A 116038-nucleotide genomic window follows, 5' to 3' on the forward strand; every position below is an offset into this window, starting at 1 on the left:
GTGAGCCAAGTTACATTTACCTGGGTTAACCTGTAGTGTTATGTAATTACCTACAATTTTACCAAGACGTAGCGAACACGATAAGTAATATGAAGTGAAGGAATAAGGGGGGCCAAATCCCAATGTATAGATGCATATTTATGCGGAAATATCGTCTTACCGGACGAATGCAATTGTTTCCTTAAATTGTTCCTGTCTACGCCATTCAAGCGCGGTAAGATCGGTTTGTGTTGGCGACATTCAAGATGATATTTCACGAAGCTCTGAATGGTAGTCTCATATTCCTCGTCGATTCTTGTTCTATCGCTGTCACTGAGGTCGAATACCTTTAGCTGTTCATTGAATAATTGATTATTAGGCGGTTTAGATCAATTTCATAAACGAAATCTGAACTACATTGCTTTATTGAGAACCTCGAGAGAGCAGGAAATAACTTACTGTAGCGCATCGCTTCCCCATCTCTTCGGTAAGATTCCTGATTTGCAATGAAAGCATCTTGCAATTACTCAGGTTGAATTCTTCAACGCAGGTTTTATGCAGGATTTCAGTTACTGTTTTGTAGCAGGAGGAAATGTCAGGATTTCTACTCAAATCCAGCGAATGCAGCTTAAACACAGTGTGATGTTCAAATATTTTACGACGCTACAAACAGCTCAGTTGCTGTAACAATGATACTTATCGACGACAGAGCAATAATATCAATTTCTGCGCCTCATCGTAAAACTGGTGTAATACAGAAATTGATAAACGTCGATAGGATTTGAAGAAACTGCTGAAACTACCATTAATATGAATGAGCGATAGAAAACCTTCCGCTCAAAAGCAATATGACACTTTTTATCAGCAGACGTGATCACGAATGCCTTATTGATGGTAAATTCGCTCGCTAATTGAAATGCTATGCCTGACCTTGATTGGAACTCATATTAGTAGTACACTATGCTTGTATATTTAACTTGCAAGAAAACAAAACAGATCTAGCTAAAATGGATCACCTCATGATTTCCGAGACCATTATTCAACGAAGTTAATGACTGTTCAGTGATCATCTTATTCGCAAGCTGAGAGTCGAACTGCCTTCGTGTTATGCCTTTTCGCGAAGCGTCCGATTTCTTGCAATCCTACCGGTTCCAAATCCGTATTGTAACTTAGATCGAGTTTATCAACCTACAAAATACAGCAAATTATTCTGAAAACGACACACAAAATTGTGGAAACGAATGGCTATCTCGATTTCACCAAAACATTCAAAAGCATGAATTTCATCGGGTGTAAGGTCGCATCCTTTCATCACAAGGCTAACTGCTTTGTCTTTACAAAATAAGGGCGGCAGTGCAGCCATACACTCTTCATTCAGACAATTATAACTGATGTCGAGATATTGGCGCTAAACGAATATGGGAAACTGACAATTTACGACCAGAATTAATCGGCGATGCAGAAAAACATTACAAACTTATAACAGAGAAATGTTGATTAGCCAGTCACGTCATAATAGATTAGCGAAATGTTCTGAGATTAAAATAGCATTTCCGTGATTCCTCTCAAATGGACTCTTTGCAACCAGTCATGAAGAATGTGACTATTGACCACTACTCAACATAAGGAATTTCAACTTGATCATGATCCATAAGTATTGATTGATGATACATCCTCTTATCACCTGTAGCATATGTGAATTATCGTGAATTCATGATCAGAAAATAAAATTATTATTCATTCTAATCAACATCCAATGTGTTTTGGTGTTGGACGATTTCAATATTTCGATAAGTCGGATAAAATGATGATACGTGGCATATATACTCAAGCAAGAAACTGCTCCAGTACCAACACCTCCACGTATATGCCAATAACATAAGACTAAATCATGCTAGTTTGCAGAGTTTAGTCAACCATTGTACAGTTTATGCGCTATGAGAATATCGAGTTAATCCAATTACATCATCATAAAGTTTATCCAAGAGTCAAAACTATATTATTTTCCAGTATTGTATGGACTAAATTATTAGAAATAAACATCCAAAAAGTTTAGGCTTTGGTTTTTACTTTAAAAGAATACTTTATATACTTTATTATAATCATGGTAGGGTACTTGTAATAACGAAGGTGTTTTTTAACAACAAGCTATCATTAATTTCATCAATGACACAAGCTGATCGCTAAATTTTGAAATTGACTGTAAGATATTAAGCTAATCGTCAGAGTCGACGGTAATAAAACTATTTTACTTGAGTAATATTTATCGCTACATAAATATCGTTACGCCTTCGGTACGATGTAAATAGTTGTCTCGTGCGGCATCCGTTGCGTGTCGTCACCCTTCGTACACCGTCGAGGAATAGGCTACCCGGCTCCGTTGACTTGTGACTATTTGTCGTAGACTTAAGTTGTGATATTGTAAGTTTCGAGGTTCTAAGATGGGTCCATTCTGGTAAAAAGGAGTCCGCGAATACAATAAAGAGACAATCCTGAGGATGCCGCCCGCCCCGCTCTGGGTTCGGGGCCAATAATAGGGATTAAATAGGGCCGGGCGGCAGCCTCAGGATTGTCTCTTTATTGTATTCGCGGACTCCTTTTTACCAGAATGGACCCATCTTAGAACCTCGAAACTTACAATATCACAACTGAAGTCTACGACAAATAGTCACAAGTCAACGGAGCCGGGTAGCCTATTCCTCGACGGTGTACGAAGGGTGACGACACGCAACGGATGCCGCACGAGACAACTATTTACATCGTACCGAAGGCGTAACGATATTTATGTAGCGATAAATATTACTCAAGTAAAATAGTTTTATTACCGTCGACTCTGACGATTAGCTTAATATCTTACAGTCAATTTCAAAATTTAGCAATCAGCTTGTGTCATTGATGAAATTAATGATAGCTTGTTGTTAAAAAACACCTTCGTTATTACAAGTACCCTACCATGATTATAATAAAGTATATAAAGTATTCTTATAAAGTAAAAACCAAAGCCTAAACTTTTTGGATGTTTATTTCTAATAATTTAGTCCATACACTACTGGAAAATAATATAGTTTTGACTCTTGGATAAACTTTATGATGATGTAATTGGATTAACTCGATATTCTCATAGCGCATAAACTGTACAATGGTTGACTAAACTCTGCAAACTAGCATGATTTAGTCTTATGTTATTGGCATATACGTGGAGGTGTTGGTACTGGAGCAGTTTCTTGCTTGAGTATATATGCCACGTATCATCATTTTATCCGACTTATCGAAATATTGAAATCGTCCAACACCAAAACACATTGGATGTTGATTAGAATGAATAATAATTTTATTTTCCGATCATGAATTCACGATAATTCACATATGCTACAGGTGATAAGAGGATGTATCATCAATCAATACTTATGGATCATGATCAAGTTGAAATTCCTTATGTTGAGTAGTGGTCAATAGTCACATTCTTTATGACTGGTTGCAAAGAGTCCATTTGAGAGGAATCACGGAAATGCTATTTTAATCTCAGAACATTTCGCTAATCTATTATGACGTGACTGGCTAATCAACATTTCTCTGTTATAAGTTTGTAATGTTTTTCTGCATCGCCGATTAATTCTGGTCGTAAATTGTCAGTTTCCCATATTCGTTTAGCGCCAATATCTCGACATCAGTTATAATTGTCTGAATGAAGAGTGTATGGCTGCACTGCAGCCCTTATTTTGTAAAGACAAAGCAGTTAGCCTTGTGATGAAAGGATGCGACCTTACACCCGATGAAATTCATGCTTTTGAATGTTTTGGTGAAATCGAGGTAGCCATTCGTTTCCACAATTTTGTGTGTCGTTTTCAGAATAATTTGCTATATTTTGTAGGTTGATAAACTCGATCTAAGTTACAATACGGATTTGGAACCGGTAGGATTGCAAGAAATCGGACGCTTCGCGAAAAGGCATAACACGAAGGCAGTTCGACTCTCAGCTTGCGAATAAGATGATCACTGAACAGTCATTAACTTCGTTGAATAATGGTCTCGGAAATCATGAGGTGATCCATTTTAGCTAGATCTGTTTTGTTTTCTTGCAAGTTAAATAAACAAGCATAGTGTACTACTAATATGAGTTCCAATCAAGGTCAGGCATAGCATTTCAATTAGCGAGCGAATTTACCATCAATAAGGCATTCGTGATCATGTCTGCTGATAAAAAGTGTCATATTGCTTTTGAGCGGAAGGTTTTCTATCGCTCATTCATATTAATGGTAGTTTCAGCAGTTTCTTCAAATCCTATCGACGTTTATCAATTTCTGTATTACACCAGTTTTACGATGAGGCGCAGAAATTGATATTATTGCTCTGTCGTCGATAAGTATCATTGTTACAGCAACTGAGCTGTTTGTAGCGTCGTAAAATATTTGAACATCACACTGTGTTTAAGCTGCATTCGCTGGATTTGAGTAGAAATCCTGACATTTCCTCCTGCTACAAAACAGTAACTGAAATCCTGCATAAAACCTGCGTTGAAGAATTCAACCTGAGTAATTGCAAGATGCTTTCATTGCAAATCAGGAATCTTACCGAAGAGATGGGGAAGCGATGCGCTACAGTAAGTTATTTCCTGCTCTCTCGAGGTTCTCAATAAAGCAATGTAGTTCAGATTTCGTTTATGAAATTGATCTAAACCGCCTAATAATCAATTATTCAATGAACAGCTAAAGGTATTCGACCTCAGTGACAGCGATAGAACAAGAATCGACGAGGAATATGAGACTACCATTCAGAGCTTCGTGAAATATCATCTTGAATGTCGCCAACACAAACCGATCTTACCGCGCTTGAATGGCGTAGACAGGAACAATTTAAGGAAACAATTGCATTCGTCCGGTAAGACGATATTTCCGCATAAATATGCATCTATACATTGGGATTTGGCCCCCCTTATTCCTTCACTTCATATTACTTATCGTGTTCGCTACGTCTTGGTAAAATTGTAGGTAATTACATAACACTACAGGTTAACCCAGGTAAATGTAACTTGGCTCACTTGTATGTATTGAAGTTTAGAATCCCCGTGAAATTAATTACTGAGCAAAGTATTCTTCGTAAATAACAACAAAATAGCAACATTTATATCTGTTCCATATACACAATATTTATAGAACACGATATTTGATCGTGGAGAACCAACGATATTTGGCATAGAAAGATGGATAATTTTGAGCTATCATAACTCCCTGTCGCAACTATGGTCGGAATTGGGTCAAATATGACCTGCGGCGTTTTCTAGGTAACCTAACAATTCCCTTACGTAGCTGGATAAATTTGAAGAATAGAAATGTTCCAGATAAAGACGGTTTTATGGATCAATCTTTCATGTAATCTCAGAAGAAACTGCATCCGTCCTACAGTGAAAATTGATGTAATGAAACGGCGAAGAAATATATTTATTTAAAAAATATTACATGATGTATGGCAAAGGAGTATCCATGATCTTGTTATTGCCATTGCAATAGACGTCAGTCCAATTCCGACAAACATGAGCCTCTTCCAAACTTTGCTATCATCGAAAGCTGCGTTATCAAAAAATCCTACAAAACTGTCCTGAAACAAAGAAAAATGTAAGGGTTCCTAATCTTGCAGAGGAAAGTAACCGTACTTGCTAGGTAATTCAAAGCTCGGAGCGCTTGGTCTGTAAATTTCTGTGCCTTATGACAAAATGTGAATTGAAAACCGAATTGTGAAGTGCAAGCTAAGTTTCATTATCGATAGATGGTATGGGCTCTCGAGAGCAGATACACAGTACCTCAAGCTAAACGATAATTCCCAAATCCTTATCGGGGCATGCAAAATCGCTTACCCATCCTCCATTTTCCCCTATCCACTTTCGTCTTCTTCTACCGATGTAATTCCCGACTGACTTTATGATACCTTCTATATTATCACCGTGATGCTCTTCCTCGTTTTTGCGAGCAAGAATGCTACCCAGCACAAACACAGATACAATCCGACCCCAATTTTCTTGGGTATCTTTAAAAATTTCATCAGCTATCATCAGAAACATCCGCTCATCCGCAGAATATTCTTCATATTTTTCATCGACTTCAACAATACTGTATCGGAGACGTTTAGAGATTGCGTTTACGACAGCTCGATGTCGCTCGAACATTTCATCACCAACTCGCCGTAAGGTTGTCTCCGCATTCGTATTTGCTTTAACGCTTGGTCCGTCTAGTTCGTACATGATAAAATTCCTGGCCAAGGAATATGCCCCGGATATAATGTCATCCTTTTCTTCAGTGACCGATGGTGATACTCGTAATAATTCCATGGTTTTAAGATAACAGCGAGTTAGAGCTCATTCAGATATCTAAGCTAAGCTACTTTGAAAATTAGGATCCAAGGATTTGCTAATTCATTATTATGAGACACTGATGATGGGGTTGAAATTACGAATTAGAACATATTCTCTGGTAACCGCAAAGAAAATATTGCCTGTTTCACAATACATACCACATTAATGATATTTTTATGTTTTCCAGACCTTGCATGATAATGTTTCGGATTAATTACTATTCAAGGAAAATTCATTAAGAGATTTACGTTATTTTGAAACTAGCATCAAAGTATTTGTTTATTTATTTTTATGAAAAAACTACAAATGCGGTTGAAATTACGAATAGGAAACTAATTGCGTATATCATGTATAGCAATGTGAATATTATGAATATTATTCATTTTTCAGGGATAATCAATCTCACCATTCGGAAGGGATCAGATAACGTGTTGTTATTTAGGTTTTAGGCAAAACTGGGTCCGTAATACTTATTTTCTAATCATCTTACAATCGCTACTTCTCTTACTTGAGTAGAAGTTTACTATGTCATGATAGTTAAATGTTGATAAGTACTTTTTCAACGACCTTGATGAAAGGTAGCAGTTTATTCTAAATTGTAGACTACTATGAATTTTTGCGATGCTGAATGGCTATTGCAAGGAAAACATGACTACATAAATCGAAAAATATTGCAAAGTTAGGCTGTGCGATATTAGAGTTCTAAAAATTGCCCTCGACATGAGCCCGTATGGTGGATTTATCGAAAGTAAACGAATGTCATTTTTCACTACTATCGACAGCGCAATGCCGAGTAACGTTTTACTCGGTCGGAAATAGCTATATACTTCTACTTTAATTGATAGGAATTATCGGACATCGTAGCTTCATGTCCTGTTCATATTGCATGCTGTTCGTTTATTTAGAGAGGTCGCGATTGGTCACCCATTTTGTGTTACTGAAGAAGTTGCTAACGAAAGGGGCTCGATAACGATTTACTCCCGCATTTATCAAAATATACTCTGGTAGGGCTTGCCTACCAACAGAACTCACTTGAAAGATTATGATTAAAACCAGGGATGAGCAAACTACGGTTAGCGGATCGCATGCGGACAACATTTTAGTGGCTCACGATAGCATCAAGATATATTTGTAGATATGGACGAAATGTATTCAAAAATATATATAATATTTTATCGACCTGATTAAACTTACTATGTTACTTTTTTTTTATTGCTGGTGCAATGACCTGACTTCGGGGCGCACGCATTTTCAAAGGTAGTTTATAAAAATATCATAAATTCAAAATGGCAATGACTTATTTCGCATCATGAATGTGATTTTAGATTGACAACTCCAGCACGTTTATTACTTTATGCGATTTATTTGAAATAAGCGATCCATGCGCGTGCTGATTTTAGATTGACAACTCCAGCACGTTTATTACTTTATGCGATTTATTTGAAATAAGCGATCCATGCGCGTGCTGTTCTAAGAATCTGTACAATCCACTTCTTCACTAATTTCCGCAAATTGGTTATTGAGGATAAGCAGCTTATAAAACTCGCTAAATTTTTATGACGTTATAACGAATACGTTATCGTGAAATCAATGCTTGATTTGTTCTAAATATATAGGCTAGTTATTATCTCCATGCCCTCGCCTACGCGTTTTGGCTCATCATCCTAAATAGGCTATAGTGCGTAACGCGAATGGATTCATATGTTGCATTCGACCCTCGAGCCAAAACAAGCCGCAGGCATTTTAGTTGCAATTAAATTACCCTTGTTCTCGACCTACAAAAATTATGCTGGTATTAGATTGAAGGCCAATGTGTCAGCCGTTGGGAGTTTATCGCATTGGCGGGCGACGATGACACTACAAATAACAACTGTACGTGTGCACAGGTTCGTGTTACCACATATTGTAGTGTTGCGACATAGGCCGGACGCATCAGTCCAAATCCTGAAAGCGAGAAAAGGCGCTCTGATCTTATTTGATGCGTAATTTAACCCCACGGAATCTCAAGTTCGTGTCCACTGGACTGACAGCTGTGTCATAGATGTCTGCGGAAAAGAGCTCATTCGATTTATTGGGGTCGTCAATATTCAACGAAAATCGGGCTACATAATTGTGCGCGGGTCGCATTGTTAAATGCGAATTGGTTAGCATCCAGCTACACATACTGCGCTATATCGATAAAGCATCAATGCTAGTTGAATATGCTCGTTTGTACGTCTATAATGTTGATGGCACACTCGTCGCTTATTATTGCTCATGATTTACAGAGCCACTTACATTGATCGTTCGTTGTACGTCTGTAATGGTACTGGTACACTCGTCGCCTCGCCTTACAATTGAGAGCGCGGGCTCGGAAGCGTACGGTAGCCATCTCTAATTTAATGGTAGCTTTCTTGAGGCCGGAAAATGGACCTGAATCCTTTTTTGAGGTCAATCAATCAATCAATAGGGACCATTATCATGCGGATATCCCGAAAAATATATGGTGATTGTCGCGCCAATAACAAATGTGTTTTCAATGCTTGCCCCTTATTAGACAACCTTCTTTAAAAGCTTCAATACAGACAGGGTTTGGCAGCGAACGCGATAGTGTAATGGTTCCGGTTCTGTTCTACAAGTCGTAGGGTCCTCGGTTCGAGTCAGGGAGAGGAGCCGTTTTCATTCGGCCTTGAAGGTTCAGTACGGACGGAATTTCTCAGCGAGCGCGGTAGTGTAATGGTTACAGTTGTGGTCTATAAGACATGAGGTTCTGGGTTCGATTCCAGGAGAAGGCGTGTTTTCATATCTGAGTCGGGAGGTCCTCGGTTCAATTCCCGGAGAGTAACCGATCTCATAACCCACTGAAATTCGAGACAGAAAAAAAAATTGAAAAAAAAGACGCGGCAATATTTAAATTTGAAAGTGGGCGTGGCTGGACACGTGGCGCTCGCTCATTGGCTGCCTATAATCGGCCTCATACTACTACTAGTCTGCGTCAAGTCTTCTAAATTCCGGACATTTGGCATATTTTAGAAATTCCTCCCGGACGCTAGTTTGAACAGAGAATTTCCGGACATGTCCGGAAAATTCCGGAGGTATGGCAACCCTAGGCTATACTGGCCCGCGCAATAGTTCGTCATTCGAATGTGGCCCTTTGGCTGAAAAGGTTGGCCACCCCTGCCCTATGATGTTTTATGTTGGAGACAAATTAAACTCGATTTCCAATTTGTAATCATATGTTTCGTAAATTCATTCTGGATGTCTGCTTGATACTCTAGTATTCCCGGATTATCGCGCACTGTGACTTGTACATGTGCAATGTGCATACTGCATAGTTTAATTCGTTATGTGGGCATGGCGCAATATGCATGGCACAGTGTTTAATTCGATTATTCGATTCGTTTCAACAAGAGAATATTAGGCTATAATACGATAAACTTGATAGACATGGGATGGACTGGTAACGGCTAACGAGTGCACCAATATCAAACGTCAAACCATTGGTCATTTGGTACAAATCGAATTTCTATTGATCACCTCATCGTTATATCCGCCCATATTGCTCTTACTACAGTTGCAGTTGAATAATAATCGCACATTTAAAGATTGAATTGAGCTGTATGGCTTAATGTTAATGAGTGCAGTGCCAGTGTTAAACGCCGCATTATAATTTTAATGCTGTACATGTACACAGCAATGGCACGGAGGAAAGTGCGTTCTCGTGCAACTATGATGGTAGCGACAATTGTCAAGTATTCATTATGTCGCCACAAGCCGGCACCTATGTCTTCGTTGCTGCATCCGATGTTATACTGATACTGGTGGCTGACAGACTCTAGAGTCTAGATTACCCGTTAATTAGTAATCTAGATACACCAGGGGTGGCCAACCTTTTCAGCTATACGGCCATATGAAATTGACGAACGAGTGCGCAGCCCACTAGCAGCGCCAGGCGCGTAAAATTGTCAAAGGTAATATCATTATTACTTGGGTATATTGCGGGTCGACTGTATACCGCCCGCTCGTCTCAGTTTGCAAGGACAGGACTATTCGGCATCTGGACATATCGATATCGAAGATTTCCGATACAACAATCCTTTTGTGCCTACATTTCATCGTTCACGATCTTTCTGCAAGCTCATACGCGAGAATACTTTCTCTCGCAATTGCGAATATAGATAGACTCAATCAACTAAATCATTTTTTTCATTTTCAGGTGGGGTATAGGCTACAAAGAAAGAATCGTGTGACAATTAAACACGCTAAGTGTGAAAAAAAATTTTACTTACTTTTTTAGTTGATTGTGTACGACGACTTACTAAAAATGTGACTGGACCGTGGATCTGCGAATGCGTCGGAGCTGATATTTTAGTCACCAACATGCCAAGTGTCACGGCCTGACTAATCATATTTTTGGTTGGCCTTGCAAGTTCATAATCTGAGCAATTTAATTTCGATAATATAACAGAATTTCGATTATATAATGGGAAATTAGATCGCGGGCTACTCAAAACCTTCTTGCGGGCCACATATGGCCCGCAGGTCGCTGATTGCCCAGCACCCCTGATATAGATAGACACCTTCGATAGTTTTCAGAGCCGGAGCAGTGGTAATAATGCGGCTCCGGAGCTGGAGCCGGAGCTAATATATCATAGAAGAAAGCTTCGGAGCCGGAGCTGTAGCAATGCAAATTTACGGCTGCTCCAACGCCCTGCGGCTAGGGATGTTCAAAATTAACTTTTTTCCCCGGATTCAAGTCATTCACTGATTAAATTGTCAGGTTACCCTAAAAAACGCTGCACACCAAATTTGATTCAATTCTAACAAGTATACGACTCCGCAGAGCCAATTAAAATTTTTAATTTATTGGAAAAAATTTTAAAAATATGTTTTTCAAATTTTTTTATTGACCCAGGAAATTGTTGAGCTGTCTTCAAATACGATGCCAAACAAATTTGAGTCAATTCCAACTAGTAGAAGCGGAGTAATTTGAGTTTTTCGTTGATAATCCAGCGATCAAGGATATTCTGAGAATTATCAACGAAAAACTCGAATAGCTCAGCTTCTACTATAGTTGGAATTGACCCAAATTTGTTTTGCATCGTCTTTGAAGACAGCTCAACAATTTCGTGGGATCAACAGAAAATTTTTCTAATAAATTAAATATTTGAATTGGATCTGCGGAGTCGTATATACTTGTTAGAATTGAATCAAATTTGGCGTGCAGCGTTTTTAGGGTAACCTGACAATTTAATCAGTGAATGGCTGGAATCCGGGAGGAAAAGTTAGTTTTTAACAGCCCACTGCCGGCCCACGGGGAGTGCGATAGGCTTATTGGTCCACGAAAGGTTTGTACGTACACTTTAGCATAGTATTCAAGATCACCGATAAAAATTGAAAGAGAATCAATTTAATCTCTCCGATCGAAGCATATGTGTTACTGCCGTAGGCCTACTGTGCAGTGTGCACTATTTACTGACCTTATAGCTAGTGTATGAGATCCAATCAATTACATCGTGAACATTTGTAGCTTTTTGAACACCAGTCCTCGAACGAATTTTATTTTGGAGCCGGTCCGCATAGCATATAAGTAGTAGTATAGATCGCTCGTGATTTGCCTGGGGCTCTTATGGGCCGGCTGGTGAGGTGCCGCGAAACTCGTGTTGGTGATGGCACCCTTTTGACCCCCCCTTCCGCTGGTGAGGTGCCATGTGTTCTTATGGGATCTCTGGTGATGGTACCCTTTCGGGTATAGGCTGCGTCAATGATGTGCCGTGAAAACTCGTGTTGGTGATGGTACCCTTTCAGACCCCTATCGCTCGTGATGTGCCATTGTTTCTTACGGGATCTCTAAGATATCAGGTGGGCCACAGCACATTTTTAGACCGGAAAATGGGCCACGGCCAAGAAAGGGCTGAGAAGCCCTGCCCTAGACAATCCAAAGCACGAACCCGGACATCACAGACCTATCGAAACCTATTGTCCAATTTTCCAAAACATGCATTTCGGTGTACAAGAGCATATTGCATGTGGTTAACCGATGATATTGATGTGATACGACTGATGCGGGTATAATCAGAAACCGGTAGTCCGTGTATATTTCCGCCACTGTTCGTTGTAATCTATTTCAAACTGTCGTCAATACAACAAATACTAAATTGTCAGGTGTGTTTGTCAGATTTCCAAATGAAAATTGTTTTGTTACTCTAGGAAAAGCTAGATGGCCAAGTGAAAATGTATTGTTACACTGGGTAAACGCCAGATCTCCAAAGGAAAATGATATTTTTACTCAGGTAAACGACGGACCGCCGAGTGAAAATGGTTTGTTGCTCAGGGAAAAATATATTTCCAAGTGAAAATGGTTTGTTGCTCAGGGAAAAAATATATTTCCAAGTGAAAAAGGTTTGTTGCTCAGGGAAAAAATATATTTCCAAGTGAAAAAGGTTTGTTACCCAGGGAAAAATAGATTTCCACAGGAAAAGGGGTTTGTTACTCTAGGAAACGGTAGACCCCCAAGTGAAAATGTATTGTTACTCCGAGTAAACGATAAATCTCCAAAGGACAATGGTATTTTTACTCAGGTAACGGCTGACCTCCAGGTGAAAATGGAAATTTTACTTGGGTAGGTATCGTATGTTTAGTGTCGTTGGTATTGTTAAACGTTGTCGCCGGTAGCCGTTGGTATACTATTACGAGTGTGAAAAGGATTTGCACGCCCTGTGCAGAGTATCGCGATAGTGAACATATTTTTCGCGTGACGAAACAAGATCGCTGTTTAAATGTTAATGCATGCATTTCGATTACCGAGTTGCTGTACAATAGAGATGACTCTACATTAGACCGTGCTGTGTACTTCGATTAAAACCACAAGACCACATGTAAATCTATTCGCACAACTCGATGATGTTGATATAGTGTTACTAAAATTAATTATTACCTATTTACACAACATAAAAATAACAATTCATGTCGTAGTAAGTAAGTTTCTTGAACTCGTGCTTGATGAAAACGAATGGTGACGAGTATGCTTTTGTGTTTGAGTGAAAAATAATTATTTAAAGTAGTGATAGTTTGTGACCAACGAATGCAAATCGATCATGATATTACAATATACGCTTTCGTCAACATAAGGACTTGGCGTAGAAACACTTTCACGTTTTTTGAATAACTAGATTCTCGACACTTGTTACTTGTACGATGTACCGTCGGTGTGCAAACTATATAACGACCATTTTGTATGATAGTATGTTTTAGTTGTATTGTTGTGAGGACGACCATGTGATGACTCAGCACTTTTCGTTAGCAAAGTAGATTGATTTGTGTGTAAGATGTAAGCACCGCAACTAGAAAACATATGTACTCTGTTGTTGGAGTAGCTGATTTATTGCTATTACATGGACATATCCTGAAGCCTTGGTTGGTTTGTTGTCTTACGAAAGATGAGGCGACCTCGGTGTCGTAAATTGTGTTAACTAAACTCGTATGGATGCCACAATTGTGCTGGACTTACACATGGTATTCGCATACTGTACACTTACAAACTTTTGTGTAAACAACTCTGATGTTTCTGTTAATACTAGTTCTGTGTTGAACTATTTGATTATTAAGATACATGAACATCCATTCATACAATAAAGGTCTTGAGGTATCGAAACAGTTTGAAAGCGTCACCAATCATTGTACAGGTTCGTAGCATGGGAATATCGAGTATTTTCGTGCACCATGAATATATTTCATATACCTTTGGTAAGAAATGAGTTGCGTGGGGTAATCATACACAACCTACAAAAGTTAAAGTTGTAGCGTTTGATTGCCTACTTTTTATCAATGTCTTTGTGATGTTAAAAGACGGCTGAGTTTACATTTACATATAGTAAGCGGAGAAACTCAAGTAATAAATTTTACTCGTTTGAAAATATCGATCAATGGAGTAACAGTATCAATATGAGTGGTATATTATTTTTCGCGATATGCAACCAATCTTCTAAGCATAACTTGTCAAAAATTTATCATGTCATAGAAAAACCGGTTGTTACGAATTCGAAAGAAATGTACTTCGATTATCACGATGATGGAAATTAAGATCAACGCATTATTTCGGAGGTGGATGTGTATCGTTTGGTATGTTCACCAATCACTAAATGTCGGTTAGTTAAACGATGCATTTACAAGTTTACTGAAATCTTGATTTACAAATGACAGCTTGATGATGTAAAGCTCAACCACTCAAATGTGTTCATTGCAAAGTATTTGACACAAACAAAATATCGAATGGAGACCTCTGTTTCATTTCCGAGTGAGTGAAAATTGTTTTCTGCTGGACATATATGACTTACATTTGGAAAAGCATAAATTAAGCGACGCTGTTTCATATCCGATGAGTGAGTGGAATTTCTTAGGGTTTGATTTAGCGAGTTAATTGTCGGTGATTCAATCACATACAAGTAAGGTCTTTTAGTGACTGAGTATTGTGATGACATTTACTTTGACGAATGACAATAGGAAGATTTTCAATTTCTCTGATCGTGTGTGTGTTTTACAAATAATTCTAGTACGCCTAACTATAGGACACATTTAGCAAACGTCATGCAAATTGTTTTTGTGATGGCAACGACTTTCAGTAGTCTGGTTAGATGATGACAATTATTTCAGGCGGTTCAAATTGGTATCACTACTATGAACGACAATACAAACAGATTTTTGTAGATTTCAGTGTAGGACATATTTCGATTTTAATACTGCTATGAGTTTTTGTATATTACCCAAGTTTAATAGAATAAGGTGCACCAGTGAAGATATTCAAAATTGCTTCTCTGCTGATCAAAGTCTTATAGTGTAACCTCGTAATGTTTTACATTTCACGCATTCAACAGAGAGTGTGAACAGAGTTTGACACGGATTAAATGACGCCGCCCGGAGTCCAAAGTGATTTACTCGTACTGTGTAAGGTGAGTATGTTTCAATTCACTGTCACAGATTCTGACAATAAAGTATTGCACCGGTTGCTAACCAGCAAACGAAATTGTTGTTTCATCTTTAGTCTCGGTAACTAGAAACAATTACATTTACAAAATATTTTCTGATATCGCGATACGCAGAGTGATTTGTACCAAGGTGGAATAATTTTCCAATCAAGAACATTTCAGACACATATAGTTTTATAACCCAATATGATAATAACCACGGTAGTGAAAAGTTTGTTGCTGTCATAATAATCTTTACCACAACACCGGGTCTAATTACCGGGGATAATTTAATAATTAGGTCATGATAGACCATTACAAAATCTCATATGTCCAATCAATGTGTCAATCCTCAATGTTTTCATCATGATAATTTTTAATATAACGCCTGCGTTCAATTGAAAGAAATTAATTCTCAACTACGTTGGTCAGATTTTGAAATCTCGTATACTCAAACATATTATGTTAATCTCAAGTCGCCGGCACCGAGAAGTAATTACTTTTGTCTTACAAAATATACCACATAGTAATTTCTTTGTGTTGCAGAATAAATAGTAACGACTTTGACAGTTGAACAAAAAAGACGAGTTGGTGGTATATGCCTGAAACCGAACTTGCTACGGATTTTAGATTGTAGCGATTACTCGCGTAATTTTGTTTACTTTTCATACGGCTACTGTTGAGCTGGTATGGTACGTTACAAACGGATTTACTTGACAAGGTTTTCGTAGTTGACTCTTTTGCGTCTGGTAAGATGTTAAAATGTTGAGATGCCATAGTGATAGTATTTCTGAAACTCTCTTTGACAAACGTAAAGACAGGTCGCGAATAGAGTTGTAATGTTTCATTACTTGCTTCAAATCAATGTGCCTATAATCTCGAAATGTGACTGCGTGAAAGTTGGTATAGTCATGTTTGTCTATCCTATCTCGATTCACACTACACCAAAGTCAAAATATTTCATTTTGGGTGATCTCAATTTACCTAGAGAACATCTCGCGAATGGATTCCGACACCATACTATAACATTTTTGATAAAAAGGACTCAAGGATTTTCAATCAACAATACCTGAATTTTTTGGTAATGCTAGAGTTGGCGAATGATTAGTTGCGTGTTTTTGTTAAGTGTTTGATTTCTCAGTATTGAATATAATTATTGTATGTGCATACTTGTGATGCTTGATTCCCATTGAGCTAGTTAGTGTTGATTCTATTGGTGTGAAAACAGCGGCGCGGAGTGTGCGAAAAATTCGATGCGGCCGAATGTTGGCGTCAGTAATATTCAGGTTACGTTCGATTCAACTGATCGCGTTAATATGATTTCTCAGAGGATTGGAGTTGGGTCGAATCAATACATTCAAATACGAGTCAACTTGATTTGTGTAGTGAGTTTCATATCAAGTTGACAAACTAACACATTGATTGAATATTTTCATGAATCTTATCACGCAACTAAAGTCAGCCACTATTCGGAGGCGTGAAACATATAGCGATCGCGGGCAAGTGACAAATTGTTTGTTTTCGAATCACCGTCTGCGACGGTTCTGTGACAAACTAATTACCGAAATATTACCTTTTGAGCGGGCGTGAGGGATCGCTGCGTCTGAAGCATTACCCTGTGAGCGGTCGTAGGATTTTAAAACTATTTCACACTTTTTTGAATAAGCGTTCACTTCACAAAGGATTAGGGTTAGAGCAGAAATAAGTGACAATTTGTCGCCATTCAAGTTACCGACACTGGCGGTTCTGTTATTCGTTATTATTAAATCTTACGAGTGAAATCGAGTTCTGTGACAAACTGCTTACTAAAATTTCACCACGTGAGCGATCGGCATGCCTGTAACACCAAGTCGCGTATGTCCGAGACATTATCTTGTCAGCAATCGCGGGGTTTGCAACCTATTTCACACCTTTTTGAAGTGTTAGTTTGTGAACGCGGCTATTGTTGGTATTGGAATCGCCGTCTACGCCGGCTCTGTGGTAAACTAATACCAAGCGACTGATTCCTAGATTTAGCAAACTATTTCACACCCCTTTTGGGGCCCGCCCGCAGTCTATAACCGAAAGTACGAATCACCGCCGCGTCCATAAGAATAACGATATATCATTGTCGCACTCACCGTAAACGTTGGGATCAACTCGAATCGGTCATATATAATAATTTGGGGTACACACAATAACTAAGGATCAATCACGTGATCAATATACTTCGTAATCAACATCACCTCATGACCGCAGCCTATACCAACAACATTAGTTCACTACGACACAAGAATCCGTGGGCACATCATAGCTACAGCCTATGTGACAGCCCACGCATTAGGGGTGTATGTGATGATTGTTATAGTTACTATTGTGATGGTACTGTTATTTCTAGGGCCGCCAAGTGTCTAGCTCCGACTAGGTGAAATGGACACTTGGTGGACCCACGACAATGCATGCTCCCTTCTGATCTGAACTGGCTACCGTGAGGACGCGGAAATAAAGCTGTCTAAAAACTATCGTGAATCTCTTTACATCGACTATATAAAAGGGTGCCATCACCAACACGAGTTTCGCGGCACCTCACCAGCGGGCCCATAAGAGCCCCAGGCAAATCACGAGCGATCTATACTACTACTCATATAAGGTTGCCGACCCCTGTTTAGCCAACATGAACATCTCAAATATCTCAGAATTAGATTAATTGCATGGAAAACACATTTCCCAAACTGACAATGTTTATCAGGAGGCCACATGTGCACAGCGTCTTCTAAAGCATTCTCAAGCCTAGTCTTCATTCAACCGCACCTTAGTAATATTTATATATATTATGTAATAACCTACTCATAAGTACCAATCGATGAGTTGATTCGTTATTTCTTTCTTTTCGTTTCCACAACCTTCCCAAACTTTTTACGCAGAAAAACCGGCTTACTATGATTGTTTACGATTTTATCGAGGAGGTTCTGCTACATGCTCGATAATTTGATAACTCATAAAGTGAACCGCTATGTTGTCCCTGGAGAAAGTAGGCTATATCACAGAGTTTTCTGGGACTCTCCTTCCCCACTAATTTCTAGGGCATTTTCGATACAGAGTCTTGAATTTTCATGACACATAAATGTAGGCTACTACTGCTCCTTGGGCGAGGAATCTTCTTTGTGGCCCTTGTCTTTGCGAAATTCGATTTCAGAGAACTATAACATGATGCTGAAAGAGTCGAAGTAGTCACTCAATGTTCATGTTCACTCAAATACAAGCTGGGCTTGCCACGAAATACCCGTTGCGGTGAAAGGAACTGTACGTACGATATTCTGCGATGGTATATACAGCAGGTCCGTATGTTACGGATAGCGGCTTCCAATACTTGACCGGCAGTAGCGGGTACGGGCGTCCTGCGTGTAGCTCTTGACTGGTAGTTCAATAGACGACAATTGCCTTTTCCATATGTATTGGACGGATGGTTACTTCAAGCAGTAGGTTATACGGCGTACAGGAGTCTCATATCAAAAGGGACTGCTGCGATAAGCGCTCGGTTATAACTATGCGATAAGTCACGTGATGTAGTATTGCTCCATACAGATAGGAGAGAGGGAGCTAGAACTCCACACCGTTAACGTGATTTTTACAGCATCTCAAAACGAGAGGCTGACCGATATATCTGACTCGTGAAGAATCCTGCCGATATGATCCTGTCCAGTGACATCACTGAGGACCATAAGAGTCGTTTGTTTGTGAAAATATATACTATAAAGCTGTGTTACCTGATCCGCAAGTATCTCTGTTGGATTGACAGTCTTATAGTATCTGAGTCAGGTCGAGTTTTATTGCAAATACGTCATATTTCGAAATCTCATGCATGTGACGTCATATTTTGAGATACGATTGTTGATATGAAATTGCTGATCGCTGCGCCTTTCCGGAAGTACACAGAGACGCTTTGCGGTACAATAATGTGTTCTTTCCAAGCCCCGAACTACTGCTATCTCCGGCTAAGCAAATTTGCGTGATCCCAATGCGCAGATGCATTGTGGGTGCTCGGTTAATCGATTTAGTACAGGGGCTTATGGAAAAGCGGTCAGTGTTCGAATATATTTGATTCGTGTTGGTTCTGTAGTATTGTATGCGTATAGAACTTTGAATGACTAATTATTCTAACATTCAGGATTTGTTTCAGCCCAATATCTCGTGTCAGTATATTGATGTTCTGTGTAATTCGACATGTCGAAGATAGTACGTTCATCAGGTGGTAGTGGTAGCCTTTGCTGTGCCTATGGGTGTAGTAAAAGGCGGAAGAAGATATCCAGTGAGTCGTATGGGAGAAGTAATAGTAACGGCAGTAGTGATGAAGAGTCGATGGTAAAGCGTCGATACCCCAGAAATTTTCACCGGTAAGTGAATAACAGAATAAGCATAGCAGCCAGACATGCCCAGATCAGTCACAGTTGTATTGAACAGGTCATGGTAAAGTGATAGCAGAACATTTCGTTGCAGCTATATGAATGAAATGACCAGACCAGACGACTACCAGCAGAAATCCGTGTCACCATATCCACTATGTAATGTTCATCATCAATATCTGTAATAATCTGTAATAATGTCCATCTCACTCTTCGTATTTTGTCCATGATCGAGTACAAGCAGTTCGGCCAATAATCAGTTTAGTATTCAATTCTTGCTTATGCTATGTAGGCAAGAGTATAGGAATACAAGGAAAAGATTCAATTGATGGCCTAGATGGGTTTTCATCAGCATAGTTAAAACATGATATCTTTTTCAGATGCTAAACAAATACTGTGGAATTTGCAAATTCCATAGTCGAGTTCATCTTTAGTCCTTATAGCTTTGTGCGAAACTGTAAATTTATTTATTCAAAAATAATTTTCAAGGTTTACCTTTGAACTGCTTTAGCTTTAGAAGGCTGCGTCAATCTTGAATACAATAGCCTATGGAGTGAAAAGTGGCAGATGTATAATTTTATCAGACAAGTTATTTTATGTCCCTTCTGCTTTTATCATAGCTCATAACAAAGAATTGACTATTTAGTGTGCTTTGCTTCATACAATGCTCTATATAATGCAGCTTTCCTACTAATGAATCGCTGAAAGGAAGATGGTTAGAAAGCATGAAAAGAAAAAACTGGGTCCCATCAAGATCGTCAGTTATCTGCTCCGATCATTTTCCGGAAAGTGCCATTTACCATGTGGGCCAGTTGATACGTTTGAGGGAGAATGCGGTGCCAACGAGATTTCTGAACTTTCCGAAATATATGAGGTCAAAGGTACAGTAGACATTTATATATTTACTTCTAAAGTTAAGTTTATATAAGTATACCCTTACCCTAGCCTCTGTTGATGTGAAATTCGTGAATTTCAGGCTTCCAACAAACGGCAAGCAAGACCAGCAACACTTCAAGATAAGAAACGTTATTGTAAAGCACAAACTGGTGAAGCAGTTCTCCACGACCGCAGCCCTAACTTATCCCACATTTTACTTTCAGATCATCCTCAATTACGTCGAGGTGACGTCAAGTCAATAACAATCAATTAATATATTTCTGTTTTTATTTTTTTTATGTTACTTATTTTAATAGAAAAATCATTCATAACCTTGCGTTTCTCATGACTGCAGCTAGTGTTTCTGAAAACGAAAGTTTGGGTACTAGACAGTACAGCGCGGTATTTCGTGTGATCCCAGAAATGGTTGATCGAAAGCCAGGTTGTAATGTATCGTCTTGTAGGGAAGAAAGGGATCAGGTAGGCAGCAACTGCGTGATCCCAGAAATGGTTGATCCGAAAATGCACCAGATAGGAATGCTTCATCTAGCAGGCAACGAAAGGTGGGTGGGTGTAGATTACCTCAGGTCGTTGCGTTACCTTGCTATCTTTTCATCGAGGATTGATCTGATCAAATCAATAACGATAATAAACTCCGAGTGCAGATTGTTGTAACCAACATAGCGTCAATTTCAGTGAGTACTACGCAATTCTACCCCGATCTAAATACGGACTCATGCATTCATCTTGTATCTCTCATATTATTTCTCTCATTTGATCACCTCTGCAGAAATCGCTAACCCATATTGCTACACATAACTCACATATCCTCACTTTCACTTTCTACGATTTATTACGACTACTTTGACACAATGAATAAGTAGAATAACAATTAGATCGTATAACTTTGATTGTAGCTGTGCCTTTGTCATGTCACATGATGCTGAATTTTCCTCCGCCAGTGGTATTCATAGCCACCACGTAGCTGGCAGCGATAGCACTGACATCAGCGCCATCGTAGTGAGAAGATTTGGAATCGAGGCCAGGCTGATTCTGAGGCAGTCTCCGGTAATAACTTGAAGCTGGTGGTCATAGCCATATATGCTTTTACTACCTATAGATACAGTACCTGGGAAATATCAACAAATCTGACAATATCCATTGCAATCATTTCATAGCTTGGTAATTATTTATACTTGAGATGTGCCTGTTTGCTGGTTTTCAAGATTTGTAAGAATAGTAAATTACAGTGTGTGCTTGTAACAACAATTCGAGGACGCAGTACATGAAACTGAAGCTATAATGAGTATAAAGACAACATAAGCAAGCTCCCTCAGGATTAATGGCATCATATCCAAATCAAATTGCCATACACAGTACCTGAAACTGTAGGGATAGAGAAGACAACATTATCAAGCTCCCTTAGGATTAACGGTATCATATCCAAATCGAATTATCAATGCCATGACAATTGACTTATCCCAGTAATTGTGAAAACAGCACTCAAGGCCAGCAGGAATTTTGGAGCAGAAGCATATGTTTATTTACCTGGATACAACGAGTTAAGCAATCTACATCAGGAAGATATTTGCAAATGAATACATACAATGACACATATATAACCTTATCTTGTCCGAACCATCGAAATCGTTATGTCCAGGCCAAAGAGTAATCAAAACAGTCACATCAACCAACCTTTTCACCTTTTCTGCCTTGACTACCAGCTTAACGCGCAACCATCAACTTAACCCAAAGATGGCGGCCAATTGATCACGCAAATATCGCGAGTAACGCACTCCAGTGTTTATATAGCTCAGTGGTTCTTTCCAATTCTCTACTAGCTGCTGACGTTTCCCCTGACGATAGGCAGCCGAAAATATTCGTGTTCATATAAATATACTATTCAATCACATAGAACAGGGGTCGGCAACCTTTTGCTAGTCGCGGGCCAAATTTCGGGTGTACAACTTTTTGTCGGGCCGGAATTTTTCTTAGTACTATATTTTACGCTCACTTCGGTATATTATCCTACATTGCTGCAATCTCAATCATACCAATCAGAAGACACATGTATTTACATTTCATCAAAACAGAATAATTGACGCAGCTTGCTTTGTGAAAGGTTATAAACTTCTGGTAACAAGTCAGATGAAACAAGAATCAGACCCTATTCAAAATGGACGTCAGAAATACGTGATCTTAGCTTGTTCTTCGTGAATTTCATTGTTAACAACTATTGTTCACATGCGTACGTGCTTCAAACAATCGATGCAATTTCTTTTGCATTGCTGGTCAAGCTGGGATAAAGACCAATTTCAAGAACGTACTCTTTGTCAAAGTCATGCAGCGATATGCACTTTTTATGAAATTTGTCATTCAATTCAACTGCATCGCATTTCAGAAAGGCCCATTTGAAATTTTCAGGCAATGGTATTGGCGTCAGCATTAAACAGAGTACTGAATAGTCAGAATTCATTTTGTAGAGAAGGAATGTCGGAAAAGCGGGTGAATATTTAGTAGTTAAATTTCGTATCACAGTTACAAATGTAGTGTTGGTACTAGGTTTTCTCTCCTCCAGTATAGGAAAGTGAGCATAATTTTCTTTGTACTGTTGACATTTCCAGAGTCACAGATTTGTTTTGAATGTACCTCAACATCTCATGTATTTAGTTGTTTCCCCCTGGAGTTGCAAATTCAATTTCTTCAGATGTGACGTTAAATGTACCAGGGAAGCAAGATGAGATACCCATTTTCGATTACAAGATTATGAGTCGGCGATATTTGTGTTTTCGAGTAAAGTTGCTATTTCATTTCTCAGTTCATCCACTCGTGTATAAGCATAGCTGCTCGTCTCAATGAGCGAACATGACAGATATAGGCCTGCAGGACATCGCCATATTGATTCTCCGCTTCTAGTAATATCTGGCGTAACTGTTCAGTTATTGAGACAAAAATCATATTAACAGTTTTCACCATTGTGGCCAAAACACTATTCAGGTTTTTTGTCTTGGCACACAATGCCTTCTGGAAAATTAAACTATATATAGGCTAAGTAACATACGGAGGCTAGTTATCTATAATTGATCAGTTTGAGATTCCGTCATTGCGTCTGAGATGTTCCAAGCGTTTTTGAAGCAAAGGAAGAACACCTTTATTGTCACACCCCGTTAGAGTGGTAAACCCTTTAAAGGACATCTTCATCGGTTAAATCGACTTTCCATTATTCGGTAGATATATTTCCACTGATTTTGAAAATACATATGGTTTTGGCAGAAAATGAGTATTTTTCAAGATATCGGTCGTAAAACAGCAACCCCCCGCTGAAACGACACAAAATCAGTCGAGCGTGTGATGACGTCAGATTGTGTGCAGTTTTATTTCTGTTGCTCACTCATCGTGGTACATATTTGGCGATCTGTTGTCTTGTTCCTTATTTCTGGTAAAGTGATTAGCGACTTTGGCGTGTATCGAGGAATATGGACAGTGTAGATAGCAGCCTATCGAAGAGGAGACGAAAAAACGGTAAACGATGCGTGGCTTACGGGTGCTCAAATGACTCTTATACAGAACCTAAGGTTTCGTTGCATGCGTTCCCCAGGAAAGAGTCTGAACCTATAAGACACAAGGCATGGGTTGATGCGGTTAGGAGAACGAGGAAAGATTGGTTGGGAACGCCAGAAAAACCATCCTCCTTCTTAAGTTGTGTTTTGTGCTGCAACCATTTTGAACCGGAATGCTTTGTGCCTATAAACGATCTTCACAGGCAGGCTGGTTTTCGATGCAGTAAAGTGCAGCTAAAAAAGGATGCTATTCCGACTTTTTCTGCGTACTCATGATAAAGTATTGAATAAATCGAGGGACACAACATCATTGGCAAAGCTTCATGAGGCGAGAACGGGTGCATTACTCATCAAGCATGATGCCAAGGAAGCTGATCCGTGTGATATGGATATCATCGAATCATCTATGGGCGAGAGTACTTCTGCTGGTGATGCCTATTCCAATCACCGAATATTATTAGATAAAGTGACTCAGACAAATAAAGTTAAGCTGAGTTCATATAGGAGCAAGGGTGTGAATGCTATAATGGAGATGAAAGATTTTTCATGTCAGGCTGGTAGTAGCTATATTCATTACCCCAATGTGGGGGATTATAGCAATGAAAGTGAATACAATTTGAGTGATACCGACTCTGAGTATGATGCTGAGAGTGACGAGGAATCAGAAATGAGCGATGTAACTGAAGAAATTGAATGCACCACCAGTGGATTTGTGATGGTTAAAAAACAGAAGATCATTGATCTTTTTTCAAGCTGCCCTTTGTGCCAAATGGAAGCCGACATTAAAGTTGCATGCCATGGCACCTTGATGAAAATTGATCAAAAGTGTCCTGACAAGTCATGCAACTATCACCGTACGTGGGAAAGTCAGTACTTGAGGGAAGGCAAGAGTGAAGGAAACATTGTGATGAGCAGTGCTATCATGTTCAGTGAATCATCTCCTTCGAAAGCACTGAAAATGTTTCGTTTGATGGGTTTACAGTCGATTTCCTACTCTACGTATATGCACTACCAAAAAGCATATTTGATTCCAGCTGTTAATCATGTATATACCACTGCAAATGAGTGCGATTTGACAATGGTTGCTGGAAAGTCACTGATACTATCTGGTGATGGGAGGGCTGACAGTCCAGGACATAGCGGAAAGTATATGATATACACTCTAATGGATACCGCCTCAAGGAAAGTTTTGAGCTGCGAGTTGGTTCAGTCAAATGAAACGGGAGGTAGTGCGTACATGGAGAAAGAAGGTTTGAGGCGATGTTTGAGTGCATTATCCAGTGTTACAGTTGAAGAGCTTGTCACAGACCGACATCCTCAAATTAGGAAATATTTGCGGTTAGATCATCCGAACACAAGACATACATTTGATACGTGGCATATTGCCAAAGGGTTGAAAAAGAAGCTCTCATCTTTGTCTAAAAAAAAGGATTGTGAGCTTATTGGACGTTGGCAAAAGTCATTGGGCAGCCAGGTTTACTTCTGTGCGAGACGTGGGAATGGCAACCCAGAGCTTAATCAGCAAATTTGGAGTGCAGTTGGTCAGCACATAATTAATGTACATGAACACCCAAACAATGATTCTTTCCCAGTTTGTGAGCATGGTGAATTGTCAAGACCTCGACATTGGTTCAATCCGGATTCATTCGCTTACGACAAAGTTATGGAAGTGCTATATTCAAAATCAATGTGCAAAGACATACGACAGCTTTCAAATTCCAGCAATACTTCGGGCAACGAGACCTTCAACGCACTCCTCAATCACTTCTGTCCGAAATTATACCATTACCACTACTCGAGCCAGAAAGCAAGAATGCAGCTAGCGGTACTTCATTTTAATGAAAACGTGTCGAGGAAGCATCGGCTAAGTACTGCTGGAACACCTCTTTATGCTGTGAAATATCACAAATACAAGAAGGGCTGCTCAGTTCAGAAAGTTCTTGAGGATGCTACATATGACTACTGTGAGAAACTGATTGCCGAAGTCGAGCGTCGTATAACGTTCGGATTGCCTTTGGAGAAGACAGAAATACCACCACCTCTTGCATCACTGTCAGAAAAAACAGAGAGAAGTGATGCAATCAGATCTCACAGAAGCAGATACCATCACACTTGAAAGATGGACCACTTTATTATATATTTTCAATTCATGCTATATGCATATGTGGGTAGCGTGGTAATTGGTACCGATTGGCAAATGAGTTGCTGTGTAGGCCTGTTACGATGGGCATTTCATGTTTATTGGGGGGTCTATAGTTTGAGAGCCATATTTGTATTCGCTTGATTGCGCATGCTCGACATCATTTCTTGGTCATGTCTAAGGAAACATTCTGGATATAGGTGTGATAGGGTACTCTGTACGTATCAATAGTAATCGGCCCACCAGACGTTCGGCACTATATTTATCGATCTTGCTGGGTCTTCAAAACTATGTTGTTTCGATCTATTTCAATACCGTATTGTCTTATCATTTGAATATAAGTATCATCGATCAATTGGTACTTTCAATCAATATACCGATAATACTTCAGGATCGCGTGTAATTACATAGGGAAACTTACAGGACTTTGTGGCGCTGGCAGAAAAAAGGAAGACAGCTCTACATCTAGAATCGTATAGGCAGTTCAGTGACCACAACAGGGCCTACAGTACTAATGCCGTTACAACAAGGAATGTATCGTGCTACTAATAGATTACCAGGGGGCTAGTAATATAGTACTTTACGTAGATATTGGTTACTCGTGCTACTTCTACTCGACAATTTTCTGTTTTTGAGATCAGACTAGGCCTATAGCACTTACTTCTTACTTGCTACTTTTTTACATGGTTCTGCCTAAGTGCCAGCAGTGGCTGCTTCGACTGTATCTGTATACACTGCACAATCCATCTACTCACTAACTACATTGACTTTCGTAGAACGACATCTTTACTTCTCAACAAATATATTCATGAATGATTAAAAACGAATCCTTTATAGCTGTCAGAGGTAAATTCTTTTCTGATTCTTGTCACCACGCACGAAGGTAAAACTTTCCTGTTGTCTCTGCCACACCATCCCCATATCCATCGCACAAAATTACGGTACGATGTATGCCTCAATTTCCTGCAATTGAGAATTGATATACATAGTTGCTGAGCTGAATATGTACCTACACGTAGCCTACTCGTGTAGTGTGTATCTGCTTGTCGACTGCCTTCCATATTGCTGCCTATACCCATAATATGCTGTTTCAAGAACCCATCTATCCAAACAGACCGAAGAAAATCCAGGGTGCTCCGTGATGCACTTAATGCTAGGATAGTCCAAACGGTCGCGTACGTAGCTGAGCTCCTTACAGCACACTGATTCTCTGCCTGTTGGCATAACATGGCACAGCGAGCACTGGCACCTTATAGATAAAATATAGTATTGAACACATGCTGGACAAGTGACGAGAGGGATCGCTATAATCACCATTCGGTATTGCCTTGTCTTGTGCTATTGCTGTCAGGTACTGGGGTTGGATTGATGGTGCTGATTTCTCCATCCGAAACCATGGGTTCTAACTCGGTAGGATCAAGAACGTCTAAAATCACAAGTAGATTAATTAAAAGGCGTTGGCTATATATTTCTTTGATATCGCATATAATTGATACCTTCGTCCGAAAATTCCTCCGAATAACTTCCGCTTCTAGATGTATCACTGGTATCTCTTTCCATTATTATTTAGCGTTGCTAACTAACTAGCGTTGGATTGCCTTGGCGACTTGCCGACTTTGCACACAATCTGACGTCATACAACGCATCACTGACTCGCAGCTCGTTTTTTGTAAGGTCGGGATTCTCAACATTCAACTTGAAAATTCTCCGTCATGCTGCGTTTTTCGGCAGTCGTTTTTAGCTATAAATGTTCAGCATGAAAAGCTCTTCAATATAAGATAAAGTTGTATTTGAAGATATAGATGACCTTTAAAAAAGTATGGAACACCTTCGGTTGCGAGATACACCCGATTGATAATCACTGATCTAGTCCAGTCTATCTCCATCTCCTACTTCAACCACCTGCGTTTTATGGCGTAACAACAGACTAATACGATGTAGGCTACTATTATATCGTAGCAATGCCGCATTTTTTCATGCGGTGCTACACTGCAGATTGAAACTCATTATGAAACGGCGGGCCGTATTCTTGTGATAACTAATTATTATGTCGCGGGCCGGACGATTTCGCTTGGCGGGCAGGATCCGGCCCACGGTCGTAGGTCGCCAACCCTTGACATAGAAGGAGATGGAGAAAGTCCTTGTTGGGTCTTTTTCTATTTTGAGCTCACCAAAGCGGTTCAGTGCTACGTTGTTGTTGGTTTAAGTTACAAGCCATATGCACTACTTGCCGCAACCCAGGCCATTTACATGGGTTTCGGGTGGCTATAAGTTCTTTGGATGCGGTCATCGGTACCCGAGTCTTCTGTTGTGCGAGACCACTGACTGACTGTCAATCGCTACGTGCTACGGTGACTAATTCGATTATAACGTCTCTATAAGTATGCATCGCTGTCTCATGAGTATCTCGGGCGTATAAAGATATGTGTGATGTCACATCACTGATGTGTTACTGTGATGGTGTTGAACAGGACTACTAATTGTCAAAATGTCACTGTGATTCTAATAGAATAATCCTGGAAAGAGTCATGTAACTTGTTCCAAAAACATTTACTTATCTGGCAATGAAGTTTCGGGAATTTCGCTAACATTGCATTCCGGAGAAATATTATCACACTCTAATTTTGATGCTTCTGTTTTCATGAACAGACGCTTTTCACATCGAATCCGTGTAAGCGGTGTCTTACAGAAGCCTATAGAAGCAAACCATGGTACAAGTCGGCACCCACGAAATAAAAATTGGCCTGGTGTAAATAACAATAGTAGTAGACAAACACCACGAATACCACTTAACAACGACAGCTCCAACAACATACTCTTTTTACAATGAATCCATTGGAGTCGCAGTAGTGTCGCTATTGAGCAGGCTCGGACGAACACAATAGAATATTGGTGTCAACAGCACATGTGGCCCTAACTATGGAGCTGAATAAATATATGTATTGCGTCTAAATTTGGCTTTATTTTTCGTTGATATATAGATTTTAAGTTAATATTTAACTGATTTTTATTTACAGTGTCTAAGCGATCATAGTACGGTGTATGAACAATTGGACACTGGACAAACACACAACGATAATGTCGTTATAACAGATCTAGAATCACTCTTGAAACTTACTTCGCGTGCCATAGCATTTATATGTCGGACAAACTATATCTTGCCATGCAATCATTTACAGAGGTGGTCAACGTAGGCTAGTAAACGTCGGTTCTTTAGTAGAAGTGAAAGTAACGTCGCAACTTTCTACTAGATTACAAGTAGAAGGGACATGTCAAAACTACTTCCAGCTGGGAGTAGAAAATAAAGGTACGAAAAATTCTCAAGTAGGCCTATAGCTTAAATGAGATTTGGTCGCATATTTGCAGCAGTTATGACTATCTAATTCGTAAAAGTGATGCAAACGTATCCCGAAGGTATTCTCACGTAGGAAAGTACCAACTGTTCAAAGTAAATAGGCTTGCCAAAATTCCTATCGGAAAAAGTCTAAAAACATAAGGATCTGAGTGGATTAATTCAGTAGGCGACGCCCTACATAGTAGAAGTTGTTTATTACCATGACCACCTCGGGCTCATTTCATTGCCGTCGTTTTTCATGGTTCTTTATACCAGGAAGCGTAAGGGTCGAACCTAACAATGAATTCATGTTCCTTGTTTAGTCACGTTAAGTTCTGTTGCTCAATTAAACCAATTTAGATAATTTGATGAATTAAATCGACCAAAGTCAGGTTGCAACAAACTAAGTATTTGCAAAAAATTATCAGTTCTGGACGACAACAAAATGAGGTGATGGTTCGCTGTACTTGACCCCTCCCCAATGCAATTTCTATGCAAAATCAGGTATGCATCAACTGCTTGATTAACAATATTTGTTGAAACGAAGTAATGCACACTGGCTTTTACATGGATACGGTTGGGCCGGGGAAACCAAAATATTGACCAACGCATCAACGATATAAGAAGTAAAATATACCGAAAAATTTAAGCGAGCCTACTGAACGCACCGATAAAACGAGATAAACCGTATCGTATTTATCGACCCACAAAACCCAACAAATCCCAACCCCTCTAACCTCCAATCCAATCCCACTCCACCCCACCCCACCCCCTAAACCCTTCCCCAACCCATCTAACACACCCCTCACCTCCTCAACCCCACCACCGCTCCGCACCGAATACCCAACACCCAACCGCGATGAGATGAACCGAGCGGCTACGACCTCGACACTGCAAATCCAAATTCGGCGACGGCTGAGACGAGATGACCCGATGAAGGGGAAAAGTTTTCTTTATGTAATTATTGATATTTTATGTAGATACTTGAATAAAAACTACTCAAACGGGAAACTTGCACTCAAAGTTAAGTGAAGTAGATGGTCATAGTGGGCACTATATCCGATAATCCAGAAATTGGTATTCATAAGAGCGGCAGAAAAGATGACTCAAATGGTCTTTCATTAGCTTTTGAGGTACATTCTAGTTTAGTGGTATTTTAAATCAGCGAAGTCTTGTGAATTCTCCCAGCTAATTCTAAAGTATACCAGTACCGCAGCACATGTGCGTCGTCGTCACCAATGAAAGGTTGGTCACCCGTCATGAGAAGGATATCCCGGTAATAGCTATCTTGGTCATTGAATACCATCTGTATATAGCATACCACTGTTGCAATGACTGTTTGTATTGATTGCCGAGCAAGATCAAGGAGTCAACTAGATGTCGATCCAACGCTCTTTTCTGAGCACTGTAACGAGATGGTTTAATTTTGGTATTCGAAAGGTTTGCGAATGTGGGCTATGAAAACAGAATAAAAAAATTGGCCATTTATGTTCAGAAGCAGTGGGTTGACAGATCAATTACATCACAGATAAATATCCAACACATAGATAGCCTACTAGGCCAGTGGTTCCCAACCGGGGAGGAATTCCGTCCTTGGGGGGAATTTTGAAATATTTAGGGGGATTCTGGCTTTGGCGTTGTATCGGAAAATACACAGGGTTCACAATGTGTGGCGAGATAGCGAAGTGGTAAACTCAACAGCTGCAACACCAATGGGTTCTGGGTTCGATTCCGACAGAGGTCAACTCTAGAATTCCAATCAAGGTGTTGGGGTTTATCTAGGCTCCTCCTTGCCATCTCATCCGTGTAAGCGATGTGATATAAAAGCCTGGAAGTGGTCCGTGCTAAGTCGGCCGCTACGGAATAACAAAATGGAGGAAATTGGCCTGATGTAAATGACAGGAGTAGTCTACACACACCATGACAGGGTTGTAATGGCTCGAGTCATGACTCGACTCGAGTCCGACTCGAGTCACGTTTTTCAGATGACTCGACTTGACTCGAGTCATTTTCTCAAATTACGGAAATGACTAGACTCGACTCGAGTCAATCTGTGTATTGATTCGACTTGGACTCGAGTCATTGTGCATGACTCGAACCAAGTCATATGACTCGAGACTCAGACGGCCAAGACCGACCTTTCATTGTAATTTCGAGGAATAGTAAAATAATCACACTATTTGGATTTCGTCTATTGGTACTGGTACTTGAAAATGCGCCCAGAAACTTCTAAAAATGACGAAAATTAGTATATTATAAATGCGAACCATTCGATATCACCAAACAGAGTTACAAAAAATAGATTTAACAAGTCTTCAACAGGAAACTGGGCAGTCAACACAATGACTTTGACTCGACTCGAGTCATAATACCATGACTCAGACTCGACCCTCTGCGCGGTGACTTGGACTCGGACTTGACTCGGTGGTGAATTGAAAATGACTCGACTTGACTCGAGTCAAAACTATAAAACTGAGATTGACTTGTGACTCGGAGCATTGTGACTTGGTTACAACCCTGCACCATGAACACCACAAAACAAACAAACTGGGTTCAACAAGGTTTTTAGATTTTTATGGTAGAACTGTTATGTACAAACTAATTCTTTACAATTGTATGTTTCTTTGGCGGCTTTTCAGATGGGTGTTTGTTTAAATGCCTTCCGTACATATATACACCCCCTGATAAAGTGAGGCTTGCTAGACGATTTCATTGGGCCCGCGACAGCCTCCCGACCAAATTGCTACTAAGCAGGAAAAAGTCAAGCCTAATTCAGTACAAGGCCGCTGGTGAAATTGTTTACATTTTTAGGTCAACATATGAGCTAATGTGAAAAACATAAAATTCATTGATTCGACTCAAGGCCATAGCAGGCGGACTTAGTGATTTATGTTTCGTCAGCGGCTACCCGACTGGTAAAAAATACAGGTCAAATTTGGCTGTACTTCACAACAGTGTAGTGCGGTCCGCATTCGGGGGGGGGGGGGCGGGAATTTCAGCTCAAATATCGGCCAAGGGAGCCACGAGACGAAAACTGTTGGGAACCACTGTACTAGGCAGTTCTGCGACTAGAGCTTGTTTCTATATTGGTGTCGTTTCGTCACTCGGTTGTACCAACCCCGACGCTTATATTTCAGTAGTAGCCCTGTCAACCAATATGCTGTCGTGCATTGCTATACGACGCCTTCAATTACATATTAACTTGGTTACGAAACAACCGAGACTACAACTTCTGCTTTTTATTTAACCCTTTATGTCAATAATGCTCTGTACTGCAGACAAGGAGATGCAGTTTCAGTCAGGCTACGTGGAAAATATGCCATCTTAGTACCGATTCGGTGAGTAGTTTTACATCTATTAGAAGTATTTTAGCTGTACGCTTTTCAGGGCGCTCACGTGGCTGGCATAATTTAGCTCTACAAGCGAAGACTAGAATATTAATCATTTTGAACCCTCAATTTACGACACCTAGCTTTTTATACAAAAAAAAACAAGGGTCAGTGGAAGACATCAGAGCAGTGATATTGTTAAGTTAGGCGAAATAATGGCCATGAAGTGATTGCGCTCCGAAACAGACGACGTCGAATAATCTTGTCAGTGGCAATAATAGACCCTGATCTACAGTTACCAGATTTGAGAATGCGAAATTCTGGAGAAATACCATTGATTCTACTCAAGTAAAGAAATGAAACTAATTTTTACTTCAAGAAGTAGCTAGTTTCGAGCTGAGCTCTTCCTGGAAATACAAGTAAAATCTGAAAGCTTCAACTCTTTAAATAGTTTGAAAAGGGGGGAGCAACCTTAAAATGCTTAAATAATAATTCTAAATAAAACTTGCTGTTCTTCATATTGTAAAATTGCCACGCACTATTTTAACAATCATAATTCACGCATAACTAGGTACTGTAAATTGTATTCGAATGTTCGCCACCTCAAACACTGCAGGAAGTGGTGGCAGCCTATTATACTCTTATACCCAAATGAGCCATATATGTGTGGCGCAGTTGGTTAAACACTGTCGCCACGACGCCAATCGTTGCTGGTGCGAGTCTCGGCTCTACCATGTTTCTATGTGTCGGAGGTTTATCTGGGCTCCTCGTCGCCGATCCCGCTGTAATTACAGCGCCTTGAAAAGCCCAGAGGAAAAGAGAGCCGAACTCTTGAAAGAAAGCAGCAAATAACTAGGAAAAGGACGCAAGAGGAAAATCGAAGATGAAATGAAATTTACCGTGCGGGCGCAAATGACCGAAGTGTTTAGAAGCGCCAATTATGTCAATAAAACAAAACAAAGAAAACAATATACCGTCTTCAGGGTTAGGGCATAATGTCTTATATCAGTGGTTATTACTCTTTTTTCTCCAGCGCCCCCTTTCAAAAATTTCCGGGGTCTGGCGCACCCCACCTATTTTAAGGACTGTATAGTAAAAAAACAATGGGTAAGTGGTAGAAGTTCGGCATCGGGTTGAGACTTCACTATAAGAAATAGATCACGCTTGAATGGCGCCCTAGGACCACTAGACTAATTAACGATATGAAAATTGTATGTGCTATTTCCGTTTCAAATCAAGGTTATTATAACAACCATAGGGTAAGGCCTACGGCTCATACCAATTATGGTTCGACCTCAATTACCACATCACGATCTCACCTCTGCGATTGGCAATACGGGGAAGTCAATTGTATTGGGTTTTGTTTGATTGCTTTGTGTGACTACTAAATAAACTGAGAATGAGGAAGAGATCATTGCTCACATTAAATTTGGTACTACACCAATGACTTTATCATGAATGTGGGTCTCAGCACTAAGCAGTAGCATTCATTAGAATACGCTGAAGAAATATTCTGACGATTTAATTTTGTAGCTCTCAAATACAAGTATATTTAGTTGATAATTTTGGCCAAAATGCTTTAAGCATCTTCAATGTACAAATGGCATCACCGGGACCTACGGCATCACTCATAAAAGTGGCACAGTGCCTTTTCGATTTCGACACTCTGTGCGCTACAGGATGCAATACCTGCAGTTCGAAAATTCTGTGGAAAATACAACCAGCTAGCGTGACAGGAGTTTTTTAACTGGGAATCAGCAATTCAAAAGTACGCCTAATTCATTTTACATGAATTAAAATGAATAAACCACTTGAAACATCGTCAGTGTATATTTCGCGCAATGCGCGACGAAAAAAGTTGTGATTTCACAGATTTTGTCGTATGTTGAGTTTGCAGTGAGAGCTCGGGGATATATAGAACTATTGCTTTACTGTATAATCATGTGTCCTTACTACACTATCTATTGCGACGACATTTATCTTCAGCATCCCCATACCGCTCCATGAGCCCATCACCCCCATATCGCCCCCGGAGCGTTTCCGCCCCCTTCAAAATCCAAATCGCTCCCTGGGTGGCGCTTGAGACAAGATTAAGAACCACTATCCTATATGGTGTGTACACAAGGAAATCTCACGGCTCAGTGAAAACGATCTACGTCACACTTTCCATTTGTTAAAAGGCAATTTGACGGTAATTTTTGACCGGCTTGTCAAGCATTAAGTTTGATGAATCGGGTATCAATCGAAAGCTACTTCTGTACTGATCACGAAAATATAAATTCTATTTCTCTCGTGGTTCTAGAACCCCCCTAAATCAGCCTCGAATGTTGCATTGTAACGAAGCTTGTTATTGCGACGCAATCATGCCGTCTGAGCAGCTCAGGAGCAAGTGCTTACATAATTCAAATCTTGATTTTGTTGGTTTTTTTTACTCTCAACAACAACAACACAAACAAAAGAAAACGGGTTATGACGACCATGACAATCAAGATAATGAAGGAAAAACGCCTAAACTGTAATTATGTGGGGCTGTGAATCATCATCCACATAGCTGAAAACGTTTAACCCAGTGGTTCCCAACCTTTTTCGACCCATCGCCCCCTTTTAAAGCTCCACACCGATCATCGCCCCCCCAAATATCGGGAACCGCACAACAGCAGTTCGTCACACCCCTAAAACGTTGGTCTTTGGCCCCATAGGGTGATAGACCACCTCAGACCCCCTGTCAGCCAGTGGGATTTTTTTCGCTACATATCAGCTATACCCTATTTCATGTAGGCTACTGTTTGGTGAGTCACCGTATTTCGCCTAAACGCGCGAAGTGCCACAAATTTATACAATTCATGCTTGAATCGGTCAATGTGGTCGGGAATTGCATATATATTGCTATGAATTTTTTCATCCTCTTTCTGCTCACGTAATCAGATTTACCGGTAGAGCTGAGTGTGGTGTGTTGGAAAAGGTAGGACACCCCTAAATAATAATTAAACATCTTCGGGCGTATACCCGTTGGCAGGAACGAAACAGCACTTCGTCAGCCCCCCCCCCCCATAAACTTTGGTCTTGGGCTCCCATACTGTGATTAACCGACCCCCATCACGTTGTTTGCTTTTGCCACGAAATTAGGCGGAATCGTTGTTATATTGACTTCGTTACATGATTCTATCTGACCAATAATTTGTTCTTTGAGGGATGGCATTTGTCATGTAGGGTTAAGGTCGCCGGGACAGGAACATTCGACGCCAGCCATTGAGGCACATATGGAAAATGAAACACATATGTATATACAGTATATCGAAGTTTTCGGTCAGCACAAGGGCATTCCGTTTCGGCCAACGTCTTCTCGCCGCTGATCGTTCTGGTACACTTCTCGGAGTCGCATGTTACATGGCCTCTAACTTCATATGTCTGGTGCGTCGTGACGCAGTAACGGCTAACGCCGAAGTGTCCCATTTTCATAAATCATGCGTATTTTTGTTGGGGGACTGGTACCCAAAGTCAAGATATATGAAAATATAAAATCGCAAAAGTTGCATGAATTTCTAAAAAATTACTCCACAATTTATGCTAATTCACGAAATAATTTTTGACCCCCTTCGAGTACGGGCCCCCACCCCCAATTGGGGGGGTTTGGGGTGCGGTAGTTACGGTACCGACTCCAATATAGCCGTCTTACCACGCCATCGCCCCCTTCGTTGTTTTCGCCCCTATCGCCCCCTTCGTCCGTTTTCGCCCCCCTATCGCCCCCTTCGTTATTTTCGCCCCCCCCCTAGACCGCCAAATCGCCCACGTTGGGAACCACTGGTTTAACCTATGTGATAATGACGGGTCGCCAGAATCATTACTGATCTGTTTTAGTAGCGAGGAAACATGTTGAATCAAATCGGGACCATCCATAATATTTGCATCTTCATCTTGATCGATGGAGTGGTTTCCGCCAGCAAACTGGATCGGAGATGAGGGAATCTTTCGAATTCGATAGAGACTCCGGATTGCGCTTCGTTTGCGGTATCCTATCAGTGCCTCGGAAATGGCAGCAGCATGTCGTAGACAACTAACTAGTATCCACAGCCGAACGCTAAGAGCATGTCAATTGAAGAGTGCTCTTTTTGCTTTTCCGTCAGTCTGTCAAATAGATGAACTATACCAGTACCGGTGACGAGATGCTATCTCCGGTTTATATAAAATGTACATGTTTTTTCCGATAATAAACCACATCCACGCATCTCGTCAACAAATTTGAAAAAAAAAATTATTAAAATCAAAACAGTAAAATTAACATAAAAAATCAACGAAAAAAATCTTATTTAAATCACACTGATTAAAGCCAGCCTGCTTTAAACCAGAGCCCTACCAGGGATTAAGCAAATATTGCGTGCATGAAACCATCACCGCTTCCCAACCGGTGGGCCGCGAAGAATTTCTAAATGATACAATTTCCCTATGAATTTGCTAAATATGCCAAGCACTTTATCTACTCGAGATTAGACAAGCAAACATACGTTCTCTTCGTCAAAATTTAATTGTTTCGGCGCCCATAATCTGTGCAAGCCGTGTTCCCGTGCTGAAAATAATTCACGATTTTTCTTGTGTGTCAATTTTGGCAGTGCGTTATTGTGTTGTTGTTGTTGTTGTTGTTGTTGTTTTGCGGTATTCGTGGTTTGTGTCGATTAGAATGGTCATTTAAATCAGGCCGATATTCTTCATTTCTTTCCGTAACTGCCGACTTAGAGCACGGCCAACTTTTAATAGGCGTGGATGAGGTGACGAGGAGCGTGTTATTGTGTATGCCTTAGAATTGGAATTAATTCCATTCTCCAAAGGCTTTGCTAATTTGATCGGGTAATGCTGCAATCCAGCTCGATTTGTCTTTACAACCAGCAAGCAATTTCTCCGAAAAAAGCTACGTAGAACCCTTTTGTGTTCGACGTAAATGACTTATTACGGATTGAATAAGCGCTTTCTCGTTTGCAATCATCTGTTAAGTGTAGGCTACTAATGTTTGTAAGATCGATACGGTCGTACTCTCGAATTATCATGCAAAGCGACTTATCGACATCAACTTTAACTCATTAGTCAATACTCATACGACGCATTGTGCGTTGAATTACGTTCTCATTCGTCTGATCGCATCAATTTTTAAATGAAAAGTGGGTCGTGAACTGAAAAAGGTTTGGAGGCACGGCATTCAACGATAGCATTGGTGCGGTAGCGACCCAAATCTATGCCCTAGGCGACACATACTTCAGGACCTCTGAGGTAACCGATTCCGTCCCAGCTTCAGATAAGTGGTTGGTGTAATTTCTTCATTTTATCACCCTATGGGGGGCCCAAGACCAACGTTTTTTTTTTTTTTTGGGGGGGGGGGGGGGGGGCTGACGAAGTGCTGTTACGGCCCTGGACATAAATACAAATTACAATGCCGTTGAATTTTATTGGTACGCTTATCTCCATCTCAATGGGAATAAGAATCATTGGCTCAGTACTTGGTATTAGCCTACTATATAGGTTTTCCCTTTCAGTGACTAGACTAAGGGCTTGAATTCAAGTTTTCAATGACAATTTGAAGTATCTAGCCTTTGCGCCTGCGCATTTTGCCACAAAGAAACATTCCGAGCGTAAGATGTGCTAGCTCACAAAAAAACAAATTCTTCTACATTATTTCGTTCCCGTCGCTCACAGCGCAGAGACCAATGACTATACAAAACCTACAAACATATCGATGACGTATCGCGTAGCTATAGGCTAAGTCATCTTTCGTTACTGATTCACCTTGCAGCCGAACGATATAGAAACTTTTCAACTTCTGCTTTTGAGGTCGCTCACTTGTCGGCAACCACAGAGCTTCAGGCAAGGCTGTGCGGTGTTAATATGATTGAAGGAAGAGATATCGGTATATCACTCGTATACTGCCAATCATGCTTCATGATGCTATCGTGGCTTGCGTAATGTAATGAGGTAATCGCAGACTTATTATTGCAGTTTCGATTCCTCCTATTTACGAAATTCCGTGATTTTACGTTGATAAACTTGTGCATGGAAGAATTTGAAGTGAAGATATTGTTAAATCTGAGTATCTGACTGAGTACTGACTAAACAAACAAATCTAGCTGTTAATTACAGGTCCTTAGAACCAGACATGGGGTGATTACTTCATGAATGTAATCGATTGCGATTACGATTACTTCGCAATCACGCGATTACGATTACGATTACGATTACAGCAAAATCAGGAAGTAATCGATTACGATTACGATTACATAGGAAAAGTAATCACGATTACTCACGATTACATTCATTTTGCTTCTTAAAACTAATCTCGGAAGATATATTGAAGACAATATAAAGTTGCGATGAAAAGACCTAATGAGATTATAACTTTCTTTATAAATGATAGGTCATTTGGTTGTTACGACACAATGCACCCACTCCTCCTTTGTAGGGGACGATTTATCGCACTCAACGATTTCCATTCTTGCCAGGCTCGTAACCGCTGCCCCCAATCTCACCAATGGGTTGGGAGCGAGCTCAAAAGGTACTCAAAAGTATTTCGGAAATGAACAGAGAGTATTTTCGAGAGATTAAATGATTTTTAAAATTTTCTTCGAGTGTCTCTAGAATGATGCTAGAATGTCTCTAGATAGCTTGATTTTGAAATGCATACCTCTCCCGTTCAAGATAAAAGCATGCATAAATTATAGGCATAGGCATTTCGGTCCCAATCATTACCGCGCCACGAGACATCAAAAGATATATGCAGTTTCGGCCAACATGCGACTCCACACAAAGTGTGCTACCTAAGCAAGACGCTTACCGAAACATTGGGTATGTAGCCTATCCATTGTTAATAGCAGCGGTGGGTGGGCGTGACCAATAATCATGATCCCCACAATACAAATGCCATCCCGGGCACCCACGGAGAAATGAAGACATGATAATTTGTGTGTGCGTCTCACGAAAGTTTTTCCTTTAGTCTGCTACGTTTGGGCGACTACAATATCTTTTGATCATATAACAGACGGAAGGTCACGAATTAACAACAGAATAAAGTACTTGTAACAACACACCAGATGTTATTATTATGAATTACGTGCCCCCAGCTCTATATGTAAACTGACCATCGGGGCTGAAAGAGGATGAAAAATAAATTGTAGCATCACGCAATTACCAATATATTGACGACATTCAGTCATCAAATTGAAAATTGACCACCCTATCGGGGCGTAAGATCAACGTTTGGAGTGGGGGACGAATTACTGTTTTGGTTTTGATGCTAGCCACAGCCCACGCTAGCATGGTGTATAAGAGGACTACTATGGCGGCAGGTCCAAATGTTGAGTAAAGAATTGCGAAATAACGATTGATGACCGTTTAAAGTAGAGTCATACGAGAATGAGATATAGTGATATAAAATTCTGCCTTCATTTGATACAGATATTGCTTGATTCTGTTACTAGAAACGGCAAAGAACGGCTCGGTTATGATATATATCAGCAGCTGTTGATTTTTAATACTTCAGTTCTGTTCATTAATAAAATTTCATCATTTCAAAACACCACAAGACTGCGATTCAATGAAAAGATAGGAAGGAGTCGTGACGACTTGGAGAAGTCTTTGAGATCAGACACCCACCCGTCGTTGTGGGAATCGTAATGTTATGTCTCATTTGACGAGTACAAATTTCAAATATTTGTAAGATGTACGTACCTATGCCTACTGCTCGCCAAGCAGCAACGGTCAAACTGCGTTTAACTACGCATACCCAAACATCAATACATCCGTTACTATTTGAAACTACAGGCAGAGTGATGATTATTATGCTGCTGCGAGGTAGTGACGTTTCGAGGGTATTGATAACCAGATATACAGCATGTCGAGTGCTGTTACAATCACTATCGGTATCGATCACATTCAATACAATTACACTATAAAGTACAAATCGAATATCTATTTTCTATGTGTAGATACTTACGTAATGACGAGCAAACTAATACTTGTGACGTAATAATGAACAGTGGCGTTTATAAATCACACGTTTCTGCTATCACCAACCTGGCATAATATCTCTTTCTTGTTCACGAATGTTTAGTTTATGTCATTGCCCTTGTACAAACACAAAGTAATCGTTGTTTCACAAAGAAATCGATTAGATATGTGAAGTAGTCGATTACGATTACGATTACTTCGGAATTTTTTCGAATGTAATCGATTGCGATTACGATTACTTGAAAATGCTGTAATCGTCGTAATCGATTACGATTACTAATCGCGATTACCCCATGTCTGCTTAGAACAGGAGTGTAGAACCGTGGTTGTCAACCGCCGGTCCGCGGACCGGTGCCTGGGGCCGACCAATTCGTAGGCGCTTATCGTCACCACTACTCCGAATTCAATTCAGATGGAGAATTCAAGTTGCAAATGTCCCAGCGACCATCATCGCAAGGGAATAAATCGGAAACCGATTATAATATGACTTTACTATACGGATGAACAAACCTTGCTGTAGGAAAATATAAAAGAGGTATCGATTGCTGAAAACTACTTGGTCGCATGTGGGGACCGTATGGAACATCGACACGTCTTCATTGACGAAAATCACAAGTTCAAATGATTTGATCACAGTAATTTTACGAGTAAAAATAGCCCTCAGTTAAAAATAGTAGATACTGATAAATGATAAAGGTAATGGGATCTAGGTGCGATTAGTATGGTATATCCAAGCTACTCCTTGGCTTGGAGTCCCACTTGGGGTCTATGTGCGACCCATATCATGAGACCATGCAATTTTGCCAACCCATCTATCCACCTAAATATCACATGCGTACCACGTGATCGTGTTACCTGGGATTGCTCTGGTGCATAAGAAATCATCCCCAAACGTGATTGACAGATCGGTATTGTGTTAATATAAATCCAGTTGGCAATCTGAATTCCACCGTATGGGGGCTACGCTAGACTTGAATGTGTAAATTATATCTTGCGATTTGTGCGTGACGCATGAATTTACCGTTGCCTATATAACACAAGCGGGTCGCCCTCTACCTCCACGTATTGTTTGCTCGGTTACAGGCGAGCAGACGCCGCAACTTCGGCTTTTTTTGTCCTTCTCCGCTGTCAACATTCACAAAGCATTTGACAAAACCATGTTCAATTGTCAATCGTAAACAAGATTCCATCAGGTCAAGCTATATCGACAAAGGTCACAGATCTATCTATGCTGGATCTATCTATACTGGATTCTCGTGACAAGACAGTATATTGCTGGAAAGGTCCGAATAGAATAATCATTACAGTGCCGTAAAAATTTTGCCGAATCGCAAACGCAAACCTTGTGTCTATTTTTAGATTTCCTCTTTAGAGTACAGTCGAATCAACAGCAGTGCCCTTTACAAAATTCAGCGTTCAGGTCATTTATTAACCAAACCCACGTATCATCGAGATAGAACATCTGTGCTAATATGTATATAGGCCTAGCCAGCTAGCGCCCTACTCTATCATTCCATCATTATCGACTGAGTTGAACCAACGGAGGTCGGACTGGTGTCTGAGATTTTGATTACATGGATTCGATATAAATTTTGATGTAAAGTTCCGTACACTGCTTGGTTCAATTATGACATTGTACACGAATATGTGGCATTACTCATTTGGGTCGGTTATAGGCCTGTTTTAGTTGGCCGCGTTGAAGGGAAACGATGTTCCCCGAACCTAACCGAAGTCAATTTTCTCCTGTGATACAACCACTAAATAACTTTAATGTGAGATGCTAGAAAGAAATGACTATATAGGCGGGGCGTGATATGTTCATTTAAAACTCAAATCAAAAGCTGTCGTCCGAAGCGTTACGCGTTAATTATACATTCGCCACCAATATATTTTTGTAGAAATAAATTTTCGGCACTCATTCATATCAAGTGAAGGTAGTCTCGAAATCAAGCCATTAAGTGCTTAATCCTTGAATAGTCAAAGTGCTGGAAAGGTAGAGTTTTGGTCCATGGGCAAAAAATTACGAACTGACCGTGAGCTTGTGGCCGGTCACGCGAAAACGGGTTTCAGTTACAGCCACGAGATATTTCTGGCCACGACAAAGCTGTCTGCCTCTACAATGTACTGTAGATTGTACATTGACAAATTTTACATTCATCGCATTGCTAGAATTATATGTAACTATTTTAGAAATTAATTAGCGATTATGGTTAGCCATCACACAGAGTAGGATCCACGGTTGCAACTGAATAAGCAACCTGATGCATTATTTTGTAAGAAATCCTATATTAACACATAAGGTTACAATACATTTGTTTGGCTCGATCGTTTTGATGAAACCTTATGTTTTATGGGGCACTAGGTTACTTTTCAATTTTTGTGCAGACAAAACTGTATTTTAATTATTTGAGATCACTGTTTCATATGACTGATTGTGAAAGAATATTGGGTTCTAAACTTGGTTTTGACCTATGGCCCCATTTGAATAGCGAAATGATGTTCAATTCGTTATCAAAAGCTTCGCTGCAACGCTGTGTTATAGCCGGTACTGCAATATGCAAATGACAAAGTACTCGAATTCCATGGTTGGGTGAGCAGAAAAAATCCAGTATAAAAATGTGATAACTTTGCGATTGGGGGCTCGATTTAGACCCAAATTACCGCCACTTGTGAGCAAGGTTTATTATACTCATTGGCAAGTCAGTTTATCGTCTAATCACCGGAGGCGCGAATATTTTTATAATCATCATTGAATCGGTCGAAACTATAGGGAGTTGCATATATATTGCTATCAATATTTTTCTCCTCTCTCCGCCCACGTCATTAGATATACCCGATATATATCAGATAGACCTGAGTGAAGAGTTGCCATGGAAAATGCAGGCCCCGGAACTGATAGTTAGGCATATTCGGGCGGGCCCGTTGGTATGATAACTTCATTAGATGACATTATTTCGTGTCCTCCCGTCTGATATGTTGAAAGTTACGGCGCACTGGTTGAATACCACCGAACTATAGTATTGATATAAGAATAGGACATAGGAATATGACATGATGGCAGCCATTTGTTGCATAATCAGTATGATTCTTGTTACTGCTATTAATGCGTGGAAATGGAATCTTTATCACAGGTATTGCGAAATTCTAATCAAAAATTTCGATTAGATTTTTATCAGAGAATACTTTTTCGTGAGTTGTTTCATTTTCAACAGACTTTCCTAACACAACTGTACAAAAATAAATACCGCCAAGACTACTCCATGTGCAATAGTCGCTATGGCTGAAAGGCGGAGTATCACTGTACCCAAAGACTCTTCTCTGGAGAACGCTGAGTCAGAAACTCGTATCACTGGTATGAAGGCAATATTTATTACGCTGGTCTACAAATTTCCATCAGAATTTTGCGCCGACTACTTTGATGATTGAATCAGGCTAATCTGTGGTTGCTGAACCCAATAATGCACCCAGAAGTATGCTGCTATGTCACGTCAGGATTGTTTACTGTGAGTTGTGTCGTAAAACAGTAATATTGTCGAATATCTTTAGTTTAATAATTTGTGATGAAAACCTGGTTTTTGTAGCTCAGAATGATCGAGTTTTTGGTTAACCTTATTCTGTGGTTCTCCAACAAGGACCTTTTTTCGACGCATTATGGACGCATTCATCCTTGCCCTACTTTCAGCACTTACTTGAAGGTGGCTACATTCTATTTTAAGAGATACATCTTCGCGACTGAGATAAGTAATTACTTTGTCTTTGCAGCGCTCAAATCGCAAGACACATGAACTTAATTTCAATAAAAGTCGCAGTGAGAAGCTGACTTTAAAAATGCAAACATTCAATCAACACTGCACTATGAAAAGTGTTTTAACTGACAACTAGCACCCTAGCCAAATTTAATCTGTCACAGAAGCAATATTGCGTAACTATCTCTCTTCGGACTTCTCTCACACAAGAGAAATCAAAAGGCGAACGGAGGCGTAACAGTTCCCGTACTATATTATTACAGCACCCCTAAAGCTAACCGGAACACTCATCTCTTGTAGACCCCAGGTTGGACATCCATGCCTGAGATTGTCAACGTAACATATATCATGGTTATTGTTACTTACTTCCAATACCGAATAAACACGCAGTTTGACAAACTAAGCTACCTCAACATAATTTGACCTCGGAAGACTAGACCCCACCTGTTTCCGTTTATTGATCAAAAGCCAAGTCATACTTCCACTTATATTTTGGTTCGGGCACTGTCGTGATTGGCTGGTATTGTTGGATTTCTAGCTTTAAAGCGTTTTACATAGCATTGAGATGCAGCTGATCCATCACATAGGTCTTTCTTATGCTCATCAAATATCGTTTATAGCAGTGGTCCTCAACCTTTATCCAGCGCCAGGGCGCTGAAGAAACATTGAAGCACCGTAGATGGTATAGTAGGAACACATCGATATATAGTGCAACAGTTCTATAGATCTCCGAGTTCTCATCGCAGATTAAAATTCTACAACATCAGTGAAATTTCGGAAATTTACCGCGAAATATCGCGAGCTATGTTTTTCGCAATTTCCCATAGATGCGCAGTCGTTTATTATCATTCACGTGAAATGAATTGCACGTGGTTTGGAGTCGAAGTGATTTTTCACTCGAACTTTATATTTTCATCTGTGTTCATTGCGTCACATTTAATGCATGATGACTTGACCTCATATTTCCACAAATTCTCTTCTAGTTCAAATGTTTAACTATCCCTCCCGAATGCCTATTTTGTTATGTAATCCTTTTCATAGCAGCACATTTACCCGAATTAATCGACACCGATAGTTTTTTCGGCTTCACTTAGACCCCAGGAGTCGTGTTCTAGCGAGTGACAGTATAAATTTCTGTACTTTTAAAGTTTTTCTGGTTATGTTACATCGTCAAGTTCAGCACGATTGCAAAAGGGATGTCAAATATAATCCCAGGCCAGTTATGTCATTTTATTAGCGTTATATTTTGCTTCCTTATTTGCGTGGGAATATTTTTTCCGCTATCTAGATTTTGTATAGGGGAATTAGTAGAAACTAGAAGTCACCCAATCCATCTTATATCGTCATCGACCATGAAAAATCTATCTAATGCTTTCGCTGTAAATATTGTTACTAGAATTTTTTATTATGACTAACTCTATTAGGTTCTTAATGAAAAGTCTTTGATTATTCTGATTACATTATAGTTGGAGCACCGTCTGAACTGGCTACAACTTCCACGCAAGAAGCCGACGGTGCTGATCTACAAGTTAATAAATATTCTGATGATACTAGAAATCTACCAAATGCAGGTATGCCAACTTTTATTGATATAGTAGTCTGGAAGTAATAAAATATGTTTTGAAAGATTATAATGTGTTCGCCTGAAATTAATGTATCATGGCAGCAAAATTTGGAATAACGTCTCTAGAGGATTAGGAATATAAATAATCAGTCGTTTTCATATTTATACTATAAATGTATAGGACTGATTAGCCAGATATCTTGTAACAAACGGTATGCTTGACATCTGACGTAAACCCAAGATTCACCAAACGACTGCGTTTCGATTGAACGTAGAATCAGGCCTAAACAATTCCCACATAGATCTGTGCATTTTGGCGATAGTATTCATTGCATCAAAGCAAGTTAATGCAATATCAATGTTGAAATATTGTATAAATTGAACGAGCCCCTTAGCGACCATTATAGATCGGCTAACGCTGCATCATTTATTGCCAAGTCAAAAAAAATCTATATCCACACAGATGAATGAAATTTTTGTTTAGGTTTGCTTGTTACTACAGCTGCTGGTGGAAGTGTCAGCCAAAGCTTTGCCGAAAGTGAGGTTCATGTAGTTTCAAGAGATCAATATAACATTCAAAATGCTCTGTTTTTAACATCGTCAAGAAACGAAATTCAAAACAGTAGGTCTTTGTAATTTTGTACTTCTCTATATTAGGATATTTATTGTATTCATTTTGCTACACCTTGAGTCACAACGTCACGACGTAGGAAAATCAAGCGCCGATCTTTCATTTCGTGATGCTTGTTTGACCATGAGCAATGAATATTGTAGCAATCGTGCAAATAGTATAATCGATGTGTGCCGGAATTTGGATTGCGCAATGGTGGACATCATCATTCCTCAAAAATGAATTCCACCACTTTGTAACGTTCAGTTTAATCCGGCAATAATTATGAATACTAATTTGGGTCGGTATAAATTTTAAAATGCTGCATGGTAACGTTTCATCCTGTAGTCTAGCTGTAGACTATTGATAAGAATTACTAATGAGCCTGCAAGAATATCACAGAAACGACGTTAAGATTTTGCGCAATGTAGTGGCCGATCATAGAGCAACGAGTAGATTCGCAATCACGATATCAAAGCTCTTGATTATCTAATAGACCAGGGACAGGCAACTTCTTCAGTCGGCGGGCCGGATTAGGAAAATTAGGTAGGCTACTTGGCGGGCCGGATTGCTGAATCGATACATTCGCCCATTTATCCACATATACAAGGAATAAATTGTATTTAATGAATGTATTTAAACGACAGCAATGTCACTTCAAAGCCATTTCTCGTCTATTATGACGAAGACAATGTGGATTTGAGAACAGCATTGTCATACAAGCGCCTCCATGTACGCTTCCCTCTAATCAATTAGCACACGGTGCAATTATAGAAATTAATTTCTATAGTGCAATCCTTGATTAAGATTTCAAGGCGTTCGATGTGCCCGGTACCCCAAATTTACCAAAATGTCAATTCATTAGGGTTGAGTAAGACTACAGCGCAAATGCCGATAATGCAAGTCTTCTCGCTTCGACGAACTTACGCATAAGCTCCGTTCTCGTACGCTGCGCACACACGTATATAATAGCATACAGTCAGGAACTGTAACAGCACTTCGTCAGCCCTTTCCAAAAAAAACGTTGATATTGGGCCCCCCTAACCGCTGAACGAGCGAAGCGCGCAAAAATTACTATAATTCATGATTGAATCGGTCAATATGATCAGGTATTGCATATATATTGCTATCACTTTTTATCGTTTCTCTGTTCACGTAATCATATTTACCGGTAATAGAGCTGATTGAGATGCATTGGAAAATGTAGAGCCCCTAAATAATAATTAAACATCTTCGGGCGGACCCGTTGGCATAATGACTTGGTTACATGGTGCTATTTCGTGACCTCCTATCTGCTATGTCAAAAGACATTGAAATCACCCAAACTTACAAAACTAAATGACGCACACGATTTCAAATTGATATTTCTTTACTGTCTAATAACTTTTCCCTTCTGTATGGCATTTGCCTTGTGGGGTTCAGAGCGCCAGGACAGGAACATTTGGCGCCAGCCATTTAGGCGCCAATGGTCATTTAAACACAAATGTATATTGTATAATTGTATATATATATCGAAGTTTTCGGTCAGCACAAGAGCAGTCCTTTTCGGCCAAGGCCTTCTCCCCGCTGATCGTTCTGGCACACTCCTCGGAGTCGCATATTACAGCATGGCCTATAACTTCATATGTCTTGGAGCGTCGTGACGCGGTAATGGCCGACGCCAAAGTGTCCATTTCTATAAATCATGCGTATTTTTGTTGGGAAAAGGGTACCAATAACGAAGGTAATTGTCAACAATGAATCGCGCTCAGCTAAAAAAAATGGAAACATTTGTATAAATTTAATAAAGAAATACTCCATAATTCATTTAAATTCGCGAAATAATTTGGCCCCCCTTCGAGCTACGTTCCCGCCAATTCGGGGGTTTGGGGTGCAGCACTTACGGTCTTGCATACAGACACTAAAACTTGAAGAAGGAATAAATCTCGGCAGACTGGGGCCGCGGGCCACATTATCATGTAAGACGGGAAACTGTCCGCGGGCCGGATCCGGCCCGGGAGTCGGATGTTGCCCACCCCTGCAATAGACTATGTTGAAATGATTACGACTTGCTGATTTGGTGACTCTATTTGTTCAAAGATTCTTCCAGCGTAGGAATTTTAGAATTTTTTGGGGGACGAACCTATGCTCAGATGATTACGACGGCGTTGACTTGCTGATTACGTGACTCTATTTGTTCAAACATCTTCAAGTGAGGGAATTTTAGATTTTTTGGGGGCCGAATCTAGCTTTAGTATTGGAACAGAAGGTACACATGGAGGCAGCCAATTTTCGACTTTTATGGCAAATCTGATAGGCATGAAACTAGTGCGTGTTCATTTTTATTTGTTTTTAGCCAGAAGTAGCCTGTATTTGAAAATCCTCCCCGTTTCTTTGAAACTAGCTAAAATACGCTAAAAGTGTGACTCTCGAGACGAATTTGTTGGGTCTGTGACACCACTTCAATTAAATTTCTTTTAATTGTTGGAAAGTCATGCCGAATTCATCGCAACGAATCTGCAAGTGAGTTTACTTTTTTCAAGTCTGCGCATCGCGCAAATATAAGCCAAATTGATCAATTCAACTGAAACTCATCCCAAGTAAACTTGAGACTTTCTGTTTTGTCAACAGAAACGTGATCGGTAAAAATTATTGCCGAAATTACCGTAATGTGTCCGCAACGGAAGCGGCGGTTCATTTTCGTTTTATTTATTTATTTATTTACTCATTTATTTTAATGACAAAACTACATCCGTTTGGTTTGGTATGTTTCGACATGCCGGTACGGGAGAAGTCGACCGAAATCGCCTAATAGAATCCGCGATATATTCCATTCTAATTGTGCTAGGTCGTCGCTATTCATTTCTGTGACTAGATATTGTTCGTACAAGTTCATTTATACCCTGCTATTTGATATTTATTATGTCTGAGAAGTAAAATCCGACGTCATTTACTGTAAATAAATGCGTTGCAGACCTGCTGTCTCGACAACGCGCACGTCTTTAACCACTATGAGATAACGTAGGCTACTCTATCTTTTGTTCTTGCCGCCCTAGGTTATAGCAGTTTCTTCATATGAAAAGCTAGTGTCCACACACATCCTCACATATCTTCATGCCGGATATTACTTACATATAAGGTGTTTAAAACATGGGTCAAATATTTCCGCTAACTACATCTTATCGAGGATATGCGCGTTCCTGATAATCTATTCGTCATAGACAGTTGTAGTTTGTTTCTATGAATAGCGCTTGTTAGTTTCTCGCTTTTAGGCTAAATCAACGGATACTAGATATCTCTACGCTGCTTAAGGTTGCACTTGGAAATCGGTATGAGAATTCTCGCAGACGTCACATATAACGGGATATATCTCGAGTTCGAATAGTGTTCATAGATTGTCTCTATGAACTGTTGTTCCCAACACCATTCTAGTAATATAAAAAATCAAAATAACGACTCATAGTCAGAGGGAAAAAAGTTCAACACGGAGAAAACCTTGACCGAAAAGGACCGCCCTTATGTTGACCGAAAGCCACCATATCCGATTGTCGATAGGCAATATTTGCTAGTGAATAAATAGAAATTAGGAATCGTATGTGTCTTTTAGTTTAGTACGCTTTGGCGATTTCAATATCTTTCACAACATGTAGCGAAATAATTATACCAACAGCCCTCCCGAATATTTCCAAGACAGCACCTCACCCAGCTCTAGCGGTAAAAATGAGTACGTGGGCTGAAAGAGGTTAAAAATATAGCAATGTATATGGAATTATCAATATTATTGACGGATTGAATCTAGTAGTATAATTGCTTTCTGGTGAGAGGTAAATATAAAAGATAAACAAAGATTTTGTAATTCGTAAAATATAATAAACAATCAAACACTTCCTGAATTGAAAATGCTGCATTTTGGAGTCACAAACACTGCATTTTGACACGCTAAAAGCAGTCGATATCGTTTCGCGAAATATAATAAATAAGCAGAAACAGGAAATTCACTAAAGCGCGCTTTGTGCAGGTTGATTTTGAAAAAACAGATGTTCGCGGCTGCATTTTGACATGTGTGACACAATAAAATCGTCCGTTTCGCAAAACAGGAAATTCACTAAAGCGCAGTGCGTTGTGCGATTTTGAAAAACAGATGCTCGCGGCTGTATTTTGATCTGTGTGACACACTAAATACGTCCGTTTCGCAAAACAGGAAATTCAGAAACGCGCCTGTTGTGCAAGCTGATTTGTTTTCGAGCGCGCGCGACCTATATTTCGAATGACTCTGGCATCCTGCGCGCTGAATTGTTTCCCGTCCAGCTGCATGTTTTTTGCTGCTATCGTATCGATTATTACACTAGTCCAGTCAGTGCGAAATAGTTTGCTGAATCTAGGAATCAGTCGCATGGTGTTACTTTATTAATTAGTTTATCACAGAGCCGGCGTAGATGGTGATTCGAAAACCAACAATAACCGCGCTCACAAAATCACACTTCAAAAAAGGGTAAAATAAATTGCAAATCCCGCCATCGCTGACAAGATAATGTCTCGGACATAACCATCTTTAGTGACTTGGTGTTACAGCCATACCGATCGCTCACGCGGTGAAATTTTAGTAATCATTTTGTCACAGAACTTGATTTCCCTGGTAAGATTTAATGAGTAACGAATAACAGAACCTCCAGTATGGGTAACTTGAATACCAACAAATTGTCAATTGTCGGTATAACTCGAATCTTTTTAGGAGTTTTTTTGAAACTGAATATTACTTGACTTGACCAACTTTCAGCACCGTTTTCGATTTCCACACAGTCGCTATAAGTTTTTCACGCTTCTAGAATAGGGTTGACTTTAGTTGCGTCATAAGAATCATGATAATATTCAATCAATGTGTTAATTTACCACCTCGAAATCTCACTCGCGCTACAAGTGAAGCTGAATTGTATCCGAATATATTAATCTACCGCCTTGACATTAGGATAATATTATTCCAAGTCTGTAAACATGGTAATGTCTTATATCAATAATATTAAGAATGTTGATGGCGTGTTTGTCGGATTATTCACACAATGATTTGAAACAGAACGTTGAAACTTATCATTGGTCACAACATCACAACTTTATCATTGGTCTATAATTATTTTTTGTTGCAACTGAGTTTAGGGAAATGAAAGCGCTAGTACATCTCGACGTTTCAATATCTTACCACACTCAAAGGACTTCACAAACAACCTTCACAAGTCATAAATCCGATTTTGACAAGAGTTCCTCACTTGTAATGTTCACATATTGATTTGAAACATGTAAATTCATGAAATCCTACAACTTTATTAGCTATCCGGTTATTTTGTCGTAGCTGGAAATGTAATCGCTAGTACATCTTACCATGGTCAAGAGAGTTATTCACAACAACATTCACAAGTGTTAAATCCAATTTTCACTTACTCGATCATATTAGAGGTGGTCAGTAACGAAGTACTTCTACTTTTTGGAAGTACTCAAGTAGTTCTCCTCTACTTCTGGTACTTACTCAAGTAGATCTGATTTTCTCTACTTCTACTTCTACGTCATAATATTTTGTGATCTACTTACTTACTTTTCGCTATTTTCAGTTTGTCAAGTAGAACTAGTTTAATCCCCCAATACGAAAGTTAGCCTGAGGAATTTAAGGGCTGTTTTCACGGAGTACCAACACTTAATATTCATAAAAGTCGACTAAAGCCAGGAAATTTGGTTGCGCTTCGCGCACAGTAGGTACGGAGTGACAAATATGTTTTCACGAAAGTATCAGTGAATATAATTTAGGTACCGGATTGCTTGGTTCCGCTCACACTGCATTGTCGCCCATATCAAATATTTCATCACAGTAAATATGGCTCACCAGTCACCATAACGTTTGAAACTACCGTTTCGCAATCTAGTAATTACCTCATATCGTAATCCGGCAACCCATTACGTGTCTTGCTAATCTGGAAAATCCAGCTCTTTTGAACGTTACACCTGTTAGCAGATCACCTTTAAAGACATGAAATATATTTTCCGCTTTTAAGAAGTGGTATTTGCATTTCTGTTATAATTGCGAGCATCATACTTTGAGTTCTAATTACTTTCAGTAGAACATACATGTTGAAGCATAAAAGCAAGTGTAGTAATGCCTCTATTTTCTGAAAATAAAGCTACACTAAATATAACTTTTGCGATCCACAATATTTGTTATTAACGTATACGAATCGCGCAAAGTGATGAAAAGGTATCCGATACTTGGGGCCTTATCATATGGGGTAGGGCGCCATGCCATATGATATTCTCTAAAACGGGGTCTTCTAGTAAACAAAGGGTTAGTATCGCATTTTCATATCAATACTATCATTTGCATCCCATGATGATAAAGAATGCTTATTCTGTCGAAAATTGATACCTCCTGGGATGCATCAATACGAATCAAGCTCTCTGCACCCTACGCATAGCTCAATTCGCAGCTTTTGACAGTCCATGCGAACGAATTAAGACTGTTTTCAAAACTACTCACTTACTTGAGTAGATTTAAAGTCAGTCAATTCTACTTCTACTTGAAGTAGTTTTAGGTGGCTTATTGAAGAAGTACTTCTACTCGTACTTGAGTAGATTTTTTCGTCGCTACTTCTACTTCTACTTGAGTAGCTTTCTTGACTACTTTGACCACCTCTATATATCACTACAACTTGCAAACTTGAATAATTCATCCTGGTTGCATTCATGAGAATATCCAATCAATGTGTCAATTTGCCAACTGGAAATGAAACTCACTACACAAATCAAGTTGATTCGTATCTGAATATGTTAATTCGGTACAACCCTAACCCGTTGAGAAATCCATTTAACGCGATCTGTCGATTCGAACGCAACCTGAATATTACTGACGCCAACTTTCAAACACGTCGGATTATTCGCACATCCTGCGCCGCTGTTTTCACGCCTATAGAATCAATACCAACTAGCTCTACAAGAATCAAGAATCACAAGCATGCACATTATACAGTTATTGTATATATCAACTTGAAATCAAACTCTTAACAAAAAACACGCAACTAATCATTCGCCAACTCTAGCATTACCAAAAAAATTCAAGTATTGTTGATTGAAAATCCTTGAGTCCTTGTTATCAATAATGTTATAGTGCGGTGTCGGAATTCATTCGCGGGATGTACTAAAGGTAAATTCAGATAATCCAAGATGAAATATTTGGACTTTGAAATAGATTGAATTGATTGAATTGAAATAGATTGACAAACATGACTACCAACTTCCACCCAATCACATTTCGAAATTATACGCACATTGATTTGAAACAAGTAATGAAACATTACAACTCCATCCACGATCCCGTTTTCATTTGTAAAGTAGAGTTTCAGAAATACTATCACTATGACATCTCAACATTTTAACATCTTAGCATGCGCAAAAGAGTAAAATACAAAAACCTTGTCAAGTCAATCCGTTTGTAACTCTCCCAACCAAAGTAAAAAGTGTCGGTACGAAAAGTAGACAAGACTACGCGAGCAATCACTACAACCCACAAACATACCAAGCTCAGTTGTATCCACATCCCGTCTTTTTTATTCATCTGTAAGACGGGGTGATTACTACTTGGTGCGCGACTTGAGATTAACATACGCTTCTAGTATACAAGCTTTGAATGTCTGACCAACGTAGTTAAGAATTCATTTCTTACGATCGAACTCTGGTGTTACATTGAAAGATATCATGTTGTAAACATCCTTATTACCACATTGGTTTGACATACGAGATTTTGTAATAGTCGATCATGACTTGATTATCAAAGTATGACTGAATTCAGGGGCGGGCAACTTCTCCAGTCGGCGGGCCGGATATGGGAAAACTAAGTACTTGGCGGGCCGGATTACTGAATCGATACATTATTCGCCCATTTATCCACGTATACAAGGAATAAATCGTATTTAATGAATGTATTTTGACGACAGCAATGTCACTTCAAAGCCATTTCTCGCCGATAATGACGAAGGCAATGTGGATTTGAGAATAGCTACTCACACTCGTGTCTACTCACAGCTGATCAATGAACACACGGTGCAATCCCTATTTAAGATTACAAAGCGTTCGATAAGCCCGGTAGCCGAAATTTACCAAGATATCAATTTTATTTAGGTTGAGTAGGTGACGAGATAGCGTCGTTGTTCAACTGTGTGGCCTAATTAATCTCGATATCGAATTCATGCGGCCCGCGTCCTCCACGAAATTTGAAAAGTGGCTCGCTACCCGTCTTGAGTTGGCGACCCCTGGCATAAGCGGTGTCTCACGAAAGCCTAGAAGTGTGCCGTGCAACAAGTCGGCTGTTACGGATTCAAAAATAAGACATATCAGCCTGGTGTGAATGATCATTGTAGTCGACAAACACCATGATTACCACAAACGACAATAGGGTTGAGTACATCGTAAATGCCGAAAATGCAAGTCTTCTCGCTTCGACGAACTTACGCGTAAGTTCCACTCTCACACGCTACGCAATTCGCATACACGTATATAATAACATACAGTCACTAAAATTTGACGTAGTAAGCAAGTAGTGGGGAGCTGCGGGCCACATTATCATGTAAGACGGAAAACTGTCCACGGGCCGGACAAAATCCTTTCGCGGGCCGTATGTTGCCCACCCCTGACCTAATTGAACCGGTGTTGGTTATTGCGATATCAACAAACTTTTCAGAGATATTTTTATTAACACATCAATTTGTAAAACGAGAGTTGTATGCTTAAAATGTTCTTGATTGGGGAATTATTCTGGGTTGGTACAAAACAATCGTTTTAGTACAGACAACAGAAAATACATTACAAATGCAATCGTTTACAATAATTAGGACTAAAGATGAAACAACAGTACCGGCGTTATTACATTCAACAACCAGTACAATTATTAAAATCTATCGTTTGCTATAACCAGTGCTAAAGATGTAATAATTCCGTTATTCATACATTGAACACCCGATACAAAATACTTTATTATCGCAATTCGTGACAAGTAATTGAAACGACTAAGTGTGGAGTTAGTATATCACAATGTCATATCGTTACTATAGAATCCAGCAATTGATACGATTTGTTGTCGGAATTTGTGACAGCGAATTGAAACATCCGTACCTTACAGAGTGTGAAAATATCACTCTTGGTATCGAGTACCAGAAAAAGCGGGTGAACAATACTTGATCCTTTCAGTGACTCGCCGTTGTACTGCTAAATGTAAAACATCACGAGATTACACTCTAAGACTTGGATCAGCACAAAACAAATTTGGAATATCTTTACTGGCTGCAACCTATTCTACTATGGTCAAAACTAAAAAAAATCTAAAATCAAAATATGTGCTACACTGAAATCTACAAAATGTGATTGTATTGTTGTTAGTAGTGATCATGCATTATCATTTGAATCTTCTACAGTAATTGTAATCATAAAACCAAACTACTTGAAGTCATTACCACCATAAAAAAACAATTTGTATGATATTCGCCAAACGCATCCAAACTCATTATGCAGTAATTATTTGTAGAATGCATACATGCAAAGAAATCAGGAACACAACCAACACCGAAAATGATAAATGCGATTCGCGTTACTATTGATACAAGTTCATTTCTATCGAGCGAAATAAATGCCACCACAAAACTCGGAGCATGCAAAGGTCTTGATTGATATGAATTTCGATTTGTGTCTTATGATACCAGCAAATATTTTAGAAATTATACGATTTGTAAAACCAAAGTCGTACGTCCGATTAATAGTTGATTGGAAACTTGTTCACGTACCTCAACCATTACAAAAGAGTATAACACCATTGTCCGGCAATCTTTTACAAAAAGGATCGAAACCAAGTCACTCAAAGTCGTTGCCGTCACATAAACAATTTGCACGACGTTTGCTAAATGTGTCCTATAGTGAATTATTTCTAAAACACACTCCGGTAAAGAAATCGACGAAAAGATATCCAACACCTGAATCTGGTAAAACCATTTTGCACTTTTCGTTCGTTAGTAGTATCCATTTGAATTTTCCATTTCTTTTCGTCAAAGTAGATGTAATCATACTCACTAAAGAACTTACTTGGACGTGCTACGTGGACGTGCCTGAATTCTAGACATAGTTCTGATTTACCCGACACAAGACCCAAGAACAGCCCTAGTTTCAACCGAGCACACATATCCAAAATATCACACACTTCGCTATTCCTAAAGCGCAAACACCCGATACAAAATATTACTTGTTGTGTTGTTGTGGTGGTATCATCTTCACAATATCACAAACAATACACATGATGTTTATGTGTAACATGCTATCGACTTTAATCACACCAACCTGGAAGAGGATTTACTCACTCTTAACATAACGGATATTGACCAACATCACGTCATCGGTGTGTATCGTTTTTTCTAGATACAAACTATGCTAGTGTAACGGAAATAATTAAGTGTAACAAAAAAACAATTTTCACTATCTTGACTTATGAAAACAACAGACGAGTCTTCATTCAATATTTTGTTTGTGGCAACTAGTTACTTTGTATGATACGACTGATACCCCTGCGACTTTTCAGATCACAATATGAAAAATATCTACATCACACAAAATACTCCGCGTGATATTCCCATACTGTACTAAACTGTTGAATGATTGGTCATACTCCACAAAATGTTTTGATATCGTTTTTTACACGAATGGTCACGCATCTAAGATATTCCAATAATCCAACACACAGCTATGGTACCTACAGAAATATCATATAGTTCTTGTAACATAGTTGTATGAGTATACTATTCAATTTTATATTGAAGTTTTGTACCTCCAAGAAGCTCTTCAAAGTTGTATGTGTACAATGTATATCGTGACTCCTACACATTCATGATATCCAACCGAGTCTGACTTTAAGAAAATATTATATCGACATATTGATGTATTTCAAAAAACAAAATCGTGGTCACTGCTTGAGAGACCTATCAATGACATCACAGTAATATAGTTACTTCCATAAAAGAGTACGTATTCGACTTACGTTCCACAAATCTAACGCGCAAAACAATTTACTTTACTAACGAGAGGTGACAAGTTATCGAGTGATTTCCCATACAGCAAAACAACTAGAAGATGGAACTATATTAAAAACGTCGCTAACCTTTGTGCGCCAGCTGTAAATCACACAAGCAACAAGTTTCGAGAATCGAGTTATTGAATAACGTGAAAGAGTTTTCCCTGTGCCAAGTCGTTTTGGTGACGAAAGCGTATATTGTAATATCATTATCAATTTGCATTCGTTGGTCACAAACTGTCACAAGTCTAAATAATTATTTTTAGTAACATTATATCAATGTCATCGAGTTGTGCGAATAGATTTACATGTGGTACTGTGGTTTTAATCGAAGCATACAGCATGGTCTAACTCAGTGGTTCTCAACCGGGGGTCCGCGGACCCCTGGGGGTCCGTGAAGCATTTTCAGGGGGTCCGCGAAGCCTCTAAGTTTGCAACATGATTGATTACCTAATTTTTTAAGCTACGAAGTTCATGAGGCAGATTGGCTTCGTAACTGCTAAACCTTCAGGACTTACATAAACAGAATGGTCGTCTGAAATGAAATATCCACGCTAGTGGTTCTTAACCGGGGGTCCGCGAGGCCTCTAAATTTGCAAAATGACTTATTACCAATTTGTAACTTTTTTAAAATTAGGGAAATGACGAGACAGTTTCGCTTCAAAACTACTAAGGCTTCAGGAGTCACATCAATAGAATGACACTATATGATATGAATTATCCGACCATGCAAACTAACTTTTATTACCAATAGCATAGGCCTACTTATACAAGCATATTGTAGTTTAGAGATGTTTTGTTTAGGTTTGGTGAAAATTATTTTTTACTAAAAAGGGGTTAAATCCACATCATGGAATCCATTTTCTCCTATGTTATAGCCAACATATGTGGCAGTCCTGCTCTGCAATACTGCCCTTTTTATCTGTTGTATAATAATTGCGTCGGGGTTTCACTTGCTCTTTTGTATCCAGCCGCTTCGGCGGTAGGAAACTTGATAAAGTCTCTCCAGCAGTTGCTGAATCGTGTGTGATTAACTCAGGTATTTTACACATATAACCACTATATATTCCAGAATATCTTGAAGATGAGCTGCAGACAGAAACGACTAGTCTGGACGTGATAATTTCATTGAAATCTATTTCTCAATTTGGGTCTCAAATAATATGTTTCGATGACACACGAAGGTGTCGTCGGAAGAGTCAGGTGGCAATGTTACATTCGCCTCCACCTTTACCATTTTGGAAATGGATTTTCGGAACTTGTTCATATCACATCGAAATGCGTGAATTTTCAAGACACGACCACATAATTTAAGAAATGCAGCTGCAGAATACACTTCGGAATAATAAAATTCCGGCCAATTTGTACATATAGTATGATTTTATTGTCAGGAACGGTCATTATGTGGCTGTTTATCACAAGCCTATAGTTGATATATGCAAATGACAGATGCCGGTGGCAAGACAATTGGGCTAAATTCGAACTAAAACTTGAGGGGGTCCACGGGGTCCGTGACGGTTCAAAAGGGGTCCGCGAAGACAAAAAGGTTGAGAACCACTGGAACTGTAGAATCTATCTCCTCTCTTGTACAGTAACCCGGTAATCGAAATACATGCATTTACATTCGAACAGCGATCTTGTTTTGTCTCGTGAAAAATATGTTCACTATCGCGATACTCTGCACAGGGCGTGCAAATCCTTTTCACACTCATAATAGTATACCAACGGCTACTGGCGACAACGTTTAACAATACCAACGACACTGGAAACACTGAACCCACGACACTTACCCGAGTAACAATACATTTTCCTTCAGATACATGCCGCTTACCCGAGTAAAAAATATCATTTTTAATTCGAGGTCAACCGTTACCCGAGTAAAAATACCTTTGTCCTTTCGAGATCTATCGTTTACCCATAGTAACAATACATTTTCACTTGGAGGTCTATCGTTTCCTAGAGTAACAAACCCTTTTCGTTTAGAAATATATTTTTTCCGAAATATACATCCGCGTCGGTCGCATCGCATCAGAATTATCGGTTACCAGCATGCAATAACAATGTGCTGTTGTACACCGACACCAATGTTTTAGAAATCTGGTGAATAATACAGGTTTCGATACGTGGATTATGTTCTTGTTCGGATTCGTGCTTTGAATTTATTTTCCAGTGTCAATATGTCTGAAATACCAATTTTTTGTTACCTGGCTGATACTTGGGTAACGGTAACGATCTTCGTTCGAGAATGAATTCATGCTCACCATCGTGCTAGCAACTCGGGTTGTATGCTTGTGAGTTTTCTTGGTCGCACTATACAGATGATAGGTACACGGATATGATGTGTTATTCGTTATTGTTCAATGCATATCGCTCAAAATCATTCAAAATCATATAACCAATATGCGAAAGTTTGTAAATATATTCACTCTGAATCGATAAACCAGAACTAACGATCAATATTCAAAGTAAACATGTTCATTCATAACCCGTGTTTGCTTCCATGAAAAATACCACTGTATATACCTTCACACATATCAATTTCTTCACGTTTTTTAGTCATGCAAAGTATTTGTGCAAATGAGGCGTATGACATTACATGCAATGTGTCGTTGTACAAATATTGAGAAATAATGCAGGTTTTGATCCATAGGTAAACATTATCATAGCCGTTAATTTTGATACCAGTGATTTGGTACAACTTATAATATTACAAATTAATTTTGACGATCTCCAATCTTGCAACGAGAGATCAATAAAATCGACTTTGTTCAACGGAAGAGCTGGAGATCCAACGCGCGTGTATTCGTCTTACTACATGGTTATTCGATCAACTATACCGTTGATGCTATCGATACAATGAACAACACAGAAGCGATATATTCAAAGTTAAATATGGGAACCACGAACGACAATGTAGCCCGATTTTCGTTGAATATTCACAACTCCGATGAATCGGTACATTTCTTTTCCCTCAACTTCAACAATAGAATTAGCACCCCAATGCACAGCTCGAATGGTAGGCTCATCGGGCGTGAAATCCAAATCAAATAACACCGAGGTGTGCTTTCTCGCTTTCAGGATCTGCACAGAGGCATCATGCCTGTGTTTCAGCACTATCGTGTGAGGCAAGAGAAATCTATAAACGCAAATACGTATTGCCATGATCCCTGTAGATATAATCAACTGAAATCAACGTCGCTCAATAGATATGTGGTGATGTTCTGTTTCGGAATGTGACCTGGTGAGCTAGACCAAGACTTTTGAAAACACATAATTATGTGTGAAATTACGAGACAGCGCTCTCTGGCGGGATTTGCAATCTATTTTACCCTTTTTTGAAGTGTGAATTTGCGAGCGCGGTTATTGTTGGTTTTCGAATCTCCATCTACGCCGGCTCTGTGGTAAACTAATTACTAAAGTAACACCATGCGACTGATTCCTAGATTCAGCAAACTATTTCGCACTGACTGGAATAGTGTAATAATCGATACGATAGTAGCACAAAACATGCAGCTGGACGGGAAATAATTCAGCGCGCAGGATGCCAGAGTCATTCGAAATATAGGTCGCGCGCGCTCGAAAACAAATCAGCTTACACAACAGGCGCGTTTCTGAATTTCCTGTTTTGCGAAACGGACGTATTTAGTGTGACACACAGATCAAAATACAGCCGCAAACATCTGTTTTTCAAAATCGCACAACGCACTGCGCTTTAGTGAATTTCCTGTTTTGCGAAACGGACGATTTTATTGTGTCACACGTGTCAAAATGCAGCCGCAAACATCTGTTTTTTCAAAATCAACCTGCACGAAGCGCGCTTTAGTGAATTTCCTGTTTCTGCTTATTTATTATATTTCGCGAAACGATATCGACCGCTTTTAGCGTGTCAAAATGCAGTGTTTGTGACTCCAAAATGCAGCATTTTCAATTCAGGAAGTGTTTAATTGTTTATTATATTTTACGAATTACAAAATCTTTGTTTATCTCTTATATTTACCTCTCACCATAGAGCAATTATACTACTGAATCTTGACACATGGCAAAATTCCGCGCTCCGAGCGATTATGGCATGAAACGTTGCCAATACAGGAAATCTCGCTCAGAAGTAGTGTTAAAAGCGTGCACCCCGACAGGGTCTGGTCGGGGGCGAAGCCCCCAGGAGTTTCAGTTTATAACTCTATGAGGGGGGGGGGCAAGACCAAAGTTTGGGGGAACTGACGACGGGCTGATTCGGCCATTCCAGGTACATTTAAAGTGGCGAGATAGCGCAGTGGTATAATCCGCGGCTACAACACCAATGGGTGCGGGTTCGAGTCCGACAAGGTCGACTTCCGAATTTCGATACCTAAGTGTTGGAAGTTTACCTAGGCTCCTCCTCATCACCTCATCCGTGTCAGCGGTGTCTTACAAAAGCCCAGAGGTGGGCCGTGCTATAAGTCGGCAGTTACGGTAAATAAGAAGAATATCGGCCTGGTGTAAATGACCATAGTAGTCGACAAACACCATGAACACCCCAAAAACAAAACAAAAAAGGTACATTTAAATGTATTGATAGAAAAAACGCGGATAGAGCTATAAAGAGGGTTAAAAACGTATTATGTTTAATAGTGTTTCAAAATATAACGGCAAATAAATAATTGATTTTGTTAATTAACCGTCACTTTTTCATTCCCGGATGGATATCAACACACCCACTGAGCACCATTTAGTGCAATTTCCTACTTTCAATTGAGAAATAATATCAATACGCTATAGAATATCGCTAAGTTTTTTGACTCGGCCCGCCCACATATTTTCTGCTTCTCATTTCGCCGGAGAAAATCATTTGCCCACCCCTGGTCTAAGCCATCCCAAGGCCGCTGACGGAAACCGCGAAGAGAATTCCAGACGAACTACCACCCTTGTGTCCACGCAGGGATCAATACCCTATCCCTAACATTAAGTGATATATCCTGGGTTCTATTGGTATTTGGTAATACGCATTTGTAGATTGTTTCTGTGAAGAGTGCATGCCCATACGATTGTACTTATATAATAATCACAGCTGATAATCATGTAGGCTATATATAGCAATAAGACGAATGCTACTCGATGTGCATTCGTCTTATTGCTATATACCAATTACCGCCATAAACCTTACTTTGTAGTAATAATATGAATATGTGGTTTGTCATTATGGTTAGGTCAGACAATCTCCGTCAACCAATACCAAAGTGACCCATTTATGTGCTCTATAAGCTTTGTATATGCCCTGGAACTAACGCTATCTCATAAATGTACGCGGGTCACTCATTCGCCGATGACCAACTCACTCTGCTGTAAGCGTGTGTTCATGGTGCAATCAGGCTGTAATCTGTCTAATGCAGAATCACGGCTATAGGGCGTAATACATCGTCTGAGGCATTTCCATGACCATGATTTTCTCACCAATGTGGTTCATAAGATCCCATTGTCACCAGATATCCATATTAAGGATTTTAAAGAGCACAGTAAGGTTATTTCATTTCTTATTAACGTTTTCTCGGCTTGCTCTTGATATTAGTCGCCTGACACCAGGACATGGTATAGCATGGTATGGTATGGAACGATATGTCGGTAGGGAATATGGAAATGTGCAAGTTTGGTATGGTATGGATATTCCCCTAGTACAGTATGGAATTATTTTTCCATGCTTCCACAATTTTTCCATACTTTGACAGTTTTGCCAGAAACATGATAATGATCCTACTTTCGATTTGTCAAAGTGATTGCGTACCTCAGGAAGTCGTTCACTGTCGATATTCATATCTCAAAGTGCGATTCATGATTCACCACCCCAGTCCACGCGTACAAAAAAGATGTGCAACGCGCACATTAAGGAAATAGTATTAACTGTAATTATTCCAATCTCAATATCATAAAAGCGAATGATATTAGACACGCAACTTCCATTCCATCAACTACAAAGGTAGTTTTGAGATCGTAGACTCTGAGAATGCGGAAGTTACATGAATATTCTCACCAATTTGTTGAACTTGAAAATAATTATCTGCGCTTTGGTATGATGATCGTCACGCAATAACGATTTGACATAACCATAATTGTGATTCAAAAATATGTAGCTTGTCTTGGTGCGGAGTTACGATATGCCGGCCTTCGACCGTCATTTAACTTCATGAAATCTGGTTATCTGAGGTGAAAAACAATGATGTTGGTTGATGAAGCTAATATGAGTGTGATCCACGGATTGGCTGGCAAAATATACATTTGATTCAATGTCGCAAAATGATTGCAGTGATGTTAAAGTTAGGGGTTTCTGGTTAGGAATAGATTCACTTGTGAAAAAATCTTTACATTAGTAACCTCGTTTATAAAACGTCTTTATGAAATGCCGATCGTATCTCTAATATTTCTTAGCTTATTTGCAATTCAGTAATTCGTATAATCAGTGCCTTCAATTAGCGAGTATAATCGACTATACATCGGCACGCGATATCCCGCATATAGGTTGTTATTCATTCATATACGAAATGGTGTGATTCAAATCACCTGATTCATTGTAATATGAGTTCATATGTAGAGACGCTTAGGAGTCAGAACTTCATAACATACTTGAATAAAATATTCATATTTATTCCCGAAGCTTTTCGGCTGACGCTCGTCAGGGGAATATCGTCAGCAGACATGGGGTGATTACTTCATGAATGTAATCGATTGCGATTACGATTACTTCTGAATGACGCGATTACGATTACGATTACGATTACAGCAAAGTCAGGAAGTAGTCGATTACGATTACGATTACATCGTAAAAGTAATCACGATTACTCACGATTACATTTATTTTGCATCTTAGAAGCTATGTTGGAAGACAATATATGGATTGCCCTGAAAAGGCCTCATGAGATAACAAACTCCCTTTAAGAAAGATGCGTCATTTTTTTGTTACGTCATAATGTATCCATTGCCCATTTTCATAGATTGTTAAGTTCAACGGCCGCATTGAATGAATGCTTTTTAACCATGATGAAATGTTTTCAAGTGATATTGTAGTTAATGTGACCACTGACCCTATAGTAATTTACAACTTGAGTTGCTAGACATGCAGTCAGATATAAAGACATGACAATTTGTTTATGCGTCTCACGAAAGTTTTGCTTTTAGTCTGCTGCGTTTGAGCCACTACAATATCTTTTGATTACATAACAAACCGGAGATCACGAATTAAGAACATACACTAAGTGACTAAAGTAATTATAACAAGAAACCAGAAGGTCATAATTATGAATTACGTTGCCCCAGCTCTACAGGTAGGTAATTGTGTGGCGAGATATCGCAGTGGTATAATCAACGGCTGCAACACCAATGGGTTGCGGGTTCGAGTCTGAACGAGGTCGACTTCGGAATTCCTGCTCAAGTGTTGGAGGTTTATCTAGGCTCCTCCTCGCCGCCTCACCCACGTAAGCGGTGTCTTACAAAAAGCTTCGAAATGGGCCGTGCTACAAGTCGGCAGATACGGAATCGAAAATGCATAAAATTGGCCTGGTGTAAATGTTTGTGGTAGTCGACAAACGCCATGATTACCTCAACCAAAAAAAAACTCTACAGGTATAAGGACCATTTCGGGCTGAGAGAGGATTAAAAATTAATAGTAATATATAGCAATTACTAAATTTCTTGACGAAATTCAGTCTTCAACTTGAGATTACCCCCCTTACGGGGGCAAAAGACCAACGTTTGGACTTGGGGACGAATTGCTGTTTTGGTCCTGGTTTCAGCTACAACCCAGGCTAACATGATATATAAGCCCATGGCCATGGCGGCAGGCCCCAATGTTGAATAAAGAATTATGAAATAACGATAGGCGCCCGTTTCAAGTAGAGTCATATATGAGAATAAGACGAAGCGAACATAAAATTCTGCCTTCAACTTAATACAGATATTGTACTGCAAGCTGCCGTTACGAGAAATGGGAAAACGGCTCGCTTATGATATATATATATCACCAGCTGTTTATTTTTACTGTTTCGTTGTGGAAACCGCAATGTTTTATTTGACGAGTACAAAATTTCAATTCTTTGTCCGGTGTACGTACGTACTGGATAGGCCTACTGCTCGCCAAGCAGCAACGGTCAAACTGCGTTTAACTAAGCATAAACATAACCAAACATCAACACATAAGTTACTATTTTAAACTTTAGGCAGAGCGGAGATAAATTATACTGCTGCGAGGTAGGGGCGTGTGGAACGCGTTGATAACCTGATATACAGCACGGCGGTTGTTCTTACAATCAGACTAATGGACGACGTATAGGTACATCGAATATCTATTTACTATGGATACTTCTTACACAATGACGCGCAAAGCTAATAGGCTGCTTCTGACGTAATAATGAGCAGTGGCGTTTGAAAATCAGACGTTTGTGCTGTCACCAACCAGGTATAACATATTTTCCTGGTTCACGAATGTTCAGTTTATGTCATAGTCCTTGTACAAATAAAAAGTAATCGTTCTTTCACGGAGAAATCGATTAGATATGGGAAGTAGTCGATTACGATTACGATTACTTCGGAATTTTTTCGAATGTAATCGATTGCGATTACGATTACTTGAAAATGCTGTAATCGTCGTAATCGATTACGATTACTAATCACGATTACCCCATGTCTGATCGTCAGTCGTCGTAACGTCATTTATGAATTCAAGTGCCACTGCGATTGTCGGTAGGCCTACGTAGGGAGAACTTCCAAACGGTTGCAGGACCGAATTAAAGAACACATCTCACCGTCTGTCTAATCATATATCTCGAAATCACAGCATAACAATCCGCTTGTTCTAGAACAGGGGTCACCAACTCAAAACGGGTCGCGGGCCACTTTTCAAATTTCGTAGCAGCCGCGGGCCGCATGAATTCAATATCGGTATAAACTAGGCAACCAAGTTTTAAAACTCTACGTCAGTACAGCGCCGTGCCACCTAACAAAGACAATGAGCATAGTGACCACAAAAGAAGTATTATTCTATTAAAGGAATAAAAATACAACAAAAAATCATTATCATAAATTACAATTTATATGGAACTCCGAGCTGCGCACGATACCTGGAAACGCTTTTCAGCGACTAAGGAATCGATATTGGGGCTAGCGAGATACGTTACTAGCTGAAATACCATCTCTACGTTAAGCTTGATCATGTGGGGAAGCCCTAAGTCAGTGGTTCTCAAACTTTTTTAGACACGCCCCCTCTATGATACTGAAAAAATTAGCTCCCCATCATCGTCATTTCACAAAATTAAACCAGAATGCTAGCAATTCCAACGAATAGTTTGATGGCATGGAAGGTTATAACTGCTGATTAGAGAATTCTATAATATGAATTCCGGATTATACACAAAATTTGAATTTGACATAAATCGCGCTGTGCGCAAAAAAAATTCAGATGCTCTCACGCCGCCACAAGAGCGGCGCTCCCCCAGTTTGATAGCTACTGCCCTATGCCGTTTTCTAATTGCCTCGGTCTTGGCAGTTTTTGGGCCATTGCAATGTGACCAGCACATTCATATCAGCGGATTATTCTCTCTCGATGGAAGGCTCTTGCCATCGCGAAAGACAAAGCTAGTGACGAAAAGTGATGTTGGCAACAAGAAAATAGCTTATTTTGAAACAACAACAACGATATGTTGAAACTGTAGTCAATTTCAGGATTTCAAATTATTTTTAATAGCTTTCTTTCGAAATTCAAATCAAGTCGCGGACCGCAAAATATGACCTCGCGGGCCGCGTGTTGGTGACCCCTGTTCTAGAACATAACCAGGCCATGGGTCAAAAATCTTCTATTGGCAAACATTTACTAGAAAATCACACATGTGCTGCTAACTACCACGAGGACATGTTCTCTGTATTGGGTAAGGATCGCAATTTATTTCATTTGTCTGTTCTTGAGTCCACCATCATCACTATGTGTAAAACTAGTTTATGCCAACAGAAGGAATTTGTGTATTATTTAAAAATCGCGCATTAACTTGTTTGGCTTCGCTATTTCCATGCCAACGCTTCAGTTCTCTCGATTTCCTAACTTTGTATATATTTTCTGTGTGACGTCATAATTAGCGATATATATTGTTGCTGAACATAGTTATTCGAATTCTCGCATTATTGCTGACGATATTCCCCTGACGAGCGTCAGCCGAAAAGCTTCGGGAATAAATATGAATATTTTATTCAAGTGTGTTATGGAGTTCATATGTATATGAATATGTATATGAATATGTATTCGTGGGAGATCGCGGACTCGCTAATTCATAGAATAGCCGGACTCATTACAGATGAAATGACATTGTTACTTTGTTTCGAGTTGTAATAGCCTGCGGAAGTGTATCTTTTTGGCGGCTTATATCTACCATACGCGTAAGTTCGTCAACACCAACAGGAAGTTTATCTCACTCGTGCATTATTCTGCATTTAAACATATAAATTGATGCTATACCTCGCCATATTTGGAAAAAATTCAAACCCTTCCTATTTTTGTCGGCTTACGTAAACATTTTACGGAGGCGCAACATTGCGTTTGCTGTTACCAATTCACTGCTAATTAATTTCATTGCGTGCTGTTCAGTTCTGGGGGTCTTCACTTTCAGCAATAGCAGGTCTTTAAAAACAAAGTATTACCAAACTGTATGTGGGAGGAAGCAATTTTAAAGGGTGGAATTATATAGATTTCGTACATACCATGCCCTGCAGATCCGAATTAATTCCGACATGCGCCACGAATTTCGAATCAACAGGCTAGAATGATGTATCATATTGTTATTGGTGTGTTGAGATGGTATGGATGGATGGTTCTCAACCTGGGAAGCGCCCCCTTTGACTTTTCTCTTCCCCGCATTATAGCCGCTTTTTTACGCTACTTTTGTTAAAAAACGTTACCTTTCCCATCTTTACTCCCGAAATACCCGCCGCACCGTTTTATCGCCGATTGTACTGCCAACACTGGCGTTTGCTGCGTCGGAGTCGATTTTTATATCATATTTTAACACCTTTCCTAGAAAAAGGTGAGAAATTACCCAAATAGATGACGTTTGGGCGTCCTCCGAGGACACTTTCAATTTATTGAAAAGAGAGGACAAATCCTCTTAAACGAGGGCATATGGTAATGGTAACCCTACTTTATGGGATTGCGGTGCAGAAATGACAAGTGGAATTGTCCAGGACTATAACTGTTCAATAATACCACATTACTGACTTAATCGAACTTCAATAGCACTGTTATATGTTGCAAATCGATGAGCGGCCTAAATTTTCTCGCCTCCAGTGCGTCTGATTGTTTATATTACTGTCTGAGTCTGTGACAAAAGGACAAGAGATACCAAACCCAGTCACAAACTGATTTGAAACGAAAATGACAAGATCTTCCGGTGCATTGTAAAGAACATGATAACCAAACTTCTCTCGTTCTCGCAAAAAAGAGCAGAGCGGATCCCTGGTGTAGAGACTATTGTGATGATATCCTTTTGTAATTTAGATTATAATTTTCTTTATGTCTTTCTTACAATGCACTTCTTTTGAATATACAGTACGTAATCAGGAGAATGTGAGGATAGAGAAAAGTTCTGAAAATGAAGAAGCACAAAACCTTCTGAAAATAATAGCTGGCAATTTTGGTGTGATGAAGACCGGTAAGAATTACCTGTTACTTCTTTTCTGCTTTTCTGATGTTTTATAGTATTTAGTACATTTCTCGAGCTTGGAGATCCAGAACATTGTGTAAAAATGTCGATGATAGAATTACACTATGGATAAAAGGCCAATTTATTGCTATCATGAAGACCACTCTTAGAGCAACCTGAACTGCTATTCTGAACGTGCCCATCACCGACCTATATTGGTGATGCATCGTTGGACTTTACATTGGAACTTAGCGGATACAGGGATCAGACATGGGGCGATTACTGCATCAATGTATTCGATTACCATTACGATAACAGCAAAATCTCAGAGTAGTCAATGACGACTATTTGCAATTACATTTATTCGACTTTCTTGAACATGAGCAATGAAAGACAATGTAACAATTGCAATGAGACTGCCTCAGATGAGAACTATTACTTTCTAAAGAGATGCTATTTGCTTCTTACGTCACACTATAAGATTTCCCCAACCTGATAGCTGACACAATTTGCCAGTAGGGGTCACAGCTTACTATTAGATCAGGGGTTGGGAACCTGCGGCCATAGAAGGAAATTTCTGCGGCCGTCGAAACCTAACCGTCGACATGTAAATTGAAATTACGAATTCATTCCCGAAAATTTAAGAGATTTTAATTAATCTTGAAATTGTCTTCGCGCTACGCGCAATTCAACACGACTTCATTTTTCAATTTTATTATAGTAGTGCCCTGCTCCATCTAAACCGGAATCGGAATCGTGTGATCCTCACGAAAGAAAATTGTTATGGTGCATTTGGGCAATTTCAATATATTTCCACTATTTCCACTACCGACACATTCTATAATCCTGATGAGGGAGGAGGGGGGGGGTCAAGAAATGAGAGCATGCAACCAAGTGACTAATAGGAAAGGAAAGGACGTGATTTATTTTTGTCCCTGATGTTTTTGCGCCATATACACCGACTCATGATATGATATACACACGATCTGCGAATATGCATATACCATGAGTGTATGATGTGGGCTAATAACAATTTGCCCCCCAAAGATGCATCTTCATCTTCATTTATACCTTGCCCTAAATTTTTGAAAGCACTCGCTGCGTAAACTCGTCCGGTTAATCTGATCACATGGGCTGGGAAAGGATAAATATTTGATAGTAATGTGTGATACTGCTGCTATAGTAATTACGGAATTCTTCTGTGAATCTAAAAAATATTCGATGTCTGCGCGACAATACACAATCACAGCAACCATTCATAACATTGCCACTCGCGATTTGATGCAAACAATAAGCCGCTGTGAAAAGTAGAATAGTGTGGAGTTCCCCGAAAATGGACATGGACAGTTCGACACAGGTATTTTGCGTCTAGATAGTTCATTACGGCTATGACCTGGAATGCGGCCTTATGCTACATAAGTACTCGAAATCTGTCCGTGATTAGCAAAAAGATTGCCCACTTCTGTATTAGATGATGTGCTCTATTTCATATGACGATAAGTGCAGGGGGTCAGGGGCGCAATATCTTGAACCATCGCCAAGGGGTGGGGAGAGGATGATGATACTTATTTAAGTAGAATTAAAGGATAAAAGATCTCGGAGATTACTCGAGAAGGTAGTTTAAAGAGGCAGATTGCAGTGTTGGGGTGACTCGAGTCATGACTTGACTCAAGTCAGACTAGAGTCAACTTTTCTGTCTGACTTGACTTGACTCGAGTCACTTTGAAAAAATGACTTGACTTGACTGGACTCGGCGGTTTAGAAATGTGGATTGACTCGTGACTCGGAGCAAAATTTACGAGTCAATTTCAAGTCATTAAGTAAACGGTGTCGATTAAATCACCCTATCTTATGTATGTTCGGATTGTTCGCGATACGCCGGTGTCACTTGTGAGAGCAACCATAGTCATTCACTTATTGTACGTTTCACTGATCCTCCATTGTTGCATCACAAATATATTGAACGCAAACGAAACGATCACAACTTACGTTGTCATACTAGCAATAGATTAATAAAATAGAAACGTATCTTTGTTTCTTAGACGGCTCCGTGCTTACATTGCGCAGTGCTCACCTTTACCAACACTCTTGTATGATTTAATAAACCGAAATAATATATAGTCTATGCGTTTATATTCTAACGGATGTGTAGATGGGTGGTGTATTGTACCATATCAATTTGTTCAATTTTTCGAGGCTTCGTATTCGATCCTCTTAATTTGCTGATAGTATCAGAGTGTAGCCGTTCTTCGTGTGCGTGATCGATACAACATCTTTTTGCATGTATATTTAACTTTATAGTCGTTGTTTGATTCAAGATAAATGGCCAATTAATTTGTCCTTCACCAAGTTAGTAAAATCTAATGACTGTGCATCATTATTCATACTTCGAAAATTCAATTTGACTTGAATTGTGACTTGACTCGTGACTTGTCTTGACTTGACTCGACTTGACTCGAGTCACCTCCAAAAAACGAGTGACTTGACTTGATCCGAGTCACCTTTGAAAATCGATTGTCTTCACTTGACTCGAGTTAAAATGTGCAATGACTCGAGATGACTCATGACTCGAGGGTAGTGACTTGATCTCAACACTGGCAGATTGACGCATCACGTTAAAGTATATTGTTTGCGAATTGCTTTAGGAACCTTTAGAACTTGTAATATGCATAATCACGACCTATCTACTTGGTGGTATGAATTTTTGATATCATATCCGGTTACGGTAATCAAGCTGAGCTCTTATGGCATGCGCACGAGTGATGAAAATGTTTAAGTTGTTTATATTTGACTTGAGGAACTGTTGAAGTAAAATTTGAAGATCTGAAAGCATTACCATCTGAGTAAGTAGTAGAAGTAGGCCATACTGCAGCAATATAGGATATTTTCTCTTGTTGATCTGTATCAGAATTACTGCTAACCAACTATCGTTAGCTGGAGATTTCTGAATACCTAACTTCGAGAATTCATGTTGTTGTTCGATAGCGTTCTTCGTATCAGATATACTGAATACAATACAACTTATTCAACGTCATCCAGGTAGTTTCAGCGTATAGAGTCTCATATTCTCCATGTGCTTCGAGACTCGAAGTAAATTCACAACAGTCATTTTTCAATTCTAAAATATGGCGTAAAACTACATTTATTCATGGACGGATTATCACGATACCATTGCACTACTACGACTCAAAATGTACTCAATTGCTCAAAACAAGCAGAAATCAATGATTCCTGACCACCTCCAATTCAATCCTCCATGTTGTCAGCCGCAACAGTGTATAAAATCTTATATTCTATTTAACGATTTCTAATTTTGACAAGAACTTTCATGTTTTTGTACTTTGTTGCTTATTTAACTCTGATCAGAATATATTTGTCTTCAAGATCAATCGAAAAATCCTCCAATTAGCGATGAAGACTATTGCAAGAATGCTCCTGATGGTGAAGGTAGCTATTTCTGTGATATTTTTATGTGATCATTGTCAGTCACAGTTATTGGGTGTGTATTTGCACAACGGGACACATTTCACAATGTATGTAATTTTGCTATGATCAACAAGTAAAAGGGTGCTAATTCCCCAGCTGCCAAATGTTAGACATTCGATATTTGTAAGGCTAACGTAGCCAATAATATTGTAAATTAGGATACCTATCAAAAGAGTGCATTACCGTGACACAAAAATACTGAAGGCATCAGAGTTCGCTCATGTTCGTATTCATTGTCTTTGTATATTAATGTAGCCAGAATACAACTTGAATATATTATCAAGCCATTGGCTCACAACCTTATCTATACCATGCGGCACCTTGTCAAATAGATGAATAGTTTACAGCAGTGGTTCTCAGCCCAGGGGCGTGGGAGGCTCACAGCGGGGCGCGAGAAATTGACGGAGTCTGTAGAAATTGTGACTAAACATGTGTTCCCCAACCATTCTGAAAATACCATTGTTGAAGATTAAACTTATTTCGTATTCGAGAAAGCTTGCCAACCTCAAACTACAGCAGTCGCGCTTAACGGAGTATAGGCTGATTTCAACTTCATTTGAGAAAACTTTTGATATTCTCTGAAGATTTAGATCAATTCTCACGTGTAAGTCATTCATTGGCAGTAGCCTAAAGCTCAGGGCACTGGGTAGCTGTTGTTGATAGCTGTCGCACTGCACTGCCTCATACAGACTTGGATGCGATATAGGTTGCCCGGTTTCGCCCTCAATTAGGCTACCCTAAATCAACACCCTTTAATTCAATTCCCTAACTGATCAACTTTAACATGGTAGGACGAAACGACGCCGTGCTTTCTGCAGTCACTACCAGCATTAGGATTAGTATCAGTGCAGCCTACCTTGAAATAAATTGATGTCTTGTTCAATGATTTTTTTACTATTTTCAAACAAGTTTGGGAAAATTTGTCAGAAATGTAAAGGCTCAACAAATGGAAATCGGATTCAAACTTGGCGTAAGTTGTACCTTATGTATACAATTAGAGCAGGGGTGAGCAACCTGCGCCCTTACGGCCGCATGTGGCGTAGAATGGAATTTGTGCGGCCGTCAACTCCTAATTCAATCAGTAGGCCTATGTGTTGGCGGCCATAGATATGCAAATTGAAATGACGAATTACCTCCCGAATTTTTGAGAGATTTTATTCAATCTTGAAATTTTGTTCGTGCTCCGTGCAATTCAACACGACTTCATTTTTCGATTTTAACACACAAGCGTCATCCTCGATCTGAGCCGGAATGGGAATCGGCAAGAAGTAAAAGCTTTCAACATAGTGATTGAACAAATTTGCCATAAATTATCGGATGCACTTCCTCCATCAACTCTACCGGTGAATCTGATAACCTGGACTGAGAAATGATAAATATTTGGTAGTAATATGTGATACTGCTACTATTGATTACGGAATTCATTCGTGGCTCTGAAATTGTTTGCGCTGCTCACGTCTGTATTAGATAATATGCTCTCTTTGACATGACGATAAGTGAAGGAGCGCAATGTCACAAAAAAAGGTTGAAATCTGGTGGTTTACAGCATCCCAGCGCTTGGTCAACTTTATAGGGTTTCAGCAGTGTTGGGATCAAGTCATAACGTTCGAGTAACCAGTCATCACGGGTCGTTGGAAATTTCGACTCGAGTCAAGTCATAATTCAAATTAAATAGAATTTTTTATTAATATTATTATTATTGGTAAAAACGATGAAAAGATAGTGACGCTTTTCACATTAAAGCCTTTTGCGTCACACCATAGCATGCATATGAGAAATGCACAAACTTATCATGCAAGAAATATTAGAATGATGAAAAAATACATCGTCGACATAGGCATACACAAGCATATATGAGTGATCTGTAGACACACATCAAATTCGGAGACATAACCCCTACGAATTCAGAGATATAAACATTTACATAGAATTTCCGAATTATGAGTCAAGATTCAGAGTCATAACCTTTTGCCACCTGTCTGAAAGACAGATTGATAAGTTATTTATCATGAATTAAATAATGAATATAAAGTTGAATATACATGCAAAAATTCGTTTTATCGCACATGCACACGTATAACTGCTAATAAAATACGTCAGTAACTATATAGTTACATGATAGAGTATGTTATTATCAGCCAAAACAGAGGACCAAATAGGAAGCCCCTAGAAGTTGACACAATAATTGATATGGTACATTACGTTATCCATCTACACATCCGTGAGAATATAAACGCATAAACCATGTTCATTCGATTTAAATCATACAAGAGGACCGGCAACGAACTTCATTCCTGACTTCAATATTGTGGACGCATATGGTGTTGACTTTAACCTCTCCCAACTAGAATGATAATTTTGAGAATATTCAAGTTGTTTATATATTCAATACATGAATTCGATTCATATTTCTAATTGCTGCAACCCAAATCTGATTTCATTTCTTCTGTTCAGGTTGGCAAACACTTTCTGAAACGTTACGCTTCAATATAAGTAAGCGTTTGAATAAAGGAGGAAACGTCTTTCTAGGAAAACAGTATCTCACACGTGCGGGCTGGTGTGAAGTTGCAATCAAATTCATGTACTTATCACAGATTACGGAAAAAAGCTACGAGGAAGTGGCAATCCTACGTAAACTTGAACATCATCCCAATGTCATCAAGGTGTATGATGCCCAAGTGAAATCTGAGGGGCCAATGCCCTACATTTATATATCTATGCCTCGATGTTCAAAAACATTGAATGACATCATCAATGAACCGTTCAATTTTGATGAGTACTTTTTATATGCCGATAACATCGTAAATGGAGTTGCATTCATCCACAGTAAGAAAGTTCAACATCGTGACATCAAGCCGGAAAATATTCTTATTCCGTGTAAAGGCCACTGCTTGATCTCAGACTTCGGCCTGAGCAAACAAATCTGGGATGGGCAAGCTACAGTGGTCATCAGTAAAGAAACAGTAGGCACAAAAGGATACCAAGCCCCTGAAATCCATGAATCACCTCCAAAATACTCTTACCGCTCGGACTCATTTTCTATAGGTGTAGTTTTCAGCGTTCTATTCTCTTGTGGTGCACATCCGTACGGACCAGAACCAGAAGATCGTCGATCAAAAATTAAGTCGAAACAATTACCGGACTTATCAAATGTAGAAAAAATTATGCAGCCATACCCCATGAAGAAGAAACAACTGCTTCGTCTGATCCAAAAGTTGTTGAGTCACGAATCGAAAAATCGACCACTGCCAAAAGAAATGCTTATGGACCCATTTTTCAAGGGTATGACCTAAGGTTGCTGGTAAAATCTTAATATTCGATACCATATTATGCAGTCCGCGCCTATAATCCTACCTAGAAAACTGTATATCATTAATTTCGACTTGAAGATCCGGCTATATATAGACTGCTAAATCACACATTGTTACTTCTCATGCAAGAAGGTAACATTGCCAGCTAACACAGTCGAACAAAATCAGGTGAGTCTTGCGAGGTCGCCGATAACCGTCAGGCCCTTGCTATTGATACCTTTTGAAAAGTATCTTGTCATGTCACCGACATCGGAAAATCAATTTCAATCAGACTCATATACGTTATTAAGTTATAAATTGTTAAGATCTTACTAAGAGGAACTAGAAACTTGGTATGCAGAGGCAAACCATTATAAATTGATGATTTGCTATGGTCGGCACACTTGCTTTTAGCATTGATAATAATCGAATCTAGCCAGGATATATTTCTGCCGGGAATTCGATCAGGATCATGATTGATTGAATGAGTTATCAACAGTAAATTATTAAAATCAAGTAGTTCTGTCTTGAATGACTATAAAATACATTTATATGATATATAATTATCTAATTTTATATTCAGATTCTCAGCTGAATCATTTTGAAGGAGATCAGGTATGAAGGACTATTTATTCAATATTAGCCGAGTTATGATAACCGGCATATGGTTTGAATAGGGTGGTATCGACAGTGAACGTATGCAGAGTGACTGCTGCCAGGATCCCCCTGACAACATAACAGGATGGCAAAATACTGCAATGGTGAGTAGTGAGTAATATCACATGATTAGTAAGACTGAACTATGTGACCATTTCATGTGGCTCAAGCTTGATAAAGTATCCTTGCGACAGCCGGCGACCGCCCACACTATACTAGCAATGCTAGAAATGAGTCCATATATATTCTGGCCCTAATAATCCATCATCTCCATTCTCGAAGTCGATATAATGCATATCGTATTTACTGGTCAGCAGAGCTTGCTGAAAGAGAACTGTGCGTACAAGTTTTGGAATGATGATATTTTATATCAATATCACCAAACCAAGTGCAGATGGTAGTTTCCTGTGGTAAAACCAGTTAACTGCTACTTCATTTCCGAGTTATTAATGATTTGCTTCAATCGGCTGCACAGCCAGTTCTGCAAACAGTCTAAAACAATATTGGAATAATTGAATACGATATTGATTTTAGCAATTTTGTTGTTGGTTGAAGCACATTTCTTCCTACGAGAACTGAATATTTTATATTTTACCTTGTAGAAAACACAGTGGGCCACAATTTTTGTTGACTTTGATCTAGTAATTGATTTTGACTAACTTTTTAGGGCTGAATCAAAAAATTGCATCAGTTTTCTCTATCACGTCAACTTATGAGGTTGGACACCAGTGTTGGGATGACTCGAGTCATGACTTGACTCAAGTCAGACTCGAGTCACCTTTCTCGTATGACTTGACTTGACTCGAGTCACTTTGCAAAAATGACTTGACTTGACTTGACTCGACGCTTCAAAAATGCAGATTGACTCGTGACTCGAAGCAAAATTTACGAGTCAATTTCAAGTCATCAAGTAATCGATGTCGACTAGATCGCCGTATCTTTTGTAAGTTCGGATTGTTGACCGATCTTTCAATGATTGTGCGTTTTACCGAGCCCTCATTGTTACATCACTAATGAATTGATCGTTAACGCAGTGATCGGAGGTGCTTTAAATCGAACGAATATCGTCCATATACGTTTATAATTGTATATCATGGATATATATGTGGGTAGGGTATTGCTCCATATCATTTTATTTAACTTTCTGATGCTTCATATGCTATCCTATATTTTGGCTGATCATTATAGATCAGGGATGGGGAGAGCTGCTTCACGCGCGAGCCGCATATCAAAAATTGTTGCATTAAAAGAGTCACAACTCAAAAACTTATATATACTTATTTATTTCGTCACAAGGAAATGTGGGGTATCGAATGAAGTTTATTATTGTGTGGTATAAGACGATGCATCTACACATAGGCTGCAAGGTGTTTGAAATCGGGCTGATATGACGTCATAAACAGTGCGGAACTCGGTAATCATAATACTTCGTAAATATGTCTTTTTTGGGTAACTCTTGGCAATTAAGGTTTTGAGGTTTCGTTTCGTAATGACGTTTGAATTCTAACTTTGTGATTATTAGTGGGCGAATCTTGACGGAAAAGGCACAGTGGCTTACGGTTATTATCACCGAATGCATATTGCACAGTGCACACTCATTGAAGAGCCTCAATCAAAGACTCAAAGATCAGCATGCGGTTCGCGAGTCGCAGTTTTTCCACCCCTGTTGTAGACTGAAGCTATACTTGCTTAGTTTGACATTTCTACGTATGCAAGAGCGATAGAGCGCATTCTTGCGTGTATAATCAACTCTTTATTCGTTCCTCGATTCAAAATAAATGGGGACCCCATCTGTATTTAAAACAGTTAGCAAAATGCAATGACCTTGAATCACGTATCGTAGGCTACTTTGTAAATTCAACTTGACTCGACTAGTGACTTGACTCGTGACTTGACTTGACTTGACTTGACTCGACTTGACTCGAGTCACCTCCAAAAATCGGGTGACTTGACTTGACTCGAGTCACCTTTGAAAATCGAGTGACTTGACTTGACTCGAGTCAAAATCTGCAATGACTCGAGATGACTCGTGACTCGAAGGTAGTGACTTGATCCCAATGGACACTCACAACGTCCGTCTCATAACCAACAAAAAGTACGAACTTTCAATAGCTAAATGGTACATATCAATAACGACAAGCAATCAAAATTGACTCAATTTATTTCTTATAACCATTTCTACTGCTCTATTTTCATTACATTTTTACTGATATTGATTATTTTACGCATAACAGTTTTGAAACAGTTGTTAGAAAAGGTGTATAAAGGTAGAAAATACGTTTGCAACAACTGAACATTGTGAATGTCGGCCCGGTCTAACTGCGTTTGCAAGATCGCTTGTAATAAAACGCAGTATATTCTTTTTTCCGAGTCATCAATTTCGCAAAGTATTAAAAAATGTAGTGTTTCTGAAGCTCAGCGTCTTACCGGAATGATAACTGGAATGTGCCACTACGGCTACACTAAGCTGATGTGTTTCTTGGTCATGGGGCGTACCACGGCGAAGGATCTTTTTCCTCCTTTGCCCTGGTCTATGAAATGCATCGTAGTAGGGCCAATAAAATGCATCTGAGGACTGAGTAGCCTAAATTATGTTCAATGGGACCCTTTCGAGGTACTGCTTTATGGTAACCATAAACTTTATATTGACAAAAAAGTGAAAGAACGAGTATACTGGATAAATATTTGTTTCATCTAATACGTGGCCAACAAGCCAGAAACTTGGGACTAAAATGTCATGTGGTGGATGATGCTGATAGCAAGCATTTGTATAAGGGCTTCTCATATTTAAACAGGGATAAGACGGGACATGCCTATACAATCTATACATTTGCCCAGTAGGTTGATGGTACAAATCTGATACCACACCTCTTCAAGCACGGCAACAATGTTACCTGCGATAACTCTTTGCATCTCTAAATGCTGCTATATATGCTTGGTGACGCTATTGCCAAAATCTGCAGAAAGCTTCCTCAGACCGCGGACGAAAAACAGCAGCCACATGCAGCTACACTTTTCAAAACGATCACCTCGTACGTAAAAGAACCAATGATGATGTGGCTAAATCTGATCAGTAAAACCTACCCAAAAATCTGAAAGGACATGCTCAAATACCAAATGCGCACGGATATGTTGCACGGCGATCTGCGATAAGTTTTGCACAAAAGTCTGTCTTAAATAGGCCTATTGCACGTAACAGTTACAGCAATGAGCAATGATTTCTGATGCTGTTTGTTGATTTTTGTGCTCATTTCTAGCTATTTCGTGGTATTCATATTCCGTGCCTTTCCAAAACGACCAAGTCTTCGTTGGATATATTATGTATTGTTTGCGGGTGAATGGATGCACTCACAATTTCTAAAACAACGTATTAGAAATCTGTGTAAGTTTTGTCACTGATTGTCATATTTTCAGAAGGCATATAAGAAAATCAAGTAATCACATATCTGCAAAGTTGGCCCACACGGTTTGAAAACATAGTGTTTGAATTAAGCTCATTGCAAAAGGTCGTTTAGGTTGTCTTTATTGCTACTCAAGTAGGCCTACATGTGGGGGTTCATAGTTTTAAATCTAGATAACACAGCCAATGAGAAGTAGTCTGTGCCCCCCAGTGACTAAAGCATAATGGAAACTAGTGATAAAAACACTGTAATTTCATTCCTTCTTTGCATAATCCAGATGGAGGTGTTTACTTCCTTATGTTAAAAAAAAAAAAATACTATTAGATTTGGTATTGCCATATTGTTGGTAATACATTCAATATCTTATCAGAGTACCGAAACAACTCCCAAGGAACATTATTGTTTGCAAGCAAGAAATGATTCGTTGGTAACTTCAAAGGTGAGTTTTCGTAACTTCAAAGGTGAGTTGAGCACCAGAGGCACGGGTTTTAGCAACTGTATTGGCATTTGCTAAATTTTATTTTATCAAATGGATGTTCTCTATTCTCCTGAGTAGCCAGATATCCTAGTGGTAGAGTGTCCTGTACAGATCCTCGGTCAGTTAAGTACTCAAGCTCTGGTTGGATCACACCAATAACATGCTTGTAAAACTGGCTGCGCGGAGAAACATATATTACTTTGATTCCATTGTGAAATGATCCTTCAACCACAAAAACAATTGAGACATAAATTCTTATACTCCACAAATCACTCAATGCATGAAGTAGCCTACTCCCTAGCTGGTATTATTTTTTAAGGAAAGTATATAGCCCTATCACGAAACTTTCAAATTAGGTAGTGTAGTGGTATCACCCACAGCTGCAACACCAATGCGTTGCGGGCTCGATTCCAACCGAAGTCGAATCCAGAATTTCTGTTGAAGTGTTGGAGGTATATCCAGTCTCCTCCTCGCCAAGTGATGCGTGTGAGCGGTGTCTTATAAAAGAGTAGAAGTGGGTCGTGCTATATATCGGTAAATATGGAATCAAAAATAAAGAATATCGGCCTGGTGTAAAATGACCAATCTAGTCGAAACACCATGAATATCAAACAAACAAGCAAACAAACAAACAAATTAGAAATAGTGTTAAACCGAAACTTAATAGGCTACTTGATAGAAATAAGGGTTGTTTGTTCAATTTCAATTGTACTCTGATAAGACTGGCTATCTGTTTCTTTTACATGCTCAGAGCACTGATTCCATACGTTTTGGACAAGAACCAAGCAATGGCAGGCTCTCTACGGTCTCGACATCGCATGAGTTGAAGCTACCTGACGAAGATGCCATTAGAATGTGGATGAAGGTATGTAGTATCAAGTTCAACTACTCACAAAGAAAGGAATATATTTGATACGCATGTAAGCTTGAGACAGCGGTTGTTTGCCTGCGCTCTATCGCGACTATATTAACTAATGGGGTCATACTTTAAAACTCCTCTGACTTCTTTAACAAATACTAAACGTAGCTGTATTTTGTGTAATTTTATTGGTTGCACCTCACATCAGTGTTGGAATCAAGTCAGTACCTTTCAGTCACGAGTCAATTCGAGTCATTGCACATTTCGACTCGAGTCAAGTCAAGTCAAGTCGATCGATTTTCGAAGATGACTCGAGTCAAGTCAAGGTACTCGATGTCAAGTCGAGTCAAGTCAAGTCAAGTCACGAGTCAAGTCACAATTCCAGTCAAGTTGCCTTTTCGGAATATGAGGTATGATTACATCATTGAATTTTGCCGGATGTCTGAAATACCTATTGATTTGTCATTGATTCTGAACAGATGAACGAATATACAGTAAAATATACACGCAAGAAGGCTCTGTTTATCGCTCACATATTCGTAGAACTGTTAAACCACGTAAGTGCATAGCCTCAGCTTATAGAGTTACCAGCGAAAAAAGAGAAAAGAGAAACGAATTGATAAGATGCAATATGCCCCTTTACAAATTGATATGATACAATTCTAGCCTACTGCAATGGTTGAGGTCGTTGAGGACTATATAAACTATACTCGAATTATATTTAAATAAGACAAGAGTTTTTGGATAAGATGAGAACAGAGAACAGAAATAGGCATGTTGCTATTTGTTACTTTTGTGATAGAACAATGGAGGCCCAGAAAAATGCATGGTCGTTGAATGATTGGTCGCTCTCACGGGTTACTCGAGCGTTTCGCGAACAGTCCGAACAGATGCAAGATACAGTGATATTTATCGATACCGATTACTTGATGACTTGGAACTGACTCGTGAATTTTGCTCCGAGTCACGAGTCAATCCCCATTTGTAATACGCCGAGTCAAGTCAAGTATTACGAAAAAGATGACTCGAGTCTGACTCGAGTCGAGTCATGACTCGAGTCATCCCAACACTGGTTCACACTGTAATATCTCACAACTACTTTGATAAAAGCAGATATTTTGTACCGCATTAATCATGGCAGACATGTAATGTAAGTTTATTTCAACTCTGAACCTTTTCCTAGGTGTACCTGGTCCTAATATTAGCAGTCGCTGCAGTGACTCATCACCAGCTGACTTATCAGATACAGAAAACTTGGGCTATATTGCACGGACGAATTCACTAGCCAATTTGGGCATTTTTGGGTTGAAGTAATGATGAAAATGGAATGCGCATGAGCCATCAAGTTGAATAATTATTTAATAGACATTGTAAGATTCTTTGCTGGAGAGATTTCATTCATTAAAGCAATGATACGAACACCAAAGTTAATTGTGCGTAAACTTACGAAATAGGAGTAGCCTGGAGAGGAAACTGAATTCGCATTGTCATGTTTTGCATGTGGCAAATTTAAACGTTACAAGGATATAAATAGCGTCATTTCGTTTTTACTGCATACAACATCCTGAACTTTCTCAGTCCTTCATGACCTTTAAAAGACCCTTCAGACACTAAATTATTTACAGTAGTCTCTTTTATAGGGATTTTAACGGAAAATTGTCATTTCACCTAATGTTTCAGACCAACTACGAAGTGACTTCGAATCCAGACGATCACGTGATCAAGTTTGAATTGCTTGGTCATTTTCGAAGAGATTTCAAATTGCCTGATCATCCAGATCTCATGGCCGAGTTTTGCAACCTACTGGCTTCTCGGATTTTTCTGTCCGACCCCAGTTACAGGTTTGAGATATAATCATGTCTGTTCCTGAGTTATACTAAGATGTGGATACAGTTGAGAGTGGGCCATAAACCTGAACACTGCTGTTTTATTATTAACGGCAAAGCTTTAGCAGTAAAGCTTTAAATTAAATTACACAGAAAAGCTGTGTCTTAATTATAACTAGCTGGTAATCACTAGGACAAGTTTTCGCTGCAGTAAAGTCGCGAGAAAGTTGCATTTATTTCTAACAAAAGTTGCAGTAAATAGTTGTATTTATAATTTTGGTTGAATTATTAGGGTTTGAGCTGTCAAATTTGTTACTTTATTGCCATTTACGCACGGTCTGACGAAACCGCAAAAAATCATTTCTCCGGCAAATAGCAGAAAAATTACGCAATATGGGAGTAATTTCTCCAAACAGCCAAACGGCATAGCTATAACCCCCTTCCCCTAAAAACAAGTCATGTACCACATCCCAAATCCCCTAGGTCTGCTAACTTGACCCTAGTTGTTGTAGAGAGAAACTCACTCTTGGCGACTTTAACAAAATCTGAATATGGTGACCCAGCGATAATGCAATTTTCGGCGGTCCCGCCTGGGCGTTCGTGAAATGGGAAACTATCTCAAATTTAAAAGACAGCGTCAATAAAGCGATCTATTTACATATTGTTCGGACACGGTCGTGCTTGGCGGGGTAGTTAAACTGTTTGCTTACAAGCCATTGTGTCATAGATAAAACAGTGAGATGGAGCTAACCCATCACATAACTCTTTGTTAGGCAAATCAAAGAAAATAGAACTATACCAGAAATAGTTTATAACATATTTTGAATTCACTCCTTTACATTTTGACGCAATATTTCATAAAGGTTGCAGTAAAAATTGGTATGAAAAACAGAGAAAAGTTGCAAAAAGTTGCACTATAAAATCCTTCCAAACAGCTTAAAACATCATAGTACAAGATCATCATGTGCATCATGAGCATCTAGGAAGCTGTAGGACGCTGTAAAAGTTGAAAGAGTTGCAAAATATTGCCCTAGTAATCACTCATATCATCTGAAAATTTACTGAAGGTTCGATGAAATTTCTAGTCCGCGTAGTTTCAAATAGAAGTAGAGGTAATTTCATAAGCATTTACTCGGTTACCATTAATATTTGTGATTATCAAGGCCTGGAAAAACTACCCCAAGTAGAAGTAAAATACGAATGATTTGAAAAGTACTCGATTATGTACTCTCAAGAAATCACATGGTAAGAGGAATCAATGAGTTTTGTTTTTTAATCACTATTTCCTACTTTCTGAAATGCAAGATGCATCTTTGTAGCTTACGTAAAACGGTATATTGTGAGAAAAATACTCGCGTTTTTTTATCGTACCGTCTTACAGGATCTGCTTCGCCCAGTTGTCCTGGCAATTCTACCCGGGAAAGTGAAATGGGTATATTCATACCCTAGTTCCTACAGGACAAAATCTAACAAGCAGTATGTATGTAATTTTGGTAACCACTGGCAGAAGTTGTGGAAGTAGAAAAGTGCTTGCAAAATATCATTGTTTTAGGATGTGGGTATTTGGTAAAAATATTTCTTTGAAAAAGGAAAAGTCAGTTGAATATAGTCGAAAATAGTATTCACGCCAGGTTTATATTGTCTAACATAATGTTTACGTGACGCTTTCATGTTGATACAGAAACGTCATTACGAAGAGAACGCGAAAGGTACGCCGGTTGATATGTCTTCGGCGTATGACTCCTTCGCCCATAGATGCCAATGCCACTCTCATCGTCGGGGTAGGTAACGGGGTAGTTGAGGATTAGGATAAGGTGGCAACAAATCCCATTTACACGAAGTGCCGAATTCACTAGCAAAAATTTCGCAGGCTGATTTATCAAAAAATAGGTCAACACCTTCGCTCACCAGCTGATTGCTAGCATATTTTTAACTTAGGTCAGCCCCTTTGTGACCCCCTCCCCCAAACAAGGCATACACAGAGGTGGTCAGTAACGAAGTACTTCTACTTTTTCGAAGTACTCAAGAAGTAGTTTTCCTCTACTTCTGGTACTTACTCTAGTAGATTTGATTTTCGAAACTTCTACTTCGTAGTAATTTGTGATCACACCGGATTGTCGCCCTTCGCCCATATGAAATAATTCATCACAGTATATATATGCCCCATCATAACGTTTGAAAAGGTGTTATTGTCCTTGGCGCAAAAGGCGGTCAGGCGATAAGCCCATTCTTTTTGTTTAATAAACAACAATAACAGCAACAATAACGTTTGAAACTGATGTTTCGCAATCCACTATTTATTTGTCATATCGTAATCTAGCATGTCCATGACGTATAACCTGGAAGAGTGGACTCTGACTTTTTTTTTTAATTTTAGAGCTGTTTTAGCATACCACCTTTAAAACTTTCTGGATTAAAGACGTGAAATATACATGTTCCGCTTTCGGAAGTAGTATTTATATTTGACTTTCAATTCCCAGTATTATATAGGCTACTTTGAGTTCTAAATTATATCATTTCTTTCGTCCGGATAACATACATGTTGAAGTATAAAGGCAAGTGTAGTAATGCCTTTAGTTTCTGGAAATAAAGCTACACAATATGGCATTTTTACGGTCTACCATATTTTTTACTAACGTTTACCAATCGGTGTTTACACCGTATCCTATACAACTTATCCGTATTGCTCTTCGACTCTCTACGGCCTTATAATATGAGGGATGGCGCCATACCATGCTATTGTCTAAAACGTGCTGTTAGAGAAAACAATGGATTAGTATAGCATTTCCATATCAATACTATCATTTTCATCCCATGATGCGGACGAATGCTTAGGCTGTCGGAAAGTGGATACCTCGTGGTATGCATAAATATGAATCAAGCTCGTCACCTTTCGCATAGCTCAATTTGCACCTTTTACAGTCTATGTGAATGAATTAGGATCGTCTTCACAACTATTCACCTACTTGAGTAGATTTGAAGTCAGTCAATTCTACTCCTCTTTCAACTAGTTTTAGGTTGCTTATGGAAGAAGTACTTCTACTCGTAATTTAGTGAATGTTTTCGCCGCTATTTCTACTTCTACTTAAGTAGCTTTCTTGGCTACTTTGACCAATACGCCCCCGGATCGTGACCCTCAGATTGAATACCACTGCCCTATGAAATGTCTCCAGCGACAATATTTACAATCAAAAATTATTTCCTAAACTCTATGAATTACTTTGTGCATGAATTACTTTCTAGCAGGCAATATTAGTCTAGTGAATATACGATGGTTTTGTCAGAAAACTATACGCGTAGAAGTATTATAAAAGCAAAACTACTGTAGTCGCTCAGGTTACTTTGATTCTAAGTGAATATACATAAAAAAAATTTGTTCATTCAACTTTCTTATTAGACTCCTCACCCATTTCTATTCCCGTTTTCAGAAGGTTGAACCCACAGGGGCAAACGTGTCGGCAGCGGAAACTCCAGGACAAATACTGAAAGAAAGTGGACAGAGCCCTGATAAAGTCCAGCCAATCAGAGATGATCAGGTACATGTGATTGATGTCTTGTAATGTGTTTGAAGAAAACACTCCTCGTTAGGGTTACCAGATTTTTGAGATCCGAGAGGACGACTAAAAAAAGGTCACTATTCTGTTACGACTCCCGAAGTACCAATTTTAAGCTTATATTCACCGGGTTGACTAAAATCGAAGAAATGTCGTTTTTCGAACTCGATTTCCGAAATACCCGTCCCTCGTCACACGTTTCGCGTAGTTCGTGCTAACTCTTTCGATATTTCTTAACATTAGGAGGTATGTAACCCTACTCTACGTCGTATTGACGATAAGGAATTCTGCTATCTTTGTCACCAGCAAGTACAATTTGAAGGGAATAAATCCGGTGCTCACTACGGCGATAGTCATCTACTGGGAGCTCAAGCAGTCATTCCTAGTTAGTGCTGGGCAAATTCAAGTACCTGAGTCATTCGATTCTGAATCGAGTATTGTGTTGCGAGTTGAGTCGTCGAGTATCACTTATATGACGTCACAACAGTATGGGAGACGACAAAATTCAAATATGAACTTTTATCCTACCACAAATAATATAAAGCTTGTCGTTCATCATATAAAGGTAATTTGTAGCTTTGCAATACGTGATAAGTTTGCTTGTATACGACCAATCGAAGTTTCAAGGCTTCCAGAGTGGAAACAGTATGGAATTATAGTTTTGTTCATAAATTCAATCTTATTGACATGGAGCGTACGATTTCAGAACTCGAAAAATTCACCTTACTCGACTCGAATCATTGTGCCCAGCCCTATTCCTAGTACATTGCGAGATCCTTTCAGTTATATTGGACAACATGTAGGCTACGATATTGACACATGGGTGGTCAAAGTAACCAGCGGTGGAGCTGTATCGATAAAGTTGCAGTACCTTCCACATTTCCGTTGTCCACATACCTGAATGGTGACAACGAAAATAAATTACCTTTCTTCCCCGACACCAGTCCCAATAATCATTGTTAGGAGATATGAATTCTAATCCTCTAAACTAAATCTTACCCTGTCCAAGAATTAGCTTCTAGCCGTCGTCATTTGGCTAGTAAAACCCATGACGTGGCAGTATATTCTGACGGAGGTGCAGGCAAGTCATAACAATCAACTATCTGCCATTCCAAAGAACCCGATCGTGCTGTTTTTGTGGTACCACGAAGTAAATGCCGCTCACGATCAACCTTTTAACACATATTCCTACACCTAATTCATGCAAGTCACACCTTTGCCCTAAACTTACCCCTAACGCTGACCATAACAATGTTTACCTGACTCTTAACATTAACTGATATAGAATTATCCCTGTATGTAACAAGACCTAGACCTAACATAACCCCAAACCCTTACCTTAATAATTATTCAGTGACGGAGTGCATACTCTAGGCTTATTGTTCACACCAACCATTCATAAATATGGACGTCGACAAAATATACCTGTTCTTATGTCACATTACTTTCAAAATGGAAGTAATGTAGAAACAAAACTACCTTAGTCCCTCAGGTAGCCTTGATTCTCGGTAGATATAACAATTTATTCTTTCCCATGGTTTGTACTGTGATAAGAAGCGTTATACATTTTCTTTCACATGGTCAGAGGAATGCTTCCACACATTGCGGGGAAGGAGCAAACGCGCCTGCCGCAGAAACACCAACGCTAACTATTAAAGAAAATGGACAAAACCTGAATAGATCCGAGCCAACTAGAGATGAACAGGTAGCTAGGAATCGTTTGGTTTGCTAGAAGTAACCAACTCCCGCGGTATGGATTAAAATGACTACAGCCAGTTTCAATAGAAACACTCCCAAGGTAAGGTGTATACCCCAGGGTGCATACTATATTGATCGTCATTCACCTGTAGATCAATAAGTCATTCCAGGTCGATTACGAGAACCTATCGGTTATATTTGAACAGCGGGCGATATTGATCCTCAAGTAACGCCACAGGCAGACAAAATAGTCAGCGTTGGTACTATAGTTGATGTGGGAATAATCTTACGAACTCCAAATAAAAGTAGTCTACAAGTTACGGTTTCAATGAAATGTCAAAACTACTTCAAGTAAAAGTAGACATCAAGGTCTGGAATGTAGCGACGTTAATAGTTTCAAAAAGCAGTCCTATCGGCAGTTTGCATACTATTGCCTGTCAATAGGTGGTCGCGTGACGATTTTCGGAACCACTTTCGCGACTAATACGAAATAGGACTGAAACTACAAATATGTGCAATTTGTGAAAACATATTCAGTTCTATTTGTAAGAGACTATTTCATCTGCTTGTTATGAAGATATCGGTCATTTGAGTGGTAAAAACATATCCCAAACTATCGTCTACTTTGTAAAATGCGAATTGTGAAAAATGAGTAGTTTTGCGAATGGAACTGTCAATTAGAAGTGAAAGAACTTTAAGAACATAACAAATTGTATAACAGTACGCAAAACCAACTGGAGTTCTACGTAAAAGTTGAAGTACTTAGTTACTGACCACCTCTGTGTAACAATCACCCCACAATAACAGCAAAGAAGCCATGATGTGGTGTGATACGCTTTTTTAATGGGTTTTACAGTGGTTGAAGAAACGCTTCAAAATCCTATTTATGACCTTTTCTTTTGTTGGCGATTGCTACTCTTTCGAAATAATGCTGGTTGCCCTTAATTTGTATCGATTTCATATTAGAGAATATATTTTGAGTATCTGATTGATATGGTTTTGAGGCTAAAAGTTGTTCATAGGTACACATTTCCCCCTAACCCTCCATAGAATTGGCAATCATGTAATGTATATATTTCATAGTTGAGCATGTTGCGATTTCAGGATTCAGAGGAAGCACAGCCGCAGCATCATGAATCAGGTTCAGGCTTAGACTATCTGCGTTAATCGTCGTCTTCTGCATGATTGTTCTTTTACGTTTGCAGTGGTGGAACATCGCAGCGATGACAACAGTCAAGAAGACATGTCGTTATTTAAAAACGAGCATGACATAAATGAACTAAAAACGGTAAAGAATAATTCGCTGGAACTACTTGCATATTGCAATTGCATGCTAGCTGAGTCAATTGAAAGTCTTATCATTGCACCTTTGATGCCTTCAAATTATTCTCATCCTACAGATGAAGATCACTCCCGGTGACTTGCACAGAGCATTGGCTTCTTCGAAGTACCGTAAGTGATGTTCTGACCTTGTTATGCCATAAATTTCGGTCATTGAGATACTATGCGTTTATTGGTAGGCAATGTCACACAAGCTCACTGAAATTATCTTACGCGCTCCTTGATTTTCATCCATACTTAGAGGACAGGTCTTTTTAGTTTCCTATATTGCAACAGGATGAGAATAAACAATTTTAGTTTTTAGTCCGTAATTTTCCCACATTTTTTAGGAAATTGATATGGGTATTGATTAGGTCAAATTTTTCAGGCTAGGTGATGGAACCTATAGGGATCGAAAGTTGTTGCATGGTTTTTCTCGGTAACTTTCCAAATTCTTCCTCTTCTATCCATCAAGTATTACTGAGGGGTGTGAGGTTACACAGAGAGCACGCAGTCCGCACCGTTTTGTGTTTTTCTGCAAGTGCTGATGTTAATTTTTGACTGTGTTCGTGTTTACCGGGATGGAATAGAAAACATGACCATGGCCATTTTGATCTTTATCCACCCGCAACTGAAACGTAAATACTCTAAATATTACTCTTCCGGACGAGGTATTATTATATTTGTAGTTTTTAATTCGTACAAAATATAATATAAGTTTCGTGATCGTTCTTTGCTTTTTACGATGTTGGGCCAGTATTGTATGATCCAGAATGCAGTCAATTTACCATGACTGTACTTAATCTCGACTGCCGATGTGCAATTATACAGCATTTAGGAAGGATAATAATCTGTCTTACAAAATAATTACTGCAAAGTACTTCTTGAGAATATTCTAAAATGGTATTGTAATATATATAGCATTTCTTTCTACTTTGCTACCATTATAATTGTTTGCATTTTGAGACATGAATTTTGGCATAACTAATCTTTTCTTTGGCAGTGAAAGGAATATGCGATGAATTTGTCTCTAAAATTAGCACTTCCGATCTCAAGGAATTTTTGCGGAAGTGCGAGTTGGTGACTGACGATGTGACGGTGAATGATATTGAAAAAGAAAGTATGTACTGATCAATATTTTCATATTTTTTTTTAATTATTTTCGCTTCCTTAAAGTCTGTAGTACAAAGGTTGGTAACATTTAGCAAAAGAGCCATTTGAAGCCGTTTCTGATTATACTAAACTAATTGAGAGCCGCGCGCTTCGTTTCACTCCTCAATAAACACGACGACACCGTTCCATTTTACTCATGCGAAAAGTACGTATACAACATCACGGTCTAAAAGAGTGATCATCAACATGTCGTAGCAATCTGACATCTAGTTTGTGGACACCGTGGAAACTCTGCTATAATGACAAAACAACTTTCAAGCTTCCACGATCACAGCTTACTGTGTCATGAGTAACTAAAAAATGCGTAATATGCAACTATTAACATGAGCTTATCATATGTCTGCATGCTGTTGTTTCGCACATTAATTAAAATCGGTTTCCATCGAGGGCTTATGCAGTTCGTTTTCTGGTGATACCCAAAATATGCCCGGATTGCCCGCACAGCACGAAAGACAATTTTCAAGTTCAATGAACATGTCTCGAAATCTATTTTTAAACTAAAAGAAAGTCAAGATATTTTGAGAAATTTTTACTATATAATATCATTAATAACGTGAGATTCGTCGATTTTGCAATCTGTATCTGCGGAACCAAATGACAATGAAAGTTCAGTCCACGTTCCGAGTGACTACCACAGAATTCTAATCATGCATTTTGTTCTAGATAACGAGGAAAAGGAGAAACGGAGAAAGTTACTCATACTGATGTGCAACCGTCATGGCGCAGCACTCACTCCAAGGATTCTGATGCAAAAGGCGCTTTTCTATTCCCCTGAAATGCGAAAGGTTTATGATGATGTGTGCGAATGTTTTATTGGGTGCTTCAGAAAGAAATCGATGGTACCAGGAATTCAATTATCGTCTAATATTCACTGACTTTGAAAATAGCTCGATACAAATTTCTCTTGGTCAGATTCAGCTCGACTGCTAAACATAGGGTTGCATTTAAAACAAAAATCCATCTAAAACAAACATGTTTAAAACAAGGCCCTAACTTAAAACATGTTTTTCATTTTTTTTAAAGCTATAACGTCACGAATACCAATGGTGACGTCATAGTGGAGTGACATTGACCATTAAAAATATAGGGTAAATATAGCTCCTTTGACGAAATATCTGTACTATTAATGTTGAACCGACTACTTTGAGGGTTCTGATCATCCCATATCGATATGCGTCGGCTATATTGGTTGGTAAATGTCCGTAAGCTCATACAACATGTTTTCTGGAAAGTATTTACACAATTGTAGCATAATTTTACAACTTGAAAAAACAAAAAAACATTTAAGGCCTTCGTTTAAAACACTGTTTAAAACATGTTTTAAATAAAGTGTTTTCAAACACCGATTGTTTTAAATGCAACCCTAGGTCTACATAAGCTATATATGATATGCAGTCCAACTTATACAAGTGTATTTCCTTCTAATTCAATAGCAACTTATCAATATACATTCCAATAATAGTTGCAAATTGTGTGTCAAGTACCAAGAAGATTGTGTATTTTCGAATAAATGTATTATAATCTCCATTCATCGTTGATTAGAATCCCCTCATTCCTGCATACTGATGACTTTTGGACGGGGAGTTTAAACTTGCATAAATTTTGTTTTAGATGCATTATTCCACACGGTGGACATGAATGAATTAATTTGAATTTACATATAGCTTGTAGAGTTGAATACATATAATTCATTTTACACGCTTTTAGTTCTCAGTATCAGAAGACAAAATGTGACAAAGCCTGTGTCCAACGTTATACCGTACTGCTATCAAAATCTCATCATTCTTGCCTGCAAAAGGTTCTCTAAAATATTGTGATATAAATTTTGGAGAAAAAAATATCTTAACCGAGTGTTTCGCCCCCATGTGTGAACTTGGCATGAAATCCCATCTTATAACCATTATTATTTGACGTTAGGTATATTTCCCATCTGGATTGTGGGGCTGAATTTGTTTTCACATACCACATCATATTGTAATGATCTTCCGTGTTTGTACATAGTATGCGTTTGGGTAGTGATCAATTTCAATAACAAGCATATTGTGTCATTGTCAGCTCATTCTGACCCGTTGAATCAATTGCGTCAAAGGATTCATATCCTCTTGTCATGGCATACTCGATTTTATCTGTGTTACGGCCTGCATCAGGAGTCAAGTTTTTACAAGTTCACTCGACTACTCGAAATGTTACTCTGTCAAATATGACATAATATTTGATATACCCTTCGAAATTAGGGAAGTTTTGAGTTTGTGCTGTCCTGCTGTTCGCGGGCCTACTTTATACTTAATATATATTTCTGTCTTTCTACAATCAGAGTTGTACAAAAGTTAGCAAAGACCAATTTTCAATGATTTGCTTGTAGATTTAGTAGTATATTTTCGACCATTTCATTTATTGAATCGTTTAAGCCTGACGTTTTGCTTCTTTTCGTGGCTTGCGATTGAATAATACATTGTCGCATATAGTTGGCATGTTTTCTCGATTGATATGATTTTAATGTATAGATATTGTACTCATTATGGAACAAAATAATATATATTATTGACATTAAAATAGCCTCTAGTCTAGTGTCTAGCGTAGTGGTTCCCAAACATTTTTCGGCTTGTGGAGCACTATAAAAATTATAAAACGCAACAAAGTTGCTTGAAAAATATATTCACGTAGTATGTCGATGGTTATGCTCGTTTATACGGTTATATATATTCAGCTGAAACGAGGTTTAGTTGCTCACACACATACCTGCATTTTGTCGTTTTCTAAGCAGAGTCTCTCGGTTACAGCTTTTAATTTTAGTTGAGACGAAATGAATCCTGTTCACTTACGCATTACGTACCCACTCGTATTTGTTTACAGCAAATCCTCAGAAGTATTGAAGTGCAAGTTGAAGTCAAGACAATGTGATTTACGACACGATTTCTTGTTTATGAGTTCTTTTAAAACGAAGAATGTCTTCCCGACACAGCTCAATTATGATATGCATATTATTCTACTTATCAGCAATACCATGATTGGTTGGTTGGAATTGGTCATGGTGATTATTTATCAGCTATTGAAGAAACTCGATCGCTTTGAAGTCGGACATGCTTGTCTGCATGCTCCATCTTCAACATTACATTGTCCGTTTTCAAACTCATATAATGACTTACGGTACATCTGGAAATCTGAGGCGACACTTATTTTGGGAATCACTGCTCTAGCGTAACATTTATTCTACGATGTTTGTAACTATGTAGGTTTCAAGTATATGGTGTGAAATCAATTTAGGTACTGCAATGGTCGCATTGTATATTTTCAAATTAACATGATTTGGCATTTCGTATTCTCATATACCGTATCACGTATAGCATGCCGTAATAAACAAAATAATTTTGACCCAAACATTGTTTGTCCTGTGTCGCAACATGAGCGTCGAGTCTAAAGGATTCGGACTAAGGAATAATGCAGTTCCTTTCTGTACGTGTGATAGGGCACTTCGTGTGAAATCAAGATCCAAGGGGACGACAATCGGCTATTGCAGGACTTCGCTGATCCGTAGCACATAGCAACCATAGATTGGTTAGCACGCTAATTGCTCGTGCATTTGTTTCAATGCTAAATAACGCATAATGTGTTATTGATTTCTCGTTGTAAGCGTTTCAGACATTTGTCGTATAAGTGATCACAGATTTATATGTGCCAGATCTCACACCTCCAGAGAGGATTTAGAATTTTTAGTCCAAATAACGCAGAAATTCCTGGGTAAGATAGCCCTATTTCGGATATAGTCAGAGCTGGTGGGGCACAATGGGCTAAAAAATACTTCTTTAGTCATAAATATATTTCGAATCCAGAAATAACAGTGAACTTGAGCAATATGATGTATGAAAATAAAACATTTATTTCCAAATAAAAATGATTCAGACAACGAAAGGATGGCCGTTTGAAAAATGTACCCTTTTGTTCAATTATGCCCCATAGGCGGGACAAGCAGTACGGGGAAAGGGGTAGCAATGAAAATTAAACACCGCATCAGTTTGTAAGTAACCGAGAAACGGTTAAGAAAATGATGGACCAGCGATTGTCCAAGACCAGCTATAGTTTGCATTCCTATGTTTGGAATTGTATTGACAATTGCATGAAGATCTCTGCTGCGGCTTCTGTCGTGGTCTGTGATTATAAGAGGTGGTAAAATCTTGATGACGCTCTTGCATGCTTCCACGCACTCTTCTGTTGATTTCTATATATTTTGTAAAACCTCCCTTTGGATATCATAGGACCATTGTGCCCAAGCCATATTGTCCCAATGTGCCCCACCCACTTCTTCAGAGCAAAAAAAATTCGAATCGCAATTCAGCGCATATAACAGCATACAAGGCAACTTTTAACTTATCTGACTAGCTGTGTATTGATTTCAAGCACAGCAGACGAAATATACCCACCTAAAACACGATTAAAGTGTAGTCATGTAGATTTACGCAGGTTAGCAAAATCAAGAGACTCATCTTTTTTCACAAATACAGCGAACACGGCAAAATCAAACCACATCAAGATTGCGGCTGATATGACACTACTAAATGAAAGCGATGTTTATTCTTCATATCGGGGTTTTAAAATATTCACCATTTACCATTGTGCCCGTGTAGGCTATCCACTGTCCGTGTCCATTTACGGTGAAGTCCGGAATAATCTACTTTTTCATATCGTCTTACTATAGGCGTCGAAATCGCTAGTGGTCATGTAATGAATAGTCACTGGGAGTGGTTGGTCGCGCGATACGCGAAACGATTTTCAGAGTAGCGAATGAATTTCGTCATTATTATTAGCAGTTTCACATATTACTATCAAATATTTATCCTTTCTCATCTCATGTGATCAGATTCACCGGTAGAGTTGATGGAGGGAGTGTTTCAAAAAATTTGGGGAAGTTATAAATGATGATGCCGATTGTTATTAGTCAATTTATTGCATGCTGTTATTTCTTGACCTCCCATCAGGATTATCGGTGTAATAGTAAGACATTGGAATCTCCCAAATGTACCAAAAACTAATTTCTTTCGTGAGGAGCACTCGATTCCAAGTTGGTATTTCTATATGGGGTGCATCGTTCTCCTCAGCTGTTCGCACCTGAACTCTGGGGCTCAGATTACATCGGGTGCTACTATATTGAAATCGAAAACTGAAGTGGCATGGATTCGCGCATAGCGCGAAATCAATTTCAAGATCAATCAAAGCTCTAAAAGATTAATTATTCGCTCAAAAATTTTGGAGTCAATTTGTAAATTCAATTTTCATGTCGACAGCCAACAACACATACCAATTGAATTTCGTATCCACGGCCGCACAACATTCCTTCTACGGCCGCAGGGTTGCCCACCCCTGATCTATAGGCCATACATACATTTAAGAAAATGCTGAATATTGGAATGGGATCTATGCATTATATAACCTTATTATGAGGGATTTCCGCTAACGGACTGTTGCAATTCCCCGTCAATGTGTGTAGAATTCAAAAGCTGCCCATAGTGACCATAGGTAGGGTTACCATATTTCGGTGCCACAAATTCCAGACACTCTTTAGCGCCCACTAGAGGATTTCAAAATGACGTCACACGTCATAGACCAGAGGTGGTCAGGATTCGGTTCAGGAGTATGTATGTGACTCTGTGTTGTGTAACAGGGACCGAAAGCACATTTTTCAGCGCCTTCCCATCCAAATAAACAATGACTTTGAGCCCACCATAGACTAATCGATGCAACTTCTAGGGGGGGGGGGGATGATATATGAGTCTGGTGTCTATAAGCATCTGGTCGTTAAATTTTTTGAATGAATTTGATCAATAATATTGATTGTTCCATATACTACTACATGGTCACTACCGTTACTATACTCTCCAATCTACTCTACTCATGATCAGTGTTAGTGGTAGAGCTGGTGGAGATTGATGAGTTCGAAAATACGGGGAGCGTAATTGTACATCGTTAAGTCATGTTCATGTCCCACGGATAAGATTGTTTATCAGCTTAATGCCGTTGCGCACCACGGAACGTTATAATAACCCCAACCTTTTATGGTCACGACTCCATCTACAATTTGAAAATGTTCCGTGGCCCGGATCAAAATTTGAGGAGCTGATTACTAAAAGAAGTCAGCACCTTTGCCCAGACTTACTAACCGGCTATTTCGGAAGATGATTACGTTCAACATATTCGCGATCCCAGAATAAAGGCAAACGACCACCAAGTTTGGAACCACTATATATCATTGAATAAAGCATTTGAACGGCCTTAACGATATCTAGGAATATACCGTTCTCCTAAAATTGCGATTACACTTAGGCTTATTCCAGTAAATGAAGTTTTTTTTTATTTTATTGCATTTTTTGCGAGGGTAGTAGTCCCTAGCCCCCATATTAAAATCAATGAATGTGATAGTAAATCGCGCGCAGCGCGAAGAAAAATATCATGCATCAGCATAAATATTACCAAAAATAATGTTTTCATGTTAATTGACGAAGAAATTATGAGCCTACGTCAAGTCTTCCAAATTCCGGACATTTGTCATATTTTAGAAATTCCTCCAGGACGCTAGGTTGAACAGTGAAATTCCGGACATGTCTGGGAAATTCCGGACGTATGGCAACCCTAAACTAGAGATACTGAATTTTCAAAAACTGCAACTAGAACTAACACTAGAACTGTTGAATTTTCAAAATCACCAACTAGAACTAACTACTCAAAAAACCGTTAGCTAGTTAGTTGACGGTCAGCTAACTAAATGCGTAGTTTGCACAAGTCTCATGATAACCCTATATTGCAAGTTTTTTCTTATTCTGCCATTGCCAATGCCCGAAGAAAAATGAGCATCAGCAAAAAGTGATGCGGGTACCACAGACTGTCTCGAGGCCTGGATTACTTGATTGATTGCCTGGATCGGATTGTTTTACTGTTTAGCACAGTGGTTCCCAACCTGGGAGGCGTGAAAGCTCTGAAGGGGGGCGCAAATAAGCGGTCTACTGTAAAAAAATTATCGCGCTTTGCGCGATTTACCGCCAATTCACGCGTGTTTCTCTATATCAGTGGTTCCCGACGTGGACGATATTTAGCGATCTAAGGGGGCGATAGGGGGGTGAAAACGGATGAAGGGGGCGATGGCGAGTTAAAACGGCTATATTGGAGTCATGAGCGTACCTGCCGCACCCCAAACCCCCAATTGGGATGGGGGCCCGAACTCGAAGGGGGGCCAAAATTATTTCGTGAATCAACATAAAAGATAGGGTATTTTTTTAGAAATTCATGCAACTTTTTAAAAAAAAATTTGCGCTAACCGCGATGAATTATCTTCATATATCTTGATTTAGGGGTACCCGTCACCTAACAGAAATACGCATGATTTATGGAAATGGGAGATTTTGGCGTCGGCCATTGCTGCGCCACGACGAACCAAAACATATGAAGTTAGAGGCCATGTAACATGCGACTCCGAAAAATGTACAAGAACGATCAGCAGCGAGAAGACCTTGGCAGAAAAGAAATGCCATTGTGTTGACCGAAAACTTCGATATATATACATCAGGGTTGTAACCAAGTCACAAGGCACCGAGTCACAAGTCAATCTCACTTTTGTAGTTTTGACTCGAGTCAAGTCGAGTCATTTTCAATTCATGACTGAGTCAAGTCCGAGTCCGAGTCAGCGACCAGAGGGTCGAGTCCGAGTCATGGTATTATGACTCGAGTCGAGTCCAAGTCATTGTGTTGACTGACCAGTTTCCAGTTAAAGTCTTGCTAAATCCACTTTTTATAACTCTGTTTGGTGATATCGAATGGTTCGCATTTATAATATTCTAATTTTCGTCATTTTAGCAGTTTCTGATCGCATTTTCAAGTACTAGTACCAATTGACGAAATCCCAATAATGTGCTTACTTTACTATTCTTCGAAATAACAATGAAACGTCGGTCTTGGCCGTCTGAGACTCGAGTCATATGACTTGGTTCGAGTCATGCGCAATGACTCGAGTCCAAGTCGAGTCAATTCATAGATTGACTCGAGTCGAGTCGAGTCATTTCCGTATTTTGAGAAAATGACTCGAGTCAAGTCGAGTCATCATAAAATCGTGACTCGAGTCAGACTCGAGTCGAGTCATGACTCGAGTCATTACAACCCTGATATACATATATGTTTACACTGTAAATTTTGAAGTGTTGCTCAACCCGGAAAATTGAACACGAAACGTGATCCAAAAATTGAACGCCTAGAAGTGTTGCGAAGTGTTTAAATTAAAAGTGTTTACCTAAAAAGTGTTCAGCCTCAAAGTGGCTGGTTGACTAGTAACCGGAACGCAGGGCTCAAAATAAAATCAGATGTTATTGATTCATGAATAGATGACGCTTATAATACCCAACCTGGGTGATTAAATACGTGCAAACATTGAAATTTTCAATAGCTGCTGTGACAGGGTTTCATAAATTCAGATCAGCAGTTTAAACCGTTTCCGGAATAGTCCATGAAATCACGAACATCACAAATAATCAAGAGCAAACTCACTACAAATATCATGCAACTCGCTCAATCATGAAAATGAATGCATAGGGAATTAGGGATAGTGATAACATAATATCATTTAGTATCTTTAACTTTCGTGACAATGGCATGGAATCAAATTCATTGGTTACGTCCGTTAACGGAAAACATGATCAACACAAATCATTAAAACTTATTTAAAACTGATCAAATTATGGCTTGTAAATTTCTAATTTTATTGTAAATAAATAAACAATGAATGTATCAGTTTCACTACCACTACCACGATAAACCAGTAGTATAAACAAGTAACAAAGTATTTTTTTACTCTTAATGAAATTGAGCCTGCTAACCAGGCATCAAAAATATTCTAGGGCTTGCATTACAAGTATTTATATCAGGTTAATGCCAATCACTTTTGTTTAAATAACAAAGAAATCGTTTCTTTGAGTCCATACAAATTTTGCAGATTTACAGAAAAGATTTTGTTGTTATTTACCAGCCTGCTGCAAAATATGAAATCTGAAAGTCATTAAGGCACTGGTTCTTGAACATTTTTGGACACGCCCCGTTATGATGGCAAAAAAATTTCACACATCCCTTATCGTCGTATCATGAAATTAAAAAAAGCAACCAGAACGCTAGAAATCCCAACTGATAGTTGGATGGCAGTGACGGTAATAGTTGTTGATGAGAGAATATCCAAATATTAAATTCTGACCATACACAGAGAAATAAGTAGAAGCTGCCATGTGCGAAAGAGATTTTAGTTGACAGCGGCTTCACGCCCCTTCAAATGCTTTCTCCTGTTTGAGAACCACTCTTTCAGGGTATGACAATCCAATGCATAGTAGCTCAAAACGTCAACAATGTTTCTGAATACATTTTCACTGAAGCAGTTTTATATTCTTGGCATCAGCTGCGATCCAGGATCGGTCAATCTCTGATTCGTGGCGTGCCATAGTGTTTGCTTCTTTTCTACTGGTTGACTCCAAGTTGCGCTCCTTGAAAATGTGATTAAATTCCAAAGTTTTGAATATGTCAATGAAAATTCTAAATTTTATGCAGAAATAAATATAAATAAGACATGCGCTTGGGTCTTGGATTATACTAGCTTGTCTCTCAATTTGGCTTGGAGAAGAAGACAGTTGACTTCATCAACCTCGTTTTGCTGAAAATGTAATTGATCGGAAACAAGATCCGAAAATAAATATAGTAGAATCGTTATTCCTATGGGTTTGGATTTCCATTACAATAATTGACATACGGTAGGCTTTACATACAACTTCGATTCTAAGATTTTATAGCTGCTTTGAATTGAGACGAGAAAATATACCAGACAAAGGACACATTGATTGTCTTCCGTACAAAAAACTTTGTGACATCTTATCGAAGGTGTTGAATACTTTTCCTTGATTGCAGTAATTGTAATTGTTCTCAATCTTTCAAAATCCTTTCTTCCTGATTAAATTTAATTAACGAAATTATTTGGAATTAGCACGACATGGGAAATGATCTCAATTTGATGTTCCAAGCATAGTTCAGTAAGAAGTAGTTTAAATGCAAGTTACCCCAGCTCTTTACAATCAAGAACAACTCTGTTCAATGTATAGAGATCAAGCCTCTCTTCAGCTCATATCGCATATATAGATAGTTATTGAGAAAATTGGGACTGAAAAAACCAGCACATTACATAATCAATGGTGATATATTAAATGAATGAATAGACTTACATAATCACATGTTTCCATGGGTTCTTGAGGCAAAAGTATTATCGCAAAAGATGACTGCACCTGCACAAAATCCATTCAGATGACTCCTCACGTCACTATCAACATTGTCTGTTAGCACAGGCACGGTAGAACCAGGGGGTCTTTTCGAAGAGTCGACACCAGTTGGATGAATTTGAAGATCAATTCAAGACTGTTGGAAAGAAAATACTTGTTTCAAAAATATGCAATACAAGGGAACTATTCAATATTCGAACAGCTTCTTCGCGGTGCAAAACTTCAATATGAAATTGAATAGTATATGCATATTGAAATGAGCCCGAATATTTTCGGCTGAGACTCGTCAGCAACTAGTAGAGAACTCGAAAGAACGTTGTAGGGGAAATGTGGTACCGATGGATCACTGGGACCGAAAATACTAGAAAAATTCTCCATGATAATTCAATGATTGCACTCCGTGAATTTGTCTACAATTACATGCTGACAGAATCTTTCCTCACATGCAAAAAAAATCTACCTGCGTGAGCTATGAGGTCTGTGACGGATGATTTTCGTTTTAGGGGGTGTAAAGTAAATTTGGATCGACATTTGAATTTTTCTAGATCACCTTGCAGACTAACAAACCCGCCGTAATTTTTGATGTGAAGAATAGGGCTTGTATCAGGGTATATAATGCCACATATTTTTTGAATCAATACGATCTTCGAGTGGACTATTTTCAAGTCAATTACAATATTTATGGGGTGGGGGACCTATGGTGCCATAGCCAAATCAAGCAAATTAGATGGACCAACTAAGCACTTAACAACAGAAACTCGCCTACATATATGTAGGCTTTAAATCATAGTTACATGTGGTGTTTTATCGCTATTACGAGGTATTTGAAGGTCAAAATGTCGATTTGCAGGTAATATGTACGTGGCATTAATTTTGTAGGTTTATGCGTAAATCAAAATACGATTTTATGCCAGCATTTGAGTTGATATAATCTATTTTATTGTTGAAGGTCGCGACGAAACATTCTTCATTGGCTTGCTGTAGCTTAGCTTATAGTACACAACAAAACAAGTTAACAAATTTGAGTTTTTGAGCGTATGTCTCATAGGTCCCATGGTCGTGTGCCTTTGGACACACCGGGTGGGCACCGATGACACGTTCGAGCAACAAATTTTAAACGTTCATAAATATTTTTTGAAAAGGCGGATATTCATGTAAATGTCCGCGATAGTTAGAGCTTGTATCGAAGTGTTGAGCAGCAAAAGATCTGCTATTCTCGGCTGAAGATTTGAGGGCCAGAGATCATTTTGCAATTTTTGATCCATCGGTACCACATCTCCCCTACATCAAAAATCGTATCACAAAATATGACGTCACCAGCATTCAGTATTACGCAGATATCAGACTGGATACATTTGTATGTGACAAAAGGGTGTCTTTCATAGAACAAATAATTATTGTAATGGACAGTCGCATGTGACCTTACCACCAATTTTACTCCAGCACGAGTAGCATACTTTCTTGGATTGTTAATAATTTTAGGGGAATTTTACCAGCAAACATTCATAAAAATAACCGAATGTGTCAGCATGTGCCATGTTTCTATGTGTCGGAGGTTTATCTGGGTTCATCATCGCCGATCCCGCTGTAATACAGCGCATTGAAAAGCCCAGACGAAGAGAGAGCCGAACTCGTGAAAGGAGGTAGCAAATGAGCTGAAAAATGACTGAAGTTAATGAAGACATGCCATTATGCGATTATGAAATTTACTGTGTGGGCGCAAATAACCACGAGTTGCAAGCGCCAATTATATGCGTTAATAAAAACAACAACAACAACAACAACAACCGAATGCAGCAGCATCAAATTCATTATCTAAAGATATACCAGTTTACTTACGAAACACCGCGATGCTTACCAGTATTTTAAACAACAAATGCATTTCAAGAAGGTGCCAATTGCAATACATACTACCTGCACATTAGGGCATTTTTCATATTCTTTCCCTCAGGGCAACCCAGGCTTGATGAGTCCCTGATTCGTGGCGTGCCAGGCGGCTCTTTTTTTACTGGTCAAATCCAAATGCTGCTCCTAGAAAATACGATACATACCAAAGGAAAATTGTAAATTTGATGCAGAAGTAAATATAAATATTCCACGCAGGTAGGTTACAGAAGCGCAGGAGAGGTGCTCAGCCCCCCAGGTTGAGAACCACTGACCTAGCCCATTATAGTTCAGTAAGCAATAGTTAAAGTACAAGTTACACGAGCTCATTACGTTCAACTACATCTCTGTTCAGTGTTCAGTGTACACAGTTAAGGGTACACTGTACAGTGTACACAGATGAAGCCTTTTTTCAGCTCATATCGAATAGCTCGTAAGCTACTCTGCGAGATAGTTCGTGAGAAAAGTAGGACTGCAAAAACCAGCAAATTACATAATTAATGGTGATATATAAAATGAATAAATAGGCTTACATAATCACATGTATCCATGGGTTCTTGAGACAAAGGTCTGTATCGCATAAGATTACTGTGCGTTGACCCGTTACGAACGACTCCTCACTTCACTGTCCACATTGTCTGATAGCGCAGGCACGGTAGACCCAGGGGGCTCTTTTCAAAGAGTGGACATCAGTTGAACGAATTTGAGGATCAATCCAAGACTATTTAAAAGAAATATTTGTTGCCAAAATTCGCAATACAAATGAACTGATCAGTAATCGCGCAGATATCATACTGGTTACAGTTGTTTTTTCTGCAATAAGTTGTGCGTGGCAGAAGGGTGTCTTTCATAGAATAATTAAGTAATGGAATGGAAAGTTGCACATGATGTTACCACCAATTTTACTCTGGCACAGTTTGTATACTTCCTGGATTGTTAACAATTTTTGTGAAATTTTATCAGCAAACATTCATAAAAATCTTTATCACAAAGATAACCGATTGCAACAGAATCAAATTCGTTCTCTAAGGATATACCAGTTCACTTACAAAACACCGTAATGCTTACCAGTATTCCATACAGCAAATGCATTTCAAAAAGGTGCCAAGTTCAATACATACTATCTGCAAAATAGAGTTTAGTTCAGTTACCGTATCACAATAAACTCAGAAAAGTCAAATTTGGGGATTTGGCAAAACAAATACTACCCCTTGTGATCCATGGTTTGTTGAAGAGATTGTTTGTTTGGGTGTGCTATTATTGGGGCGATTTTTTGGACCTAAAAAGGTAAGATTTTGACTAAAAAATTCAAATTCACACATATTTTGATGATGAAAAACTTAATTTTGACCCCATGTACTTAAATTAGGGGTTTCTCACATAGTGTTAGAATTGTATTACCGGAACTTATCTTCATTTCTGGCAGGAGCTGTCTGTTCTTCCGGAGTAATTTGACCTGAAAAAATCTTTTAGCATGAAAATTGGCAAATTTTTACATGAAAAATAAATTATTTTATCGAAATCTGGACCCATCAATAATTCTAGTATTAGTTACAAGTAGTATAGTAGATCGCTCGTGAGCGGCCATTGTTTCTTATGGGCGGGGTGGTGACCTGCCTGAAAACCCGGGGTGATGACCCCACCCTTTTAGACCCCCCTATCGCTGGTGAGTCGCCATGTGTTCTTATGGGTGCGGTGATGATACCACCCTTTCAGATATAGGCTGCGGTGATGATATACCCTGAAAACTCGTGTTGGTGACCCCACCCTTTCGGTATAGGCTGCGGTGATGACCTGCCGTCTCGTCGGTGATACCACCCTTTCAGGTATAGGCTGCGGCGATGACATACCTTGAAAACTCGTGTTGGTGACCCCACCCTTTCGGAATAGGCTGCGGTGATGACCTGCCGTCTCGTCGGTGATACCACCCTTTCAGGTATACGTCGCGGCGATGACCTGCCATGGATTGTTTGGTAGTAAACTAACGTTGTGGATATAGGCTGTTGCGGTGATTCGCCTGTCATGTATTCTTACGTGTTCTCTGGTGATTCGCTATGTGTTCTTATGGGTGCGGTCATGAGTCGCCTTTCGGGTATATGCATCTCTCGACCGGTGTTGAAGAAGTATCAGGTATGGTAAATAGACACGTGATTGACTCTTAGTTAATGTGTATACCTCAAATTAATATATATGTCCGATTCGAGTTAATCCCAACGTTTACGGTGAGTGCTACAATGATATATCGTTATTCTTATGGGCGCGGCGATGATTCGTACTTTCGTTTATAGACTGCGGGCAGCATGTCGTACTTTCACCAAAAAGAGTGTGAAATAGTTTGCTAAATCTAGGAATCAGTCGCATAGTAATGTTTGGACAATTAGATTACCACAGTGCCGGCATAGACGGCGATACGAATATCAACAATAGCCGCGTTCACAAACTAACTCTTCAAATAGGTGTGAAATAGGTTGCAAACCCCGCGATTGCTGACAAGATAATGTCTCGGACATACGCGACTTGATGTTACAGGCATACCGATCGCTCACGCAGTGAAATTTTCGTAAGCAGTTTGACACAGAACTTGATTTCACTCGTAAGATTTAACAAGTAACGAATAACAGGCCGTCAGTGTCGGTAACTTGAATAGCGATAAATTGTCATTTATTTCCGCTCCAACCCTAGTCCTTTGTGAAGTGAACGCTTATTCAAATAGGTGTGAAATAATTTTAAAATCCTACGTCACTCACAGGGTAATGCTTCGGACAAAGCGATCCCTCATGTCCGCTCAAAAGGTAATATTTCCGTAATTAGTTTGTCATAGAGTCGTCGCAGACGGTGATTCGTAAACCAACAATTTGACACTTTCTGATGGTCGCTATATGTTTTTGACACTTTGGAACATAGTTGACTTTAGTTGTATGATAAGAATCATGCGAATATTCAAGCAATGCATCAATTTGACAACTTGAAATGAAACTTACTACACAGCTCAAGTTGATTCGTATCTGAATGTGTTAATTCGGTACAATTCTAATTAATTTGAGAAATCTTTTTAACGTGATCTTTTGATTCGACCGTAACCTGAATATTACTGACGCAGACTTTCAGTCACATTGAACTATTCACACATTCGCGCCGCTGTTTTCACACCTATAGAATCAATACCAACTATAACTCTACAAGAATCAAGAATCACAAGTATGTGCATTATACAGTTATTGTCTTTGTCAACTTGAAATTAAACTCTTAATACAAACACGCATCTTATCACTTGTCAACTCTATCATGAAAATCCTCGACCCTGTATTATTAAGAATGTTATAGTACGGCGTCGGAATCCACTCGCGGGATGTACTAAAGGTAAATTCAGATCATCCAAAATGAAATATCTCGACTTTGACATAGTCTGAATTGAAATAGATTGACAAACATGACTACCAACTTTCACCCAGTCACATTTCGAAATTATACGCATATTGATTTGAAACAAGTCATGAAATATTACAACTATATTCGCAATCGGACTTTACGTTTGGCAAAGATAGTTTCAGAAATACTATCACTATGACATCTCAACATTTTAACATCTTGCCATCAACAAAAGAGTCAATCATGAAAACCTTGTCAAGTAAATCCGTTTGTAATACCAGGCCAACTAGACAGTACCCGTACAGAAAGAAGACAAGATTAGGCGAGTACATACAATCGCTACAATCTAAAATCCATGGCAAGTTCGGTTGTAGTCATATAAAAAATCGTCTTTTTTGTTCAGTTGTAAAAGTCGTTACTATTCTGTAACCTAAGGTAATTACTACTCGGTGCGCGCAACTTGAGATTAACATATGTTTTGAGCATATGATATTTGAATGTCTGACCAACGTAGTCGAGAATTCATTACTTACAATCGAACACAGGTGTTATATTGAATATTATCATGATGTATTCATAAGGATTGATACTTTAGTTTGACATACGAGATTTGTAATAGTCGATCATGACTTGATTATTGAATCATGACGTAATTACACCGGTGTTGGTTATTGTGATATCAACAAACTTTTCAGGGATATTTTTATTTAACGCATCGATTTTTAAAACGAGGACTTGCATGTGCGGAATGTTTTTGATCAGGAAATTAATCCAGAATCGTTCGAATCGTGTGATCAATATTTATTCCTTTCACACCCACCATTGTACGTGCTAAATGTAAAAAAAACATCGTGAAGTCTATAGATCTACACTTCAAGGTTTTGATCAGCACAGAAGCAATTGTAATATCTTTACCGATGCGTCCCATTCAACAGACTTGGTTAATACAAACTCATGTCAATAATAAAATCACAGTATGTGCTACACTGAAATCAACAGAAAATGCCTTTGTATTGCTGCTCATAGTAGTGAACTCGATTTGAACCTCCAGAATAATTGTCATCATCTAACCAAACTACTGAAATTCGTTGCCAATTTGTCTGATGTTCACTGAATGCGTACTAGAACTATTTGTGCAACGCACTCGATCAGAGAAATTGGAAATCTTCCCATTGTCATTCGTCAAAGTAAATGGCGTCACTAAAAGACCATATACTTGTATGTGAGTGAATCGCCGACGGATAACTAGCTAAATCAAACCCCTAAGAAATATCACTCACTCATTGGATATTAAACAGCGTCGCTTACTCGGTGTGGATCGTTTTTCTAAATACAAATCATATCCACCCAAACGAAAACAATTTTCACTCACTTGGTTAATGAAGCCGAGGTCGACATTCGATATTTTGTTTGCGGGAAATACTTTGCACTAAACACACTGGAGTAGTTGAGCTTTAACATCGTCAAGCTGTCATTTGTATCGTTTAATTAACCGACATTTAGCGATTGGTGAACATACCGAACGATACACAGTCACTTCGAAATACTCCGTTGATCGTAATTTCCATCATCGTAATAATAGAAGTACATTTGTTTCGAATCGCTGGAGTGGTTGACCTTTACATCATCAGCCTGCCATCTGTACACCAAGAATACATCCGACTTGTAACTGTATCGTTTACCTAACCGAGTTGTATGCACAGTTTCATATTTGGCGATTGCTGAACATACCACTTCGAAATACTGCGTTGATCTCAATTCCTTTATCTCGATAATCGAAGTACATTTGTTTCGATTTCATAAAAACCGACTTTTCTATGACATGAAAATTTTTGAAAAGTTATCCTTAGAAGATTGATGCATCTCGCGAAAAATAGTATACCACTTATGTTGATACTGTTACTCAATTGACCGGTATCTTCAAACGAGCCGATTTTCAACCGAGCAAAATTTATTACTTGAGTTGTCCCGCTTACAATATTTAAATGTAAACCCACCCGTTTTTCAAAACCACAACAAACAATGATAAAAAGTACACAAGCAAACATAACACGTTTTACTTTTGTAGGACACTAATTATTATTCCACGCATCTCATTTCATACTAAGTGTATATGAAAGATATTCATGGCACACGAAAATATTCGATATTCCATGCTACGAACATACGCAATGATTGGTGACGCTTTCACACTATTTCGATTTAGTGTAACAAAAACAACAACAACAATTTTCACTCTCTTGACTTATGAAAACAACAGACGAACCTTCATTCAATATTTTGTATTTGTCAACTAGTTACTTTTTCATGAGACCCCCACAACTCTTACAAAAGTACGAAAGATATTTACATCACACAAAGTAATCAACTTTACTCGATATTCTCACATTACGAAACTAAAGAATGGTTGGTTTGACTCTACAAACTGTTTCGTTACCTCAAGAACTTTTTTGTCTGAATGGTTGTTCATGTGTCTTGAAAACCAAATAGTTCAACACAGCACTAGTACCAACAGAAACATCAGAGTTGTTTACACAAAAGTTTGTATGTGCGCAGTATGCGAATACCGCGTGTAAGTCCAGCACAATTGCAGTATCCAGCCGAGATTAGTTAACACCAATTTATTACAACGGAGCCACGTAAACTTTCGTGAATGTAAGGCATACTCACTTCTCGAGATTATGTCAATGTCATAGCAATAAACCAGCTACTCCAACAACAGAGTACATACGTTTTCTAGTAACGACTCTCGAATCTTACACACAGATCAATCTACTTTGCTAACGAAAAGTGCTGAGTCATCACATGATTATCCTCACAACAACCAGTAGATGAAGCTGTATTAAAATGTTCCTAACCCTCTGCACACCAGTGACAAATTGTTTTGTGAATCGTGTTGTTGTTCCGCATCAAGTCTCCATGTTGAAGCGTACATTAAACAGCGCAATCCAATTAAAACCATGAATCTATTTTCATTTCCTCACAAACTGACACATACAGAAAAATAAATTTTATTCCGCCAAAAACATACTTGCAACCAATCGCTTTCATTAGACACACAACACCATAAAAGTATTTACTTTCTACAACATAGACATTCCGATGTAGTCAAGAAATATTTTTAATAATCAAAATCATCGACTTCTGTTTACGGTGTTAGTGTGTGCATGTCATACATGTGGGGCCCGTATTAAAATGGACACGACACGACTGAATGTAAGGAGATAGAAGTCTATCGCATAGATTTACATGTGGTCTTCGCTACGGTTTCAAAAACGAATCATCTCTTTTGCATTGATCGAGACCGAACAAGTTAGTTACATGTATTTGCGGTCATGATTGTGTTTGTCATATGCGAATGATAGGGTTACTGTCAAATCTACCTACAACAACCTCCTGACACCCATAATAGTTTTTTCATTCTCTCCCTTCTTAATTGTAGACTCACGACAAGTATATTGTACAACTGGGCAACTACGTTTAACAAGACCAACGACACTGAACACACGCCTCTTACCCTAGTAACAATATCGTTTTCGTTTGGAAATATATTTTTCCCTTGAGTAACAAACCCTTTTTGTTTGGAAAACTATCATTTACCTGAATACCAATACCGTTTCACTTGGAAATCTATCTTTTCCCTGGGTAACAATATCATTTTCGTTTTGAAAACTGACAACCACACCGGGCAATTTGATATTTTTGTATATTGTTACAACGGACAGTGACAAAATATACACCAACAACGACTCCGATACATTTGTCTAATCAAATATTCACTTGCTCTGATGCATCCCATCAAAATCATTGGTTACTCACATACAATAACAATGTGCTGTTGTACATCGACATGTATGTTTTCGGAATTGGTGAATAAAGGGGTTTCCGATATGTCCGTGATGTCCGGGTTCGTGCTTTGGATTTTCCAGAGTCAAAATGTCTGAATAAAACACCTCCTCGACTTTGGTAACTGGTTGATACAATGATAATGGTGTTCGGAAAACGGATGAATTTATGTTCCCCATCGCGCTAACAACATCGGGTTACTTGTGAGTTTCCTCAGGTCTGTTTACTATATTGTGTCTTTACTGGTTAATACATATCACTCCAGTCAGCTGAAACTGGATCACTAATATGAGAAAGTGTGTGGGTCGGATCCGGATATTCACTTATGAACCAACGACCGATATCCAAGTAAACATGTTACAGCCCGTGTTTTGTCTCCATGGAAAATACCAATGTATACACCATCACAAACACCAAGTACGTCACGATTGTTCACAAGTATTCGCGTAAACGAGGTGTACATACAATGTGTGGGTGCACAAACATCATGGGACACAAATTCACGTTCTCAAGTCTCATCATGCGCCGACTCCGTACATTCACATCCTTGCGTGCGGGTGAGGGTGAGACAATGGGGAATCCCCAAAAACACACCGTTTCGTAGTCAACCAGCGAGAGGTCACTTCATCAGCGATCCCTATACTTACAAGGCACCGGTTGAGCGACGGGGTGTGTTTTTGGGGATTCCCCTTGTCTCACCCTCACCCGCACGCAAGGATGTCAATGTACGGAGTCGGCGCATGATGAGACTTGAGAACGACGTGAATTTGTGTCCCTTGATCTTTGTGCACCGACACATTGTATGTACACCTCGTTTACGCGAATACTTGTGAACAATCGTGACGTACTTGGTGTTTGTGATGGTGTATACATTGGTATTTTCCATGGAGACAAAACACGGGCTGTAACATGTTTACTTGAATATCGGTCGTTGGTTCATGAGTGAATATCCGGATCCGACCCACACACTTTCTCATATTAGTGATCCGGTTTCAGCTGACTGGAGTGATATGTATTAACCAGTAAAGACACAATATAGTAAACAGACCTGAGGAAACTCACAAGTAACCCGATGTTGTTAGCGCGATGGGGAACATAAATTCATCCGTTTTCCGAACACCATTATCCGTGTATCAACCAGTTACCAAAGTCGAGGAGGTGTTTTATTCAGACATTTTGACTCTGGAAAATCCAAAGCACGAACCCGGACATCACGGACATATCGGAAACCCCTTTATTCACCAATTCCGAAAACATACATGTCGATGTACAACAGCACAATGTTATTGTATGTGAGTAACCAATGATTTTGATGGGATGCATCAGAGCAAGTGAATATTTGATTAGACAAATGTATCGGAGTCGTTGTTGGTGTATATTTTGTCACTGTCCGTTGTAACAATATACAAAAATATCAAATTGCCCGGTGTGGTTGTCAGTTTTCAAAACGAAAATCATATTGTTACCCAGGGAAAAGATAGATTTTCAAGTGAAACGGTATTGGTATTCAGGTAAATGATAGTTTTCCAAACAAAAAGGGTTTGTTACTCAAAGGAAAAATATATTTCTAAACGAAAATAGTTTGCTACTCTAGGAAAAAATATATTGCCAAACGAAAACGATGTTGTTACTAGGGTAAGGGGCGTGTGTTCAGTGTCGTTGGTCTTGTTAAACGTAGTTGCCCAGTTGTACAATATACTTGTCGTGAGTCTACAATTAAGAAGGGAGAGAATGAAAAAACTATTATGAGTGTCAGGAGGTTGTTGTATGTAGATTTGACAGTAACCCTATCATTCGCATATGACAAACACAATCATGACCGCGAATACATGTTACTAACTTGTTCGGTCTCGATCAATGCAAAAGAGATGATTCGTTTTTGAAACCGTAGCGAAGACCACATGTGAATCTATGCGATAGACATCTATCTCCTTACATTCAGTCGTGTCGTGTCCATTTTAATACGGGCCCCACATGTATGACATGCACACACTAACACCGTAAACAGAAGTCGATGATTTTGATTGATAAAAATATTTCTTGACTACATCGGAATGTCTATGTTGTAGAAAGTAAATACTTTTATGGTGTTGTGTGTTTAATGAAAGCGATTGGTTGCAAGTATGTTTTTGACGGAATAAAATTTATTTTTCTGTATGTGTCAGTTTGTGAGGAAATGAAAATAGATTCATGGTTTTAATTGGATTGCGCTGTTTAATGTACGCTTCAACATGGAGACTTGATGCGGAACAACAACACGATTCACAAAACAATTTGTCACTGGTGTGCAGAGGGTTAGGAACATTTTAATACAGCTTCATCTACTGGTTGTTGTGAGGATAATCATGTGATGACTCAGCACTTTTCGTTAGCAAAGTAGATTGATCTGTGTGTAAGATTCGAGAGTCGTTACTAGAAAACGTATGTACTCTGTTGTTGGAGTAGCTGGTTTATTGCTATGACATTGACATGATCTCGAGAAGTGAGTATGCCTTACATTCACGAAAGTTTACGTGGCTCCGTTGTAATAAATTGGTGTTAACTAATCTCGGCTGGATACTGCAATTGTGCTGGACTTACACGCGGTATTCGCATACTGCGCACATACAAACTTTTGTGTAAACAACTCTGATGTTTCTGTTGGTACTAGTGCTGTGTTGAACTATTTGGTTTTTAAGACACATGAACAACCATTCAGACAATAAAGTTCTTGAGGTAACGAAACAGTTTGTAGAGTCAAACCAGCCATTCTTTAGTTTCGTAATGTGAGAATATCGAGTAAAGTTGATTACTTTGTGTGATGTAAATATCTTTCGTACTTTTGTAAGAGTTGTGGGGGTCTCATGAAAAAGTAACTAGTTGACAAAAACAAAATATTGAATGAAGGTTCGTCTGTTGTTTTCATAAGTCAAGAGAGTGAAAATTGTTGTTGTTGTTTTTGTTACACTAAATCGAAATAGTGTGAAAGCGTCACCAATCATTGCGTATGTTCGTAGCATGGAATATCGAATATTTTCGTGTGCCATGAATATCTTTCATATACACTTAGTATGAAATGAGATGCGTGGAACAATAATTACTGTCCTACAAAAGTATAACTTGTTGTGTTGGCTTGTGTACTTTTTATCATTGTATGTTGTGCTTTTGAAAGACGGGTGGGTTTACATTTAAATATAGTAAGCGGAACAACTCAAGTAATAAATTTTGCTCGGTTGAAAATCGACTCGTTTGAAGATACCGGTCAATGGAGTAACAGTATCAACATGAGTGGTATATTATTTTTTGCGAGATGCACCAATATTCTAAGCATAACTTTTCAAAAATTTTCATGTCATAGAAAAGTCGGTTTTTATGAAATCGAAACAAATGTACTTCGATTATCACGATAAAGGAATTGAGATCAACGCAGTATTTCGAAGTGGTATGTTCAGCAATCGCTAAATATGAAACTGTGCATACAACTCGGTTAGGTAAACGATACAGTTACAAGTCGGATGTATTCTTGATGTACAGATGGCAGTCTGATGATGTAAAGCTTAACCACTCCAGCGATTTGAAACAAATGTACTTCTATTATTACGATGATGGAAATTACGATCAACGGAGTATTTCGAAGTGACTGTGTATCGTTCGGTATGTTCACCAATCGCTAAATGTCGGTTAATTAAACGATACAAATGACAGCTTGACGATGTTAAAGCTCAACCACTCCAGTGTGTTTAGTGCAAAGTATTTCCCGCAAACAAAATATCGAATGTCGACCTCGGCTTCATTAACCAAGTGAGTGAAAATTGTTTTCGTTTGGGTGGATATGATTTGTATTTAGAAAAACGATCCACACCGAGTAAGCGACTCTGTTTAATATCCAATGAGTGGGTGAAATTTCTTAGGGGTTTGATTTAGCTAGTTATCTGTCGGCGATTCGCTAACATACAAGTATATGGTCTCTTAGTGACCGAGTATTGTGGCGTCATTTACTTTGACGAATGACAATGGGAAAATTTCCAATTTCTCTGATCGAGTGCGTTGCACAAATAGCTCTAGTACGCATTCAGTGAACATCAGACAAATTGGCAACGAATTTCAGTAGTTTGGTTAGATGATGACAATTATTCTTGAGGTTCAAATCGATATCACTACTATGAGCAGCAATACAAAGACATTTTCTGTAGATTTCAGTGTAGCATATACTGTGATTTTATTATTGACATGAGTTTGTATTAACCAAGTCTGTTGAATAGGACGCATCGGTAAAGATATTACAATTGCTTCTGTGCTGATCAAAACCTTGAAGTGTAGATCTATAGACTTCACGATGTTTTTTTTTTTACATTTAGCACGTACAATGGTGGGTGTGAAAGGATTAAATATTGATCACACGATTCGAACGGTTCTGGATTAATTTCCTGATCAAAAACATTCCGCACATGCAAGTCCTCGTTTTAAAAATCGATGCGTTAAATAAAAATATCCCTGAAAAGTTTGTTGATATCACAATAACCAACACCGGTGTAATTACGTCATGATTCAATAATCAAGTCATGATCGACTATTACAAATCTCGTATGTCAAACTAAAGTATCAATCCTTATGATTACATCATGATAATATTCAATATAACACCTGCGTTCGATTGTAAGTAATGAATTCTCGACTACGTTGGTCAGACATTCAAATATCATATATTCAAAACATATGTTAATCTCAAGTTGCGCGCACCGAGTAGTAATTACCTTAGGTTACAGATGAGTAACGACTTTTACAACTGAACAAAAAAGACGATTTTTTATATGACTACAACCGAACTTGCCATGGATTTTAGATTGTAGCGATTGTATGTACTCGCGTAATCTTGTCTTCTTTCTGTACGGGTACTGTCTAGTTGGCCTGGTATTACAAACGGATTTACTTGACAAGGTTTTCATGATTGACTCTTTTGTTGATGGCAAGATGTTAAAATGTTGAGATGTCATAGTGATAGTATTTCTGAAACTATTTTTGCCAAACGTAAAGTCCGATTGCGAATATAGTTGTAATATTTCATGACTTGTTTCAAATCAATATGCGTATAATTTCGAAATGTGACTGGGTGAAAGTTGGTAGTCATGTTTGTCAATCTATTTCAATTCAGACTATGTCAAAGTCGAGATATTTCATTTTGGATGATCTGAATTTACCTTTAGTACATCCCGCGAGTGGATTCCGACGCCGTACTATAACATTCTTAATAATACAGGGTCGAGGATTTTCATGATAGAGTTGACAAGTGACAAGATGCGTGTTTGTATTAAGAGTTTAATTTCAAGTTGACAAAGACAATAACTGTATAATGCACATACTTGTAATTCTTGATTCTTGTAGAGTTATAGTTGGTATTGATTCTATAGGTGTGAAAACACCGGCGCGAATG

The 116038-nt window shown here is 39.0% G+C and overlaps 3 protein-coding genes across 4 annotated transcripts; 2 read left to right on the forward strand and 1 right to left on the reverse strand.

Moving 5' to 3' along the window:
* The first annotated feature begins 19216 nt into the window (after positions 1–19216).
* LOC145436032 (THAP domain-containing protein 5-like) lies at positions 19217–21251 on the forward strand. Its single transcript, XM_080313318.1, has 3 exons — positions 19217–19640; positions 20332–20530; positions 20626–21251. The coding sequence occupies exons 1-3, from the start codon at positions 19471–19473 to the stop codon at positions 20797–20799; spliced, it is 543 nt and encodes a 180-aa protein (XP_080169444.1). The 5' UTR covers positions 19217–19470; the 3' UTR covers positions 20800–21251.
* A 5759-nt stretch (positions 21252–27010) lies between these two features.
* LOC145436058 (P2X purinoceptor 7-like) lies at positions 27011–28045 on the reverse strand. Its single transcript, XM_080313341.1, has 3 exons — positions 27540–28045; positions 27250–27474; positions 27011–27188 (listed from the first exon to the last, which is right to left on the reverse strand). The coding sequence occupies exons 1-3, from the start codon at positions 27620–27622 to the stop codon at positions 27032–27034; spliced, it is 465 nt and encodes a 154-aa protein (XP_080169467.1). The 5' UTR covers positions 27623–28045; the 3' UTR covers positions 27011–27031.
* A 16011-nt stretch (positions 28046–44056) lies between these two features.
* Positions 44057–94621, forward strand: LOC145436084 (uncharacterized). 2 transcript variants are annotated; one of them, XM_080313362.1, is made up of 17 exons: positions 44057–44226; positions 46087–46191; positions 46669–46806; positions 69409–69510; positions 72886–72948; positions 75442–76269; positions 76861–76892; positions 76955–77038; positions 80706–80774; positions 81565–81678; positions 86927–87034; positions 88638–88757; positions 89855–89891; positions 89956–90038; positions 90151–90202; positions 91074–91190; positions 91907–94621. In XM_080313362.1, the coding sequence occupies exons 1-17, from the start codon at positions 44151–44153 to the stop codon at positions 92116–92118; spliced, it is 2340 nt and encodes a 779-aa protein (XP_080169488.1). In that variant the 5' UTR covers positions 44057–44150; the 3' UTR covers positions 92119–94621. The 2 variants fall into 2 exon arrangements, with proteins under 2 accessions (XP_080169488.1, XP_080169489.1); XM_080313363.1 differs by lacking the exons at positions 86927–87034; positions 88638–88757; positions 89855–89891; ... (2 more) ...; positions 91074–91190; positions 91907–94621 and adding exons at positions 83353–83513; positions 85180–86211.
* The last annotated feature ends 21417 nt before the right edge of the window (positions 94622–116038 follow it).

Source organism: Botryllus schlosseri, chromosome 3, assembly GCF_051294905.1.
Source record: "Botryllus schlosseri isolate E-star chromosome 3, Bs_hap1, whole genome shotgun sequence".
Taxonomy (NCBI): domain Eukaryota; kingdom Metazoa; phylum Chordata; class Ascidiacea; order Stolidobranchia; family Styelidae; genus Botryllus; species Botryllus schlosseri.

Excerpts from the sequence above, each read along its gene's own strand:
- LOC145436084 (XM_080313362.1), top strand. The coding sequence starts at position 44,151 with ATGGCTGAAAGGCGGAGTATCACTGTACCCAAAGACTCTTCTCTGGAG. Across the intron at positions 46,807-69,408 it reads AAGAAACGAAATTCAAAACA|TACGTAATCAGGAGAATGTG; the intron begins GTAGGTCTTTGT and ends TTGAATATACAG. Across the intron at positions 77,039-80,705 it reads GATGGCAAAATACTGCAATG|AGTACCGAAACAACTCCCAA; the intron begins GTGAGTAGTGAG and ends ATATCTTATCAG.
- LOC145436032 (XM_080313318.1), top strand. The coding sequence starts at position 19,471 with ATGTCGAAGATAGTACGTTCATCAGGTGGTAGTGGTAGCCTTTGCTGT. Across the intron at positions 19,641-20,331 it reads TACCCCAGAAATTTTCACCG|CTTTCCTACTAATGAATCGC; the intron begins GTAAGTGAATAA and ends TATATAATGCAG. Across the intron at positions 20,531-20,625 it reads CGAAATATATGAGGTCAAAG|GCTTCCAACAAACGGCAAGC; the intron begins GTACAGTAGACA and ends CGTGAATTTCAG.
- LOC145436058 (XM_080313341.1), bottom strand. The coding sequence starts at position 27,622 with ATGGTTTCGGATGGAGAAATCAGCACCATCAATCCAACCCCAGTACCT. Across the intron at positions 27,475-27,539 it reads AGACAAGGCAATACCGAATG|GTGCCAGTGCTCGCTGTGCC; the intron begins GTGATTATAGCG and ends TTTATCTATAAG. Across the intron at positions 27,189-27,249 it reads AGCAGATACACACTACACGA|GAAATTGAGGCATACATCGT; the intron begins GTAGGCTACGTG and ends TCTCAATTGCAG.